Source organism: Pinus tabuliformis, chromosome 8 (genome assembly GCF_031772625.1).
Source record: "Pinus tabuliformis cultivar Carrire ecotype Pingquan chromosome 8, CPIR1, whole genome shotgun sequence".
Lineage (NCBI taxonomy): Eukaryota > Viridiplantae > Streptophyta > Pinopsida > Pinales > Pinaceae > Pinus > Pinus tabuliformis.
This window is the reverse complement of record NC_142294.1, coordinates 1834101859-1834246037: the sequence shown is the minus strand read 5'-3', so window position 1 is coordinate 1834246037 and position 144179 is coordinate 1834101859. Positions and strand designations below refer to the sequence as shown.

Genomic DNA, 144179 nt, shown 5'->3' with positions numbered 1-144179 from the left:
ATTGCATAGTCTCTAGCCTCAGTCTCGGGCCTTAGCCTCTAGAACTGCACAATCCCTAAGTCAATCACTCAATCAAACACCTGATCCTAGCCCTAACAAGTGATTTCATGAAGCATGTTAGATTAGAGGTTTTTGAACTGATGGCATCTCATCATGAATGGATTTTAGTTGCAGGTAATCTATCTTATCATGAAAGTATGATGATGGAGGAAAAGGAGAAGGATACCATGTTGGAAGACACCTATGGAGTTGAAGAGGTAAGATGACCATCAAGTAAGAAGATGAAGGAAAACCAAAATATAACAGAAGATCAAAGATCAGGACCACATGAAGACTCCATATTGATTTACAACCCTTTGTAGGGTGGATATAAAGAGAAAAGCATGTCTCTTATGAATATGAAGTTTTGGATACATCTTTTATCAAAGAAAGCAATAGCAAAGAGTGGCTTGACATTGCCATGTTAGGTGTGTCATGTCATGTCATGAGTCATCATGTGCCACATCATTTTTTGGATTATGTTAATTCAATATTGGAAAATGTATTGCAAAGTGGAATTCCAAGAGTCATGTCCAGAATATGAAGATTCATGTAAGAGTTTAAAATTCATAGAGAAGTCAAAGAGTTAGGATGGTGGTCCAAGAGTCACAAGGGAGGTGAATGATCACCCCATTTGTTATATATACACCCTCATTGTACAAGCAAAAGGAATTTTCACCTTGTCTCCTCCTACCATGCATTGGAGTGGAAGATAGTTGTTTTTTGAGTAGCGAGTGACTACTCTAATGCTCCACTATTGGGGCTAGTGTTATTCATTGTTTTGATGTATCTTGGAACTTTTACTTAATTCAAAATCTCATTGAGCTAGCACGCTTTCATGCATATGTCGTGAATATTGTAAGATTATTCTTTGAATTTTTACGATGTATGTTGTTTTCCTATGTACTAAGGAAATTGAATTATTTCGATGGCTTTGGTTCTTATCTTTTTGAAGGTGTGTTGTATTTTCTTTAACAATCGTTGCTTCCTTGTGAACTATTTCATTGGTTAATCAAAATTCATTTGTATGTATATACTCGTGTGCCTTTATAGTTAGTACTATTACTTGTCTTTAAAGGGCCCACTTTTCTCTTACCTTTCGGTATAAGGACCTTGATAATTTCCGTAGTTGAACATTTCACAAGGCATACTCACTTGCTGATCTGAAAATACATGTGTATTACTCTCTTGCGTTGAAATTTGTAGCCAAGGAAAATCCACAAGGATACATGTCAGTGAGGCCAATACTCCAGATGGGGATCTTACTCCAAATCGTGTGGGGTCCAATTGGGACTTCACATCGAGGAGACCCCCTTGGTTGATGGATTTATAGCACTGTCAACATTACCTTTAGGTGTAGCAAACTTAATCCATGATATCATGTAGTGACTCCTTCACCTGATTGGTCGTGCAAGGAGGATCAATATCATATATCATATGGAATATGACTGCGAACAAATCCTATACCATTATGTCATAAGCCCCTCTAAATCTTGATTCTAACAACACTAGGATGCAGTAGAAATAGAGAAACTTATTTTGTGGGGTCTAGTTTCAATACATTCTTGGGAAAGAATATTGTGCACGGATTCCATCGAACAGAAATGCAGACATATAGAATTTTGGTGCCTAGTTTGTCCTCAAAGAGGCTTTTTCCTACACCACATGACATTGTAACTCAAAAGAAAATATGTATACCCAATTGAAGATATTACCATGCGTAACACCCATGTTGAGCATATATATCCATTTTTCTTCAAACACTTTAGTGTTCTTTTGCCCATGCAGCTGACAACACATAGTAATGAGGTACTGATATACATCCCTGAGAATTTTGGTTGGGTAAACTGCAGATGGGTAGTGTCAGAACTTAGCGGGCTCTCAAAACCAATATTTAATGATGTCACTCGTGTTGAGATCAACCCATCTAGTGTAAAAGTTGTTATTGGCATATTTTATGACCTTAGTCATATTATAGTAAGTTTGCATGTCTTCTCCATAATAGGTGGCAAGCTTACCACCGCTTTCACTATGAAGCACTAGATCAAAGTCATCCATGTGTGTAAGAATCTACTCAATCACTTATGCACAAGGGATGACTGGGAACCTGCATGTGATCATGTGTATCTTAGACCACTTGATATTGATGTATGCTACAAATATTTTATGTTTTCAGCGAATTTTTTCTTCATGAATGTATCTTTGATGTCATTCCATGTGAACTTAATAGACTTTTCTATGAATCACTATGTATTTGCATACATGGGAATGGTAGGCTTTGTAAATTCTATTGCTTCCTTAGTGCTTTCCTCTGTAGCTTCTTTGGAGGCCACGTGATGTGTGGCGGAAGGCATGATTCCAACAGATGATGAAAGAGTAACAATACTTTCATCTCGAACACCTTTATGTAGAGTAACACTCATGGTGACAAGGATTAGCTTTATAAAATCTCCTATTTTGAGCAAGCAATAACTTAGAAAATCATATTCCAAGAGCCAACAAATGTAACTAGGAATTTTAGCGTATCAATGACGGCACATAGTTACTTATATGGGAAAGAAATTTGCATGCAAACAAGGAGGGTGCACTTTCAAAGCATGAAGGAACTTCAAGAGTCAATTGAGGCTTTGAGGTGTGCTCATGCGCTCAAGCAAGAGAGAGAAAACATCAAGTACATAGGGCACACTGAAGAAGCATGAAGGAAGTTCATTCATGCCTTCAAGGTGTGCTCATGTGCTCAAGGAGACTAAGAGGGCACAAGGGCCCACTCTGAAGGGATGAAGGGGTCAAGCTTCAGTTATTTAGGCCTTCAAGATGCACTCATCTACTCAAGAGGAAAATGAGGGTGTACTGGCACATGTTAAAGAGATGAAGGGAAAACATTCAAGCCTTCAGGGTGTGCTCTTGTGCTCAAGGAGGGTGTAGTTCTTCGTAACGAAGGAGTGCGTTCTTGAGGAAAACTTGTCATTTATGGGCATAGTTTTCTGAGCTAGTTGGGCTTCAGCTTACAGAAGTGCACTATGTCATAGAATGGCTCAAGGACAGGTCCATCAGCAATATTGAATAATATAAATGTGGAGAGGAAATATCTACACGTTTTTATGGGTGTTGTCGCAATCATGATTAGAATGTGAAAAGTTAAGGAATATGAAAAGTCACACGCTGCAACATCAAATTAAAACTTGTAGAGGTGAGAATGAACTAAAACTCTAGTAAATAAACTAAAAAGAAAAGAAAGATCATCAAGATCGACAGTAAAAACATGAAAGGAAACCAATAGAATTAACATGCAAAACTTACTCGGAATGAAGATCGACAAAGAGTTTCTTGATCCAAAGATTTGCACCGAACCCAGATGAGAATGATTATGATAAATAATGATTAACTAGGTTGATTTAAAAGAGATTACATGCAAATCTATCTCTTGCATGCTCACCACTTTCCGACAAGTGAATGAGATAGTTAAGAGAAGTGTAGTTGGTTCTTATTTTCTAGGAGTGTGCCCACATGCAAAAATATATCGCATGCATGAGTTCTAGAATGGTGCATGTCTTCGTGCTGAAGGAATGCGCTCAAGGAGGGTGCACTGGCTAAGCATGAAGGAGTGTGCTCCAAGGAGGGCACAATTGTTCAGCCCGAAGGAATGCGCCCAACACAAGAAAAAATCTTCGTCATATTGAAGTTTGTTTTTTCTTTGAAAGTGATTTTTCTTTCTTTTGTTTTCTTTTGTGTGCTTTTGTGTGTGTTGCATGGAGAAAAAGGTTAGTTTCTAAGTAAATAAAATCTATGACTTCACCTAACCTTGGAAAATATAACACAAGCGCTTCTAAAGGGTAGGTGATGACACTTAGAAAACATTGACTTAGGAGGATGGGACATTTAGAGAAAACATAAGAATAGCAAATCAAAGAACGTGACGACACTTAATAGCTTGGATCAATGGTTCAAGTAGGCTCCAAAATTGAGTTAGGAAAAAAATTTGGAGGGTCATTATCGTAGTGACAACACAAGCCTATATTATCTAAACACACATTATTTAAATAGTTCAACTTCCTAGATAATTGACACATCAAATATGTTATTAATGCTACCTAGGAATCCTTACTATTAAGGCCAAATCTAGATTTTCTTTCTTATTAAAAATTGACTTCTCCAATGCCTTCAACTATGGTAATTAGATCCAACTCAAACTCATCCCTACTTGGATGAATTTATTAGCTCCATTCATCAGCTAGGTTCGGGATTGTTATTGATTAGTCTCCTATGTTATCTTAGTCAATGGATTGGCATTTTCTTTATTCCACCCCACCCATGAGGTTTGATAAGAATGCCCCATTTCACCTTTACTTCTCCTTATCATTTTTGAAGACCTTAGTCATCATATCACCATGAATGCCTCGCTTAGAATCTAAAATGTGTTAAAATCACCACATATCTTCATATAACACACTCTTTGTGGATGATACAGTTATTTTTGGAAATGGTGTTGTTCATGAAGAAAAGTTTTTGAATAGAATTATAAAATTTTTCTCATCTCCACTAGTATAAACATCAATCTAAGGATATATTCCATCATTTTTTACCACGTTGTATCATCCACAAATTCCTTCTAGTGTGTGTGTGTGTGACAGCCCCTGATCTAATTTTCCCTCATTATAAATAATTGTAACATATTGGCTGAGAGAAATGGATGTGAGTTCCATTGCTTTGGGAGGGAGATTGTTTGAGGAGTTGGTGATTTTAAATATATCAGCCATGGTTGGTAAAGAGGCTTAAATGGTTTGACTGTGCAATAAATTAATAGAGGAAAATCCTACGTGTCTTTTGGGCATAACCATAAGAAACAAAGGAAAAAAAATTAAACTTGGATTGGGCTATGTTGTTCAAGGTAGGTTGACCTATGCAGAGCCTCAAAAAATACAAACAGTTGGTCTGTTGGGGGAGGCATGAAAACAAGTTGAGGGGAGGAGAAAACCCACTCGCACATGTGCAGTGTAAACACATAATGGTGAACATTGGAAGAAAATTTCTCCAAGGGGTGGAGGTGAAATAGCAAAACAGTAATCAAGATTACAGTGGTCAAGTTTTGGGAAAGGTGAACCAACTGAGGAAACCTGAAGAGGCTTGTTGGGTGAAAACATTATAGAGAGCAGTGGCTTGTCAGAGGGCTGAAGAAACCACTAGAATCTTGTGCATTGATGTAACCACTAGATAGGGAAGAGACAAGTATTTGTGAGGGAAGATGAACCACCAGGAGTTTCCTTAGGGTTGAAGCTTCAGTTCTTGACTCACTAATGAAGTACCTAGAGAGGTGATCATTTTACCCAACAATATCTTATCTAGCAGATGAAACTTCCCTTGAAGTGAAATCTCTTCTCTTGAAAGTGAGATAAGACTATATGTACTTTGATATCCTAGCATGGGTGTTAAACATGTATGTAAAGTATGAAAAGGCTGATTGGAAGCTTATGTAGCTAGTGGGTGAAGGCAATGTGGCCTTGTGGCATCCTATTTCAGCTATTAATATTGGTAAAATTTCCTCTTACAAACACTACACATCAAGCACTGGAATCTGGCTCGGGAGTGACAACTACAAGTAGATGTGGATGTAGCTTGTCTAAGGTTGGGTGGAGAGTTGAAGTCCCAATCTTAGTTACCAATCCCACTTCATTAGATAAGTGTTTATTTAAGCCTCCATATTTTGAATATCATGCATATGTTTAATGTGTTGGTTTATTTCTCATTTTAATGTTGAGAAGTGATAATTTTGGTGTGAACAATATTTCTAAATGTTGTGCAATCTACAAGGAATTGTAAGCTCCTGAGGGGTCATTATATTAATGCTTGTTTATTATTAATTGAATCAAATGTTTCATATTGGCCACTGTGCAGTTAAATTACTCATAACATCAAAAAGTTGCATGAATTCTTCTATAAATAGGTGTGGTTGGTCCCCTGAATCATTCCTAAATGAAATTGTTATGTATCCTTCCTCAGTTTGAATGATGGCTTAAAAGGTAAAAATATGGGAGATGGGCACATCTATATTAATTAAATTATGGCCTAATTGAAAGGATTTAGTTATTAAGCCTTAAATTCTAAGTTATAATCTCAGGAGAGATACCTCTATAAATATAAAGATATGTGTGTGTGTGGGTGCACACACACACACAGATATATATATATATATATATATATATATAGATATATATATATATATATATATATATATATATATATATATATATATATATATATATATATATATATATATATATATATATATATATATATATATATATATACAGTGGTTTAATGGCCATGGTCGAGTCTTGACAAGCTTAGGAGGGATAGCTCCAAAGAAGTTTCACAAATATATATATATATATATGTGTGTGTGGGGGGGCGGGGGGGGGGGGGGGGCGCAAGGGCAGAACCTTAGCACATGTTGATGCCTCGAAAATCATTGCAAAAACATGGGGGAAAACCATCAGGTCGGGGACTTGAATACCGTCCCTTTTCCATTTGGAATAGTGGCTCCTACTAGATATAATGGGACCATTTTCCCAAAAAAATGTGATAGAATGGATAGAGTGTTTATAACCAAAAACTAAGTGATATATGGGGGTGATATATAAACTGAAATAAATGTATGTTAATCTATCTATTACCCAAGGTTACTCATGTTTATGCGATCTAGAATAATTATCCTTGGTGCATGATAATAAATATTAATCAAACACTCACAGAAATGAAAAGCATTTAAGATAATTATTTTGATTAAATAGTTAATCAAAATAATTTATGAAACTCATATCGTAATCAAATAACATTCAAAAATCTCTTATATATGTATTAAGGATGACAATTCTATCATGTTTAGAAGTGAATTAATGCAGAACTACATTAGAAAAAGATACATATAATAAACAATATAAAGAGGAATGACCGTCAATTCATAAACAAAACAGAAATACAATGATAAAAGTACTCGATGTATATTACTCTGCTCATGAAAGAAATAGTTTTGGTCCAGTCTTTCTCATTAAGATGGTTTCAAAAGTAAAAAAGTGCAAGCTTCCAACGCCTTCTCTACAAAATTTCAGGACCCTGGTCCAGTCGTTCTACTAAGATAAACCTGAAAGCGCAAAAGTGTAAGCCTCCAAATTCTTTCCTTATAAAATTTGGGGACCCTTTCTTTGTATACATGAAAAGGTTTATGTAGAAAAAATAAAATAGAAAATAGAAAATACATGAAAAGTGTGGAGGAGATTGAAACAACTCTCCTTAAAATAAGAGACAATAATACAGAAATAGAAGTTGTTTGAAATGATAAGCTCATGAATGCAATTGTGTCTATTGTTTCATTCGTTGCTTGAGCTCGTAGATATCTAACATTGAATTAACTTTGGGGGTCTGACCTATCTTCATGCATAGTTGTCCAGTGTACACTACATCTGAAAGCGCGGGAAGCATATGAGTGGATGAGTCAGCAAGGCAATGGAGCATTAGCCATTGAGTGTGTGGCTTCACTAGATATTTCTAGTACATTTCCCAGTCAAGTTTTGTCAACTTTTTAATTGCTTATTTCTTTTCTTTTGAAGTTTCTTGCCATTTCCTTTCCAAGACTTTAATATCAAGAAGAATACCAGGTGGGAATTCTTGAATCAGGTTGGGGGGTGGGGGGGGGGGGGGGGGGGGTGCGCAAGGGCAGAACCTTAGCACATGTCGATGCCTCAAAAATCATTGCAAAAACATGGGGGAAAACCATCAGGTCAGGGACTTGAATACCGTCCCTTTTCCATTTGGAATAGTGACTCCTACTAGATATAATGGGACCATTTTCCCAATAAAAATGTGATAGAATGGATAGAGTGTTTATAACCAAAAACTAAGTGATATATGGGGGTGATATATAAACTGAAATACATGTATATTAATCTATCTATTACCTGAGGTTACTCATGTTTATGCGATCTAGAATAATTATCCTTGGTGCATGATAATAAATATTAATCAAACACTCACAGAAATGAAAAGCATTTAAGATAATTATTTTGATTAAATAGTTAATCAAAATAATTTATGAAACTCATATCATAATCAAATAACGTTCAAAAATTCTTATATATGTATTAAGGATGACAATTCTATCATGTTCAGAAGTGAATTAATGCAGAACTACATTAGAAAAAGATACATATAATAAACAATATAAAGAGGAATGATTGTCAATTCATAAACAAAACAGAAATACAATGATAAAAGTACTCGATGTATATTACTCTGCTCATGAAAGAAATAGTTTTGGTCCAGTCTTTCTCATTAAGATGGTTTCAAAAGTAAAAAAGTGCAAGCTTCCAATGCCTTCTCTACAAAATTTTAGGACCCTGGTCCGGTCGTTCTACTAAGATAAACTTGAAAGCACAAAAGTGTAAGCCTCCAAAGTCTTTCCTTATAAAATTTGGGGACCCTTTCTTTGTAGACATGAAAGGGTTTATATAGAAAATAGAAAATACATGAAAAGTGTTGATGAGATTGAAACAAATCTCCTTAAAATAAGATATAATAATACAGAAATAGAAGTTGTTTGAAATGATAAGCTCATGAATGCAATTGTGTCTATTGTTTCATTCGTTGCTTGAGCTTGTAGATATCTAACATTGAATTAACTTCGGGGGTCTAACCTATGGGGGGGGGGGGGGGGGGGGGGGGGGGGGGCAATGGCAGAACCTTAGCACATGTTGATGCCTCGAAAATCATTGCAAAAAAATGGGGGAAAACCATCAGGTCGGGGACTTGAATACCGTCCCTTTTCCATTTGGAATAGTGGCTCCTACTAGATATAATGGGACCATTTTCCCAAAAAAATGTGATAGAATGGATAGAGTGTTCATAACCAAAAACTAAGTGATATATGGGGGTGATATATAAACTGAAATACATGTATGTTAATCTATCTATTACCCAAGGTTACTCATGTTTATGCGATCTAGAATAATTATCCTTGGTGCATGATAATAAATACTAATCAAACACTCACAGAAATGAAAAGCATTTAAGATAATTATTTGATTAAATAGTTAATCAAAATAATTTATGAAACTCATATCGTAATCAAATAACGTTCAAAAATCTCTTATATATGTATTAAGGATGACAATTCTATCATGTTTAGAAGTGAATTAATGCAGAACTACATTACAAAAAGATACATATAATAAACAATATAAAGAGGAATGACCGTCAATTCATAAACAAAACAGAAATACAATGATAAAAGTACTCGATGTATATTACTCTGCTCATGAAAGAAATAGTTTTGGTCAAGTCTTTCTCATTAAGATGGTTTCAAAAGTAAAAAAGTGCAAGCTTCCAACGCCTTCTCTACAAAATTTTAGGACCCTGGTCCGGTCGTTCTACTAAGATAAACCTGAAAGCGCAAAAGTGTAAGCCTCCAAATTCTTTCCTTATAAAATTTGGGGACCCTTTCTTTGTAGACATGAAAGGGTTTATGTAGAAAAAATAAAATAGAAAATACATGAAAAGTGTGGAGGAGATTGAAACAACTCTCCTTAAAATAAGAGACAATAATACAGAAATAGAAGTTGTTTGAAATGATAAGCTCATGAATGCAATTGTGTCTATTGTTTCATTCGTTGCTTGAGCTCGTAGATATCTAACATTGAATTAACTTCGGGGGTCTGACCTATCTTCATGCATAGTTGTCCAGTGTACACTACATCTGAAAGCGCGGGAAGCATATGAGTGGATGAGTCAGCAAGGCAATGGAGCATTAGCCATTGAGTGTGTGGCTTCACTAGATATTTCTAGTACATTTCCCAGTCAAGTTTTGTCAACTTTTTAATTGCTTATTTCTTTTCTTTTGAAGTTTCTTGCCATTTCCTTTCCAAGACTTTAATATCAAGAAGAATACCAGGTGGGAATTCTTGAATCAGGTTGGGGGGGTGGGGGGTGGGGGGTTGGGGGGGGTGTGCGCAAGGGCAGAACCTTAGCACATGTTGATGCCTCAGAAATCATTGCAAAAACATGGGGGAAAACCATCAGGTCGGGGACTTGAATACCGTCCCTTTTCCATTTGGAATAGTGGCTCCTACTAGATATAATGAGAGCATTTTCCCAATAAAAATGTGATAGAATGGATAGAGTGTTTATAACCAAAAACTAAGTGATATATGGGGGTAATATATAAACTGAAATACATGTATATTAATCTATCTATTACCCGAGGTTACTCATGTTTATGCGATCTAGAATAATTATCCTTGGTGCATGATAATAAATATTAATCAAACACTCACAGAAATGAAAAGCATTTAAGATAATTATTTTGATTAAATAGTTAATCAAAATAATTTATGAAACTCATATCATAATCAAATAACGTTCAAAAATTCTTATATATGTATTAAGGATGACAATTCTATCATGTTCAGAAGTGAATTAATGCAGAACTACATTAGAAAAAGATACATATAATAAACAATATAAAGAGGAATGACTGTCAATTCATAAACAAAACAGAAATACAATGATAAAAGTACTCGATGTATATTACTCTGCTCATGAAAGAAATAGTTTTGGTCCAGTCTTTCTCATTAAGATGGTTTCAAAAGTAAAAAAGTGCAAGCTTCCAATGCCTTCTCTACAAAATTTCAGGACCCTGGTCCGGTCGTTCTACTAAGATAAACTTGAAAGCACAAAAGTGTAAGCCTCCAAAGTCTTTCCTTATAAAATTTGGGGACCCTTTCTTTGTAGACATGAAAGGGTTTATATAGAAAAAATAAAATAGAAAATAGAAAATACATGAAAAATGTTGATGAGATTGAAACAACTCTCCTTAAAATAAGAGACAATATTACAGAAATAGAAGTTGTTTGAAATGATAAGCTCATGAATGCAATTGTGTCTATTGTTTCATTCGTTGCTTGAGCTCGTAGATATCTAACATTGAATTAACTTCGTGGGTCTAACCTATCTTCATGCATAGTTGTCTAGTGTACACTACATCTGAAAGTGCGGGAAGCATATGAGTGGATGAGTCAACAAGGCAGTGGATCATTAGCCATTGACTGTGTGGCTTCACTAGATATTTCTAGTACATTTCCCAGTAAAGTTTTGTCAACTTTTTAATTGCTTCTTTCTTTTCTTTTGAAGTTTCTTGCCATTTCCTTTCCAAGACTTTAATATTAGGAAGAATACCAGGTGGGAATTCTTGAATCAGGTTGGCATTATGTAGGTTATCATTGATGGTTTCAATGATGTTTTTGGCAGCATCGTTTTCCCTGGAGACTGCTCTTTCTGCCTGTTTCAACTGAATGTCCCAATCAGTAAATAGGATTTCTTTTTGAGATTCCTCTATTCTGGGAAGGTATGATGCTATGCCTTCTGGTGTATCCTGCCATGTTATAAATCTTGAGATTTGATCATCAATGTCATTGAAAGTCACCCTCAGATTAGATGATTGATTCATTAGTGAATCACTTTTGACACATAGTAGATTGATGAAAGATAAATTTTGACAGAACATTGTGTGTTGCTTTGATAACAGAGTGTTTAGCTCCAATGCTTCCTTTATAAAGTCTTCCACTTTAGGATTGTCTTTCAACTGATCAAGTGAAAACCGAAGCTATCGAATTTGAGTATACTTAGTACTGGTCTCTGCCTAATGTTGAAGTTTTAATTTATCAAAGCTCTGCTAGAGTTGAGACAATTGTGTCTTAAATCGTTGATTAATACGTTTCTTTCCTCTTCCAACGACTACTTGAACTATTTAATTATCTCTTCCTTTCCCCTGACTAATTGTCGAACTTCTGCTTCTTTATCAATCGTAGCAGATGCATAGGCACCTACGAATTGTGACAACTTTGTCAAATTCTCTTAATGATCAGTTTGTGTTTCCTTCCATACTATGTCCATGGGTATATGACCATGAATAACTGTTGATGATGGCTCTATTCTTCTCCTTTTCCTCTCTCTTTCCACCACATCCTGATGTTTGAGACTATAAAAGACGTCAAGAGGAGGTATTTCTTCCACTTTAAGGACAGTTTTAGATGAAGGGAATGTCGAGATGATTTCAATTTCTTCTGTAGTGGAAAATTTATCATAAACCCTATCAATAAATGAGTTATGTCCACCGTTATGTGGTGTGTTGAATGTTTTTTCCATCTGAATATTCTCTGCCCCTTGTTGTCCTCTAAGTTGCTAATCAAATTGTTTCTAGGCTTCATCCAGTTCATTATTGAAGGGTGTTTTCTTAGTATGAGGTTCTGTGGATTTATCTTCCACTTCAATATCCTTAGAAACCTGCTCTGAGTCTTGTTTTGAATTTCTTTATGAACTCTTCTCTAAATTATTTTCTGAATTATGCTCTGAACCCTACTCTGAATCTTGCTCTTCTTGGGAAATTGATTGAGGAATCCTCAACAGATCCAAAGGGATGTTCTGCAGTCTTCTTTCCCTCTGTTATGTGAATTGAGTTGCCTTTTCTAGATTCAGTTTCAACGTAGCCAGGTGTTGTACTTGTGAAAATATCTCGGCAGATTCAAATGGATCATCATAATCATCATCTTCATGACTGAATTGCTTGATTTTTACTTGGTCAACAACATTTTGTGCAACTTTGTTAGGATCAAACTATCTACCAGGCATAATAGCAAGATTTAAACATGTAATATTAACAATTTCAAGCTAAGCATGCCTAAAATCATGTAGAGCATATACACCACATTGGATAGGGAAGGAAGGTCATAAAAATTTCTTGGCTTCCTTTAGGGTTTTTGTCAATCTATCCCCTACAGTTTGATAAGCAATCTCCCTAGCCAGTAGTTTATTAGGGACATATAATGGGAGCACATGAGGAGGTGCCAGACTTCCATAGACTCTAAAATAGGTGAATAGATCTTCACCAAACCACCTACCTATTGGTATGATGTCAATTTTGGCCTCTTCAGACGGCCTTGGGCCTCTTTTGTCAAAAATAGCTTGGTGTATTGGCAGCATGACTCCTTGATAAATTTTATAAAAATGGGCATGGAAATTATATCCCCATGAGATTTTATGATATATATATATATGGATAGGAGTGGGCTCTTGAATGGTCCATTTCCATCCCATGGTTGAGAAATCTGAAGTGAAATAGACGACATCCATGATATATGTGTTCATAAAGAATGGTGGAACTGCTCTGGTAGTAACATACTGAGTTTTCCTAAATTCTAGGATTTGGGAGGCAAAATTATTTGAAAGGATATTGCCCCAATCCATTATATAAGAATCAACTTCTGCCTCAATAAGAGGAACCCATTCGACTGAGAATTTAGTTGTACTAGGGTACCCGAATAGCCTACACATCATAGCTACGATATAAGAATAGTGAGCGGAAAGAGAAGATATAGAGTACATACCTGACTTGTCATGTTTGTGTTTGTTTGGGTAGGATCTCCATCATTTAATTGGATCTGATTCCACCTCATTCTCACTTACAAAATGTTTGAGGGAAGCTTTGTCATACACCTTCGATGGATCAGGTATATGGTACATTTTCTTCAAATCTTGAGCTGTAAAAGACCCGATGACTGTTTTTTCTTGAAGTCGAGAATGTCCTATCGGCGATGTTGATGTTCTCAATTATCCATTTTACCATATTGGTATAAGGAAGGATCTTGGGTCGAGTAGCGATTCTTTGAATAAAAGAGTTGGTGGCTTCATAGTTGGAGGCTTCAGAAGATGAAGTAGCATCCTTTGTTGCCACTCTTTGAATTACCTTAGGTCCTTCGTTTTCAAGCAATTGATACATGGATTCCCATGAGGATGTTCCATTGTCTATCATGCATGTAGTGTCTGAGAATAGCGAGGGAATTTATGTTACATCGGAAGCAGAAGGTGTGGATTACGAAGCTTCCATGGCTTTCTTTCCTTGCTTTGTTGTGGTCATTCTGTTACATTGTTGCTTCTCAGGTTTAACTTGCAATTGGAAACACAGAGGAATGGAGAAGAATAGTTTTGAAATGTGGGAGCGTTTGAGCATACAAGGTCTAAAATGATGGTGAATATAGTTTAAATGCAAACAAATCTGAAATATCTATATATACGCCATCAAATCACCTCAAGGATTTAAATCATAAATACCGTTAGAAGTCTTTAATAACTGAAATCATGGCTTCGTGTGATAGTTTGTTATTTAATTATTAAAATGTATAGCAAAAACCTTTCAAACAGTAATCTTAAACCTGTCTTGACGATTTTCCTGATATGTGATGGCAATACCATTATATCGGTGATTTGGGCATCGGAATTCCACAATGCGATGATCGCAATATCGCACTTGGGGGTTTGGAGCAGAGGAGAATAGAAATAACCAAAGGCTTTTTTGTGATTGTCAAAATCATGGGCAATGATGTGGCAATGGAGCGGGCCTAAGTGTTATAGACATATTTGGGCACATCAACCCCAAACTTATATGTCAATGTATTAGGGCTCATTAACCCCTAAAAGAGTTGTTTCATACCCTAAAGGAACATAGTCATCTAAGAAACCATCTAGAAATTGCCTAAATTGAACCATATTGACTGCTCCACTAGCAAGGTGTGATGCATACTGAGTGGTACACTACCAGGGTGTAATGCATACTGTTTAGGCCTTCTATGGGGTGCGATGGGCAAGGATGGACAAATGTCCGGGACAGTTTTCTAAGTGGATGCTCATGGAATCTTCTAGAAACTTCTCATGTGCCACTTGCCTCTCTGAATTCTCCCAAGGGTGAATAAGGGATCTAAAACCTTCAGTTATCCCTTCTCTTGTGGAACCAATTCTAACAAGTGGAATGACACTAATCAAACCCCATGGATGACTCACACCCTTGCACACATCTATAAATGGATCCCTCATCTAAGAAATCTAGAGGCTGAAATGTTGTGAATTGCAAGGAAGTGCTAATAGTTTGTAAGTGAGGAGAAAGCATTATATTCTTGTTGGAGTGATCTTGCTATTTCATGAGGTGAAGAAGGATTGAAGCTGGGAGGATGATGCTGGATCAGACAACTGGGTTGTAATTCTCCTTTCTATCAATAAAGCTCTTCAAGTTTTCTTCCATATGATTGTGCAATTGTGAATGTTATCATTTGTGAATGCCATCATTTGTTCATTATATATCTAATTCTGTAATGTTTATGTTGTAATAGATCACGATGCTTTGACGGTTCTTTGTTGCTATACTTGTGCAGGTACTCTCCAAGTGTGTTAAGTACGAGGAGGAGTTGCGGGTTTTGTCAAAGGGGAGAGAGATCAGGCAAGGGATCAAGCGAAAGTTCTAGGTTGGTTCTATTATCTTTCTCTTATCTGTTATACATAGAAGAAATCATTGAATTGCTTTAAACCGTTGTTTCTAGGGTAGTTGCCAAACCTAGAGGGCTATCATTCTTTAGGAATACTAGTTTTCCCATAAAAAAATTGGTGACTCCGCTGGGGAGTGAATAGATGTTTGTTTCTTGTTATTGTTTGTGTTATGTTCAATCTGATAAACTATGGACAGAGTTTGAAGTCAGCCAGGTAGCTTTCGAACTGCTCTTGCTTTGCAATTGCATAGTAGATGAATGTTGCTTCAGTCAACCTCTGGTTTAGTTTATGAATTAAACATTTGAGTTACAAGCACATCTAAATGCCCTTTTGGTAGCTCAGTAACCTCTCAAAACACGCCATCATACTTTTCTCTTCATTGTTCATCAAAACCCAACTTAACTCATTGAAAACAACCCCACATTTGAGCCACAACCCATTTCAGTTGCACTCCCTGGACCATCGCACTGTCTTCCACTGTGACTCAGTATGCATAGCACCTCCCGAGTGCAATAAGTGCGATGCATCTCATATTATGTGAAGCCTAGGTGCGATGATTGACTAAACTCTTTTTCCATCTAGAAATTGAGGGTTTTGACCTTGTTTTTAGTTTTGTTGAATTATTTTGTTGTATATGAACAGTGCCTCTTTACTAAAGCTTACTTGTATCACTTAGTTCAGCCTCAATTACATTAGGATTAGTGAATGTTTTTTTTGTATTTTTTCATCATTTATAATCCTTTGTCAAAAAGTTGTTTAAATCAATTTGTCGCTTTAGTACAAAAAGTGTCGTAATTGTCATTTTGTGTTGAAAAGAGAAGTGTCGTAAATTTTTCCTTCCCTTGATAATCGATTGAACTTTTCTTGAATGAATTTGGTTTGATTTGATTATATTTGAAGTGTCGAAAGCATTTTTATTCAAAATTGAAAGTGTCGTTTAGAGTCTTCCTTTCTCTTTTGAAGAAGAAATTGTCGAAAATGTCATTTTGAGTGAAATATTTCAGATCTTTGTTGCATTTAGTTTTCCTTTTGGCATTTTTCAATTAAGGAGAATGAAAACAAATACATGCATTTGAATTTAGCATTTTTTGATTTGTGTGTCGAAAAAGGATTTAGGGAACTACACTAGTGTGTGCTCTTTGCTCTTTGCTTAAAAGCACTGTTATCTTCTTTCCCTAGTAGCTAGGATTTTCATTGCTCAAATAAACAAAGATTGTTTATCATTGTAGATTGCATCTTAGGAATTTCATATCATTATCAAGCGGTGAACCATTGAAAGGCAAACTCTAAACAGGATCAACTTTAAAATTAATTTCAATGAACCTAACAACACTTTGGAACTTAACGCAACATATCTAGAGGTCTAGGCTAGTGACGTGTTCCGATGTCATTAAAACTAGTGGCTATCATTTTCATTGAAGGTTGGGTGATTCCTCCTCCTTGATACGACAAGTGCTAGCACGAACTTGTGCTTCCTGTACCGTCACGTATATATTGGGAGACCACAATAGGCTTAAATCCTTTATCCATTGGAAAATGAGTCTGCCGCCTTATTCATCGCAATGCACTGAACACAGCATTCGGGAAGATTGACTATCGTACATAAGTCCTTGGTAATTTCTCCTTAATTTATCACCAAGGTGTATATTGTAGTTTTTCGATTGGTTTGGTAATCCCTCTGTCTAGATATTCTAGGGTAGTCACTTTTGTTCCTTTTCGACTCTTTAAAAGAAAAGTTCCATCTGAGCACTTGTCCTTTCAGGCTCATTAAAAATCGAAGGAGACTAGAGTCATCTTTGGCTTTTTCTCAACTCTTAAAAACTAAAAAAGAAAATTTGTGTCCAAGCGTCATTAAAAATAATTAAATTTGGAATAACATCATTTTCCCCTTAATTTTGAGTTGATCAAATAATCCGCAATCATGGAAGAAATTCAATCAAAACCCCATCGTTCACGGAGACTGGCGAGTCAACCGTTTTTGCCTCCAGAAGTGAAGCCAACCCGGACAAAGCGGTCTCGTTTAAATGAGTCCAATTCATCTGGTTTATTTGAAACTTTTGTTTCAACATCATCAGAGACTCCAGTTACTCCGATTATTTCTGGTACCTATGCCTTCACAGAAGAAGTTCCACAGTTACAATAGGACATTAGAACTGATCCTAGTGTAATAGTAAACACTTCTGTACCTAAAATGACTCCATCTAGAGTTGATCCAGAACCCATCTCAGTTCAAACCGAGGCTACATTTGAACCAGTAGTTGTTCAAGAACCTCCCTTTGAGACTAAAGTTCATTTACCTGAACATCTGGACATTGAGTTTCAGTATTCAGAAGGTGTCACCCCTCCAGTACTTGTCACTGCAGAAGCTATACCTTCTTCGGCTCCAGAAATCTTTTACGGACCTGACAGTCTACCTCTTCCACCTATTTTGATTGCTATAGAGGAGATAGTAAAGGATTCCCCATCTAGTACTCCATTTCATTTTAGAACTAGGATTCATTTATATCCTTATACTCCTGAGTTTGATTCTTTTAATCCTCCTGCATCGCAAGTTCCTGTCAAATCACTTGGAGAGATTTTGGATAGACTAAACATGTCTGAGCAACCATCAACATCTAGGAATGTGTCATATGATGTATTTGTAGCGGAACCTCCTGCTGCTATTCCTACAATGTTTTCTAGTACACTATTTGTTCCGGCTGTTTATCAATCGCTAGCTGGAGTCCACTCAGGGGCTGCTTCGGCACCATGGTCTGCTCCTATTTGTTCATCTGGAGTCCCATCTGGTCTTTCTTATGTTGAAACTCAGCAATTTGATCCTACATACCAGTATCAATTTGGGCAAACCAGTTTTCAAAGACCGATATATCCTTTAAATACTGGACTGCCGCCATATGGAGAGCAGTATGCCTTTTCACTGTTTCCTCCTAGGGAACAACCATACGAGGGTTTCCAACAATATTTAGGTCAATCTATAATTACATCTAGTGGTTGGATACCAATACTTCCAGAACAACCAAGGGTTGTATATCCAATGCAACCAATCCGACCTATATCGAATATTCCCACTACACCTACTATTACGACTGTGTCGCAAACACAAGCACAGCCTGTTGTATCTCAACCTCAAGTCTCTCAAGTTGTGATACAACAGCCACTTGTCCCAATGGCTCAATCGCAACCTCAGGTTAGTGCTCCTTTATATGGAACAACTCAGGCACCAACAGGTATTGTCAATCCGCAACTTGGTCAATCTTGCAGTATTGGGCAACAGCAAATGGTCCAACAACCGTGGCGGCCACAATATCAACAACCGCAATTCTAGCAAACCCAACCTCAGTTTGGACTTGGTTTACAAGCTCAAACTGGATTTGGTCAATATCAAGCCTACCAAGGACCTGGGCAACAAGGCTTTGTAGGTTATGGACAGCCGCATTTTCAAACCGGTTATCGACAACCACACTATACTAGTTATGTCCAACCACCTTATCAAAGTTACCAGCAGTAGATGCATTATGTTGGTATTTAAAGACCTACTGCTCAGGCAATCCCATCTTATCCTGGGTATGCTCCATCCAACCTGAATCAGCAGTTTCCTTTTGTAGGAACTCTAGAATTACCAAATTTGAACCGGCTAACAAATGATCCAACTGCATACGCCCCTTTGTGGTGCTCATCTAACACTTTGAATGATGATTCGATTAGACTTCGCCTTTTTCAGAGAACGCTCTCTAGTCTAGCAGTGAAATGGTATATTGAATTGCCTAGAGCATCATTTGATAACTTCACCAACCTTGCCACTACTTTTCTAACACACTTTCAGTTACCCATTAGGTACAAAACTATAACAGAACTACTTACCACTTTTAAACAAACCACGTCCACTCACATATCTGATCATATTCATGAGTGGCGGCATCGTCGTCGAATGGTAAAGACGTATGTTCTTGATCAACTTTTAGCTGAGTGGTTTATTAAGTCCTTATTGCCATCTATCACTGAGGATGTGGTGAAAGGAGGAGTTGTCACTAAAGAGCAAGTCATTGCTCGTGCCCATTATTTGGATTTGATCTACACTCAATCTGGCATACTCTACGACAAAATTCCTGACGCTCCTAGACCAGCTTTTTCCGTTCTACCTCCTGCTAAATCAAATAGGGACTCTCATGCCAGTGACGATGTGATTAGTGCCTCAAGCACGCAAACCGCAAGAGGTCCATCTGGTCAAGCTCTTGCTATTTCTAGTCAAAATGAAAATGACAATTCTCTTGCCTCGGAGATTAATGCTGTGTCATTTTACAAGGGAAAAAATCCAAAGCAACCAGAGGGCAAGAAGAAAGGGAAAAATAATAAGAAGAAACAGGAGAATTCCACTCCTAAAAAATCATATGAAAACCCTACTGTGGCAAAGAAACCTCCTCGTTATCCATGTTTAATCTATAACGAGGAGCATTTTATGAGAAAGTGTCCACATTGATCTGAGGTTTCAAAACTTTTGAAGGCTTCGAAGACCTTAGCGGTGTTGACTCATCCATTTCCAAACCTAGAAACTAATATGGTTGCAATTGATAATGCTTCCACATCCCAGGTGCTTATGCTATCCATCGAAAAAAAGTAAAATGATGCTTTGGTATCGACAAGGAGTAAAGATTATGGGAATCCATCGTTGTCGAACAATCAAGCTACTGATCAACCTAATTCTTCGACAACGACTTCGCCAGAAGTTGTTCCACCCATTATTCCTAAATTAACCATTAAGCCACCAAAGGGAGTCGTACATAAATCAACATTTAATCCTCGTGCTTATAATATAGTGGAGGATCTGGCTCAATCGCCATCCGCTATGTTGACACTTGAGGTATTGCAAAATTGTCCCTCCCAAAAGCAAGCTTTGTTATCAGCAATAGGTGGGATCGATCCAACGGATTCCAATCTTGTGGCCTTTGATCATAAAGGATATACACCACAATTACCGGCCCAACTCGCTTTCCTTATACAGGTTAAAGCCCTCAATAAAAATGTTCATCGAACCATCATTAATTAGGGGGCATCTACCTGTATTATGTCAATGAGTTGCTGGAAAACTCTTGGTTCGCCACCCTTGTCACAATCACCAACAACATTAAAAGTGTTCGATGGAAGAACATACACCCCGTATGGGATTTTAAGTAGCTTGCAAGTTGAACTGGGGAGCAAGACAATAGAGATTGAAGTCGAGGTCATTGATGGACTCCTTGACTACAATATTTTACTAGGAAGGCCCTGGGTTTATGCTATGGCTACCGTTGTTTCTACATATTTCAGAAATATTGTATTTCCCTTCCAAGGTGGAATCACAATCGTTGACCAACTAGCCTTTTTTGCTAACATCTCACAAGCTACTAGAAGCATTCCATTAATCCATGGAAGTTCACAATCACTTCAAAATGTTGGAGTAGGTCTCCTAAAAGACCCTTCCTTAATGGGTACTTTTGCCCTCCCGTCTCCATCTAGTTTCGCGGAAGTGGCCACAGTGGAAACCTGTCATATGATCTCTTCTACATCATCTGGGTTTAAGAAGAGTTCCAACTATTTTGATAGTGAGGATCATCACGAGGAGTTGCCACCAAGCCCCATCGAATCTTTGTGGCAATCAATTTTTTGGGCTTGTGCGGCGAATCCGAGTCTGCACTCAACAAGTATTTGGGTAGATAGGTCTTTAGAATATGGTATACGAAGGAATCATCCAATCAATGATGATAGGAGAGAAGCTGTGGCAAAATTATCATCATCGTTCCCACCTTCGAGATGACAAAGAAGATTATTCAAATGACCTTAGTCACCCTTCAATTGTTGATTTTTTATTAAATTCTATAAATACAGTAGATTCCGAGAGAAATATGCCCAACATTGAGGAAACTATCGCCATTAATATTTCGACCAAACCTAATATTGTAGAGAATATTCACATCGGTAAATATTGTTCTCCATTAGAACTAGATAACTACTGTGCTCTTTTTCGCGAATTCAAAGATGTCTTTGCATGGTCATATGAAGAAATTCCAGGCATTGACTCGAGAATTGTTGAACATGAAATCAAGATGGATCCAGATGTCAAACCAGTACGAAAATGGCCTCGACCTGTTTATCTGAAGAAAGATGCTGCCATTAAAACAGAAGTTGAAAAACTTTTGCGTGTTGCCTTCATTTACCCTGTACCTCTCACTGATTGGGTATCGAATATTGTTCCTGTGATGAAAAAACAAGGAACGATAAGAGTGTGCGTCAATTATAGGGATGTAAATCAAGCATGGCTGAAGGAAAACTATCCTACACACTTCATCGACTAGATTATTAATGAATGTGCTGGATGCGAAATATTTTCATTCATGGATGAATTTTCAGGCTATAATCAAATCAACATCCGCCCACAAGACCAGTCAAAGACCACATTTATATGTCCGTGGGGCACATTCACATATCGTAAATTACCTTTCGGTTTGAAGAACGTAGGGGAAACATTTCATAGGATGATGAATTACACCTTCCATGACATCAAACACATCGTTCAACCATATCTCGACGATCTGCCTGCTCATTCACGAAAACGGACTGATCATCTGCAACATTTGAGAGCCATATTTTTACATTGCCGACACTACAAGATATGACTCAATCTGTACAAATGTGTGTTTTATGTTGGTTCTGGTCAACTACTTGGTTTTGTAGTTAAAAAGGACGGAGTTCGACTCGACCCATTTAAGGTTCAGGCAATTCTTAACATGCCTCCACCTTCAAATTTGCTTCAGATTCAGAGACTCCAAGGGAAATCTAACTTTCTGAGGAGGTTCATTCCACATTATGCTGAGCTCGCGAAAGGTTATACACGTATTTTGAAAAAATGGGTACCCTTCCACTGGGATCAGGTTGCGCAATCTTCCTTTGATGCTCTAAAAAATTCCCTGATAAAAGCATCATTAATGTATGCTCTTGACTATCAAAAAGACTTCAACCTATATCTCGTTGTTGCAGATACAACCATCGCTATGGTTTTAGTGCAAGAAGATGATGGAATTGAACGTCCTATATATTATTTAAGTCATAATCTTAATGATACAGAAAGCAAGTACTCTTATGTTGAAAAGTTGGCTTTAGCAGCCGTTCAAGCAGTACAAATATTTCGACACTATGTACTCCTTCGCAAAACTACCATTATGTCAGATTGCAACCCTATGACATACATTTTGTCACGTCAATTGCTGGGGGGGAATATTCCAAATGGATAGTCATTTTACAGGAGTTTGATCTGGAATTCATTAAATCCAAATCAAATAAGTCTCTCGTCTTTGTAGAGTTACTTTGCGACCTTCCCTCGTCCTCCAATGATTTAACATCAAAGCATCAATCGTGGATGAGACTCTGTTTCTGATATCGTCAAGCGATCCGTGGTACGGAGATATACTAGTCTATCTCCAAACCCAAACTTTTAGGCCTAACACCTCTTGCTCTGAACAACGACGTACTCGATACCAAGCCAAAGACTATCTGATCCTTGGTGATACATGTTACCGTTGTGGTGTCGATACAGTTCTACGAAGGTGCCTCACACATGAGGAGGTCGAAAAAGTTTTGAATGATTGTCATTCAAGTGCTTATGGGGGGCATCTATCTGGTTACGCTACCACACAAAATATCTTATGAGTTGGTTACTTCTGGCCCACCATATTCAAAGATTGCATAATTTCAGTCAGAAGTTGCCATCCTTGTCAAATTTTTTATCGCAAAACCAAATTACCACCTGCACCACTACATCCAGTCGTTGTTGTTGGCCCATTCGCTAAATGGGGCATTGATTTCATGACATGTAACCCCACCTCGACCGGAAGGCATGGGTATTTTTACCAAATGGGCCAAGGTGATGCCTACATTGAACAACAGCAGCGAAACGGCTACACTCTTTTTTTTCAATCATGTAGTTTCTAGATTCGGTGTTCCACAGGCTATAGTTATAGATCATGGGTCGCATTTTCGCAATCACATGATGATCGAATTAACTACCAAAATACGATTGTCCCATGATAGTTCTACTCCATATTATCCGCAGGCTAACGAACAAGTTGAGGCAATCAACAAAGTCCTTAAGCGCATGCTGCAGAGAATGATTGGAGTCCATAAATGGAATTGGCGTTTAATCTTGTACTCATCTCTGTGGGCATATAGGACTTCATTGAGAAATGTGACCGGATTTATGCCTTTTCAGTTGGTGTATGGTCTGGAAGCAGTCTTACCAATTCAGTGCGAAATCTCATCCCTCAAGTTTGCAATCGATCTGCTTCCCGAAACTTTTGAAGAAGAGGCTTGTTCCTTGGAATTAATCCATCTAGATAAAACCCGTTGTGATGTCGCATTGGCTAACAAAGCACATAAGAAACGCATCAAGGCACAATATGCTCAAAATGTTAAGCCTCGTGTCTTCTTAGAAGGTGACCTGGTCTTGCTTTACGATCACAATTCTGACAAATTAGGAGCAGGTAAATTTGAACCATTATGGATGAACCCTTACATTGTTAAACTTGTATTGACAAAAGGAGCCTACAAGCTAGTCGATTATGATGGGATTCCACTGTCGCAGCCCCAAAACGGGTTGTATCTTAATCGTTACTATGCTTGATTAAGTGTAGTAAACTCATTGTACATATGATTTTGTTGCATTTTTTAGTGTTTTCTTTTAGAGTTGTCATTTTGGTTAGGTAATCCACTTCGAATTTGTTGCAGATGTCAGACCTTTTGGAACCATTTGTTGGGTATGATGATGGAGCTAGTCATAGTACATCGAACTTATCTTCTGCGGCCTGGCCATCTTCGCTCCAAGCAGCGAGTTAGTGAGTTTCAGAGGGATATGTATTGGTCGATCGATGAAAAAAATTGTTGAGTATAGCACGTTTATTGAACTTCTCTCTGATGCCATTTTACATGGCATACGCTGACTCATTGTCAGGCTAGATTCACAACTCGTCATTCTATAGCTTACTGGTGTTTATTCCGTTTGGAACCCAGCTATTTATCGCATTTTCCTAAGAGTTAGAATTTTGGAAAGACATTTTTATTCCATTCAATATCAACACATTTCCATAAACTTAAACACATTGACTGATTCATTAGCAAACTATGTGTTAAATAGACATTTGCGGCATTTGTAAAGAAAGCATTTCACATCAACATTTGCATTAGGATTTCATCACTTAGCCAAAATAGAACTCCAGAAATCAAAAATAGATATCTATTTATAATTTTCACACAATGTTTTGTGTCCAAGACAAAAACGGTCATCTGACCAAGAAACTTAAAGTAAATGCAGAAAAACATCCTAGACTAGGGAATCTGGTGATAACATGTCACCGCCTGTGCTATCATGCGCAGGAGCCTAGTCCAACGACTCGGTACACCAATAGTATGGCATTGTAACCTCAAAGGTAACTCAATGGTCCTGACATCCTGAACGCTGAGAGTGAGGCCCTCAATCTGATCCTGCAACACTACCAGGGTCTCTGATATGTCCATATCCCGAAGGACGGCCCTCCTTATAGCCTCTCCTGCTAGAGCGCCGTCTGCCTCCCATGGGAATGCCACCAATCACACTGGTCCAATATCTGCACACACATATGAGTTTTTTTAATCTTGGTAACATCGAATACACAAAAACATTATAAAACTGAAAAAACAAAGATGTGGTCGAATCATTTTACCTATAGCACTCCACTGCTCACCAACTGGTAAAGCCAAATCCAGATCGCCTCAGAAATCCATCCTGGTATATGGATACTTTGCAAATACCATCTCCTACCGGTGGTACCACTCGAAAAATTCATTTGCGAAGGAGATCTGTGACTGGCAGGCATATCTAGCCATAAGGTCCACCCATGTCTGCATCTGTGGTTCCCTCAGTGCTGGCAATCCCAATGAAATGTTTTGAGGCTGCACCAGTGGAATTCTTTCCAAATCAAAAGTAGTCAATATGGATCCATAACCAAAGTTCTTGGTTCTTCCATTCTTTACTTTGGATAGCTGTTCTTTTATGACAGGAAGTATCGCCTCACACCAATTGAACACCTTCTATTCCAGACATTCCAGGGCATACTGCATGTAAGATATATTTGCTAAATGTAAGGTCACGCTGCCAGCCAATCTAGCAAAGATAAATAGAATGGTCCTCAAAGGTCGATCTGTAACATCTCGGATATTTATCTTACCATATCTACTTGGTTGAGATCCGTCCCTACAGAACTGACGAATGTAATATTTCACAGATTTTCCCCCACGAGCAAATCCCGATAGTGAAAGAAGGTCACCAAGCCTCGACAAACCCATTAGAAAAGAAATATCCTCAACTGTGAAAGGAATAGATTTACCTCTAATCTGGAATACTTGGCCCATAGGATCCCAAGCATCGAGAAGATACTGCAACAAACTGATTTGTTGCCTCATGCTGGATATGCGGAAAAACTTCAGTAAACCACTGTTTCTTAATGCATCCACTGTGCCCTGGTCATGTAAAGAAATCATATCCTCCTCTTCATGTTCTCATTCATGCCATGTGACAACCATCTTGATCCAACAAATATCTGAAATGCAAGCAATAGATGAGTTAGGATCCAATTTTGAGCAAAAACAGGTAAAATTTTGATGAAAAAACACTGTATAAAGTTGCCTTTCTGCGCCCATTGTACCCTGCCATTGAGCAAGGTGAGATGCATACTGACTGGCCTATTGGTAGCTCAATATGCATCACACCTTTCAATATAAGCTAGGTGCGATGATTGGGGAACGAAATATTTAAACCCCAGGGCCCAGAAAAGTGAAAAAACTTGCTCATAAACAAGAAAAGCTAGAATGAAAATGAAGAGCTTAAGGATAGCTCTTACCTGGTCCTGGAAGCACGGAGAATGGTCCACAGAATCTCCCGAAATCAGCTGGTGAATTTGAGGGGGAAAGCCGCTTCAGAGCTCCAAAATCCCAAATTTGAAATGAAATGGTGAAAGTGAAAGGTAAAACTACTTTTTATGTTTACTATTCATGTACTTCAAAGTGAAATGTTAGTTTTAGTTCATTTCTATCCATATATATGTATTTCTAATCAATTTGATGGATTTTTGACAAGGTTGAATGACTGATGAAAGAATCTGATGTGCTAAACAGTGAAGTGAACATCTTCGACCAACAAGCATAGTTTTGTCGTTTCGAGCTTGTGTTAAAATGAAACTGAAATCAAGCATAGTTTTGTTATTTCGAGCTTGTGTAAAAATGAAATTGAATTCAAGCATAGTTTTGTCATTTCGAGCTTGTGTAAAAACGAAACTGAATTCAAGCATAGTTTTGTCGTTTTGAGCTTATGTAAAAATGAAACTGAATTAAAGCATAGTTTTGTCGTTTCAAACTTGTGTAAAAATGAAACTGAATTCAAGCAAAGTTTTTCGTTTCAAGCTTGTGTAAAAATGAAACAAAATCCAAGCATAGTTTGTTCGTTTCGAGCTTGTATAAACACGAAACCAAATCCAAGAATAGTTCCCCATGGTTTAAGCTTGTCTAAAAATGAACCCATTTTTCAATTTTTAACCTTTGTGATTGCCATTCTATCAGCCTTTCGAACCTTGGTTGTGTATATCCCGTTTCCACCATCGCTTTGGCCGATCATATGCTCTCACTTGGTTGTTTTCCCCCTTTTTGAGGAATAGTTGCAATGAGTGGTCTTATTAGCCAGCCTCTTCACAAAAATTAACATGTTTTGAGAAGTTCCAACATCACTGGAACCAGTTGCTACCCTAGACACCACTCGTTCCTCAAAATAGAGTCCTCTTTAAACCCTTTTTAGACTCGTTAAATATGAAAAGATCGTCGAGTGCTTGTCATTTTCAGCTCGTTAAAGTGATTGGAAATGTCATCCCTCCTGTATTATTTTATCCTTTTTCGGACCTGAGGGATTACTTTACGAAAAAGAACTTATGGAGTTTTCTTTTCATCCCTTTTCGAACTCTCTAAACATGAAAAGGACCAAGTTGTCCTTGTCGTTAAACTCGTTAAAACAATAGCGACAAACTTGTCCATTATAGATGAGATAGAGTTTCACTGTCGCTAGACTCGTTAAAACATCAAATAGTGATAGGTTTGCCCGAAGGGCGAATTATAGAACAAGCATATGTTATCCTCCTCAAGCTTAACAAAAATAAAGAGGTACTGGTCAGCAATGACTGGGAAAAAAGGGAAAAAACTTGAAGAATTTATGGTAGCAGGTCGCTCTTGAACATGACACTTTCACTTCATCTCCATTTTTGAGTTGGGTTAGGTTATTCCGTTCACCGGTCATCTCACCATTGGTCTTTCATACCATCCATCTTTTGGGGTTAACGCTACCAATTCATCTCAATGTCACCGACATATTCAACAGAAGTCATTTAGTTGAGAAATCACCATCCAGTTAATGTCTCATCCACTGCAATACCTCCAACCTTCATTTTTTCATGACCACCATTCCTGAACCTTGTGTCATCAATTCATTTTTCACCTCCAGAAATCATTTGCTTTGTTTCGTGTCGTAGATGTGGGATACGTCAAGGCCCTCCTACGATGAGTTACTTCTTGTTGACCTCAGCTCATTATCCAAGAAGTTGACTTAGAAACAACCCTTTCAGTGCTTTGAAGCTTGCATACTTCAATGGCAAGTTTCTCACTTCCGGTGACAAGTTGGCAACAATGGCCTTCGACCGAAATATTTTGCACGTTGTTCGACATCGGATCATATATTCACACCACGTGAATTGTACTATAGTACCTTGAGGGTCATTATCATTATCAGTGATTCCTCTCACGTCTATTAATAGCTCACATCATTGGCTAGTAATCAGGCGATGTCTTTCCATGTTCGACTTCAGAACATCTCTTCACATGGATCAACTTGTACATTGAGCGAAGATTGAACGAGTTTGAAGACCCCGGATCTAGTTTCATCCATCTGGACTGCAATATATTCAGGGATATAAAAACATCAAATGTACAAGGGCTCTGCACAGATGGTCATCCTAACCATGGATGATGACTCTATATCTAAAGAATCACCAGTCTGTATCTGCAGATGACTATCTGATCTATGTACATGAAATGAAATTTATAAAGCTGAGCATGGGAATGCCTCCCTCAGCTAGATCATGAAAATTATATTATGATGATGTATTGTATTGTAACTTATGCAGGTCACCTTCCAGTTCGAAACTTCGGATCCTCATGATAAAGCATTTCACCCGACATGAATATTTATGACCTCATGCTTTAGGGGGCAACTATTATAGACATATTTGGGCACATCAACCCCAAACTTATATGTCGGTGTATTAGGGATCATCAACCCCTAAAATAGTTGTTTCATACCCTAAAGGAACATAGTCAATTGAATACATCATTCCCCAAAAGTTCCATGTGAGAAACCATCTAGATATTGCCTAAATTGAACCATACTGACTGCTCCACTGGAAAGGTGTGATGCATACTGAGTGGTACACTGCCAGGGTGCGATGCATACTATTTAGGCCTTCTATAGGGTGTGATAGGCGAGGATGGACAAATGTTTGGGACAGTTTGCTAAGTGGATGCTCATGGAATCTTCTAGAAACTTCTCCTATGCCACTTTCCTCTCTGAATTCACCCAAGGATGAATAAGGGATCTAAAACCTTCAATTATCCCTTCTCTTATGTAACCAATTGTAACAAGTGGAATGACACTAATCAAACCCCATGGATGACTCACACCCTTGCACACATCTATAAATGGATCCCTCATCCAAGAGAGCTAGAGGCTGAAATGTTGTGAATTGCAAGGAAGTGCTGATAGTTTGTAAGTGAGGAGAGAGCATTATATTCTTGTTGGAGTGATCTTGCTATTTCATGAGGTGAAGAAGGATTGAAGCTAGGAGGATGATGCTGGATCAGATAACTGGGTTGTAATTCTCCCTTCTATCAATAAAGCTCTTCAAGTTTTCTTCCATATGATTTTTCAATTGTGAATGTTATCATTTGTGAATGCCATCATTTATTCATTATATATCTAATTTTGTAATGTTTATGTTGTAATAGGTCATGATGCTTTGACGATTCTTTGTTGTTGTACTTGTGTAGGTACTCTTCAAGCGTGTTAAGTACAGGAGGAGTTGCAGGTTCTGTCAAAGGGGAGAGAGATCAAGCAAGGGATCAAGCGGAAGTTCCAGGTTGGTTCCATTATCTTTCTCTTATCTGTTATACATAGAAGAAATCATTGAATTTCTTTAAACTGTTGTTTCTAGGGTAGCTGCCAAACGTAGAGGGCTAGCAATCTTTAGGAATACTAGTTTTCCCAGAAACACTAAGTGATGACTTACTAAACATGCTTTTTCTTTATTTTATTCATTCACATGATTTTATTAAAGTCGTGCATTTATCAAAGAGCTTTATAATAATTGGAAGATTGGAAGTGAATGGAGTTGTCTGCCTTTAGCGATTTGTGATTCATCCGGATGTGACATATTTATAGAGTTGTGTTCATTGTTATATCGGGTCTGGAAGAATTATCGCATATTGCAATTGAAGTGGTCCTTAGGGTTTTTTAAATCACTCCCGTTATAAATTTTGCGATGCATGTTAGCTCCGATATAAAGCATCTTTGTTAACAATACTTAAGGTGTTTAAAGCTTAAGTATGTTTTTGTTCTCGGGGGCTATACGCACTAGGATATGTGATTTGCAATATATTTTATCGCATCGCATCATTTCAAAAGGATATCACAGGGAGTTACTCATTAGGATTTGTGAAATGCAAAAACATCGAGATTTGTTTAAGGTAGGCTCATTCTAGCTTTTCGAGCCAATGAAATTTGGATTTTTTATTCAAATAAGCTCAAATTTGTCCTTTTAAAACACCAAGATTTGTATTTTTTCTATGTTTTAATATTTAAAGGGTCCCCATTATTTATATAATTATTTCTTAAGAGATTTATATATAAATTAGTGGGGAGTTGTTGAATATCACAACAATACCCTAGAGGAAATGGCTCAAACCCTTTTCAACCTTGTGATTAGACACAGTGACCAAGTGCTTAAGTAGGAGGAATCCAAGTCGTGGATGGTTGAGTGTTGTATAATTATCCATGACCTAAGATATTTTTCCCTAGGTATTTCAAATGGAGTGCAAGGTGGAAAGCCCCGAGATTCAATCCCCAACACGATGTGGCATTGTGGGGTCGGGTGCCCTCTTAAGTCGATCTGGCTCGTTGTTGTCGTAAATATTTTCTCACTATCGGATGGACCCTAGAGATTTCAAAGGGAGGCTAAGGTAGAAATCTTAGGATTTATAATCCTTGGGATGATGTGGAAATGGAGTTGTTGTCAATGCTTGGTGAAAGACTACGGAAAATGCCACATTTCCCTTATGACAAGAATTATGTGATTCGCAAGAGTCCTAGAGCCTTCAATGGAACCCATAATTACATGGAACTTGATGTGGGGAGAGTGTGACAAAGGATGATGTCACCCTAGCATTTTGGGACTAGCGATGTCACCCCATATGCCATACCCTAGAGATTTTGGAAGGAGAGAATAGTAGAAAGCCTTAGGATTTTATTCCTGGAGTGACATGGCATGTGTGGGACCTGTTCGGTGGGGTCAAGAGTTGTGTGATGTGAATAAGCATATGCATAAGCCAAGGGGAAGGCATAGCCTTCACATTAAGTATATGATTGAATGTCAAAGACCAACACATAACCCAACAGGTTCATCATGAGGCACCCCAGACGTTTTTGAAGGGGCACTGAAGGAAAAACCCCAACATTTTATTTCTTTGTTGAGGTGGCCTTACAGGCCCAGCTATTATGTAATGGATGTCGTGTTATTATAATGCAACAATATATTCATTGACTCCCATAAGTAATGGGAATTCATGAATGAGTTAGCATCAAGGGGCAGAACTAACATGTGGTGATGACATGGTTATGACTTTGGTAGCCACGCGAGAAACATATGGAAGGTCAGGATGATGTGGCCAGAACTAATAGGCCAGTCTTTAATCGACCGTAATTTTTGGTTCAAGAACTCAAATGAGGCAAAAATATATGTCACCGAAAAGGTCTTGATGAGACAAACATAATGATGTCATTCATTTTGAATTTTAGAAGAATGAAAGAAAGTGAAAATTTTGATCCCATTTCCATAATTGTACCTTGGAAGGTGGGTTAGTGTAGTAACCATCTCCTTGGATCCTTAGTGGTATCTGTTAGTGCTTGCCAGTCATGTCAGTCACCAGGGATCAAATATGCTCTTACAAGGTTTGTTAGGGACTCGAGGTCAAACTTTATCATTTCATTAGGTCTCAAAATAAAATTTGGTCATTGGTTGTTGCGTGTAGGAAACTGTTGCTCCCTTCACTTACTCATGGTCTTCATCACTCATCATGGTAATTGTCTTCTTCAAGGTATCATATCTTCATTTAAGTGTCTTGGTTCATGAAATGGTTAAATTCCTCATTTTAGGTCATGGTCTAGGGTTTCACTCCATGTGTCATCATGATACGATATGTCAAAACAAAAACATGTCCATCATGTGAGTTAGTCGGTAAAGGGAGTTATTAGATTAGGGAAAGAAAAATAAAGGTAAAGAAAATGTTTTATTTCAAATAAGATAATGTTGCAATACACTACCTTGTCTCATCATTTCTCAAAGCGACATACGATGTCATGTCACTACCAAAGAAAAAATAAATGTTCAAGCTACAAAGGACCATCCAAAGCATCAAAATGGTTTCATTTTAGCATTCACAAGTTTAAGCATCTCCTTGGAAAGTAAGTAAACGTCTAGCACCTCTTATGTATCCTTCATTTTGAAGAACTCAATGAAAATCCCTCTCCTAGGGTTTCACTGTGCTTTTGGTCTCCAAATGATTTTTCTTCATTGTAGTGATAAAATCCTATTTTTTATGTTCCATAACCCCCACACATACCTTATATACCCTTACCAACCATTTCCCATACCCATTCCCTTCATTTTCCCTAAACCCTAGCTCAATGTTTCACTTTTGTCAGAAGCACGTTTTCTTTTTGGAGCGACCTTAGGAAAATCAACTTTTCTCTCTGCTGGAGTGTCCAAATTACATTCTTGAGGCATCCTTCTTGTACCATACTTGAAGATATTTCCAACAAGCTATCAAGTTCACAATTTGGAGCAGTTGAAGACCTCCAAAATTGGGTTGGAAGACAGCGCACTAGACACAGGAGGCCTTCGCTACGCACGGAGCATAGTTGTCCAAAATTGGTCTTTGACCACCAAAATCCGATTTTTAAGCTGTTGTTCAGTCATTTCATGCTCTAGGCTCTATAACAAGTAATTTTAATCATTTTCATGCCCTCCTTTGCCTCATATGTCAAGAAATTGGTCAAATACTTCTTCTCCTAGGGTTTACATGATTTTCATGGTTTTGATCTTCAATTGATGAATTGTTGTCCTAAACCATAGATTCCCTGTCCCTACACCTCTATTTTCAGCTAATACACCATCTCTATTTGTCACAATGCCTTATCCCCTCATTTTCTATCATTTTCCTCTAAACCCTAGTCTACCCTATCTCTTTCTAGGGTAGGCCTGTTTTTTGGCCTTTTCCACCTTCTCCCCTCACTCATTTCCCAAAATTACTTCTTCCCCTACTCACTGATATCATCCCCTACCCTCCTAACTTTCCTTAAAATTTTATGCAACTCCTAAGTCCACCATACCAACTCATTCCCTCACAGCAGCAAATTTCATTATTTTTGCTTTCCTTTCACCTAGGGTTTGAGTTATGGAGCCTGACTCATCACCATCAAAGAAGAGGAAGTACAACAAGGGGGGAAATATATTGAGGTTTGAGACTTTTAATTGCAATTAAATCACCTCCTCCCCATTTGTCTGAAATGCTTATGTCAATTGTTTAGGGTTTTGACAAAGAGTGCAAGAAGTAGATCACCATGAGCATCTCACAAGTATATTTTCCTTCACCTTGAAGGAACACAAGATCACCATTGTAGGGATTGATTTCATGTTTTCATTGGATGCCATATCTCAAGCTACAGGCATACCAAACCATGGTGGAAATTGGTTCAAAGGCATGAAACTAGACCTAGAAGAGTACAAACCCTACTTGAAATCACAATACAAAGGAGCTCACTCACATGTTTTCCCATTCAGATACTTGTTGGAGAGATATGAACCACTAATGAAGTTTTTCATGAAGTTATTCAAATGTGAGGGCAGATTTTCCAAGCTATTTCAATACCAGATAAGGCTGCTCGTGCACTTTATAGCTGCCAAGTCTCTCAATTTGTGCAACTACTTGTATAGGAGCCTAACCAAAATTTCTGAAAGGGTGAAATTGAAAGGAAAGGTAGTGGTGGACCATGAGGACACTGAGAAGCATGAAGGACATTGGTAAGGAAGAGACCAAGTACAATGGGTCTTAGGAAGGCACTTCAGAGGGAAAGATAACAAAAACCACCAATTGAAGAATTGACCTTTGAAGAGAGGATTGCCATGGAAATAAATGAGGACAGGGAGTTTTGGATTGAAAAATTCAATTTACACCTTGAGAAGCTCCTTGACAAGCCCAACAGAGATAACATGTTGCAAAGTAAAATGGCTATTCACTACCACAAGGAAAATCAACTTTATAAGGGAAAAATCAAGGAGTTGAAGGCCAAACTAGATGAAACCCTAATCATCCAAGAGGAGAAGGGTAAGTTATATTTTCTTTTTGATGCATCCATGGTTGGATAACATACCTCATCAGGCATCTCTAGATAAATTTTGGGAGGATTTGGAGAAAATTTTGTGTTTTGGTGTAGACTGGTGCAGACTTGCAATTTTTGGCAATTTATGTCTAGGAGTGCAGTGAGCTCACGTTGCGCTTCTTCCTCAGGGATCCAAATAATGGAAACTCACCATTTTTGGAAATATTATGACCCCCTCTCAAAACCCATTTTCCCACATTCCTGGTCCAAGGCTCATTGTTTGAGAAATTTTCAAAAAAGAGGCCAAAAAACACCTTTCTACCCCTCTTTTTCCATTTCACTATGCACCTAGAGACACCTTGGGAAAAATTCCATATATCAGCCAAACATGGGTCATTTTGAGTGAAAAATACTCTAAATACATCTACACTCTCCAATATTTCCATAGCATGCTTCATATCTGGATTTGGACTTCAGAAAGGCACTCAAAAACAGCCTCCAATAGCTCGTTGTGCACCTAGAAATTTTTGAGATTATTGTAAAATTTTCACTGTGTAATTTTTTGTAGTTCCTAATTCAACTTTGGTAAAAGTCAAAAGGGTGATGTAAATGATGTCTTGATGATGTAATTATGGATAAATTTGTCTAATAAGTTGTTTTTATGTTAACTTAGACCTCATTAATGAGGAAAACCTCAAATGAAAGTCTAAATGAAGAGTTTGTATTCAACCTTCTCGGTCTCACTTGTTGGTTGAGATATTCTTGGGAATTGTTCCACCACTCATGGATTCGACCCTTGAGGGTGGGGAAATTGTTTATTTTGGTATATATGTATCATTTTCTCAGTCAGAGAGAAGGGTTGGACATTTGAGGAGAGAACTCTTGTAGCTTGTGCTTGAGCATTTTCAGGAAATCAAAGGAACAGTTGCAGCTATTATCTAGGAATTCATGTGCAGTGAGTTTGTGATCTTGTATTTTCTTTGTTATAGTTTCATATGAAATATATTCATCTTCTCTTTCCATTCATTAGTTCTTCAGTGGTTTTTCCTTAAGTTTATAAGCATAATTCTTTTCATAAAGCTTTGTTTTGATGGGAATATCATTATGTGTTATTTTCTTTCTTACTTAATGAATTCATGATATATATGCTCATTAAGACCTCTTATTTATTCTGAAAACTACACTACACTGAAAAACCCTAAACCATCACAAAACTATTGCTACCTTGCTCCTTTATATCTTTGATGTTGTTACCCTTTTGATCCTTTGACCTAGTTACCTGGTTTTCATCCCATATCCAACATCAAAACCCTACATTTTCAAAACCTATCTAAGCCTAGCATATCTCACCTAAAATCCTTTTATATCCTAGTCAATTCTTTGACTGTGATCTCAGAGAGAGCCCTCTCTGGTTTGGTAGGGCTAGCTACCAAACCAAAAGCTTGGTTTGTGGTTACCTTCGTCGATTTCTCTCAACCTAGGACATTATGGGGGATAACATTTTGGCACCGTTGTTGGGGAACAAAAGACCATATCTTCCCTGGGAAAGAACTACAAGGATTAGATCTAATTGATGATGGTGAATAGTAATCAGACACAAGAAAGGTTGTGCATATTTCACCTTGTGACTCTAGTGTCGAAGAATCCAACAACTTAGAATTTTCATGGCGAATCCATTGTTCAAAAACCGGTAGTTTGAAGAACTTCTTGGTGACTTAACTATTTTCAAGATGGATTCAACTGCTCGAAGGTACGCTCCTATGAATCAATCTCATATTCATGGTTTTCCTAATCGAATTCCTTGCATAGATTAGCAAACTAATTTGCCCAAATTCATATATGGAAACAAGGATGAGGCTATTCTGCATCTAATCAAATTTCATTGGAATATACATAAGCTCGGGATTAGGTTTCATGAGGATTGTTTGATGAAAATGTCTATGGCTACCATAGAGGGAAAAGCAAGATCATAGTATGAAGGATTGAAGCCAGGTAGCTTATTCTCTCTTAAAGAATTCCACACAAAATTCTTTGATTTTTATGGAAAATCTCATCATTCATTCTTGTTGTTTGAAGATTGTTGTGAATCCTGTGAAAATTTCATTCAATACCTTGAAAAGACTTTTGGTGATGAAGAATGTCTAGATTATGAGATCATAGAGGCCCTTTATGAATATTCTTCCCAACATAAAATAACAGAGATTAGTTGCTTTGATACAAAGGATCATTCACAGCACACATCAACTTCTTCTTTGCTTGAAGATGAAATAGATCTGCATCCTAACAGTCAGGAAGAAATTGGTCCAAGTCAGAATTCTGAAATTGCATGTACATAAAACTTAAGCAGTGAACCATCTTATGACAATGATCATCTACTTTTGCAAGGAAATAGTGAACAAGAAGTTGTTTTCCTTGATTCTTGTGACAGTCAAATTGATATTCTTCTTGTTGAATCACATGAGGAATCAAATATACTTGAAGTGGTTGTTGCATTTAAAGTTTTCCATGAGCATACAAAACCCCGTCTTTTGGATGAGAGGTATGAAGATAGTCATTCACTTGTTTTTCAGATTATTCTTTCTCTAAGTTTTTATTTCAAGATCAAGTTTGTGAAAACCAAGATGAGGTTTCTGATGAAATGTATGAACAAGGATCTCTAGACATTCACCACTCATATGTCTCTCCATCTCATCCATTTTTTGAAGCACTATTTCAAGGGCAGATTCGTGCAAATCATAATTTTGAATTGGCATGTGTGAAGGTTTTAGAAAATGTAATTATGGCAAAGAATAATCATCAAACATTGCAAGCAGATTATGAAGAGGAGAGCAGTGATAAAGAAGAGGTTGTTTTAGAGCCTCTTGCACATGATGATCTTCCTCCAGATTCAGAAAATGAAGAGTGTGCTTGTATTTCTTCTGACTTTCAAGATATGGTAATGTTCTAGATTATTATAGACCCTATTGCCAATTTGTTGCAGCCATCTGGGAAGATGAATTTTCTTATATTTATGGATCATGAGCACATGTTCAGTGGACACTTGGAGTGGCCAATGTTTTGTCTTTTCTGTCTACTCAAGAAAAGTACAAGCAGAATTCAAGTAAGTATCCATTTGATGGATTGGTTACATGGGAGAGATCATTTAACATGATTGTATATATATCTTCAGCAGGTGGGCGGTTATCATCAGGATCTGAATCCCGAGGTGAAGGCCCTAAGATCTTGATGGTCTGTTTCCATAAGTAAGTTCAGTCAATGTGTTCTTTATAGTCAAGTCAGTTCAGTTTGTCAAAGTTAGTTAGTCAGGCAATTTTCAGTTTGAGTTTGGTCTTTGGGTTTTGAATTCATGACCAATGAACAAGGCTACCTGGTCTACGGTGTTCTTGACACCTCCAAGGAGTTCCCATCCCCAGCTAAAGCCAATGTTAGCACTTGCCAGTCATGTTAGTCACCAGTGGTCAAATATGCCCTTACAAGGTTTGTTAGGGTCTCGAGGTCAAATTTTATCATTTCATTAGGTTTTAAAATAAAAATTGGTCACTAGATGTTGTGTCTAGGTCAATGTTTCTCCCTTCACTTACTCATGGTCTTCATCACTCGTCATGGTCATTGTCTTCTTTGAGGTATCATGTCTTCATTTAAGTGTCTTAGATCATGAAATGGTTAAATTCCTCATTTTAGGTCATGGTCTAGGGTTTCACTCCATGTGTCATCATGATACCATATGTTAAAACAAAAACATGTCCATCATGTAAGTCAGTGGGTAAAGGGAGTTAGCAGATTAGTGAAAGAAAAATAAAGTTAAAGGTAATGTTTTATTTCAAATAAGACAATGTTGCATTACACTACCTCGTCTCATCCTTTCTCAAAGGGACATATGATGTCATGTCACTACCAAAGCAAAAATCAACTTTCAAGCTACAAAGGACCATCCAAAGCATCAAAAGGGTTTCATTTCAGCATTAACTGGTTTAAGCATCTCCTTTGAAAGTAAGTAAACATCTATCACCTCTTATGCATCCTTCATTTCGAAGAATTCGGTGAAAATCCCTCTCCTAGGGTTTCACTGTGCTTTTGGTCTCCATATGTTTTTTCTTCATCGTAGTGAGAAAAAACCTAGTTTTTATGTTCCATAACCCCCACACATACCTTATATACCCCTCCCAACCATTTCCCATACCCATTCCCTTCATTTCCCCTCATTTTCCCTAAACCCTAGCTCAATGTTGCGCTTTTGTTAAAAGCACGCTATGTTTTTGGAGTGACATTGGGAAAATCAACTTTTCTCCCTGCTTAAGTGTCCATCTTGTAGCAGACTTCAAGATCTTGCCAACGAGATATCAGTTTCGCAATTTGGAGTAGTTTAATACCTGCAAAAGTGGGTTGGAAGATAGTATGTTGTGCACAGAAGGCCTTCGCTTCACATGGGACATAGTTGTCCAAAATTGGTGCTTGACCACCAAAATACGTTTTTCAAAGCTCCTCTTCAGTTATTTCATCCTCCAAGCTCTATAACAAGTAATTTTAATCATTTTCATGCCCTCCTTTGCCTCATATGTCAATAAATTGATCAAATACTTCTTCTCCTAGGGTTTACATGATTTTCATGGTTTTGATCTTCAAATGATGAATTTTTTTCCTAAACCCTAGATTCCTTGTTCGTACACCTATATTTGCAGCTAATACACTATCTCCATATGTCACAAATCCTTATCCCCTCATTTTCAATCATTTTCCTCTAAACCCTAGTCTACCCTATCTCTTTCTAGGGTAGGCCTGTGTTTTGGCCTTTTCCACCCTCTCCCTCACTCATTTCCCAAAATTCCTTCTTCCCATACTCATTGACATCATCCCCTACCCTCCTAAATTTCCTTAAAAAATTAGGCAACTCCTAAGTCCATCATACCACCTCATTCCCTCACAGCAGCAAATTTCATTGTTTTTGCTTGCCTTTCACCTAGGGTTTGAAGTATGGATCCTAACTCATCACCATCAGAGAAGAGGAAGTACAACAAGGGGGGAAGATAATGAGGTTTGAGCCCTCTAATTGCAATGAAATCACATCCTCCCCATTTGTCATGAAATTCTTTGAAGATATCAATTGTTTAGGGTTTTGTCAAAGAGTGTAGGAAGTAGGTCACCATGACCATCTCACAAGCATATTTTACCTCACCTTGAAGGAAGACAAGATCACCATTGCAGGGACTGATTTCATGTTTTCAGTGGATTCCATCTCTCAAGCTACAGGCATACCAAACCATGGTGAAAACTGGTTCAAAGGCATGAAACTAGACCTAGAAGAGGACAAACCCTACTTTAAATCACAATACAAAGGAGCTCAGTCACATGTTTTCCCATTCAGATACTTGTTTGAGAGATATGCGCCATTGATGAATGTTGCCATGAAGTTCTTCACATGTGAGGGAAGATTTTCCAGGCTATATCAATACTACATAAGGTTTCTCATGCACTTTATAGCTACCAAGTCTCTCAATTTGTGCAACTAATTGTATAGGATCCTACCAAAATGTCTGAAAGGGTGAAATTGAAAGGCAAGGTAGTGGTGGACCATGAGGATGCTACTCGTGAAATGGAAAGGCAAGGTAGTGGTGGACCATGAGGATGCTGAGTAGCATGAGGGAAAGAGGGAAAGAGAACAAAAGCCACCAATTGAAGAATTGGCCTTTGAAGAGAGGATTGCATGGAAATAAATGAGGACAGGGAGTTTTGGCTTGAAAATGTCAATTGAAACCTTGAGAAGCTCCTAGAAAAACCCAACAGAGATAACAAGTTGCAAAGGAAAATGGCCATCCACTACCACAAGGAAAATCAACTTTACAAGGGCAAAATCAAGGAGTCGAAGGCCAAATTAGATGAAACCCTAATTAGCAAAGAGGAGAAGGGTAAGTTAGATTTGCTTGTTGAAGCATCCATGGTTGCATAACATACCTCATCAGGCATCTCTAGACAATTTTTGGGAGGATTTGGAGAAAATTTTGTGTTTTGGTGTAGACTGGTGTAGACTTGCAATTTTTTGCAATTTCTGTCTAGGAGCGCAGTGAGCTCATGCTGCGCTTCTTCCTCGGGGCTCCAAATGATGGAAACTCAGAATTTTTGGAAATATTATGACCCCCTCTCAAAATCCATTTTCCCACTTTCCTCTTCTAGGGCTCATTTTTTGAGAAATTTTCAAAAAAGAGGCCAAAAATCACCTTTCTGCCCCTCTTTTTCCATTTCTTTGCACACCTGGAGACACATTGGGAAATTTTCATATCTCAGCCAAAAATGGGTCATTTTGAGTGGAAAAATACTCTAAAGACATATACACTCTCCCATATTTCCAAAATAGGCTTCAGATCAGGATTTGGACTTCAACAAGGCACACAAAAATTGTCTCCAATAGCTCGCTGCGCACTTGGAAATTTCTGAGATTTTTGTAAAATTTTCACTGTGTAATATTTTGTAATTCCTAGTTCGACTTTGCTAAAAGTCAAAAGGGTGATGTAAATTATGTCTTGATGATGTAATTATGGATAAATTAGTTTAATAATTTTTTTTTAATGTTAACTTAGGCCTCCTTAATGAGGAAAAACTCAAATCAAAGTCTAAATGAAGAGTTTGTATTCAACCTTCTCAGTCTCACTTATTGGTTGAGATATTCTTGGGAACTCTTCCACCACTCATGGATTCAACCCCTGAGGGTGGGAAAATTGTTTATTTTTGTCTATATGTATCAGTTTCTCAATCAGAGAGAAGGGTTGGACATTTGAGGAGAGAACTCTTGTAGCTTGTGCTTGAGCATTTTCAGGAAATCAAAGGAACAATTGCAGCTATTATCTAGGAATTCATGCGCAGTAAGTTTGTGATCTTGTATTTTCTTTGTTATAGTTTCATAGGAAAGATATTCATCTTATCTTTCCATTCATCTGTTCTTTAGTGGTTTTTCCTTAAGTTTATAAGCATAATTCTTTTCATAAAGCTCTGTTTTGATGGGAATATCATTATGTGTTATTTTCTTTCTTACTTAATGAATTCATGATATATATGCTCATTAAGACCTCTTATTTATTTTGAACACTACAATACACTAACAAACTCTAAACCATCACAAAACTATTTCTACCTTGCTCCTTTATATCTTTGTTGTTGTTACCCTTTTGATCCTTTGACCTAGTTACCTAGTTTTCATCCCTTATCCAACATAAAAACCCTAAATTTTCAAAACCTATATGAGCCTAGCATATCTAGACTAAAATAATTTTGTATTCCAATCAATTCTTTGGTTGGGATCTCACAAAGAGAGCCCTCTCTGGTTTGGCATGGCTAGCTACCAAACTGAAATCTTGGTCTATGGTTACCTTCGTCAATTCCTCTCAGCCTGGGACATTGTGGGGGATAATAGGATCCATGGGAGGTAAGTAGGTGTGTCATAGAGTGGTATTAGAGCTTCCAAGTTCAATACTTGGACTAGATGGTCTCTATCACAGAATTAATAGAGTGAATATTAAAATTGGACCTTTGGAGATCAAGTGAGGCCTTAAAGCCTTGCGATAAGTGTTAGAAACCTTATTGTTGTATGAATTGATCATATGTACTATTGGTGTTTTCCTTTTGATATCTACATGTAGAATAGTACTGATGACTTAGTTGAGATTAATCTGCTAACTTGAAATTACTTGTTTCAGCTAGCGTCATACCACCAGCCTCCAAGAAAATTCAAGGTGCTAATCTACATGATGCACTTATGTATGTCTAAAACTAATAGTTATGTGTGTGATCCGTACTTATGCAAGAATGCAAAAAAATACAGATATAAACATGAACACAGAGATGTAGCATAAATAAAACTTCATTTCATTAATATCAAAGAACTCAAATATGCTTACATTTAGAATGGAAATAAACTAGCTTGGGCAATGATAGCTTATCTCTTAGAAGAGATGTGGTGGCTACATGCCTCTGAACTATGTTACAATGAAGCTTGAAGTCCTAGTTATTATTGAGAAACAATGGAAAACCATAAACATCAAAAAACCTAACCCTAGGAGATGAAGTGCCAAAACTATGGGCCTCATTGGGGTAAATTGGTACATCAACTTCTCGGGGTCATAACTTTGGCATACGATCTTCATTTGACATGCATGATACCTCCTTAGAAATATCTATCCGAGGACTATAGATTTCAACTACAAACATGATTCAAATACTCATGTTTTTTGTTTTCCAAAAAAATGTCATTTAGGGCCTAGAAACGGCTCCAAAAATTCAGGACCCAAAAAACTACCAAAAATAGTAAATTGTGCTACAATTATGGAAACTGGAGAAATAAAGATACAATAGTGGGGTTCCAAGTGGAATAGGTAGGTGGCCACCAATATACACTTGGATCATTCCTCCCCCCTTAGGAAGCAATGGACCCCATTGCTTTGAGTGCCTCCATGAGATGGGGAAACTTCTGTTGAACTTGGTCCTTGGTGAGCCACTTACCTTAGTGCAGGAGTTGGCCAGCTTTGACAACCTGATACAATTGGATCTTCTGCTGGTGAGTGTTCTTGATCTACCTATCCATGATCTGATCAGTTCTTGATGGATTATTTGAAGAATGCGATCGAAGCTAAGATAAATTATTTTATCTATGGCATGGAAGCTAATATCAATTGTATAGAAGTAAAATTGAAAGAAAACATGGAAGATTTGAAGAAAGACATGGAAGGTTTGAAGGAAGGTGGGACAAAACTATTATAAGAAAGGCTTCCTAATGGTGAAAAGGTAGTAGAGGAAACTCATGATGAGAACAAAAGAAATGTTAATCATGATTTCATAGAATCTAACGTTGGATTGAAGACCCCTTAGACTCCTATATACTGAAAGGAGGTCTTGTCATTTGTATCATCGAAGAATTGTTCATTTTTGTAATGTAAAGGAGGTTTCCCCCTCAAATAAGCTAATTTTGAATTCGTTGATCTATTTATTCTTCTATTTTGTGAATTGGTTGCATAACATGTTCCATGCAGTCGGGGTTTAGCTCTGTTGGTGTGAGTTGTTCTGCAATGTCTGTTGTGTCCAATAATGGTGGAAAGTATGGATGAAGGCGGTCCACATTGAACACTGGGTGCAGCCCAAGGAATGGGGGAATGCTTAGCTAAAAATAAGTGTCTCCCACAACCTTGGTAATGGTGTAAGGCCCATATCAGAGTGGTTTTAGCTTCTGATGGGCTCTGATAAGGCATTCTTTCTGCAAATGTAGCGAAAATTGGTCGCCCACCTAAAACTTGTGTGGCACCCGATGTTGATCATGTCGATGCTTGTACTTGGCATTGGACTTCTCCAATATGACGTGAACCTGTTGGCGGATGTGTTGGATGTGTTCAATAAATTTAGCTTCTTTATCATCCTTAAACAGTACATGGGTGGATTTTGTATAGGCACGGCAACATCAATTGGACACAATGGTTGAAATCCTAGACCCACTTGAAAGGGACTGCGACTAGTCAAGCTATAGAGAGCTTCGTTATAAATGTGTTTCACATAGAGAAGGCTCTCATCCTAGGTTAGTGGATTCTTGGAGTTGCACATGCGAAGTATGTGCACTATCATCATGTTAATGACCTTTGTTTAGCCATCAGTCTAGGGATGGAATGTAGTTGACTTGATGAGCTTGGTGTCCAATAGTGTCTGAGTCTTGACCAGAATGTGCTCAAGAACCTGTTATCCCAATATGATATAATGGTCTGTGGGATCCCAAAATGTACCCACACTCATTCAAAGAAGAGTTTGGCAGTGTCCTTTGTTGTGATACTCTTCTTGTAGGCCACCAATATAGCCATCTTAAAAAATCTATCCACGACCACAAATACACAATCATTACCATGCTTGGTAGAAGGGAGGCTAGATAGATAGTCCATGGAGATGGATTCCTAAGGTTGGCTAGGAGTAGGAAGAGGAGTGTACATGCTTGTCTTCTTGATGGTTGGCTTGGCAATGGCGTAGGCAGTGCAGGATCTGATATATTTCCCAACATCCTGTTAGATTTTTGGCCAATAAAAGTACTTTTGTAGTACAGCCACAGTTTTCTCCACACCAAAGTGTCCTATGACCTGACTATAGTGCGCCTCCCAAATAATCTTGGCACACTCGCTTGAAGGAACAAAAAGGTGGCCCAGGTAGCATAATAATGCATCCTAGAGGTGGAAATCAAGAACTTTCTTGCCATCTACTAGCATCTAGTATGTGGAGGCGAACTTTGGATCATTTTTGTATACTTGCAGCCATATAGAGGTCTCGTGGCCACAATAGTTGAGAACAGTAATCACTGTTGCAACTGGGGGCCGGCTAAGGCAATCTACAACATGATTGGTGCTACCATTTTTATATTTAATGTTCAAGTGGAATTGTTGCATATATGTCAACCACTTTTGATGGTGATTGTTCTCCAACTTCCCTTGTGTCTATATAAACTAGAGAGGTTGGTGATCGGTGTGGATGATCATCTCCTTCTCCAGAATGTAATGCTTCCATTGTCGGCAAGCCTTCACAATGGAATACATCTCTCTATCATAGGTGGGGTACTTCTGAATTGTAAAGGAAAGCTTCTCACTATGATAGGCCACTAGATGTCTTTGCTAGATGAGGACTGCACCAATAGCATAGTCGAAGGCATATGTCTCAATTTCAAATGGATACTATAGGTCTAGAAATGTGAGTATCGGTGCAGAGCAGAGGTAACACTTCAACTCAAAGAATGCCTTATGTTGGGACTAGGACCAGGAAAAAATTTCTTTCACTCTGCCCTTGGTAATTTGATTCAAAGGCCAAATGATATGGGAGAAACCCAACACGAACCTTCGATAAAAATTTGCAAGGCCAAAAAAGTTGCTAAGCTTTGTTAGAGTGGTCGGGGCTGGCCAATCTTGAATGACTTGGATATTGGTCGAATCCATATGCACGCTTCGCTCATCTATGATGTAACCCATATATTGGACTTGGCTCATGCCAAAGGTACATTTCTCCAAGTTGGCACATAGTGTGTCTTGCCACGGGGTTTGAAGGACCTGTTGAATGTGTTGTAAGTGTTCTTAAAACCCTTGTTGAAGATGAGGATGTCATCCAGATAAACAACCATGAATGAGTTGGTGAAGGACTACAAGATGTCATCCATTAGCCTCATAAAAGTAGCAGGGTAATTTTTCAACTCGGAGGGCATAACCAACCATTCAAAAAGGCCTTCATTGGATTTGAAGGTGGTCTTCCATACATCGGTGGGCTTTATTGGAACTTGGTGATAGCCAGAATTCAGATCGATCTTGCTGAAATACTTTCCCCCCTTGAGTTGGTCTAGAAGGTCATCAATCCGTGGGATTAGATAGTTGTTCCTAACAGTGATTTTTTTTAGTGTGTGGTAATGAATGCAAAGCCTCTAGGTCCCATCCTTATTTTGTAGAAGTACAATAGGGCTCCCACAAGGCAATGAACTTGGTCGGATGTGCCCTTTTTGTAGAAAATTCTAAATTTTCCACTTGATATCTTCATTTTCCAAAATGTATTGATGATATATCGGCCCATTGGGTAGAGGTGCTCTAGGAGTCAGAACAATTGAATGCTTGACCTGACAGTGCAAGGATACCCCTATAAGTGAGGAGAAGATGTACATGTATTCTTCCACAACCTTATCCACTTGCTTCTGCTGCGTGGATGAACCCATCCTGGTGGCCATGGATGTGGCCATGATCTTCCCCTTACTTTGAGAGTGAATCAAAAAGAAAACAAATTTTCTGGTCTCATAGATGATCTTACTGCATTGCTTAGCATATATCAAAGAGATGGCAGTAGGCGGGGCTATATCCAGTATCCTGTATAACTTATTAGCGAAATAAATAATAACATTGTAAGGCCTCGACTCATACATAGCATGAAAATTCCACAAGTATGTTTGGCCTAATAATACATCACAAACTTCATTAGGAGAAACATCATACAATACCTCATCCGTGAAGGGCTTGATGTTATAGGGAAGGTGGCACTCCTAGCTGACGCGGAGATCTCTTCCTTGGTGAAGCCACCTGATGGTGTATGATTATAGGTGTGGTGTGGTCAGTAGGCCCAACTACTTCATTACCTCTTCTGAAATGAGGTTATTTGGCTCCTGATGTCGACAATGAATTGCAGCATCAAATCCTTCACCCACATTTGTGAGTGGAAGAGATGCTCCCCCTCCTCTAGATATTCGGGCTCAATCTTCTGGATCTTAGTGGTGGCAATAGTGGCACTAGGCTCTACATCAATAATTATCTTCCCTTTTTCATTCCCCTTATCGGGTTCTGACTTAGAGTCAGAACATGCATCTGATTTTGAAGCCTTCAACTCGACCACCAATGACTGCTTGGATCAACACTCACTTGTGTTCTGAGTGGGGCACGTATGGAACTCACACCACTTTCTTGTGTCCTTCTTTGTCTTCGTGGTGTTTATATTTTCTTGCCACTTCAACGAGTTGTCTTATGTCACCCCGCCTTGGCTTTGTCCTTTTTTCTGTAGTTTTGGGGTGCCTTTCCCTTGCTTCAAATTTACAAATATAAAGTCTCGCTCCTTTTGTTTAAACTTTTTCTTGATCTTGATAGTGTATCAGTAGGCGGTGGCAAGCGAGGAAATGTCTAATAACTCCATCTCATCCTAGATGTATTTGTGCAGAAAACCACGGTACTTGAGTACCAGATGCCACTCAAAATCCTTGACACCCAACTTCGTTTGAAGGGTATGAAAAATATTTGTGAACTCTAGCACGTCTTGTTCCCTTACCTATTGTTGTGTGTTCCACTTTATGTACTTATATTCATAGCTCCTGATAGGGTAACACTGCTCCTTGATGGAATCTCGGAAAGGGTTCCAAGTGGGTGTGGTTGAAAACAGTAAGGGTTCCCTCTCGTTATTCTTCTCACAGTAGGTTTCCCACCAGTCTTTGACATGGGGGGAGGATTTGAGGAGTGCAAAAGTAATTTTTTCCCTATTGGAAAATTCATGAACTAAAAAATACCCTTCCAATAGATTTAACCATCTATCTATGGTGTCTGCATCTATCTATCCTTCAAATATGGGAATGTCAAAGCTGACTTGTACCTTGAAGGGATTGGTGCTTCCAAAGTGGCTGTCGGATGAAGATGCATCAACTGTGGGCATCCACTGAAGGATCTGGGCAAACATGTCCATCATCGCGTTCCTTTGTTGCTTGAGGGCTTCTTCGAGCAATATTTTGAAGGGATCTCTTGCTCCCTCGTCTTTCTTTTCTTCTACCATGGGAGGCCATCAAGGTTTGCAAGGCTGGTCTTGCAAAGGTTCAACTAGTTCAAGCCCTAATTCCTTATACATTAACCTCGTTGGGGACATGCAAAGAAAAATAGAGAAAGAGCAGATCTCTCTGATACCACTGATCCGGACTTATGCAAGAATGCAATAGAATACATATTAAACACAAACACAGAGATGCAACATAAATAAAACTTCATTTCATTAATATCAAATAACTGAAATATGCTTACATACATAATGGAAATAAACTAGCTCGGGCGATGATAGCTTATCTCTGAGAAGAGATGTGGCGGCTACATGCCTTTGATTTATGTTACAATGAGACTTGGAGGCCTATTTATTATTGAGAAGCAATGGAAAACCATAAACATCCATAAACCTAACTCTAGGAGATGAAGCGCCAAAACTATGGGCACCATTCAGGCAAATCGGTACATCAATTTCCCAGGGTTGTAACTTTGGCATACAATCTCCATTTGTTGTGCACAATACCTCATTAGAAAGATCTATCTGAGGACTATAACTTTTGACTGCAAATGTTAATTGATGAATGATGTTTACCCATTATCCAAAAAAATGTTGTTTAGGGCCTCAAAATGGCTCTAGAAGTTCAGGATCCAAAAAACTACCAAATATAGTAAACTGCACTACAATTACAGAAACTAAAAGAAACAATGGTACAATAGTGGGGTTCCAAGTGGAATAGGAAGGTGGCCACCAATATCCACCCAAATCAATGTGTGTATGACAGCACATGAAGGTTAAAGACCACATAAACAGCAAATGATGGTATAATATAGAATTGAAGGACCAAGTAATGAATAGTAGGATGGTACAATATAGTTGTGACTAGTCATAGCATAGACAAGAAGAAAGATCATTTGAATAAGGAGGAGGGGCAGGTTCTCCCTACTTAATGGATACCCTGACGAACTTAAGGGTAGAAATAAGGAAATGTAAGGCTGATAATGAAAGGCTTGTTAGAGCATAGGAGAGACAAGTAGGATTCAATGCATTTATATTGCAAATCTTATCATACTTGTAAAGGCAGAGGTAACATGAGTTGGGTGCTATTCATAGGGACAAGCAGGGTCCCTTAGAACAACAAGAAAGAACGAATCGAGTAGATGAGAGCAGATCTAAAAAGAGGCATATATACTTAAGTGAAGACATAGTAAAGGGAAATACCCCATTAAGTACCCAAGAGAGAGAGACCAACACTCATGGGAAGCACTCTGGTGTTTCTTACATAAGAAATCAATGCTATCATCGTTATCATGGGAAAACAAGGGAAAGAGAATATGTACCAAAGGATTTTAAGTAGGCCAAGCCTCCCACATTTGATGGTAATATGGAGAAATCAGAGGATCTAGAAGCCTAGACACTCGGAATGAGAAAGTTCTTCAAAATCCATGACTACTTAGAAAACATGAAAGCTAAGGTAGCTACTTTCCGAGTAAAGGGAAAGGTTGATATTTGGTGGGAAGATATGAAAAAACGTAAATGGAATTAGAGAAGCGCAGTTTTCTTGGAATTGTTAAGGATACTTCAAGGATAAACACATATCAAAGAGGTATTTTGATAGAAATGCTAAGGAATTTTATGAGCTCAGCATGGTAGAAATTTCAGATGAGGAATACACCACCAAGTTTTTGGATTTGTTGAGATATGTGCGCTACCTCAAAGATGAGAAAGAAAAGACTTAGAGATACATCAATTGGATGCCACCCAAATTTAAAGACCGAATTGAATTCGATGAGCCACAGACCCTCAAAGATGTGATCAGGAAACGGAAACATTGTTATGGGTAGTCTAGGCACAGGCTAGAGCTCAAGGTCGATTTGAAGGCAAGGGGTAGCTTTGAACTTAAAGGAAGAAAGCAAGAAAAATCGGGGTAGAAGTCGAGGGAGAAGGGAATAATTTTCACCACCAATAGAGGTGAAACTTAGCCGAGGTTCAATGATGCTAATAAATATCAACATGCTCAGACTATAGGAGAAGAGGAAAAAAGTTATAGAAGAGGGCCCTTTAAGTGTTGGACTTGCAGGGAGAATCACCTAAGAAAGGACTTTCCACAATGCAAGAATTATGGCTCAAGGTTGTACCGTGTTTAGGAAGTTTAGATAGTTCAGGATGTGGCTCTAAATGTGCCTAGAACCTACACAGTTTTAGAAGATAGGAAAGATGGTTACCCGGCCTCAACTAACGAGAGGGTTGGTTAGATGTGGCAGCATAATCATCTTGTTGCAATTTTAAGTAGTGTGATTAAATTGTAAATAATTTGTGTATAAGTTGAACTAAATTTTTGTCATTGCTTGTAGAAAAGAGACTGAATGAAATCATGGAGAGAGCTCACGTTGATCCTTACTCATGAAATGTGGAGAAATTCCAAAACTCATGGGAATTGGGTTGCCGTAATTGTTGAATGTTTTTATGCATTTTGTGTTTCCGAATTGATTTTAATACTTGATTTATTATTTTTTCATGTTGACTTGCACTCATATTGGGTCTACTATTTTTTATTGTTAACTTGCGCATGTCCATGCTACATTGTTTATGTTTTGTATCATTGTTATGAATTGTTATGAACGCTTCAAATTCCTTTCATTTTTCCTTCTATTTCTTGGGTCATGGATGTAATATAATGGATCTTTGTAGAAGGGATGAGTCAAATCCAACGAGGAAAGAAGATCTAAATGAAGCCTAATGTATGAATAAAGGGGCAGTTGAAGACACGAAGGAAGAAAATGATAAACAGACAGTGACAGAGAAGCCATGAGAATGGTGCAAGGGAGGCCCTCTCAACATTGACCTTATTGACATGTGTAGATATGTGTTCAGCCCATGAAAATGCTAACGAATAAATAATTGTATTAAATATCGTTGTGATTAATAACTCATTACTAGGGATCATTCTTGTGAAAGAATGATTGACCATGTTTCTAAGTCATATTGCAATGTATTGGCTTGCAATCATGAGGGTACATTTTGATTTCATAGTAGTACCATCTATAAGGAATCTCATGAGAAATTGTATGTTGTGATGCAACATATTAGACTGCCCAGTTGGGGTGAAAGAAACTGACTAAAAAGGGGAACATAAATAGCTTGAAGATATCAGAGTACACAGTAAAAAGAAATAAGAAGACTACAAAAGAGCCACCAAAAAATGGTTGACTTAATGGATTTTATATCCATTGAGTTGTTGGGTAAGCAAATGAGTATGGGAAAATACATTGTAAATGTTGTACAGAGTTGTGTGTATAATGCTCCATATCAGTTGTGCTTGGTTTTAAAGCATGTGTTATTTATATATGGATATTGAACACTGAGGACGGTGTTCCCCAAAGGGGTAGGGTTCTGTGACAGCCTCTGGTTAAATTTTCCCTCATTATAAATAATTGTAGCATATTGGCTGAGAGAAAGGGACATGGATTCCATTGCTTGGGGAGGGATAATGCTTAAGGAGTTGGTGATTTTAAATATATCAGCCATGGGTTGGTGGAGAGGCTTAAATGTGGTGATTGTGTAGTAAATTAATAGAGGACAATTCCATTTACCTTTTGGGCATAACCATAAGAAACAAAGGAAAAAAAAATTAAAGGAAAACTAAGTTGCATTGTCCAAGGTAGGTTGACATGTGTGTAGCCTCAAAAAATATAGATGATTAGTCTGTTGGAGGAGGCACAAAAACAAGTCGAGGGGAGGAGGAAACTCACTCATGCATGCACAATGGAAAAACACAGTGATGATCACTGAAGAAAAATCCTCCATGGAGCGGAGGTGAAAAAATATAGCAACGATCAATATTATAGTGATCGAGTTATAGGAAAGGTGAACCAGCTAAGGAAACATGAAGAGGCTTGCTGGGTGAAAACATTATAGAGAGAAGTGGATTTCTTGAGGGCTGAAGAACCCATTGGAATCTTGTGGATTGATGAAACTACTAGATAGGGAAAATACACTCAAGTATTTGTGAGGGTTGATGAGCCACCAGGAGCTTCCTTGTGTTTGAACCTCTGGTGCTTGACTCATTGACAAAGTACCTGGAGATGTGATCTCTTTATCCAGTAGTGCTTATCTAGCTAATGAAACTTCCCTGGAAGTGGAATCTCTTTTCTTGAAAGTGAGCTAAGACTCTTTGTATTGTGATATCCTAGAATGGGTGTTTATCATGTATGTAAAGTCTGGAAAGGCTTAGTGGAAGCTTGTGTAGATGGTGGATGAAGGCAATGTGGGCTTGTGACATCATATTTCAACTATTAATATTGGTTAAATTTCCTCTTACAAACACTCCACCTCAAGCACTAGAATCTAGCGGGGGGTGATAACTACAAATAATTATGGATGTAGCTTGTCTAAGGTTGGGTGGAGAGTTGAAGTCCCAATTTCAGTTTCCAATCCCACTTCATTAGATAAGTGTCTATTTAAGCATCCATATTTTGAATAATATGCATCTGTTTAATTTGATAGTTTATTACTCATATTAATGTTGAGTGTTAATTCCAGTGTGAATGAATATTACTAATTTTGTGCAATGTATAAGTAATTGAAGTTCCTGAGTGGTCAATATCTTAATTCTTGTATATGATTAATTGAATTGAATGTTTCATACTAGCCACTATGCGTTTAAATTGTTCATAACATCAATAAGGAGCATTATTTCTTGTATAAATAGGTGTGGTCAGTCCCCTAAATCCTTCCTAAAGGAATGGACTGTTATGTAGCTATATTGAGTATGAAGATATAGCATAGTGTTTATATATATATATAATCATATGAATACATTGGTTTAATGGCCATGGCTGAGTCTTGGTAAGCTCAGGAGGGATAGCCTTAAAGGAGATGCACAACTATATATATATATATATATATATATATATATATATATATATATATATATATATATATATATACACGAGGGTAGAAACCTTAGTACCTTATAGGAAATGGTTTAAGCCCTTTTCAACCGTTTGATCAAGCGCAGTGACCAAGTTCTTAAGCAGGAGGAATCTGGGCCATTGAGGGTTAAACATTGTATAATTGTTTATGACCATGGAGGTTTTTCCCAGGGGGTTTCAAATGGAGCTCAAGGGGGAAAGTCCTGGGATTTAATACCTGGGACAATATGGTATTGTGGGGCTAGGAAACATCTCAACTTGATTTGGGTCATTGGTGATGTAAATAGATTCTCCCCATTAGATAGACCCTAGGGGTTTCAAAGGAGGCCAAGGCAGAACTTCCTAGATTTAAAATCCTCGAGATGATGTGGCAATGGTGTTGTTTTCAATGCTTGGTGAATGACTGTAGAAAATGCTACATTTCCCATATGATGAGAATTATGTGATTTTCAAGGGGCCTAAATCATTTAATGGAACCCACAACTACGTGGAAATTAATGTTGGGAGGGCATGCAAAGGATGACATTATTTTTCCATTTTGGGACCAGTGATGTCACCTCAGACCTCAGAGATTTTGGGAGGGCATGGTAGAAAGTCCCAAGATTTTAGTCTCGAGGTGACATGGTGCTCATGGGGCTTGTTCAGTGGGGTGAGGAGTTGTGTGATGTGAACAAGAATACACATAAGGCAAGGGGAATGCCTAACCTTCACACTGAGTATATGATTGAATTTCAAGGACCAGCACATAACCCTGATAAGTTTAGCGTGATGCACCCTATACTTTTTGAAGGGCACTCAAGGAAAAACCCTTGAGATTTTATTTCTAGGGTGAGGTGGCATTACAGGCCTAGTACCTATGTAATAGACATCGTGGCATTGTAATGCAACAATATATGCATTGGGTCATGTAAGTAATGGGAAGTCATGAATGAGTCGGCAACAAGGGGAATAGGTGTCATGTGGTGATGACACGGCTATGACTTTGGTAGCCACATGAGAACCACGTGGGTTCCACATGGCAAGTTAGGATGATGTGGCCAGACCTAATAGTCTAGCATTTAATTGGCCATAATTTTTTGTTTTGGAACCTGAATGAGGCAAAACTATATGTCACCAGAAAGGTCTTAATGGGGTGGATACAATGGTGTCATTCATTTTGAATTTCGTAAGAGTGAATGAAAGTGAAAATTTGATCCCTTTTCCATAATGGTGCCTTGAAAGTTGGGTTAGCATAGTAACCAATTCCTTTCATCCTTAGTGGGATCTATGGGAGGTAAGGGTGTGTGTTTGTGTCTGTGTCCTATAGAGGAATGCGTAAAATATTTTTGATTCTAACTATAGCCCAATGACTATAAATTCATAGACTAGTTATAGTTATATGAAAATATAAAAGAATGAATATCCCTCTAGCGCAATAGTTGGATCTTTATGACATGTAAGTTGACTCTCACTAAGAGTGCATTGGAAGTAATCCTTTTGTTTTGGTCAATTCCCTTAATGGGATGGTGACACACTCCAAGATGCATGGAATGATTGGTTTATTATGACGAGTACATCAAAGGCATTGATTCCTCTCTTAAAACTGTAGCAAGAAAATGCTTCATTTGACTTTTTCCTTAGTCAAATGGAGAAATTCAAATTTCCACATCAACAGGATGACTTGAGTTGTAGTTAGTGGGAGTGACATGGCAAAGTCACATAGTTAAGTCAATCAATTCGATTTTGTGGGAAAGAATAGAGTTGTGCATGAGTTGATTACTAATATCGAGCAATCTAGTGGAGTTGTAGTTACTCAGGTCTATGAGATCTAGTCATGAATAGAGTCAGTAGGAGTTCAATTGAGTAATTGTAATTGTTGTTAACTCATTGATCTCTTAGTTAACTAGTCAATTTACTAAAAGCAGCCCTATTCATGCATGCAATTTGAATTTCCTAGTTGATTGGAGGGAAAAGGCATAATTGTATTTATTATTGTATACTAGTGAGTGTACACAGTTTGTGCGAGCGGGTGAGTCAGGAGGAGATCAGTATTGCAGTGCAGGTTGAGCTTCAAGCATTGAAGTTGTCATTGTAATAGATCATTGTTCTCATCTTATATAATACAAACTAAGGAAGGGCTTTTCCCAGTTGGGTTCCCTAGTAAAAAAAAATCACCGTGATTGAATGATTTCATGTGTTTTTATTGTATGTTTTCCCTTACGTGGATTGAGCAGAAGAAATTTGTGTCTATTGATTTTAGTCTAAATTCATTAGCAGTTGCGAATTTCAAGCTACTTATATATGGTATCAGAGCCATTGAAAACTACATAGAATCTTGGTTACATGTATTCAAGGGAGAGTGGATTAGTAGCAAGTTTGTGAGAGAGAAATAATTTTTTTCTCTTGATTAAAGTTATAACGCACTCTGCTAGTGAAATATAGAGCATTATTATGTAGGATTGCTCAGTAGAGAGCCACATTACAACCCTCTCACTTCTAATCTCCTTCAAGCATGCAACCTGTCAATTTCTTCGGAGCGTTACAACACTAATGCGGACCATCCTGTTGGGAGAATCATTAGCGCAAAACAATTACCTTGCAGACCGCGTTAGCTTGTCCAGAGAGCACATTAAAAGGTATTTCTTCAATGCGGGAACAAATTCTTTCAATGCATTGAGGCTTGAGTATGCATTGGAGGGAAACTCAATTTTTTGTGCTTGGAAAGGCAGAATGGAAGTTTTGATGGATGACAATGGAGTATTGGAGTATTGTTAGGTCCCTATAATACTAGTGATTACCCCATTACTATTGTAGTTGTATCCCTTATTAATATTGTTGTTCCCCTATTGTCCCCATATTGTTATTGTTGTGCCCCTATTGTCCCCATATTATTATTACTGTGCCCCATAGAATCCCTCTATTGTTATTTTTGTGCCTTTATATTATTATTGTTAGGTCGGCTCGGTTATATTGTGACTCCTTAGACTCCTATATATAGAAAGGAGGTTTTGTCATTTGAATCATCAAAGAATAATTCATTTGTGTAATGTAAAGGAGGTTTCCCCCTCGAAGAGGCTGAATTCTAAGGCATTGATCTATCTTTTCTATCTTTTTGTGAGCTGGTTTCATAACATTTGGTATCAGAGGTTTTGAATTCTAGGGTTTCGCTACTCCAAATAGGTCATCGTGGTATTTTCGCTATAACTTTTTTCTGCGATGTTTCAGAAGTGAAACAAAAAAAACCCATTTTAGAGGAAATCGCACTGAACCTTGGGTCCGAATTTCAAAGCTTTTCACGCTATATTTGCGGAGATATGATCTGAGGAAGTTGGTCTTTTTGCAGACTCCTAAATTACATTCCAAACAGGTGACCTGGGGAAAATCGTCATAACTTTCTCTCTGAGCATTAGATTGAAATTTCGTAAGAAGGTAGAGGAAGGGGATGGACTGTAGTTTCTTGTATATATTTTTCAGAGCCAAAAGTTGAAACAGGGACACGTAGTACGTCATACAAGTTCACTCTATTGAACTAGTCTATAATCAGGTCACTATGGGAGATTTGGCATAACTCTTCCTTGGAGAATCCATTTTGGATCAGACTAGTGGCATTAGAAAGAGGACACAGAGGGCTACTGCAGATCGCAATTTCAAAACTGGATGATCTGAAATTACAAAGATACATCAGAGGCAATATCAAGCTCCTACAAAGTGAAAAAAGGTGTATAGATTTTTTTAAATTCTTTCTTAAGCTTGGTTTGAAAAATTTTTTTGAAGGAATTCAAAGGGCATAGTAGAGCATTATTATCGGTAACTGATGCCCCGAGGAAAGAAAATGTAAACACCTAGTAAGCAACCTGAAAGCTCTACCATGACTCATGAAGAAGAGGAAGAAATGCTACATGATATATCAAAATTACAAGACCAAGTGCAACAAATGTCACTCTCACAAAAGCTAACAGAAGCTAAGATAAATGGCGTGGAAGCTAAGATGAATGGCATGGAAGCTAAGATGGACAATTTGAAGATAGATTTGAACACAAATTTGAAGACAGGCATGGCAGATTTGAAGACAGATTTGACAAATTTTCTACAAGAAATACTTACTAATGGGGTAATCACTAGTATTATAGGGACCTAACAGAAAAAGGTAAAAACAGATCATGATAGCCTTAAATACTTTTTAGAACAAATATTATCCTCTGAAGAGCAACAAAAGTGGGTCACAAAGATGTTGGGTTATGACTTTGAAATAATCTATAAAAAAGGGAAGCAAAATGTGGTGGCAGATGCACTCTCAAGAAAGGATGAGGATGTGGAAGCATTGTTGTGCGCCATTTCTATTATCCAACTAGATTGGATAAACGAAGCAAGGGAGGAATGGAAGAATGATGAAGAGGTGTGGGAACTTATTCAAAAGTTACAACAAGATTCCAGTGCATCTGATACATTTAGCTGGCAAAATGATTCATTATGGTACAGAGATCGCTTATACCTCTGTAAGAATTCCCAACTCAAGCAAAAGATTCTTATGGAATTGCACACTTCTCCCTTAGGAGGGCACTCAGGATTTTTAAAAACTTACCACAGGGTTAAGAAGGAATTTTTTTGGGATGGCCTTAAATCGGATATTCAAAAGTTTGTGGTGAAATGTTTAGTTTTCCAACAAAATAAAGTTGAAACAATTAAGGCCTTGGGTCTATTACAACCTTTATCCATTCCAAGCCAATGTTGGGAGGAGGTTTCAATGCATTTTATCACAGGTTTACCCAAGTCTGAGGGAAATATTGTCATCATGTGGTAGTTGATAGACTTACCAAGTATGCACACTTTTGTGCATTATCACATCCATTTAAAGCCAGTACAGTTTCTACTGCGTTTATGGAAACAATTCAAAAGCTACATGGGAACCCAAAGATTATTGTAAGTGACATATATCCCATTTTCACTGGAAATTTTTGGACAGAATTATTTTCTTGTCTCGATACTTAGTTAGCTCATAGCTCATCTTATCATCCTCAATCTGATGGGAAAACTGAGATAGTAAACAAATGTTTGGAAGGATATCTTCGTTGCTTTGTATCTGATAAATAGACACAATGGGTCAAATGGTTGCCTCTGGCTAAATGGTGGTATAACACGTCATTCCATACAGCAACAAAAATGACCCCATTTATGGCACTTTATCAATATCAGCCACCACCCATCACATCATATTTAAAAGAAAATTATAAGGTTCAAGCAATGGAACATCACATCGAGCATCAACATCAAGTCCTCCAACTCTTAAAGGATAAACTCGTGTTGGCATAGAATAGAATGAAACAACAGGCAGATGAACATCGCAACAAAAGAAGTTTTGATGTAGGTGATTGGGTATTCCTACAGCTACAACCATATAAACAAATGTCCCTCAAGCAAGCTAAGAAGGATAATAAATTATCACCAAAGTATTATGGTCTGTACAAGGTGTTGCAAAAGATTGGTACTATGGCATACAAATTGGAGCTTCCTACAGCTTCTCAAGTGCACCCAGTTTTCCATGTTTCATGTTTAAAGAAGGTTATAGGAGACAAGCTCCCAGTTCAAACAATATTGCCAGAACTTGACGAGGAAGGAAAAAATATATTGGAACCAGAAGCAGTCACAGAAACAAGAACTCGACAGCTACGAAATCAATCAATTTCGGAGTATCTCATCAAGTGGAAGAACTTATTCGCTGAAGATTCCACATGGGTGTTATCAGGAAATCTAGTGTGCACTCAGAGCTGCTAGTCCCACTAAGACTGGTAGCTATCTTAGAAACAAACAAACTAAAACTAATTTCGCTTTCCTTTATGAGAAGTAGATAAGAGGGGAATAAAGGACACCAACCTCAGTCTTGCGCTTAGTTCCTTGCTTGGTTCCTCTCCCTTCTGACAGATCCTTGCTGCTTTGCCTTCGTCTACCCAGCTTCAAAGAGCACCTGTGGAATCAAAGTAGCATAATACTATCGAAGAACTGAGATCTACAATCATAAACAATATAGGACCAAATATATATTGACCACACAAATGCATATATCATTAAACATACAAGAATGTGGAGGAAAACTTGAATAGCTTTATTAATATCAAGAATAGCAAAGAGGATTACAACTAATTGTTCTAACCCAACATCATCCTCCCAGCATGAAAGCCCTTCTTCACCTGATGAAAAGCTTAGATCACCCAACACTATGATATTCCACCAAGAAACCAACAGCACTTCCTTACAAGATACAAAATTTCAGCCTCTGGATCTCTGGGATGAGGGATCCATATATAGATGATTGCAAGGGGGTGAGTCAGCTTCTAGGATTTTGATTAGTGTCCTCTCTATGATAGTTCTTGATTCCACTTGGAGATTGATGATCTCTTACTCATCCCTGGGTGAATTCAGAGAGGCAAGTGTCACAGGAGAAGTTTCTGGAAGATTCCATGACGATCCACCTTGCAAACTGTCTCTTCCAATTGTCTACCCTCACCCATCGCACCCTACAGAAGGGCTTTCTAGTATGCATCGCACCCTCTGCACTGGGCAATCTGTATGGTCCAGCTTTGACCAGTTCTGAACAGTTTTCTGTGGAGAACTTCTGGGAGATGATATAATCAGCTGACCTTGTTCTTTTAGGGTGTGAAGCAACACTTTTAGGGACTTAGGATCCCTTGGTTTATGGACATGTATGATTGGGGTTGCAGTGCCCAAAAATGTCTATAACAGTTGCCCCCTAAAGCATGAGGTCGTTAATCTTTTGATGTCGGGTGAAATGCTTTATCATGAGGATCCAAAGTTTTTTCAAGCTGGAAGGCAACCTGTAATAAGATACAATACAATACATTATCTTCATAATATTTTTCATGATCTAGCTAAGGCAGGAAATTCCATGCTCAGCTTTATAAATTCATTTTCATGTACATAAGACAGACAACCGTCTGTGTGGAAGACTGATGATTCTGATAGAGTCATCATCCTTTGATTCAAATGATCATCTGTGCAGCAATGATGTACATTTGATGTCTTTATTTTCCTGAATTTATCGCAGCCCGGATGGATGAAACTAGATCCGGGGTCTTCAAACTCATCTAATCTTCACTCAGAATCACCGATAATGATGATGACCCTCAAGGTACTACAGTACAATTCGCATGGTGTGAAAAGGGACTTGGTGTCGAACACCACGCAAAATCTTTCGGTCGAAGGCCATTGATGTAAATCTGTCGTCGGATGAGAAACTTGCCATTGAGGCATGCAAGCTTCAAAGTACTGAAAGGGTTGTTCCTAAGTCGACTTCTTGGATAATGAGCTGATGTCGACAAGAAGTGACCCATCGTAGGAGGGCCTTAATGAATCCCACATCTATGACACGAAACGGAGTAAATGATTTTGGAGGTGAAAACAATCTGATGATACAGGGTTCAGGGTGGCGGTCATGAAAGAATGGAGTGTGAATGTATTGCAGTGGATGAGACACAAGTGAATTCTCTAAGCGACTTCTCTTGAACATACCGGCGACACCGACATGGATTGGTAGCATTAACCCCAAATATGGATGGTGCGATGGACCAATGGTGATATGATCGGTGAATGGAATAACCCAACCCGACTCGGATGTGGAGTGAAAGTGTCATGTTCAAGAGCGACTTGCTACCAATAAAGTTTCTTCAAGTTTTCTTCCCAATTTTCCCCAGTCATTGCTAACCGGTACCTCTTTATTTTTATCAAGCTTGAGGAGGATAACATATGCTTGTTCTATAATTTTCCCTCTGGGCAAACCCGTCGCTATGTTTTAATGAGCCTAGCGATAGTGAAACTCGTTCTTGTCTATATGGACAATTTTGTCGCTATTGGTTTTAACGATTTTAACGACAAAGATAACTCGGTCCTTTTCAATTTTAGAGAGTCTGAAAGGGACATAAAGGAAATTCCAATAATCCTTTTTCGTCATATAATCCCTTAAGTCCGAAAAGGTATAAAATAATACGAAAGGGATGAATTTTCGATAATTTTAACGAGCCGAACAAAACAAGCACTCAATCTTTTTGTGTAATAATCCCTCAAGTCCAAAAAGATTAAAATCTAGAGGAGGGATAGCACTCCCGGTAGCTTTAACGAGCTGGAGAGGCCAACTGCTCGGCAATCTTTTCATATTTTACGAGTCAGATGAAAAGAGCTTAAAGGAGACTCATTTTTTGAGGAACGAGTGATAATTTCAGGTAGCAGTTGATTCCAGGTAAGGTTTGGAATTTTCCAATCACAGCAGTGTCACAAGGATGGCTAACAGGATCACTCTTCGCAGCTATTCCTCAAAAAGGGGTAAACAATCAAATGGAGGTGAATGATCAGCTAAAACAAAGTGGAGGTGATGATGAGAACACGACCAAGGCTCAAAAGCTGATGATAATGCATTCACAATGGTTATTTACCAGAAATTGGTTCATTTTTTAATGAGCTTAAACTCTGGGGGAAACATTTTCTCATTGCTTAGGTTTAATTTTTAACGAGCTTGAACTTCACATAAAAACTGCTCGTGGTGGGTTTATTTTTTAACGAGCTTGAACCCTGCGGTAACACTGCTCGTGGCGGGTTTATTTTTTAACGAGCTTGAACCCTGCTATAACACTGCTCGTGATAAGTTTGCATGCCCCCCGCATAATAACGCAAATAGAGGTGCATGCCCCCCAAGCTTCATTGCATTCAACACGATGGTTGGAATGAAGGTTTACCTTCGAGATCTTTGAAAGACTCGACTTGGAAAGGGAGTTGTTTCATTTTTTAATGAGGTTGACACAAGATAGGAACCGTCCTCGGAATCCACCATATTTACGGTATTTGATAGAAAATCAAAAACTGAAGGATGATTAAGGTTTCCGGAATAATCTTCGTGGTAATTAAGAAGATGGGAACAATGGTGGTAATCTTCCCATGGTGCCTCTCCTATCATCTTTGACTGAATGATTCCTTCGTCTATAGAATGTACATGCGACCAAGGATCTGAAGAGGTGCCATATTCCTTAGACCTATCTATCCAAACACTCGATGAGCATTGATTTGGGTTTGCACCCCAGGCCAAGAAAATTGATTGCTACAGTATTTCTAAAATGGCGATGATCCATGCTATCAAAATGTTCAGGAATCCTCTGAATCTAGAAGATATCATGTTGCAGGTTCCCACCATGGCCACTTCCGCCAGATTGTTTGGAGGCGGTAGGGAAAAAGTCCCCATTAATGTAGGGTCTTTTAGTAGGCCTACTCTGATATTTTGAAGCGAATGAGGGCTTCCGTGGATCATCAGAATGCTTCCCGTAACTTGTGAACTGTTGGGGAGATATGTTTGTTGGTCGACGATTGTAATTCCTCTTTGGAAAGGAAATGCAATCTTTCTGAAGTATGTCGACACAACAGCGGCCATAGCGTATATCCAAGGCCTTCCCAGTAGGATGTTGGAATCGAGGTTTCTCTCGATTACTTCAACGTCAATTTCTACCGTTTTCCCCCCCAGTTCGACTTGCAAGTTACTTAAAATCCCATATGGGGTGTATGTTCGTTCATCAAATGCTTTTAATGTCGTCGAAGATCGCGACAAGGGTGGAGATCCTAAAGTTTTCCAGCAACTCATCGACATAATACATGTAGATGCCCCCTCATCGATAATTGTTCGATGAACAGTTTTGTTGAGGGCTTTCACTTGAATCAGGAAAGCTAGTTGAGCTGGTAACTGAGGGTCATATCCTTTGTGATTAAAGGACACAAGATTGGAATCCGTTGGGTCAATCCCACCTATCGCCAATAATAAAGCCTGCTTTTGGGAGGGGAAATTTCGCAGTACCTCAAGTGTCGACATAGCGGATGGCGATTGGGTCAGGTCCTGTACTATATTATAATTCTGTGCTGCTTTGGCACAAGGATTAAATGTCAATTTGTGTACTACTCCCTTTGGAGGCTTTATCATTAGCTCAGGAATGATGGGTGGCACAACTTTGATTGAATTTGTTGTCAAACTACTTGGTTGATCAGTAACCTTGTTGTTCGATAGCTGTGGATTCCGTAATCATTATTCCTTGTCGATATCAAAGCATCATTTTGCTGTTTTGAAATGGACAACATAAGCACTTGGGATCGGGAAGCATTTTGATTAGCAACCAGTTTGGTTCCCGAGTTTGGAAACGGATCAGTCAATACCACTGAGGTTTTTGAACTCTTAAAGAGTTTCTTAACTTCAGCTTTATGTGGAAAATCTCTCGTCTGATGATCCTCATCGCATATTTGACACCCTAGAGGGGATTTCCTTTGCCCAGAAGGGTTTGCAGAAGGTTTTTCAGGAGATGACTCATCCTGATTCTTTTTTCTCCATTTCTTTTTCTTCTTGGCCCCTAGTTGCTTCAGTTGTTTACCCTTGTCATTCAACACGGCATTTACCTCCGAGGCGAGAAGTTCTTCATTTGCATTTTGATCAGAAATCTTACGGGCTTTCTTAGATGTAACCTTTGTCGATTTCGTTCTTGTCGTACCTAACACGCCATCGCCGACATGAGAGTCTTTGTTTGATTTAGGAGGGGGAGGAACGGAAAATTATGGTCTAGGAGCATCAGGGAGTTTATCGTAGAGCGTGCCAAACTAAGTATACATCAAGTCTAGATATTGGGCACGGGAAATTACTTTCTCTTCAGTGACGACTCCTCCCTTTTCCACATCTTCTGTAATATAAGGTAATAATGACTTAATAAACCATTCAGCTAGCAGCTGATCAGGAACATATGTTTTAACCATTCTACGACAACGTCGCCACTCATGAATATGATCAGATATGTGAGTGGTTGTCGTTTGTTTGAAATTGGTAAGAAGCTTTGTTCTCGTTTCGTACCTTATGGGTAATTGAAAATGGGTTAAAAAGGTTGTGGCTAGGGCGCTGAAGTTATCGAATGAAGCTCTAGGCAATTCGATATACAATTTTTCTGCCAGACCAGTTAATGTTCGCTGAAAAAGGCGAAGCCTGATCGAATCATCGTTGAGAGTGTTGGATGAACACCACAAATGAAAGGTCATCACATGATTCGATGGGTCTTCACCTGGATTTCCATTAAATTTAGGAATATTTGAAGGAAGTTTATGTGGAATCGCCATCCACCAAGGGGCGTAAGCAATTGGATCATTTGTCAGTTGGTTCAGATCTGGCAATTCTAGAGTTGCTACAAAGGGCAACTGTTGCTTCAGGTTAGGCGAAGCATACCCAGGATAAGATGGAATCGCCTGAGCAGTGGATCTTTGCATACCAGCATAATGTATTTGATGCTGGTAACTTTGATAAGGTTGATGGGCATAACCATTATAGTATGGTTGTTGATAACCGCTTTGGAAATGCGGTTGCCCATTACTTACAAAGACTTGTTGCTCAGGTCCTTGATATGATTGTTGGAATTGCGGTTGTTGAGATTGAACCTGCCATGGTTGTTGGACCATTTTTTTTTGTCCAATACTGGATGATTGACCAAGATGAGGATTCATAGTACTTGTTTGAGCCTGAGTCGCTCCAGATAAGGAGGCACTAACCTGAGGTTGTGATTGAATCGCTGAGACGAGAGGTTGTTGTATTGCAACCTGAGAAACTTGGGGTTGACATACAACAGGTAGCGCTTGTACTTGCGATGCAGTCACGGTAGCAGGTATAGTGGGAATATTCGACACAGGATGGACTGGTTGCATTGAATATACAACCCTTGGTTGCTGAGGCAGTATTGGTACCCAACCGCTGGATGTCATTCCAGTTTGACCTGAACTTTGTTGTAAACTCCCATATGGTTGTTCTCCAGGAGGGAACAATTGAAAGGCATACTCTCCTCCATATGGTGGCAATCCAGTACTTAAAGGGTAGATTGACCTTTGAAGACACATTGGATCAATTTGTTGAGTTTCAACATAAGAAATACTAGATGAGAATCCGGATGAATAAATAGGAACTAACCATGTCGTCGAAACAGTCCCTCATTGGACTCCAGCTTGTTGTTGATAACTTGCCGGGACAGATGGTATACTGGCGAACATCGTTGGAGTAGCAGCAGGAGGCTCTGTCGCTGCTGTCGGATGACATAGTCCTGGATGTCGACGGTTGTTCAGATATATCTAGTCTATCCAAAATATTTTCTAGCGATTTCGATTGACTTTCTTCCACGATTGCGGATTACTCGATCAACTCAAAATAAAGGGGAAAATGATTCCGAATAAATGAATTTTAGACGCTTTAACACAACTTGCTTTTTCAATTTTTAAGAGTCGAGAAAAAACAAAAGAGGACTCTAGTCGCCTTCAATTTTTAATGAGCCTGAAGTGACAAGTGCTCAGATGGACCTTTTCCTTTAAGGAGTCTGAAAAGGAATGAAAGAGACTACTCTGGAAATCTAGACAGAGGGATTACCAAACCAATCAGAAAACTACAAAATACTTTTTACGGTACGGCAGTCAATCTTCCTAAATGTTGTGTTCAGTGCATTGCGATCGATAGGGCGGTAGACATGGCTTCCTATGGATAAAGGATATGGCCTATTGTGGTCTCCCAATATATACTCGACGGTACATGGGAGCACAAGTCCATAATGGCACTTGTCGTCTCAAAGAGGAGGAATCACCCAACCAACAGTGAAAGCAACAATTACCAGGCTTTACGATGTTGGAATACGTCTCTAGCCTAGACTTCTAGATGTTGTGCGTTAGGTTCCAAAGCGTTTTTATGTTCATTGAATTTATTTTACAGTTGATATTTCTTAAGAAATTTTCCTTTCAGGTTCACGGCATGATGTAGATATACAATACCTAAAATGCAATCTAAGATGATAAACAATCGTTTAATCTTCTTTTTGCAATGAAAATCATAGCTACTAAAGAAAGAGAGATGATATTCTTTCAACATAGAGCAAAGAGCACACACTAGATGCACTGTCCTAAATCAAAACAACAAGAAGTCTAAATACAAATTCACATGCATGTATTTGTTTTTAGCTTTCTTAATGTGTGAATGACAAGAAGAATGCTAAGTACAAATATGAATTATCTTTTCAAAGCGACAGTACTAACAAATTTCTCTTCAAAAACGAAAGGAAGATAATGACGACATTTTGCGATTTTGAATTGAAAATTGATTTAGACAGTTGAAAAACTACTAATTCAAATCAAATACAAGAGTAACTGTATATCAACCATCAAGAACAATAGAATTCTTTTCTTTGACTGAAAACGACACTTGCGACACTTTCAAATCAAAAGACGACAGCTTGATTATGCTACTTTTTTGTAAAAGAGAACTGTAAATGGCGCACAATACATAAAAAAATTCACAATTCTTTGTACTATGGAGGCGGAATCATGCAAAGGAAGGGAGTTTCCACAATGGTATACTGATCACAGACAACAAAACTCCTTAATAAAGCTGAAGAGAGTGAACACAAAAACAAAAATCTGAGAGCAGAAGAGGTCTTGTCTGATCAGCGCACCTGCAACACAGGGAAAGTGTGATGCAGTGCACCTACTACACACAGGAGGTGCAATGCATCCAGATTCCCAAGAGGAGAAAGTGCGATGGTCCAGGGACGAGACTTCAACTTGGTTTCAGGTCACAGTTTGCAGCTTAGTTCAGGGATTTAGGCCGAGCTAATGATAGTCAGTAAATATAAATCACATGGGTTGATCTAATGAGGTTACTAGAGCCACCACTAGGGCAATTAGAATTTTTGCAAATCGATTGTTCAGTTTATAAACAAAACCCGAAGATAGACTTAAGCAGCATTGATCTACTTTGCATTTGCATAGAAAATGCAGTTCGAAGGCTAGCTGGCTTGACTTTAGGCTCCGTCTATAAGTTTATAAAACAAACAAATATAGACAAGCAAACAATCTATTCGCTCCCCAGTATGGTCGCCATTTTGTTATCGGGAAATCTAGTGTCCACTCAGAGCTGCTAGTCCCACTAAGACTGGTAGCTATCTTAGAAACGAACAAACTAAAACTACTTTCGCTTTCCTTTATGAAAAGTAGATAAGAGGGGAACAAAGGACACCAACCTCAGTCTTGCGCTTAGTTCCTTGCTTGGTTCCTCTCCCTTCTGACAGATCCTTGCCGCTTTGCCTTCGTCTACGCAGCTTCAAAGAGCACCTATGGAATCAAAGTAGCATAATACTATCGGAGAACAGAGATCTACAATCATAAACAATATAGGACCAGATATATATTGACCACACAAATGCATGTATCATCAAACATACAAGAATGTGGAGGAAAACTTGAATAGCTTTATTAATATCAAGAATAGCAAAGATGATTACAACCAATTGTTCTGACCCAGCATCATCCTCCCAGCATGAAAGCCCTTATTCACTTGATGAAAAGCTTAGATCACCCAACACTATGATATTCCACCAAGAAACCAACAGCACTTCCTTACAAGATACAAAATTTCAGCCTCCGGATCTCTGGGATGAGGGATCCATATATAGATGATTGCAGGGGGGTGAGTCAGCTTCTGGGATTTTGATTAGTGTCCTCTCTCTGATATTTCTTGATTCCACTTGGATATTGATGATCTCTTACTCATCCCTGGGTGAATTCAGAGAGGCAAGTGTCACAGGAGAAGTTTATGGAAGATTCCATGATTATCCACCTTGCAAACTGTCTCTGCCATTTCTCTACTCTCTCGCATCGCACCCTACAGAAGGGCTTTCTAGTATGCATCGCACCCTCTGCACTGGGCAGTCTGTATGGTCCAGCTTTGACCAGTTCTGAGCAGTTTTCTGTGGAGAACTTCTGGGAGATGATATAATCAGCTGACCTTGTTCTTTTAGGGTGTGAAGCAACACTTTTAGGGAATTAGGAGCCCTTGGTTTATGGACATGTATGATTGGGGTTGCAGTGCCCAAAAATGTGTATAACAATGGGAGGATGAGAATTTTATACAGAAGCATCCAGAGCTACTCAAGCATTGAGGACAACACTTTTTTGAAGGAGAGGGGCATGTTAGGTCCCTATAATACTAGTGATTACCCTATTACTATTGTATTTGTATCCCTTATTAATATTGTTGTGCCCCTATTGTCCCCATATTGTTATTACTATGCCCCATAGAATCCCTCTATTGTTATTTTTGTGCCTTTATATTATTATTGTTAGGTCGGCTGGGTTATATTGTGACTCCTTAGACTCCTATATATGAAAAGGAGGTTTTTTCATTTGAATCATCAAGGAATAATTCATTTATGTAATGTAAAGGAGGTTGCCCCCTTGAAGAGGCTGAATTCTAAGGCGTTGATATATCTTTTCTATCTTTTTGTGAGCTGGTTTCATAACAAGTACACTCAAAATGATATCCCAAAACCAGCAGCATCAGATGCACAACAGATGGCCCAGTGTAACAAAGACACAGAAAAATCTAGGAGGATTATCCTAGAGCTAGGAGCGAGCCAAAGATCATGTGATTTCAAATTTTCATGGAAAGTAGACTCCATTTACAATGCAAAAAACTCTCATAGATATATTCCAAAGAAGTAGTGATGTCAGGAAATTGGCATTGAAAGATAAGCTCGGGAACATTAGAATGTAGAAACATGAAACCATTGTTCAGTACCTATCCAGATTCACTCAGGTTAGAGATGAACTTGGAGGAGTAGGATATAATGCGCCATCATCTGAACTTGTGAGCTTAGCACTCCTTGGTCTTATGAAGTCCTGGCATAGTTATCAGGATTTAGTTAATAGAAGAGAAAAGCTCCCAAATTGGGAGAGGCTTTCGTCTGATTTGGTGCAGAAGGAGATTAGAAGAAACACTAGAGATGGAGTCTCATCTAGTGCTGATGAGGAAGAATATTGTGCTCTAGTTGGTAAAAGAAAGATAGACAAAGGCAAGAAGGCCCAAGGTAGGGAAAAATCCATCCATAACCATGGAAAGAAGAAAGACCTTAGTAGAATTAAATGCTTTCACTACCATGAGTATGGACACTATGCAACCAAGTGTCCACACAAGAAATACAGTAAGTAGCCTGCAGTGGGAGCATGATGAGATGCTCTCACATCACAATTCGAGTGGGATTTCACCCTCATTTCTTGCATGGAAGGCACAGTAAGAGGGAGTGAGTGGTACCTAAACTCTGTTGCTTCATATCATATGACAGGAAATAAGGAGTTCTTCAACATCTTAGAGGAGAAGGGCCTCTAATTACACATAGAGCTTGGAGATGATGGAAGGTATAGTACCAAAGGGATTGGCACTATCACCTTTAAGAGGAAGTCAGGATCTCATCTTCACCTAAAGAATGTAATGTATGTGTCTAACCTGAAGAAAAATCTAGTTTATGTAGTTGTACTTGAGGATAGAGGATATGATGTGGTGTTCAGTAAGGGGAAAGATTATCTTAAGCATGTTGCTACTGGACAAGTAAAACAAATTTGTGTTTGAGTTAAAAATCTCTACAAGATATAGGTAGATTTCCCCATGCATGTAGTTATGCCTCTAGGAGTGAGGTGGGGTGATGTAGAGCCTTAGTCCCAGAGTTGCAAATATTTCCGCAAGGTCCATAGGAGAGCAGTAGCAGTTGCAATATACTCTTCGCATGGATCATTACCCTTGCTACAGGGACCCTCAGTATTCAATAGAAGAAAAATCAATGTAATTTGATGCATTCGGATCTTGAGCAACAGTGCATAGGCTAGTAGCAATTAGAGACTCGGGAGACAGTTGCATCTCAGAGACACACTTGATTCAGTATTTTGGATGCTTCTCAGTTGCAGTTGTTGCAGTAGCAACAAGAACAGTGAGAGGGAGTGTTAGTTGTGTTATAGTACATTCCACTGGAGCAGGATTGTGGATGTGTTGAACCCTTTTCTTTCTAAGAGGGAGTGTTAAATTGTAGCAAGAAAAGTATTTGTTTGACTTGTGCCTTTGTCAAATGGAGAAATTCAAATTTCCACATTAGCAAGATAACTTGAGTTGCAATTAATAGGAGTGATGTGGCCAAGTCACTTAGTTAAGTTAGTGAATTCGATTTTGTGGGCAAGAAGTAGATTTGTGCATAATTTGATTTCTAAGATCTAGAAATCTAGTGGAGTTATAGTTAATGAAACTTTTTTATCCGAGCTCTAGTCATGAATAGAGTCTTTAGCATTTCAGTTGAGTAGTTGTAAACGTTGTTAACTCATTGATCTATCAGTTAACTAGTTAGTTTATTAAAAATATCACTAGTCATGCATGCAATTCGAATTGCCTAGTTGAGTGGAGGGAAGAGGTATAATTGTATTTATTATTATATACTAGTGATTGTACAAAATTTGTGCAAGTAGGTGAGTCAGGAGGAGATCAATATTACAATGCAGGTTGAGCTTCAAGCATTGAAGTTGTCATTGTAATATATCATTGTTCTCATCTAATATAATACAAATAGTGGATGGGTTTTTCCTATTTGGGTTCCCCAGTAAAAACAGTGTTAATTGTGATTGAATGACTGCATGTGTTTTTATTGTATATTTTCCCTTCCATAGATTGAGTAGAAGAAATTTGTGTCTATTGATTTCAGATTGAATTCATTAGAAGCTGCAAATTTCCAGTTATTTGTACACTCTCCCACTTCACATAATGTGGGTAATTTGGACTATTAGGAACAATGTTAATTTTATGGGTAAATAACCATATTCGATATTTATTATGTACAAGTTCAAGTACTCAATAGTTATGGATTCAAAAGGAATACCTCAAACACCACCATTGGTTCCCATACTAGTGGTAAATCATGACCCTCCTTATTTCTTATGTGATGGTATACCAAGAGGGAATCCCTGGATTAGTAGGGTTGGAGGCATTATTCACTATAGGAACATATCAATCTCATTCAAACATGGGACAAGTACAAAATCAAGCAACTATGCAAAAATGCATTGGATCAACACAACTATGTCCATTAATGTTGATAGTAAGGTTTACTCTTTAATGTTGTACTTGGATTCACAATTGTCCTATTATTGGATGATCATTTGATCCCATTCTACACACCTCACTTTTTACTACATTGTAACTAAAGCAAAGACATTGATGCTTAAGTTCCACATATTGTCCTTCATTCACATGTAATATAGGGAATATAATTATATGATAAATAGTCTTAATAAGGAAGATTTTAATTTGGTAGAGAATAAGGTTGAATTACATTTTATAGATGAACAATGGAATGGCTCAAGGAGGGAGATTTTCATCACACAATTTTGTTGGATCGCTATGCACGTGACATGTATCTATTCCTATCCAAAAGCAAGATTATTTTCTTTATTTTCAAATGCAATCAATAAGTGAATGGACTATAATAAGAGGCCTCCTTTGATTTAAGCATATATAGATGTATAGCATGTATGTCTTTTTTGAACCTAAACGAGAGGCTTGGTGATGATTACCCCTATTTGCCTCTCATTTTGGCTATAACTTTTAAACAATATTGAAATAAAGCTATTATTGTTTTTCTATGAAAGAAGAAGTAAAAAGAATAAGAAGAAAAGAAAGTGAATATGTGTGTATAATCTTGTTCTGTGACTATAAATGTTTGGTTTAAGCCATTCAACTATGTTTTAGTATCAAAATTCAATACTGGCATATATATAATGTATATACATCAAATAGGTGAGTTGAACTTCCATATATATGAGTTTTGTAGTTCATAGTTATAATTTCCACTACCAACACATATATTTTCATTAGATATATATATACACAATGCATTCATATATTAAGAATTTGTGCATTCTTTCAGGAGTAATGACTAAAGTAATAAATATTTGATATATGTATGTGTTTGTGCATAAGTTGATAAGTGGACAAATTTAATTCCTTTTCAACGAAAATTGTTCACAAATGTAGTTCATGCATGGTGAGTCATGTTTATATCTATATGTTAAGAAGTGGATAAACTAAACCTTTCTATCGAATCCTTTCTCTTATAGAGCAAGGTTCCACCCTCATCTAAATTCTTTGTTTTTTAATTATGATGATTTGGGTCATATTAAAATGGGGCAATGCCACTAAGGACAAACTTCCCATCAATTAGGTAGAATTATAACCTATATCATTATTTCTACTCAATCTATAGAAAATATTTTGTTGAAAAGAGGATAAATTTGTCTGCTTATCAACTTACACACAAACAGACATACATATTTCAAAGATTTATTATTTTAGTTATTAGTCCTAAAATGGTATAAATATTTAATATATAAAATCATTGTGTATATACATATCTACTTTTAAAATATAATTGTTAATAGTGGGAACTATAACTATGCATTTAAAAATCATATATATGAAAGTTTAGCCTACTTATTGACATATATACATTGTGTATATACATTATAATGATCTTGTTGCATATCCAACCAACCAAATTAGTTTAAATGGACCTTAATATGATCATTTATTTTTGATTTAGTCATCGGAGATTCCACAGTAAGAAAATTTTTCTGCCAACGTTTCAAATCCCAACCGGGATCCATCATCAGGGCAACTTGAAGCTTGATAGAAGAAGAGCAGATTACTAAGGTATAAATAGAGATGAGGAAAGAAGAGGGGAAAGTTGGCTCTTAATTTTTGAAAAGTCGGTTGCCTCTTGATTTAATGGAATTTTTTTTTTAATTAATTTTTATTTTAATAATAATAATTTATTATTATTATTATAATTATTATTAATTAGATATTAATTATTATTATTAATACGAATTAATTATTAATAATTATTATTTATTAGTTAATTGGATATTAATCAATTACTTATTAACTTTAATTATTTTTAATTAAAATCAATTATTATTAATTATTATTAATGAAAATGTTATTATTAAAAATTGATAGAAATGAAATATAATTCTATTAATTATTATTATTAATTTAATAATTAGTAATATTTATAATATCAACTCAATAATATATAATTTTAAAATAAAGGAGAAGACTAAAATTATTATAATAACTATTATTAATCTAATAATAATAATAAATAATTATATTAATTAAATTAATTATTATTAATATGCTAATTAATATAATAATTAATATTTAATAAAATAATTAATATAATCTTTAATTAATCATATTAATATAAAAACATAATTAATAATTTTAATTAATACTAGTTATTATTTATTATAAAATCCTTATAAATATTTGAAAGAATAAATTTTAATGATTATTATTATTATTGTATTTACTATATTAAAAATATATTTTTTATTATAATAGGAAATTAATAAGGGAGATACAATTAAATACCTAATTAACTAATATTATAAACTTTTAATGGAGAATTATTATTATTATTATTATTATATATATTATATATTATTATTATTATTATTATTATACTTAATTTTTCTGATTAGGGGAAACCAGCTTCCACTAATCTCCATACCGTTGTCTCTGTTGAGATTGTGCGGGTGCTTAATAATCTCCAGGGCTTCTCTGATCTTTCGCTTATGGTGTTGCTCTTCCTTGGCGATAATGGAGGCGTTTTCCAAGAAGACATGGTGCTTAGTTTTTGACGAGTGTTCTGCAAGGGCGGAGGAACGAGACCTTTCATTTTTAATATCAGCCCCATGTTCTTTGAGTCTTGTCTGCAGAGAGCGACCAGTTTCACCAATGTAGCTTTTCCCACACGAGCAATCGATTTTATAGACCCCTTTAAGTTGATGTTTATCAATATTATCCTTAACGTTCCTCCGCCCTTGCATAACACTCGTCAAAAACTAAGCACCATGTCTTCTTGGAAAACGCCTCCATTATCGCCAAGGAAGAGCAGTACCATAAGCGAAAGATCAGAGAAGCCCTGGAGATTATTAAGCACCCGCACAATCTCAACAAAGACAACGGTATGGAGATTAGTGGACGCTGGTTTCCCCTAATCAGAAAAATTAAGTATAATAATAATAATAATAATAATAATATAATATAATAATAATAATAATAATCTCCATTAAAAGTTTATAATATTAGTTAATTAGGTATTTAATTGTATCTCCCTTATTAATTTCCTATTATAATAAAAAATATATTTTTAATATAGTAAATACAATAATAATAATAATCATTAAAATTTATTCTTTCAAATACTTATAAGGATTTTATAATAAATAATAACTAGTATTAATTAAAATTATTAATTATGTTTTTATATTAATATGATTAATTAAAGATTATATTAATTTATATATATTAATTAGCATATTAATAATAATTAATATAATTATTTATTATTATTATTAGATTAATAATAGTTATTATAATAATTTTAGTCTTCTCCTTTATTTTAAAATTATATATTATTGAGTTGATATTATAAATATTACTAATTATTAAATTAATAATAATAATTAATAGAATTATATTTCATTTCTATCAATTTTTAATAATAACATTTTCATTAATAATAATTAATAATAATTGATTTTAATTAAAAATAATTAAAGTTAATAAGTAATTGATTAATATCCAATTAACTAATAAATAATAATTATTAATAATTAATTCGTATTAATAATAATAATTAATTTCTAATTAATAATAATTATAATAATAATAATTATTATTATTATTATTAAAATAAAAATTAATTAAAAAAATTCCATTAAATCAAGAGGCAGCCGACTTCTCAAAAATTAAGAGCCGACCTTCCCCTCTTCTTTCCTCATCTCTATTTATACCCTAGTAATCTGCTCTTCTTCTATCAAGCTTCAAGTTGCCCTGATGATGGATCCCGGTTGGGATTTGAAACGTTGGCAGAAAAATTTTCTTACTGTGGAATCTCCGATGACTAAATCAAAAATATTGTACCACAGAGGTCTCAAATCCATGATCATTTATCTTTTCATATCTTTGTGACTACAATAAAATGTGTAAATATGATGAGAATATTCTCCTACACTTATAATATGTATATGTGTTTGATATGATAATACATGAAGATTAAGTACGATGCCTGCATTTTTGTAATTAATTGGATAAAAAATAGATATCCCAACATTATAAACAAGGGATACATAGTAGCTAGTTCTTGCCGCTTAGTTTAAAAATATAGCTAAATTAAAGTAGAAAATAATAAAAATACAAAGATTTAAAATTTTAAAATGTTATAATTAAATTAATTTTAAATTGTAATTAAATGCATTATTAAATTTTGTAAATTAACATTATTTGTATTGCAACATAGAAATAATTATTAATAGTTTACATTTGGCTTTTTATAGTTTGTGGATATGGTCTTATGAAAATCTTATTATTAGACTTGGGTATAGAGGTCCTATCATAAATTTCTATTATACCTTGGTTTGTGAATATGGGAAATTTTATATTTATTTGTATTACAAATATCTTATTATTTTGAATATCATTCATTCATTAATAGTGTAAAATCTATCATATGTGGTTAAGTTCGCACAAAAACCTAAGTGACCTCTACCCCTTAAAAATATAATGTAAAAATAAAAATATATCTCTCACATACCATTAATAAATCTTTTTAAATTACATATGTGATTTTAAATAATCATTTTAAATTATATATGTAATTTTAAATAATATATTTTTTATTAGATTATATTAATCATTAGCCATTTCTATAAATAGGAATATAAAATGATTATACTTATTAGCAATAATTTAATCACCTTCCCAAAACAAATTGTATCATAAATGTCCATCTTACACCTTGCTATGATCTATGTACTTCTAGTTAATTAATAGAAGTAATGGGCACATTAATATAGGGAAAGGGAAATAACTGTTCAATTTGATAGCCAATCAAATTGAACATAAATAAATTAAATTATTTTTAAAAAATTATATATTTCAATATGTAATATTATATAATAACACGATATAATATTTACTTTTTATTTTAATATAATATAAATCGACCAAAACTTATTACAATATCTATTATCTTGCAACAGGGATAATAACACGATATGATATTTACTATTTATTTTAATATAATATAAATCCATATAATTTTATTTTACGGGATAATAACACGATATAATATTTACTATTTATTTTAATATAATATAAATCCATATAATTTTATTTTATTTTCGATGGATACACCATGATGACTTAATGTCTACCTCTCAACTTTACAAAGTGTTAATGTTCATATGTGATTAGTGATATGTACGTTGTAATAATTTGAAAAAAAAAATAAAAACGCTCTTTTTTTCCTAGTTAAGTATATCTAAATGTGATCAATGGGTCTCACTAAACCCTATCATTAAAGAATAAGTTATTAATATATTTGTAATGGATAAACTATTAATAAATGGAAAGGCCCACCAAATTGAAACTACGTACCATACATAAAAACATATTTAATAGGAAGTATGGCTTGCACCCTGTTATAAGATTAGCATTCATAATGATGTTTGCAAAATTAACTCCAAACTCTAAAGTTTATGGTACCATATGGTTTATATTTCAGACATGGGACCTTGTCATTGACTCCATAGCAACCATCATTGTGAACTTGAACTTTGAGGTCCACAAATAGTTGGAAAGCCAAAGGCACTAGCTCCAAATGGCTACAAGTTCAACGTAGGACAAACAAACATCACTACCCACCACATCATCAAATTCATGTAGCTCTAACCATGTGCTTATGTACTTCATCATTGTTTGTAGTCAATAAAGCATAAATTATCATTGTAAACATGGCCTTGTTTCACTGTTGAACACCTTTATAAGAGTTGGAGAAGTTTGGTGGGGAAAAAAGTATGGCAATCAATTTGTGACATTCTCTAAGATTTTAAAGTGTACTTATATCAATATCCACCCACCATGAAAATTTTGAAAATCTATTTTGAAATATTTCAAAATAAGTATTTAATTTATAATAATGACAAATAGAATTTTCCGAGGCCTAAAAAAAGGTCAAAGAGAATCACAAGTTCACTAGAGCATAGAAATCTAATTATAATTTGGATACATCTTTCGAGTCATCAATGTCCTCCAAGTGAAACCGTGTTTCTATGTATATCACCATTATTTATTGACCAAATTGGAAACGAGGATCGTTTAGACTAATTATTAGTGTAAACATTTGACAAAGTAAAGGCAAGTTCAAAGTTTTGTTAAATTTAATATTTTTCAATTAATTGCATAATGTTATTAGGAAGAGCAAAGAAGAGAGGAAAAAAAATTGTAAAATTGCTTTTTATGGTTTCAATAAGATATATTTATTTTAAAGGATGGTAGGACAAGTAGGTATGGAGTTAGTTATGCATTTGAAGTACTAAATAAAATTTTAAATGGAGTATATTTTAAATTTTGGTATTGTTTTATATAATGAAAACAATATATAATGTTAAAAATATATTGTGTAGACTAATTATTAGTGTAAACATTTAACAAAGTAAAGGCAAGTTTAAAGTTTTGTTAAATTTAATATTTTTCGATTAATTGCATAATGTTATTAGGAAGAGGAAAGAAGAGAGGAAAAAAAAATTGTAAAATTGCTTTTTTAGGGTTTCAATAAGATATATTTATTTTAAGGGATGGTAGGACCGGGGAGAGTAGGTATGGAGTTACTTATGAATTTGAAGTACTAAATAAAATTTTAAATGGTGTATATTTTGAATTTTGGTATTGTTTTATATGGTGAAAAAAATATATAATGTTAAAAATATATTGCGTTTATTTAAAATAATGGAGTTAGCAAAAAAAATTATATAACATCTTATTTTTTAGAATTTATTAATTAATTATGAATAGATTTTACTATAATTATTAGTAATTTATTAATTAATTATGAATAGATTTTACTATATTCTTTACTTACTAAATTAGGAAGCAGATGGAAAAGAAAATAATGGGGCTCATTTAATGTAGGTATTATTAGTATAAAAGCAAGGATGGGTCTCATTTAATTAAGGTACTATTAGTATGAAAGTAAGGGGGATAGGTAATTTTTGTCCATGTATCTTTTTCCACGATGACCATTAAGAAGATATCACTCCACCCCTTCATGCATCTAATTGTTGGGTGCTAAAAGGTGTTTTTTAAAACTCTTAATTGCCTCACATTAATTATCAACCTAGATAAGTCTTTTTATTTCAAGAGTGTACACATTATGTGGAAGTTATAAATCCAAAGAGTAATGCTTTAAAATAAGTTATTAAATTCAATACAAGAGTAAACGGATGCAATCATAAATCTCAAGCTTGTAACTTTAAGGGAAGTAATTCATCTAAGCATCATGACTCAATCTCAAACAAAACCATAATTCAATCTTAATCAACCAATTCGAATGATAATCAACCGAGAGCACCGTAGCATTAACTAAGCTCTTTCAGCTGGACTTAAACTACTGGATAGAAGGAAAGCATTTAATCTAATTAATAACACTCTATCCTTTAATTAACCAGAAATGATTCTTTAACTGATGACTAATTCAATCCGCAACATGAATAAATAAAACCAATTAGAATTGTGCATTAATGAAATGAATACCAGAAATCCGACTTAACGAAAGTAAATCAACTGCAAAGTTGTAAAGCAGAATAAACTTGCAGGAAATGGAAATGTATAAAACAAGGAACAGCAGTAAGATCCACCAGAGGTCAATCCCAAGCCGCCAGCGAATACTGCTTAACTACTTTAGAATATCGCGAGTGAATAGCAACTCAAATTATATATTATTCATCAAATCCAAATGTCATTACAGCACAATGTCTTTCATAATAACACTCTGTATGTTAAAATTACAATTGAAGTAAACGGTGAAAAAGTTCTCTCCATATTCTCCTCCATCTTTGATCTTTGTTTTCATTTAAATACATAGAGAGCAAAGGGAAGTTACAACAAAGCTGATTACAAAATGATTTCCATTACAAATTTGGATTATACCAAACAAATTGATCAGCGAGATCATATCTAAAAGATCTTTCCATCAACATTCAACAGGAACAAGTCGAATTTGGTATTGCAACTGGAAGAATTTGGAAAACGGCTGCAACAGTAAATCTAAGAAAATAATCTTCGAAGAACCTTCCATTTCTCTTAATACAGACTAAATTTTGGAAAATTGCTACATGCAAAACTAATTCGGTCCGTTCTGGACAAAACCCATGTTTATGATTTTCCAGATTCTCCTTCATTTGTCCAAAACATCCAATTAAAAAGCGTCACTTCTTATTCCAGCGAATTTCTGAGTTGGAATATTTAATTGTGAGTTGGATATCAAATTTGCAATCTGGAAAAGATATTGGAGGCTAAAATGGTGAGTGATGTTTCAACAAATTAATTAAACCATCATTGGTAAAATCATGCATAGTAATCATTAATTTATTAAAAATAAAGGAGAAGAAATAATATTTATCCATAAGAGCATAAATAATTATAAAATGGAATTATATGATAAAGTATGATAAATGATGTGATGAAGAATGATAGAAATGGGTGAAATAGGTGTCAAAAAGTGATAATAATAATGGAAAATTAGCGGCCCAACACTAATCATGCAATTGGAAGAGTATTACTTGAACCCTCTTACCTAACTTGCAAGGATGTTGATTCATCCCACAATGATGTTAATATGGGTATGATGGGTGATTATTCTCACATTTTAGATGTTTGGGAAAAATATGTTAGGATAAATATGGCTAGAGGGGAAGTTGAGCATGGATTTGATAAGCTTGGAGTGGATTTCAACTTTCATCTAGGCTTGAATATTATTGATTAGTGTCTTTCCCCTTCATGAGTGGACCCATTCATGGCATATTGTCACTATCGCAAGGATCCCATCCTCGTCGAAGAAATTGATTCATTTCAATAGTTTGCATGATGAGAAAGGTCCATGTGGCCAAACAATTAGAATATATGTTTTGTCTCTTATAAATTTAAGCATTCTCTTATATTTTGACATTTTGAATCAATTAAAGTTTTATGTATGCCATTTATGCCACATTCATGATGATCAGATGATGGAAGTGATGTGGTTGATGGTTTTTCATGTACTAGTGGTGTTCATGACCTAGTGCAGGAACTGGAGGTTGACCTATTGTAGTAGTGTATTTCCTTACGATGATGATGAAGAGGTGTTATAGAGTGTTGCATCTTGTGTAGGTGGTTGAGGAGAGTAGAGGACTTGTTGGTATTTAGGCCAACCCTTGTTTGTTAGCCTTTATGTCAACTTGGTAGTGACACTTGGGAGACATGTTTTTCCTATTTGCAGTGGTGTCACAAGTCTTAGCATAGGTTTGGAGGAATGTACATATGCTAGAGAAGGTAATCCAACAGGTAACAGAGGTTCTGAGTAGAGGTTTTTATTTTTTTCCTTATGCTTTACCCCAACTGCATGTTCTTCCTATTTGCAGTTGTGTCACAAGGCTTGGCATAGGTTTGGAGGAATGTACAGATTCTAGAGAAGGTGTTCCAATAGGTAGCAGAGGTTATAAGCATAGGTTTTTATGTTTTTCCTTTTGCTTTACCCCAACCACATGGATATAAGCTTATGCATGTGGTTGAAAGGCTCCAATCACTGGGAGACAATTGTGTGTGCGCAATTATAACCGAGAATTGTTAGTTTTCTAGGTGTGCTTATGGATTAACACGAAAATTCCTTCGCATTACTCGCGCACATCCGGAGAAATTTGACTTGGAAATATTGTGAGGCTTCTAGATTAATTTAATAAGGTCTAAATTGGCTGAATATTTCCTCCAATGATGTGAACACCTTAAGTGCACAAGTAGTTGTGATAATGACTTGATTTTGTCAACTCTGTGCACTCTTGATCCCATCCCAAAGGTGAATTTCACCATCATGTTTTATATAGTTCATTTTGGAATTAGGTAAGGTTGATGAAGTTAGTATGTGAGTGATGAGGTTGCAGAGAAGTAGAGGAATGCTTCAGACAATAATGATAGCTTGTGCATGAGTAATAATAGTAGCAGAATGAGCAGATCTACTTTCTGAAGCATAGTGTCGATGCAGAGTTTCATATTGCAGATTAGAGATGCAGAGAGTTGTAGAAAAGTGCATTGGTAGAGATGGATAGCTTGGTATAGCTCCATGTTTGTGACTCTCACTTTTGGTTTGCAGGTGTTACTAGTGCATTTGTCACATAACCATTTTGTTTTATGTTGTTAATTGTATTATGCAGAAATCATATTTTGGAGTGAGGGTTTGATGTTATAACTGATGTGACATATGTTTATGTTGTTGGATGACTTTATTATTCATATTTTATGTGTGTATTGTGGCCACTATTTTGCTTGAGTGGAGAGAATATGATTTTGGTTATTTTATTTGTTTTGTTGATGGTGTATTGTTGTTGAGAGTATGATTGCAGAGTTGAATTGGAGTTGAGCAGAGTGTCTTGGATCTAGTTTGAAAATGAATGAAATTGAGGTCCACATAGTGTAAAGGAGAAGTGACTTCATGAGAGTGGAGTAGTGACTTTGAAGCTTCAGTGAAAGGAACAGTTTCTCCATCCAATCAAGGTTGGATAGTCCAATCAGAGTTGGGCGAGGATCATTGATGATGGTGCCTTTCAGTGGTTGGTAGTCTATAGATTTGTGTGAGAACATAGTCTTTTGGGCTGATCAATAGAATCGAGTCTCCTGGATGATGGGAGTCAGCTGATTGTATATGAGGTTAAGTCTCCTAGCTAATGGGAGTTAGGAAATCTATGTAGAATACCATTGCTTGACATAATAGAGATTCAGATAAGCGTAGCAATAGCAAGGGTGGTTTTTTCCCGGAGAAAGGTTTTCCACCAGATATCTCATTTCTCTTGTGTGGATGTGTTTTGATGTGTTGTTTATTGTTTCTCTCACAATTATCTTATTTTAGCCCCTTATATGGTTTATGTGTATGAGATAATATAATGTGTTTTTGGTTAATGTATGCATGATTCGGTAGAGAAATTTTAATTGGTAAAAATTGTTAAGAAGTAACACTAATGATTCACCCCCGACCCTCTTAGTAGTGCTTAAAGGTTTCCAATAATTGGTATCACGGTGGGGCTCTCGATTGTAACTTGATCGTTGGATATTAGATCTGGGGTTTGTTAGCAGAAAATTATAATTTCTTTTTAGAATGACTTCTCAAGGAGTGGTTGTCCTCACAACTGCAAATTTGAAGGTATGGAGAAAAAATGTTAAATCTTAGTTTTTGTCTTGTGGATTTGACATTTGGAGATTGGTATGTGAATGATGTGGCAAGGGTCCAATTGCACATGAAGTTTTGCAGCAGGATGTGCAAGCTATATGCATAATCTACAAGAATATTGATGATGATGATTTGAATAATCTGGTAGGTTTGAAATATGCCAAAGAAATGTGGGACAAGCTAGAATCCATATTTGGAGATGGTACCGGCAGAAACATGGAGAATGAGAAAAAGAGCAACAAAAAGAAGAACAAGAAGAAGAATAAGAAGAAGGGCTTTCAAAATCAAGAAGATCGGCCACAAGAGTCTCATCTTCCTAATGTAAGTGGTTCATCCAATAATGTGTAGAAATCAGATGATCAAGAACCAAGGTATTGTAGAAAAATGAATCCAAAGGTATAGATTCTAATGATTTTCTTTTGAGATACCATTTTGAGGATTCATTTTTTTTATTATGCTGAAGTTCCTAGTGAAGATGAGAATGATATTAAGGTTCTTAGTGTTGAGATTTATAGATTAATAGCTACATGAAAGGATGAATAAAAACTATTACATATTTATGATGATAAGGAGGCCAAGCTCAAGGAGGAGAATGCCAGCTTAAAGGTTAAATTGGAAGAATTAGAAAGAGTGAAGAAAGCATGAAAAAGAGGTAACAAGAAAAGGAATATCAATGTGAGAGATTAGAAGTTGAAGTGATGTCCTTGAGAAAGTAGTGGAAGATGGAGAAGAGCATTGTGGCCTTGGATAATTTGCTTGAGATTCAGAGATCACCATTGGATAAATCTGGCCTTGTATTTTAAGAGGGTGAGTCTAGTTTGCATGCAGGTAAAAAAAACAAAGAAGAACCCAAGAAGCTTGTAGCAAACAATACCAGCAGCAAGAGTACCAACCAAGGAAATAAGAAGTAGAACCAGCAGCAGCCGAGAACAAAACCTCAAGGAGCACCTACATTTAGACAATCATTTTTCCATGAGAGGAACGTGGCGGATCTGTGAAATTTCAAAGAAACCAAAGTCCCTTTATTCCTTTCTTGCATAAGGTCGAGTGTTACAATCACCACAAGCTTGGACATGTTGCAGCTAACTACAGGAGTAAAATGTATATATCTAATCAGAAATTCTTGTAGCAGTATCAACAACCAAGGATATTATCCAATAGGTATAATCCTACTTTTTATGGATATTTCTATTCATGTAACATGTTTGGTTGTTATGAAACCAGATCACAAAATAGAAGAAAATATAGATCAACGATTTGAAAATTAACCTCTTCAAGGGGGAAACTCCTTTACATTGCATAAATAAACAATTCTTGGATGATACAAATGGAAAGACCTCCTCGGTATATATAGGATTCTAAGGGGTCACAATATAATCAGAGCCTACACAAAAATAATAATGTAAGGGAACAACAATAACAATAGGGGGATACACTAGTATTATAGGGACCTAACATGTCCCTCTCCTTCAAAAGAGTGTTTTCCTCAATGCTTGAGTAGTTTTGTATGCTTTTATATAAAATTATCATCCTCCTATGTGGAATATTCAACGGGTAAGTTCTTCCACTTAATGAGATACTCTGAAATTGACAAAGAAGTAAAAATCATATTGAAGCAAGGGTTGAATGGAAGAATGATGAAGAGGTGTGGGCACTCATTCAAAAGTTGCAGCAAGATCCCAGTACATATGATACATTTATCTAGAAAAATGATTCATTATGGTACAAATATCGCTTATATCTCTGTAAAAATTCCCATCTCAAACAGAATAATTCTATGCCCATTAAGCCTTCAGAAAGCATTGATACCAAATTTTATGCAACCAGATCACAAAACAGAAGAAAATATAGATCAACGACTTGAAAATTAGCCTCTTCGAAGGGGAAACCTACTTTACATCACATAAATAAGTAATTATTGGATGATACAAATGACAAGACCTCCTTGGTATATATCAGACTCTAAGGGGTCACAATATAATCAAAGCCTATGTAACAATTTTAATGTAAGGGAACAACAATAACAATAGTGGGGTTCTATGGGACACAACAATAACAATATGGGGGCTACATGGGGCACAAAAATAACAATAAGGGGGATACACTAGTATTATAGGTACCTAACATTGGACATAAGGCAATTTATTGCATATCTAACCAACAGAGGAGAAGCACATTGCAAGCAAGGTATAGATCTAGCATGAGCAACAGGAGATTTTATTCTCTTGCTTCATATCTTGACTATGTGGAGTGTTACACGTGTCATAATTTTGGCCATATGGCAAGAGACTGCATGTTGTCTCGTTACTCAAGGAAAAACTAGCAAGAGCACTAAAAACATAGTGGAGATAGCATATAACTAGTGAAGGGAGAAAAGAAGTATCCAAAGGCCGTGAGGAGAAAGAAGGAGTAACAACTCTTCAAGTAGTGAAGAGAATTCCCTCCTGTAGTCCATAATTATTTCTTGCATATTTATATAGTACTTCAGATTTCATGAGAGGTGCATAACCTCAAGGGGAGTGCATGGTAGCAGTGTGATTGTTTGTTGAGTACAAGTTATTGCAACAACATATGATGAGTTCATTTGAGCCTGATGCACATTTAGGTCTACAGGATATGTTTGTCTATTGGAGGTATATTGAGCTTAGGGGGAGTTATGCATGATGGTACATCCATGCATAAAAGGATTTCATTGGAACAGGATGTATGAAGATGACGTGATACATGGAACAACCATGTATGGGTTGTTATATGCATCTTATTACAGTCATATGCTTATCATTGATTCATTACTGTATGTTGATAAAGGGTCCATTTGTTAGTAGGTTGAGTCATTATGGTGATAGGCATGTTATGGAGGAGTATCATGAGTTCATTTTGTAGCCATATATATGGGCTAATGGTGTTATAATATCCATGTTATGTCATGTTTTGAGTCATTGACCCATAGGAGATGATGATAGCAGTAATGTAATTCATTGAAAATTCATGCAATATGCTCATGAAGCCACGTACTTGTATTGTATGCATCATTAGGTATCTAATATTTGATAGATACTACATTCTTTGCTTACTAAATGGAAAAACAAATGATGGGGTCTCATTCAATGAAGGCATTATTAGTATGAAAGTGGGTACAGGAAATTTCTCTCCATGTATCCCTTTCCATGATGGCCATTAAGATGGTATCACTCCGCACCTCCATTCATGTATTCATGCAATTGGAAGAGTATTACTTGAACCCTCTCCCCTAACATGCTAGGATGTTGATTCATCCCCCAGTGATGTTAATATGGGTATGTGATGGGTAATTATTCTCACATTTTAGATGTTTTGGAAAAACATGTTAGGATAAATATGGCTAGAGGGGAAGTTGAGCATGGATTTGGAAAGCTTGGAGTGGATTTCAACTTTCATCTCGGCTTCTATATTATTGATTAGGGCCTCTCCCTTTTGGTGAGCAGATCCATCCATGGCACATTGTCACTATCACAAGAATATCATCCTTGTCAAAGAAACGGATTCATTTCAATTGTTTTCAAGATGAGAAAGGTCCATGTGGCCAAACAATTAGAATATATGTTTTGTCTCTTAGAACTCTAATCATTCACTTATCTTTTGACATTTTGAATCAATTGAAGTTTTGTGTCTGGTATGGTTTCCCTAGTGACATGCCATCACCAACTTCAACAGATATGAATGTATATCTAAGCACACAACAAAAATTTTACTTTACAAAAATAAATATCTTTAAAATAAAATAATAAATGGTTGTCTTTTAATCTATGGAATGTACATACTCTTATTTTAGATTGATAAAATATGGTTTATCACTTTTTATTTTTTTATTTATTTTTTAACTTATTTTTTAATTTAAATTTTAAATATTTATTATCTTATAGATTTAGTTTATAAAATAATAATTTTTGAAAAATAACTTGGAGTGGCAAGTGTGGGTGGGGATAGATTTTTCCCTAAAGGAATTATTGTATATTCTTCTACTTGGGGCTTGGGACATGCTTCCAATAATCAAGCTGGATTTTATGCTCTCGTACAAGGAGTTCAGTTGATCTCAAAATTAAATCCCCCCTCTAATATCTTGGATGTCTCTTAATTAGCAACTAGTCACATCTAGAAACAAAATATGCCTTCAAAACACAAATTGGTAGCAATCATGGAGTTGACAATGCTCTCCACAGTCCAATCCTACCATGTATCCAAAACTCTCAATTCAAAGGTGGATGAATTGGAAATACATGTGATGGCTTACAAAGGATCCCTACTTGTAAATTAATATATCCTATTCCGTGACTTCAACACGTGACAAGAGTCCCTCATAGCCAGTTGAATTGGGTCGCAACCTTAGGGCCATTATATACACACACGTAGATGAAATGACTCATTATGGTGCACTACACTCTTACACATATCTTTGGTTCTGCAATAGGATTCCTTTGAATTTGGTGGTGTTAGTTCTCAATATCAAGGCCATTAGATACACATGCACATGGGATCATTCATCGACCCTTTGCTTCATCATAAGCTCTAGTGGGAATATCTCCATAGTAGGGGAGACAAGTACAAATTTTAGGCACATTTACTTTGAGTTCATTAGGAAGGTATCAACCATAGTTTAAGGGGAGGGTGGTCTATCCAAGGCTTGATGGAATGATTCATTGTGGGGAATTACACTCTATCTTATTTCTTTAGCTCTATTGGCCTATGCAACACCCTTGTGAAAGTATGGCTCAAATGCTCTCATTATCAAGGTGGAACCCCTTTGATCTCAACTTGAGTTGGACCATATTCAAGAAACATTGTGACATTTGCATTCAAATGTACCAACTAACTACATAGGTGGCCTCTTCCCTAGATATATTAATTCATCATCAACCATATTTTCAATAGTTGGAAGATGAAATCAATTGGGTTTGAAGTAAGATAGATGATCTCACTTCTCCTGAACATCAGAATTCTCTTCCCAACAATCATCTTCCTCCTAGTATGCTACATGCAATCCCTATCTCCCAGAATTAAATGTAGAGGCTCAAGTTGATGCACATGTCGATCAATTCACCGTCTACACAGTCAACTCCTATGGTTAACAATTATGTATTATGAAGTGTGGAAAATTTTAGGGGTTTTTTTTGTGAATTTTATAATTATCTCTGCACATTGTTATGACGGACCTAGTTTATTTTTGTCCTTAAAGGCTTTGTACTAGACTTTAAGTGTCAAAAAACACTTTTTGGAACCATATATGTCCTATATGTACTCATATTGCAATCCTTGGCTGCATATTTTCATAAATAAAAATTTCAGCAGTTATGGTTATTAAAGAAAAAACATTTGAATAATCTTTTCCATTATTATGAAACCAAATCCTTATTAAGATGTTGGTTTCCATAACACTTGCATCTTCACCCTTCTTTCCATTAATCATAAACTTGTCATGTTCCTATTTAAGATGAGGAACAAGATTTTTTTTGAACTACCATAATGCTTTTCTCTTCAATGAAGTCTCCATGTCTTATTCCCACGTAGCATCATTGTTTCCATTGAACACAATAGGATTCTTCTTAAAACCCATATCATTTCACAAAAACCTTGATCCAAAAACCTGCAAGTGCAAATTGTTGAGCACATTGGAAGTTGTTGTCATTGATGTCAAGTCTAAGCCATTGATTTCAAAACATTGTTTTTGTCAATTTCAGGGGGGACTTGGTAAGTGTGTTATCATTGATGAAATAATATGTTGGAAATCATGTGCTAATATGTGTTAATGCCTAGCTTGAGGTCATGAATGAAGGTAATATATTTGAAGGCATTTCTTCTTCAACTCCTTGGCTCAAATGAGGAAACTAAGTGTTTGGCTAGCTAGTTTTCTTAGAAATATTTCCAGTTATCTATGGCACTTTTCCTAACTCCCAAGGGATGAGAAGAAAAATTCAGTTGAAGGTCAGTCATGGTTCCCAAAGGCTCTTAGTTCCAAAAGGACCATTGCAGTACCAAAATGTAATTACCAACTCAAGAGGAATCCAATGACAGGCAGCAAGGGATGGAGTGGTTAGCCGTTGGCCGTAGCCCATAATCATAGGGAGTTGGGCTAAAGAGCTCAAGCACTTATCAGACCATCTAGCCTTTTCAATGCATAAACGTAAGCAACAAGCGGCAAGTGACATGTGGTGGAGCGAAAATTCCCCTGGTCATAGGGTGCTTGGCCTAGGCACCAAGGTGTTTATCAAACCACTAGTACCTAATGAATTGCACACAAAAAACGCATTGGTGAGGTTACGGGCGGCAAACCTTGGCACATTTTTCAAGGTGCCATGCGGTAGTGAAAGGTGACAGTCTAATGATGTGATCCAATGAGGTGATGACATGTGGAAGTGATGTGTACAATGATGACATGGCATCCTGAAGTGAGGACACATGGTAAGTGATATTGGTTTTTCTGGGTGGCCAAGTGGCCCTTTTTTTAATGACACATGTCAGTGATGTGGTAGTGATATAGCACAACATGTGGCAGTGATGATGATGTGGAAGCATGTGAGAGTGACACATGGCTGGTGGATTTGGAATTTATATAGTCTAAGTGGATATTTTTTGAGTGACACATGGCAGCACATATTGAAGGTACATGTCAGCATAGGACACAAAGCAGGCTTTAAGTGGGTGTACAAGATGACGTGGGGGATATGTGGCATATGATGTGGCAAGTTTTGGGATTTGCACTAGGAGGTTGTTTTGTAAGGGGCCTCATAGTGTTAATTAATTTTGGAGAAACAATGGGTCTGGAATCCATTGGTCATCTCCCATCACTTGGATAGGGAAAGAGTGCACTGGATGTGAATGCCATTCAATGGAAATAGATGAGTGGTAATCAACAAGGCAATGGTTTCAGCCCCCAATCATAGGAGTTGGCATATGAGCACCCGCAGGCTTATCAGCATATTGGCCATTGGTAATTGAAGCAAAAAAATTGTAATCAGAGGTTGATAAGAAATGAGTGGTGGGGTCAACAGAGGACCATACCTTGGTTACATCCCTCATTCACATCAAGCTAAAAGTAAGTACCTAGGGGGCCTATCAGCCATTGACAATCGGGCTATAAAAGTGCATGGAGAAGCACTTATGGTGTTTAGGTATGGTTTATGGCTTGTGGAAATATGAAGACGGATATCAAATAAAAGAAGATATAGAACCCCTACGCATTAATGCATTCAGAAGTGACAGAGTGCAATCTGTTGATACAATCAAAGGAGGATTTCCATGGGTAAATACCATGGATTTATACCCATGATAATAGAAGGACCAAATCTATAAAATAACAAGATAATGATAAAAAAAATAGTTAGTTGTTTTGATGAGGAATTAATATATGAGGAACTAAGAGTACTCGGAATGTAGGAGTTGGGATGTGAGACATGAATAAAAAAATTGAAACCAATGTGTTATGTGTGAACTGCTTGAGTGTATTAATGTGGGTCTATGCATGTGAAAAAATAATTATGTGATTAATAGTGAGAGGTTGAGTAGAAGAATTGCATAGAAAAGAGAAAATATGAGTTGTCGGTTTGAGCATGTTTGTATTATAGTTGAACATCTAGCTGAGTGAGAGCTAAAGAAATGAGAGTAGTGGATGTATGAAATTTAAAGTGAAAATAATGTGCATGTGGGTCTGAGTTTGAAAATGAATGAAAGAGGGATATGTTATGCAAAATAGGTTGGTTCCTACATATCATAGAGTGGGTGCTTCCTTCAGGTTGGTTCCTATAAAGATCAGGGGTTGGTGCCTGCAAATTATGGTAATTTGTGCTTCCAGTAAGTGGGTTCTAGTGAGTCAGGGAATAGGTGTTTCCTTTTGCTTGGTGCTAGCCAATTTGATGTAACAATAGGTTGGAGCTTGCATCTACATTAAGAACAAAAATAAGATTTGTATTTTTCTCCCTTTATGGGTTTCCACGTAAATATTTGTGTCTCATATGTGTATGTTGTTTGATTTATGGTGTTGTGTTGTGATTGATTAGTAATAATGTAAATAATCTTAAAGATTGTTAAAATTTACATAATATTGATTCAACTCCCCTCTCAGTAATATCCTAGTTTCTAACACAAATAAGTTTTTATTCTTAAAAACATAAATGCATTCATAGTGTTCATGTGATGCAACTACCTCCAAAAATCTTGTATCAATAGAACTAAGCTTAGGATCTTCAAAACCTAGGATTTGATACCATGTTAAAAATCCTAGGTGCATTGCATAAGTAGAAATCACATAACAAAAAAGAGTTGGTGATGTTTAGAAATACCATTAAGACATTCTTATCACAATAACATAATTCTTGTGATTTCACTATGTTATAGATCAATACATAGACCATTTATTTATGCAATTGAGTGCATAACTAATCCCCTTAAAACAAAGTTTGTTTGGTCAAATTAGATCCCAAGGATGCCCCAAAGTGGTTAGAGAAATTGCATTTTCCTATCCTTTTGTGCCTATTCAACTACATTTAACTTGGTCATAACCACTTGATCAACACAAATTGACTAGTTGGTTAGTCCCTGATGAATTTAGAATTTTGGTAAAATCTCTCACTAAACTTAATCAATCCTCATTTTCAACTTCCTCTAGTCAGATTTACACATATTCCAATAATGAAAAATGTTTGACACATGGCCTCTTAGCCTTGATAGTAATTAAAGTATTAATTTGAATAAAAATGTAATTGTTGGATATACCCCTATAATAATAAGATTTTTAAATAATAAAAATTTTAACTATTAAAAAACACCATATATATACTTATTATAATAAATCACCAAAGTTATCTTAATTGATTAAACTATTCATCAAAGGTATGTTATCAATGGGACAACTATAGATTATACATTCAAATGTAACAAAATTCCTCAAACCATTCAAATATATTTTAATGAAAAAATTTAAATTAAACTATTCATCAAAGGTATGCTATCAATGGGACAACTGTAGATTATAGATTCAAATGTAACCAAATTCCTCAAACCATTCAAGTATATTTTAATGAAAAAATAAAATCACATTAACTTTTCTTGAAGAGAAAATGAAAAATAATCATTACACACCAAAGAGAAAAAGAAATTATAACAATTAAAAATAATAATAATAATAATAAATTACTACATCAAGTCATGAATTCAACTTATCAATAATAAAATTGAAAATAAAATAAAATAAATTTTAAAATAAGAATGTTTTATGAATTATTTTATATTACATTTTAAATATATTTAGTATATATATAATGATGTAAGCTTTGAGGGTTAGCTTAATTAGTCAAGTTCTCGTTGCTAAAGCATCTTGTTAATGGGAAGTCATGGGTCAATTCTTCTTAACGCTCTTAGAGTTAAGCTTTACTAATAAGATAACAAGATGTGATTACATAAATTAATATAAATATGAAATAAACACTTTTATGATCTATGCAGATAAACCGAAAATAAACATTTTTTGTAATGAAAATGCAATACCCTAGTTTATTTCGGTTGTTTTCTAAATAGAATTGTGTAAAGAAAAGACGTTGGAGCTGAGGAGGAGCACGATGGCACTGCGGAGGCTGCCTAAAAATGGTTAGGGATTTTCCATCTGATGGCCGACACGACTGCACCCTACTCACCCCACCTACCTGCTAGTTGTCGACGTCTGTTCTTCCTCTGGCTGCATCTCCCATGGTGGTTCCTGTCACCCATTATGCGCTGAGCACTCCATAACTGCGTTGTTTACCGTCTCCTCCCCGTTTCACTGCATTCCCACTGAATTCTGATACCCTCCCCGCGGCGACGGTTACGATGGTCCTGGAGGTAGCTGGCAGAGAGCACCTTGGAACAGGTATGGAGCTTGACCTAGTAGACTATTCGGAAGACCCGTTGGAGAATGTCAATATCTGGCAAACCCCTCGCTCCGTCGCGAATGAACTCCTTCCTTTCTACTGCAACCTATCGGCTACCATTGCAGGTCTTCCTTCCATCTCAGGACCTTCCTGCTCCACAATAACTTTCTCGGAGCCTCCTCCGATCTGGCCATTTCCTCCCTTGTAATCGTAGTCACCCTCGACTACCACTTTTGTTTCCACCTACCTCCACCCTAATCCTGAGGTGGCTAGCTCTCAAACCCCCCTCTCATCCCACCCTGGTGAATCTTCAACCAACCCTCTAAGAACCCACACCCCGACCCAGGGAATCCCACAAGTTTCGATACCTGAGGCGCCACCATCGGGCAGCTACGCAGCGGTACCCCCTCTCGGAATCGATTCCAACGGCCGAACATTCCCGCCCTGAAATCCCTAACCCAAACCCTAACTAGCTAGTGGATAATTCAGAGGACCTTGAAGATCCGGTGCGGAGGGGAAAAAAGGAAGTGCTTCAAGGTCAGAAGCGAGGATGTCATTCTCAGAATCAGGGAGGACATTCAGTGGGGTGACACCATGGACACAGCGAACCAGGTTCTGGTAGGAAGAATTCGCAGCCATAGCTACACAGCGGCTAGGCTTAAGATGTGGATCTTGGAGGTATGGGGGCAGCACCTGGCGGACCTCCCAATTGTTCAAACCTTTGTTAGAGGATGGTTTGCTCTGCGATTTGCCAAATCCGAAAACACAAACTAGGTCTTGTCGTCCTTCTGGAATTTTGAGCATGATCCAGTTATTCTCTAGCAATGGAACCCTCTTTTTGACCCCGAAAAAGAACAGATAGGAGTCGGCCCTATATGGGTTCGGTTACCAAGACTACCCCTACAATTCTGGTCAGAGGATATATTTTGCCGCATTGTAAACACTCTGGGAACCTATCTCAATCACGATAGATCATATATGGCCTCAGGCATGATGGCATATGCCAGGATACTCTCGGGGCGGTCTTCAAAAGCACATCACCTTACAGTGGAAAACCTTCTCCCAAAATAAAACCCTAGACTACAAAGGTGTCCCTTGCCGATGCAGACGTTGTCACAAGGTGGGACACCTGTACAAATATTGTTCGTTGAACAAGAAGGAAAGGGTCAGAGATAGGGGGAAGGATACAATGTAGAACAAAGCACAATCTCAAGGTAGCCCTTCAAGGGGGAAGAGGTAGCAAATTTGGCACACGCTGATGCATTACCTATGCCCACAAAGGTGACCAGAAAGAATCGGGGAAAGGCACCCATCGAAGCACCCTCTCCACCTCTAACCAGAGCAAGGGCGACTGCTAAGGTTGCGTTCCCTACGGGTATGTCAACTGTAAACTCCTCCTCTGTTTACTCTAATGTATCTTTGCACTGCATTGAAACTAGTTATGAACAGTTCAATTCAGTTCAGTCTTTTTCTCCCACCTTCAACCCTCCCAAGGCTATGGATTTCCCTATCAAACCCCCCTCCCCCGCCATATCCTGTACTCAACCATCTTTCCCTGATAATACTCCCCCAAATTCTCAATTACTTGATCCTCCCACTCATTCCAGCCCTCCACGTTTCAGATACCCCACTAGAGCCAGGTTTTGCTCTCAGGCCCCTGACTCTCTGGGTATCGGCCTCATCACCTCTCCCCCTCCTCTAAAGACGACTAGAGGTAGACCCTCCTCCCTATCCAAAGCTAAGATACAAGTTGGGGAAGAGATTGTTTCGAGAAAACAACATGCCATCGATTGGGTACTTAAAGCAGTGAATACCCAAGAGCCCCTCCTCCATGAAATTTCTCGCTTTCAATTGTAGAGGGTTGGCTAGCCCTACAAAAAAATTAGCCATGAGGAGACTGCTCTCAGTAGAACCCATTGATATTCTTTTTCTACAAGAAACCCTAGGCCAGGGTTGTGTCATTACCCACCTCCTGGAATCTTGGCTACCTGGATGGACTTTCCATACCCTAGATGCATCAGGGAGGTTAGGGGGTCTTGCACTAGGGGTAAAAAATCGATCTATCAGAATCTGTAATGTGTGGGGGAGTTTGGGCCACCTAGGAGCTGATATATATTCTTCAGAGCTTGATATTGAGCTCGGGATCATAAACATTTATGGACCCTGTCACAACAGGGAGGAATTTTGGAGCAGACTCCTAGACTCTCACATTCTTCAAAAGGACAATCTCGTTCTGGGGGGGATCTAAACTTCCCCATCGGCTTTGCAGAATCATGGGGACACAATGCCCAAAGGGATATCCTCTTAGATTTTTTCGAGGCCAATCTAGAGGATCATAATCTCATAGATATCCGTCCCCAAAAATATTGCCCACTTGGAGGAACAAAAAATCAGGAGCGAACAGTCTCTCTAGAAGACTAGATAGATATCTCATTAAGGAGCATATGCTAACCTTGGGGCAGGGATATAACAGTGGGTGGGCTCTGGTGGAATGTCAGACCATAGGTTGCTCTATTTGGAAATCAAAGGAGGTATGAACAAACCAAAAGGTCCTTTCAAATTTAATGCAGCATGGTTGAGGCATGCTGAATATATCCAACTAGTAACAAATTACAAGAGGACTCATCCCCCAGTGGCAGAAAGGACTATATTGGAAGGATTTGCAAAAAACCTAAAAAAACTCAAGAGCCTCTCAAAGAAATGGGCTCATAAGAAGAGAACATAGGAAGACCATACTCTCAAAAAAACTGAAGAAGCCATTAAGAAGTATGAAAATGACCATGAGGGGATCTTCTCCTCCCCTGAGCACAAAGAGTAGATAACCTCTCTGCTGGATAAGAGAAACTAGATTTTGAAGGACAGAGAAGAGAGCTGGAGATTGAGATGCAGAGCCATCTGGATTAAGGAAGGGGATGACAATACCAAGTTCTACCATAAATTTGCAAATGGGAAGAAAGCTATCAATACTATTTGGCAGCTATCAGATGAACATGGAGAACCAGTGAACACCTTTCCCCAGCTGGCAGCTGTGACCTCTGCCCACTTCAGAAACATCTATAAGTCACCACCAAATGCCACCCTGGGAGACATAATGAGGACATCCCAACTATTCCTAAGGTTTGTAGAACAAGAAGAAAGTGGGGAATTGACAAAGGAGGTCTCCCTGAGAGAACTGGAGGACACTCTCAAATGGTTTAAGCAAAATAAAAGCCCTGGTCTAGATGGTTGGAATGTGGAATTCTACCTGGCATTTTTTGATACTCTAGGGGGGACCTATTACAAGTTATAGAGGAATGCAGAGCCTCTGGAAGAATGTATGAGGCCTATAACTCAACCTTTATCGCCCTTATTCCCAAATCAGACAATCCCACATCCTTCAATGATTTCCGGCCCATCTCCTTATGTAACTGTATCTACAAGATCATCTCCAAGATTATAGCAAATAGATTCCACCCAATCTTATCCAACCATATCTCAGCTGAACAATTTGCATTTTTACAGAATAGACAAATACATGAAGCGGTCGGAATAGCACAAGAGATTCTACATTCTATCCAGACCCACAAGCTAAAGGGTATGGTCCTAAAAGTTGACCTCTCGAAAGCCTTTGATAGAGTCAACTGGATATACATCAGAATGCTCTTAACGCACTTGGGTTTCCCATATGAATTCATAAGATGGATTATGTGCTGTATCACTAATGTAACATTCAGTGTTCTCATAAATGGTGCGGCCTCTCCTTTCTTCCACTCCAAAAGAGGCCTCAGGCAAGGATGCCCATTGTCCCCACTCCTCTTCTTACTCATTATGGAAGGTCTCAGTCGTTTGATAAAGGAGGAACATCGAAGAGGTAGACTAAGGGGGATCCGCATCACTGAAGGATGCACATTAACACACTTTCTCTTTGTGGACGATGTGCTACTTTTCCTAAATGGGAGTATAGGAGATGTGACTGCACTTCTCAATTCCTTCACTATATTCCTAGCAGCCACTGGCATGTTGGTTAACAATGAAAAATCCTCTATAACAGCTATAGGATGCACACCATACGAGATTCAGTATGCCCTGAGAAGATTCCCCTATAACCTACTACAGCTGGACGAGGGATTAAAATATTTGGGTTATAGATTAAAACCACATGGTTATAAGAATGCTGATTGGATCTGGCTCATAACCAAATTGGAGAAAAGGCTAAACATTTGGTATCTAAAATATTTATCAAGAGAAAGAAGACTGATACTCATAAAAGTAGTGTTGGAAGCAACTCCAGTATATTGGATGTCTTTAGCATGGATTCCTAAAGGAATATTAGCCAAAATTAAAAACCTATGTTGTAGATTCTTGTGGAGAGGGAATCAGCCCACAAGGATTTTTGCCTGGTCAAATTGGGGTTCTTTGGCACTCCCAAAGAAGTGGGGAGGATGGGGTATCAAAAGACTAAACTCTTTCTCCACAGCCATGGCAGCCAAACTAGGGTGGAAGCTAGTCACATCGCATAGCCTGTGGACTAAGGTGGCCACATCTAAATACATAGCTCCTTTAAATCTTATGGATTGGATTCGACAACCTCAGTGAACACAAGCTGGAAAATCGAACATATGTAAAGCAGTCCTACAAGCTATGCCCCTTATCAGGGATGGACTCACATGGAGAATGAAGTCAGGAGAAGTTGTTAAAATAGGGATGGACCCATGGATTGGATGTGGGAACGCTCACAGACTCCCACAAGATCTCAGAACAGAGGGATCTCACACCTTAACCAAATAGCAGACAATGACCGCTCTACATTTTTCCAACAAGCATGGAAATCTGGGAGGACATTACAAATCCCTCAACAATGGCAGCAGCATTGGAAAGAATACATGGAGGCACTCACGGAATACCATATCAGGATACAAGAAGGGGAGGATGAGCTAATCTAGGCACATGCGAAGCATGGAAGATACTCACCTAAGGAGGGATACATAACTCTTATGAAATCATTGAAGCCACCTCAGCGTGAACCGTGGTGGAGAAGTATATGGAAACTAAAAGCACCCCCCATATCCAGGCTCCTCATGTGGACCATTCTGCATCACAAAATCCCAACAGGAGAAAATTTGATCAAGAGATCTTTTCATGGACCCTTTTGGTGCGGCCTTTGCAAAGTTGACAATGAATCTAGGAATCATCTCTTTCTTACTTTCCCATGCACAAAGGAGCTATGGAATACTATTCATTCTCATATACCTTCGCTCCTTAGGTAGCAGGGAACAGCTGTTCAGGAAGCCTGGAAGGATTGGTGGTCCATTGTATCCTCGAAAAGAACAAAAAACATCCAGTTACTTACTTGCTGGGCCATTTGGATTGTCCGAAACAAAATTATCTTTCTAAATTCCCCCCACCCCCCCCCCCACCCCCACTGGTCGGCCATCACTGCACAAATCCTAGCAAACTACCAGCATATTCTAGAGGAGGAAAAAAATCCCAATCCTAGGCATATCATACCCAAGAGCATAAACCAATCTCACCCCTGGGCATACTTTGATGGCTCAGCTTAAGACATTGGATGTGGGGGAGGAGCTATCCTCCATATTACAACAAATCATATTTATAAAATCCAAATGGATTTGGGCAAAGGGACGAACAACTTTGCTAAGCTCTCAGCAGCAAAATACACCATTCATTTTGCTTTGGAAAAACAGTGCAGAAACTTACAGCTATTTGGAGATTTAAAAACTATATGCAATTGGATAAACAAAGTTACAAATTGTCATGCTTTTTCTCTGAGACACATCATGGAAGAAATTTTCAGACTCATAAATTTATTTGACACATTTACTTGTCAACATATATACAGGGAGCAGAACACAGCTATCGATCTACTATCCAAGGAAGCAGCGCACAGGCCTATAGGAACTTGGAGCATACTAGAGAAAACTGATGGAACCCTCCATCAGTGTTATCATAGATCTTTTATAGAAATATCAAATTAGTAAAGCTCAATGGGAGCTGGACATAAAGTTTTGTTATATATTTTTTGTAGTCTTTATATAAAATTATATGAAATTTTTTATCAAGCAGTTCTACACATGACAGTTATTTTTTTGATACTCTCTGCATAGAGTAAGTACATAAATCATATTGAAAATCATAGCTCAGAGCAGTGTCTCCCTACGTGGAGTACACCTCTCTCTATTTTGAATACTCAACAAGATAGGCTTCTAGCCCATAGTATAATATATGCCACTAGCATCTGCAAAATGTAATTTTCCTCATTAATAAAAATTACGACATTTTCCAAGGAAAAAAAAAATTGTGTAAATTTAATTAATTTATTTAATAAATAAGTGAAAAATGTATACTCAATGATTATTTTCTAAATAAAATTGTGTAAATTTAATTAATTTATTTAACAAATAAGTAAAAAATGTATAATCAATTTTATTTTGGTGATTTTCCAAATATAATATTGTAAATGTACTAAGTTTATATGGCAAATGGGCCAATTGAAGTTGATTTGCTATAAAAACCCCAACCCACTATTAAAGAACACTATCCACGAATAGTGAGTAATGACTCCGAACATTGGAGCTCTCAATTTAAACTGATTACTGTGGTGCGATGTTTGGAATAAGTTTATCCAAAGCCGAATAGTGAGTAATGACTCGAACACTATAGCTCTCAGTGTTGCTCTCAATTTACAGTGATTATGAGACCCTGGTGCAATGTTTGGAATAAGTTTATTCAAAGCTGAGTGGAGGAACTACGAGACATAATTTTTTTATATATTAATCATGTCAATGTCCTCCACATAAAATTAAATTATATTACTCAATCTTGAATCGAAATTCATTAATGTGATGAGATTATACTAGTTGACAATTGGGAAAATGGAGGGAAAGAAATTTAAATATTATTCATTATTTAAAAGAAAGAAAAAAAATGTTAATTTAATATAATTTTTTTGTTAAAATGTCAATTTAATATACATTTTTGTTTAGAAAGTGTTGAAGTTTTAATAGTTATTTTTATTTTTTCTGGAAAATAAAGAGGTTTCATATAAAATTTTGGAAATATTATTTTAGATTATTTTTGTTTTTTTTATTTTTAGTGACTTTTGGGTTTTGTAATTTGTCTTTTTTTATAATACCATCATCTTTGTCTCGTCAAGGCCTTTTTAGTGATATAAAATTTTTCTCATTTCAACTCCCAAATCAAAATTTATGATCATTTGAAGTTTTATGTTGACATTGGTTTTATGATGTGGCATGACACATGACAATCGTCGCGTATATTGTACATTGATGTGGCGGTGTTGACTTGGCATAGCCCACATGGCAAAAAAATTACACAGTGCTTCCACACATGTCACTACATCCTAGCCACATTAGCATCCAAACACACTTTCATGTTCCGCATGGCACCTCCACATAGGTGACACATCAACATTAACTTTCATATCATTGCCACGTGGAACCTCTTCGAGGACACCATGTCAGCATTGATGCCATGATGACAACTGGGCTACGTCATTTCGAATTCATACCATCACTAGAGTTCGTCAGCGTTGAGTTCAATTTAACTCGGTTTTATCGGATAGAGTTTAGAGAAAATGCAATTTTTCATTTTAGTTTTGGTTTGGCGCGAATTAAAGAAAGTGCGGGAGTGCTGACGGAAATTTTCTTCGTCTGGTGACAAGCATTATTTTTTTCTCGTCTTCTATTTACCAGCCAAAGTACCGCGCCAAAGATCGGAAAGGGAGTTTGATTGAATTTTGTGTGATGGATCTATGGCGGGGGGACTTACCTCACATAAACCTTGGCATGAAATTATGGTAAGGAAGGGCATGAGGTTTATTTTATTAATTTTTAATGTCACCTCACATTCCACGTGGTCTCCACCATACACCTCACTTTAATTGTAGTTTATCGGACTTGAGTTCACTAGGGTTTAGCACCATGAGTTACTCAGTGCAATCAAAATGAAGTTTTAAGTTTCATGATAGAGTGTAGGCTGGCACAATCTCAGTGGGCAGATGAAGGGTCTCCAAGCTTAATTTATATGTCATTCATTCCACATACTTTATTATTATATGCTCCACCTTATTTTTCACTTGTCGCTCCACATGAAACTCCATCTAAGCTCACACTTAAGACCTAAGCTTATTAGGTGTTAATCTTATGGAGGCTGGAAACTTGGGTGCAAACTCGCACATAAGACCTAAGCTTATTAGGTGTTAATCTTATGGAGGGTGGAAACTTGGGTTTGGAATTGAACGCCTTTAATATATTTCATTTACCTAGAGATCACACTTAAAACCTAAGCTTATTACATGTTAATCTTACGAAGGTTGGAATACCTAAGCTTATTGCACGTTAATCTTACGAAGGTTGGAATACCTAAGCTTATTACATGTTAATCTTACGAAGGCTAAGCTTATTAATGTTAAACACATGACACTCCATCTAAGCTCACATGTATTACATGTTAATCTTACAGAGGCTAAGATTATTAATTTTAAACACATGACATTCCATCTAAGCTCACACTTAAGACCTAAGCTTATTACATGTTAATCTTATGGAGGCTGGAAATTTATTGCTCCACATGACACTCCATCTAAGCTCACACTTAAGACCTAAGCTTATTAGGTGTTAATCTTATGGAGGGTGGAAACTTGGGTTTGGAATTGAACGCCTTTAATACATTTCATTTACCTAGAGCTCACACTTAAGACCTAAGCTTATTACATGTTAAGCTTATGAAGGTTGTAATACCTAATCTTATTGCATGTTAATATTATGGAGGCTAAGCTTATTAATGTTAAACACATGACACTCCATCTAAGCTAGCCTGGATATTTATTGCTCCACATGACACTCCATCTAAGCTCACACTTAAGACCTAAGCTTATTAGGTGTTAGTCTTATGGAGGCTGGAAACTTGGGTGAAAACTCACACTTAAGATCTAAGCTTATTAGGTGTTAATCTTATGGAGGGTGGAAACTTGGGTTTGGAATTGAACGCCTTTAATATATTTCTTTTACCTAGAGCTCACACTTAAGACCGAAGCTTATTACATGTTAATCTTACAAAGGCTAGAATACCTAAGCTTATTACATGTTAATCTTACGGAGGCTAAGCTTATTAATGTTGAACACATGACACTCCATCTAAGCTCAAACTTAAGACCTAATCTTATTACATGTTAATATTATGGAGGGTGGAAATTTAGGTTTGGAATTGCACACCTTTAATATATTTTTTTAACCTAGAGCTCACACTTAAGACCTAAGCTTATTACATGTTAATCTTACGGAGGCACACTTAATACCTAAGCTTATCACATGTTAATCTTACGAACGTTGGAATACCTAAGCTTATTTTAATCTTACGAACGTTGGAAAGACCTAAGCTTATTACATGTTAATCTTACGGAGGCACACTTAATACCTAAGCTTATCACATGTTAATCTTACGAACGTTGGAATACCTAAGCTTATTTTAATCTTACGAACGTTGGAATACCTAAGCTTATTACATGTTAATCTTACAGAGGCTAAGCTAAGCTTATTAATGGTAAACTTAAGTTTAGCTAAGCTTATTAATGGTAAACTTAAGTTTTAATGGTAAACTTAAGTTTAGCTAAGCTTATTAATGGTAAACTTAAGTTTAGAACTACACGCCTTTAATATATTGTATTTACCATTTTGCACATGTATTATCCACCATGGTTCCCACTACAAGTTTACACAACTCATATAAGCAATATAAAAACTGCAATTAAACAATATAAATACTTCCCATTAAAAAATATAAAGACTTCCCATTTCATTTTTCCCATACATGTGGGATAAAAAGATTTTTTGAAATTCAATTGTTTGCCATAATGCACATGTGCATTATGTCAATTAATGAACTACTGGTAAAACCCTGAATTTTAGATTCCATATCGCAAGCAACGGGGCACGAAATCAAGCTCATAATAATTCATTGGAAAGTTGAGATCGAGGAGAACAGTCAAGGCTAGTTCATTTTAGAAAATATGCAAGTTAAACGCCCCAAAAATTCAACAAAAAAGGGACTGCAAAATCTGGTCAAGCCATGATTATTTTATTATTTTGGAAATAACATGAGCTTCCAAAACATTTTATTGTTGGGATCTCATCACAAGATTGTCAATTTGTCAGGAATGTAACAGCATAAATGATGTGGGCTCAAATTTAGGAAATTATTTCAATTGAATTGGGTTTTTCTAAGAATGATTAGTTTCAAATGTTTTTAGATCTAAGTTCTGCTTGGAGTGTCAATATGTTTTTAATGATAATTTTGTAAATATTTTGCAGAAATTTCAGAGGGAAGTTACCAGTTGGAGTCTCAAGATTTGTGGATTGGAGTTTTAGAAGAAAAATGGGATTCTTCAGCTTCAAAAAAAAAAGAGAATACAAATCTTCATGAATTTGTCATGAAATAAAATATTATTTTTCAATTACACTATAAGATTATGTAATAGAGGTTTGTAGAAGAGAGGAGGATTTCAATTTATGGATAGAATGAGAGCTTTTACACTGTTGTAAAGAAGTTTTCTTGAGGGAAATTAGAAGCTTGCTAGACCATATAATAAGAGAGATGTTGAAGATTAGAGAGGCTCATGTTGTCATGATTTCTTTTCAATATTTTGTAATCTAAGAGCTCATGACCAGACCTTCAATCTGGTGCACTATTGTTCAAGTTTAATGACTAGTTGATAGTTTAATAAAAAAATTGTCCAGTTTTGATTCAATCTTTGTTCCAAATAAGTGTATGATACATGGTTTTTCACTGTTGTTAATTCCATCTATTTGTATACGTGTTTAAACAAATGGAAATCTACCATTTCATGGTGGATTTAATTGAAATCATAATTTAATCATGAATTCAAGTAGATTTGTATGTTATCACTAATAATTGTTTAGTAGCTTGATTACATGCATGTCTTTGCTCTAATTTCTATTGCATCATGAGAACTATTTCTTTGATACAATAGTATATCTGATCTTGAATTTGATTGATGCTAATTGAATCTAAGTATGTGTATGTGAGGCTCTAGTAATTGCTCATTAGCTAAGCGCATATGCACATGTGTTTCAATTGTTGTAAATCTTATGAACTATTTCTATTATTTGTTGGCTCATCTTTATCTTAGGTTCAATTTGTTCCTTCCATCTTTCTATTGGTTGAGAGTAGGAATGTTCCCTCTCTTGATTGAGATAGATTATATTTCTTTATGTTCGTTGCACATTAGCTTAGATTGCATTTGCATTTAGGTATTCATATTGGAAAGTCCCCAAGTTTTGGAGCAAAATTGTCAGGTGGAAAACAGGCCCACATACCAATTGAAATCACTATCCCAAATGGAAAAGGGATTGATTCGGGCCTCGACTAGGTGATTTCTCAAATGTTGACATGGTCATTTTTTCTCATCAACGGAAATTTAAAAAAATCAAGATCATCAAAGATACATATTAACAAACTTATATTATATTGAAATGTCAAAAATAATTCAATTTGAAATTTGTTAAGGACAATATCATAATATCATGATGTTTTATACATGGTTACTGAATTCGAATTTGATTTGCTATAGAAAAAATTCAATTGTCTAAATTTAATATGGAAAAAAAATGAGTGTATGCATCTTACAGATATTTATTCAAAATTTTAAAATTTTGAAAGGAACAATCATTATATTCAAATCCTCAAAGAAAAATCATTAATTTTTTTCTCACAAGAATACTCAAGTTCAATTATCTCTAGCATTGACCTCTCCTATATAAGATGCTACAAACCCCTCCTATTTAGGATGGTCCAAAAATAATGAGGGACAAACTACATTAAATTTATTAATATTGCAAACTAGGAAGACATGTAAAGTAAAATATAATAATATGAATAATAAAAACTCAAAGTTAAAATCCAATATAAGGAATGAAATATTAGATATTAAAAATTAGTTTCAAGTGATCCCCACATACTAAGAAACGTATGTCTCAATCATTAAATAGATCTATGTAAACTTTGAAAATATAAAGGCATCCTCATTTCAAAAATCGAAAGGCATGCATTAGCTCAATATTTCAAGTGGCCTTGGATTTAATAGGTGAAGGCTAAATTATCTCCTAATAAATCAAGAGTGGAATATAATGAAACATCAAATTATTAAATTATAAGTTTAGTAATTGTAAAAAAGTTTGATACTAGAGTTATCATATTTTAGACAGCTTTAAAATTTCACTGGACCCATTCCTATTGAAGCCAAATTTATTCAGCAATAACGAATACTAATGTTAATAAACAAATTTTTTTAGGGTGGGCTGTAAGAAAGGGACCCTCTAACTTAATTCCATACTAGTACTCATTTTTCACTGCACCACAACCAGGTCATTTCTATCATCCAACCTAATATCATTCATGGTCATTGCTACCATTCAAAAGAATTTTCAAGATGTGAGAAATGTGTTTTAGATTCTTTTGCATGTTTTTAAATATATAATTTACCTTTTTTTCAAAATTTATAATATATTCCCCGATTGGGGAGATGAACATGGAAAACGTTGAGTATCGAAGTTCATTCAATAATCCCACGCGTAGATGGGATGAAGTGTGATAAAGAAGTCAGTGTGCGTACCTTGGAGGAGAAGGCTCTAAAAGATACTTCGTTAATTAAGTATGAGAGGATACCAGAAGTCATTGTTGTAAGCATGTGTTGTATGGGAGGAGTGTTGCGATCGAAATTTGGTGTTCTTGCTGAGCAGGGTGAATGTTGGTGCAAGTTTCGCCCTGGCATCCCTACCGCAAAGATACTACATAGTAGTTTTTATTTTGGTTGCAAGAACAGTCAGATGAGAGAAGTGAGGGGAGAATTCAATGTTTGGGACCCGGGACCGGCATTAGTGTTGTGGCTCAAGAAAATCCCACAAAGCTGGTGGAGACTATGGCGCCTGCGTCAAAGCAGATAGACCATGCCAGTAGCTGAGAGGTCACCTATGTCTTCGTATGATTTTAGTTTTTTTATACATCAGTTCCATATCTATGGTTTAAGTGTGTCTAACAGAAGTTGGTTGGGGTTGGATAGAGATTCCTCAGTCATACTCATTTTGTACTGGAAGCCTTAGTACGTAGCTCCTCTGGACCCCCTATATTGTGAATGTGGGCACGCAAAGGCATGGGCGCTTTCTAATTTCAATTTGGGGATGCTTTATGGAAATGGGTCAGAGTCCACAGCGGCAATTATTGTTTCATTCAGTTGTTTTTTAGCTCTCTATAATATTATTAGTTGAGTTATTAGACGTTGGCCACGCAAAGCTTGGTCATTGGGTGGAGTATAGGGCATGTGTCTGGCTATATGTCAGAGCCATTCATGGCTTCTAGTCCCACATTATTGTAGTGTTCTTGGTGTTGGTCGAAACGCATTGGGACTGGGGTAGTCTATTATGTGAGCCACGAGATAGCTTGTGGAGGTTTCTGAGTGGTGTGTTAGGGCCTGGGAGCATGCAGCGCCATCGGGGGCATGTAAGACCCTGAAGCCAAGGCGTGGGGCATCAAAAAGAGCCAAATGATTTAGGAGAGACGGTCGAGCAACCTCGTGGGATTTCACCTAGGCTTGTGGATTTGTCGTCGTTTTTCAAACCCTTGGAGGCACAACTTAACTAGGTCATAGATTTAACCGAGCAGAAATGAGATAATTTCCTTTGTTAAACATAATTATGGAAAATACAAGAGTGTGAAGGATAAGCCTTGAATGCATTATTATTCACAATGATACATATTTATAATACATTGGAGTGACTTTTGGATTCCATATTCCAAAGTAGCTTGGACTCCCTTTGACTACTCACATTCCACACCAACCCTTAGAGGATTAGGTGTCCAACATTCCCCCACCTTAATTTGAAGGGTATGTATGATTCCAAGAAGAGATATGTAATACAAAATGTGCAAAAATGTATATGGAAACACTAGGATGAATGTGCTCTTTGAAATGTCTATATGAGGGGGTGGTTTAAGGATTACCACCAACACTGGAACACTTAGTGCAGTTCCCAGAACTCTTCCAAATCTGGAAAGAAGCTTAAATCTTGTACTGGAGGAAGCATCCCTAATGCATTGGAGAGGGAGATATTCAACCTGGAAAAGTGAGGTCTACAACCTGTGGTTGTTTAAGGATGTCTACCAACTTTGGAATACTTAATGCAATTCCTGGAACTCTTCTAGAATTGGAAAGAAGTTGAAGTATTCTGCTAGAGGAAGTGTCCCCAATTCTTTGAAGAGGGAGAATCTCAACTTGAAAAGGGAGGTCTCAACCCCGCATAGGTGGTTTAAGGCTAACCACCAACCAAAGGCATGCTCAGATGCATCTTTTTCTCTAGCTACAACTCTAAATCTAGTATGGCAGGTTGTGGCTCGGGCTCGCTTGATGTGGCTTTGAAGCTTGTAAATGACCATCACTTCCCCCTTGTCAGATACAAGGTGAGAATATAGAGAAAACTCAACTACAAGACCTTCTAATATTCTAGAAGAGATTCTGACATATGACTGAAATATCTTATTGGTTGTTGAATCCCATTACTAAGAAGCAATCAATCGAAGATGAATCTTTGTTCTTGCAGTTGGTTTGTTTTTGAAGCATTTGTGTGAAAAATGAGTGGTTTTATGACAGTGCTCAAATGGATGAAGATCAAAACAGTGACCTTTCATATGGCCAACTCTATCACGAGGTTTCCATTTAACATTTTGTTGTTGCTATTGTAAAAGAGGAGCATAATCTGAAACATCTGAAAGTGAATTGTCATGAAGGAATCTAGCACTCTAAAACTAAATAGGCTTTGAGTAATCTGGAATATGAAAGGACACATCTTTGTCATATCCAAGACCAGTTATGTGCTTATTATGGACAAGCTCTTCCAAAGGTCTAATGATGGTCTTGGGAAGTGTATGCAACTTGATTCCTTCATTGGGCACTGAATCTGAATGAACTTCAACATTATTCATTGGCTACTGATGGGAGTCTGTCTCAATGTTCTAAACAAAAATAGGTTCAAAATGACAACTCTTATGTTTTAATTCTTCTCGCTGAAACTGAGTTTCAAGATAAAAAAACTATTTTTTTCATGTGCATCTTGCAGACATATTTGAATGTCTGTGAGAGAAACTTTGTTGACTTTTAATGTATCATGAGTAGTAAACAATATCATAGTTTTGACAAACTCTAATACTTCATTGATTCTAGCCATTTTCATTGAACAAATAATATTATGCCATTTTCATTGAACAAATAAGATGAATCTCACAAAAATTTCTTCCAAGAATGAAAAAATTACAGTAATGAATGCATTCATGGTACATTATTCATTGTTCAAAGCACGTAGTTCACCTTTCAATGCACAAAGCAGAAGGATATACCAGATTTCAACACAGCATACATGCAATACATTTCATGCTTTCAACACACCATTCCCACGTTGCACTCCCACTATTCAACGTTGCATTCAATGTTGTGTTCAACGCTCCATTCCGTGTTGTATATGAACCAATTCACATAGAATAATATACCCACAGAGACTGAACTACACATGGAGCTCCACATAACTCATAGAATTCAACGGTGACTGTTCAATGTGTATACCAGATTGTTCGAATTTTTGTTCTTCATACGCTAAAATACCAAAAAAAAATTACACCTTCTGAAATAAAACTGAGGCGCTTCAACTACTTCCAAACCCTGTTGTCGAGTTGGGTTACGTGTTGGCCTGCTGGAATATTTGGAGGGCTCACATTAGGCTCGATTTGAGTGTGTCTTTGCAGTTATGCAAACCATATGAAATAAATACAAAAACAAACATTCTAGTCGTCTTGCTCAGCGTATTCATCACATATTTCTCTTATTTATTCTTTTGTGTTGATTCTTCTTTCAACAAAAATCAATGTTTGTCTCAATCCGGGATTGAAAACTTCTGAGAGAAAATTGTTGCAATTATGCCCAAACATGTTGTTGCTCAACCTATAGGATGGGTTCAAATGGTGGAGCGAGCAGAGTTCATCTTGGCGAACCTTGTTTGTCCTTGTCTGCTGGTTCTTATGGAAATGGAGGAATGCTCATATTTTTCAAGATTCAAGGGTGCCTCTGGACTCTACTCTATTGTTTCACATATCAGCAAATCTCGACCTTATTGGCTGATTTCGGTCCTTGGTCGCTCAATATGAGTCTCTTAGTCTGCTTTGTTTTTGTTTTTTGTGGGAGTCAAAATCTTTGAAATCATCTCAGTGTATCAAGGAATATGTGTTTGATTTGAAAATGAAAAATCTGTAAGTAATTGGACTGACAGGAAAATACTTTCTTTGTTATCTGGGAATCATTTGCTTGGACACACTTGAAACTTAACAGTATCAGAAAGCTGCTGGCTTCTTTCTATGCATTCAGATTATTATATTTTCTTAATATAATCTATGATGGTTTTTCTATGTGAAAAAAAAATAATAAAAAATAATAAAAAAAATAAAAAATAAAAAATAAAAATAAAAATTGTTGTTACTCAAACTTGGCAGCGAAGATGAAGAAATGGCAGTGAAGAAATCATGCAGTCATTGCAGGAGTCGAGCTATGGTGGCACAAAACAATGTCGTGAATTAGATTGTAATATGGTTTGACCAACTACCACAGTGTGGATGAGCTGCTTGAATGGGATTCTGAAATGAGAAATGCCAGTGATGGTTTTGATGTCGTCTCTTGATTGGATGAGGCCTCACGGAGAATGCCATTAGGACACAAATGTGTGGGCGTGAAGATCTTAACCCCGTATCTCTTATTACAAATCTCAATGCACTATGGGACCTGATGAAACCCTAACCGAGCTGCCCAAAACCGTGCAATTCTATGCTCAGTCCACAAAATGCAAGGCCATAGAATAATGTAGTGAATGTAAAAAATGCATAGAGCATCAAGTAACGGACTAGCATGGTAGGTCTGACTAGCTTGGAAATTATGTGACGGGAAACACTGACGTGGAGGAAGAGTAATAGACACGTAGTGTTGTGAGATGTTGTGAGAGCAAACAAGGAGGAACGATTCTACAGGGGTTGGTAGAGTTGCAACAATAGCATAACAGAAGCAAAGGAGTTACGACTGAACAAAAGAATACCTTTGGCAGATATGCAGGTTTAATTTAGCTTCAAAGAAATTCAGTGGTGCAGCTCAGTGGAATAGTGCGCAGTAACAAGCACACAACAATGGCAGTTTTAACAGGCTGGAAGGCAAAATTGACATTTAGAGAGTTCACAAAATTAGTGGGCTCAAATTAAAGCAAGGTCAGAATTCTCATGCAACTCTGATACCATGTTAAACATAACCATGGTGAAGACAAGAGTGTGAAGGATAAGTCTTGAATACATTATTATTCATAATGATACATATTTATAATAGGTTGGACTGACCCTTGGATTCCATGTTCGAAGGTCTTTTGGACTCCCTTTGACTACTCACATTCCACACCAACCCTTAAAGGATTAAGTGTCCAACATCTTTTGGACTCCCTTTGACTACTCACATTCCACACCAACCCTTAGAGGATTAAGTGTCCAACATCTTTCATGAACAATCGCCAACGCAACCAATGGCATAGGTTGGATCAAATGCCTTCCCTTCGTCGTGCGCAGAAACCCCTGCAAGAGCATTTGAATTATCTAGAGGGGAGAGTGGAACACATGGAGGCTCATGTGCACAAAGCTTTCCATCAACAACATGATAACGGTCTTGCAGACCAAGCTTTAGGCAACAATGTGGATTGAGTATAGTCATGGGTTGTATTTGGGTTCTTGGTCTTTTTTGAGCAATCTATTTGAGAAATCGTAACTTTTTGTTATTTTGGTCAATTGTTTTTTGTTTGTATCACCTAGCCAACAAATTTAGTAAAACTAAGGCCAATAACATGATTTTGAAAATCTCTCACAAATATATCATTTTCATAATTAATAAAAACTCTCAATTTACGTTATATATATATATAACATAAAAATTTAAAAATCCATCCATAATTGAACTTTACGAATTAACACATGAATCGAACTGAATCAACAAATATTCAAATTCCTTAGGCCAATTCACCCCAATTTGGTAACTATGAATTTATAAAGATAATGTTAGATTGTGTAAATTAAATAATATTAACAACTTCATATTAAAATAGGCTCCCCATAAAACATTTATACAATGTTTAATTCATATTATATTGAAAAGGTTTAAAATAACTCAATTTGAAATTTTCCACGGATAATACCATGATATCATATATTTGTTTTATAGCTACAATTAAACATTTTGTCTCAAAAATATATCACAAGCAATGCAATATTGGAAGGGTTATTCGTGGTTCAAAGTGCTAAATTCGAAAGCCAAAAATTAAACGACCCAATCACTTCACGTGGGTATGTCCTAATGGATATATGCATAGCATGACGAGAATGTTTCAATTTAGGGCTTCTGAATTGTTATGCAGAGATTGGAATAGGTAACCGAGTTGTTTTTAGTGTGAGTTTTTAGAAGTTTTACTCGTGGGTTTTTCTAATTAAATTTTTTGAAAATCTGGTGGCATTTTATTGAAATCACAAGATTGATGGTAATCCCTGCACAATCAAAGTGACCTAGGGGTGTTTCAGGGTGTTGAATCCATACATATAGTCAAAAAACCAATTTAAATAACACAAATCAAGATTTCACCTCAAATTTTTCCACTAATTTAGCACCGGAAAGTCCAAAAAGTCACATTAAAGACAACTCCATAACCTCGTTGTGCACACATACTCCAAGGCTCATTACTCCTTTCATGGAGTTTGGAATAGATAGGATTGTCTAAATTTTTCCTTCCTCTTCGCACATGTATTTTGACCACCGCTGGAGTCCTTGGTACAAGAAGGTGTTAAAATAATTTTTTTTTCTTTACCTTTTTGGATTCCAAGCCAGAGCCAAAGGAAAAAACTATTTATTTTGCAAAGATCAAAGTAATAATGTCGTGTTTTGGTTTACTTTATTATTATTTATTTATAATATGTTTAAAATATTTTGTTGATTGTTCACGAGGCTTTGGATAGACAGTGATTGGGTGTGTTGTTAAGGCACTCCTAAATGTTAAGTCATCGGTTTAGTTCTCTACCTTATTCAAGCATTATTCTTGGACATGGCCATGAAGTAGCCTCAACAATGTCGAACTTACAACAAAAAAAATCATTTTGTTGATTTAGTATTGTTTTCTTAGATGAATATACCTTTTTGTGATTTATTCTTTAAATTTTTGTAATAATATGAAATTATTCTTTATAATCATATGATGTGTTTATTATATATGATTTACAAATATGTTGACTTTCATTTACATATTGTTGAACATGTTATTCATTCATATGCATGGGTGTTCTTAGAAAAAGGAATTTCCTCCTATAACGTAACTTTCTAACTACCATTCCCTACAATGATCCATAAATAACCAGCATGGTGAGCCTAAGATGTATCTCACCCATTTTTCATATAGTGTATTTATTTGTCTAGCTTATTCATTTGATGGAGGTAGGGCCATCTATTGTGAAGTAAGTTAATCATTTTTGCATGCAAGTGCTTCCATTTAATGTTTTTGGCATTCTAATATGGATCATGGGTTGAAAATGGATTATATACCATGATGTTTGGGTTATATACTTGTTTCCTTATTTCACCTTTACGGTTGTCCTTTACTCTGAGTCCAGTGTGACCTTCCTTAGGATGTTTCGTCCACTGTCTATGAGGACACAAATAGGAGTCTTTGATTATGGTAGTATTCCATGTTACTCATACTTAGCACTTTGTCATCATTACCCTTGTTCATTCTCACATGTTTTGATCAATTGTTGACAGTCACTTGTACTAGTTCCCTAAATACCTTGTCCTATGAGAAGAAGGGATTAGAAATACCCAAGGTTGATGTAGTTGTTTGAAAAGAAAACATATGCCAAACGTTAAAATGCAAAAGAATGGCAAGGAAATTGAAGAAATCAAAAGCCAATTATAGTATCAAATTTACCCCCTCTTATATAGCCACTCATCCCCAAGAGTATCCATGTGTGTCACACCTATCAAAGTAGAAGGAACTCTCAAAGAACATCTCAATTCCAATGAAGCGATAAATTGTCCATCATTAAAGGGGGATTATATTATATGATAATTAATGAAGCTTGTTAAACAAACCAAACCAAATAAAGAAAAAGGAAAATAAGAGGGCTTGGAAAAACAAAGAAGAGGGAAGGTAATTCAAGTAGCTAAGCACTCTCTCTACAAAGGCGCTCATGGATGAGGGTTTTATATAACCTAGTATAAGACTATGACTCCTTTCATGAAGTAAACCTTGAACTATAACACCTATCACTTGCACCTATCATCTAAAAGAGTTGGCAAAGGAATTGTTCCTCCCCTTAGTATTGGAAGAACCTAATAGGATCATGTGATAACCCTTCTACACGTAAGTTTGGGAACTTGTATGTGATCATAATGTAGTGAAACATTTGAATATGATACTTGTATGAGGTACTTTGATCGCCATGACATTAATTATGGTCCACCTCAATGCTCTTATGGTTCTTGTACTCGTGATGTTGATTTCACTTGATTCCTTGAGTACGTGTTAAATTATATTCCAAGTATAGATAGGATCCCTTGAAAAATGATGTGAGACTACTCTAACAATTCGCATATAATTCTTTGTAATATTATTAAAAAATAATAATGATAATAATAATAAATAAATAACATGTTTGCCAATAAAATATTTTATTTATTTATTTATTATAATGTTTTATATCCCTGATCAGGGTGACACATTGACAAAGCGTGTGAGAGGGGGGGGGGGGGGGGGGGGGGGGGGGGTTTGGGGGGTTTGGGGTTTGTTCCTTTTCCATCACCTTGTTCCATGGGGGGAAGGCAAGGCCATCCCACCCTCCACCTAGCCATCACATTTAAGATCCATGCATCATGAGGTATGAAATCCACCCAACTCATTACTCGCCCTAGGCACAAAGAGGATGGGTATTATGTATGTTGAGATAGTATTGTTAACTATGCTCCATCTGGTTATCCCTATGTTGGAACAAGGAAGGGGGAAACTTTCCACCCTGAGTTTCCTTCCCAACTTTGTTGTTTCCATTTCTTTGGAGGGGGGAGGTACAGGTCCTCTTGACTTGGCCTTCCCTAAGTTTGAACTATATCCAAAGAATACCATTGATTCTCAACTGAAGGAGGCCACTAAAATTTGTTGGCCTGGGCGTCTATCTACTTATGATGGTCGATGGTTTGTTGCTTGATTCAAATGATTTGTGGCTTAGGCTTCACAATTCTCAGCTCCAACACACCTTCGTCTTCAGCGACACTAGGAAACAAGTGCCTTTATCTGTATTTCGTGTTTGGTCTCAATCCATTTTTCTTTACAGGTCTATTGGAAACAAGTTGAAATTATTTGTGTTGCCCAATCATATAATTCACATGATATAATCCACTGCACTTCATTCGTTCTCTCAATACACAGTGATCCCCTTTGTCCCAGCTCATATTTGTTCCATTATACCAACACACAAACTTTGACCTTGAAACTTGGGCCTAGGATGCATTTTGACACCACTATGATTGATTTACTTGATATCCTTATAACACTTCTTTTCTTGTCACCAGTTACTCTGCCTTAGCTTAACTTCATTTGTCAATTGCAACTCACCATTATTTCTCACAACTCCATTGTGATTTATTTCTATCCTTTGCTTTCTCTCATTTCTCTCGTGGTTATTTTCTATTAGCCTATCTCCTACAACATACCTCACCAATGCATCAGAAGAAGGGGTGGCTCCTCTAGCAGAGGCGAGGGGAGTTTGTGAGATTTCTTCCAAGCCCAACCTGTGGTGCAGAGGTACCATGACCACATCCCTCAACACATCCAAACAACTGAGAATCACACAGCTATTGAAGCAATGACTAAAAGGAATGAGCACATTGATGAGGAAATCCTCTCCTCGGAAGCTAAGTGGCTTCTGGATTTAGGCGACACTCGAGGAAGACAAAATTAGAAATTATGTACTGTAGAATTATATTGGCACATCAAAACACTCATTGGTAAATCCCTTGAGGATAAAGAAGACACTAAAAGGAAGCTCTCTCTTCAACATGGCGCCATCCAAGCAGACAACTAGGAGATGTCTCTCAAACTTATGGACATGGCTCTTTGGTAAGTATGAATTGCGGCCATCCTCCCCAAATGAAAAGGCCCATCTTCACCTAGCACACTGGCAGCATCGACTGATGTTTCAACAACCAACTAATCTATTTCATGGAAACTCTTTGTGTTTATCATAGCATCTTCTCTTGGATGTGGAGATTCATAGTTATCATGGATTTTTAGCAACATAGCTTCCATTTTGATGCACTTAGGATTATTCATTTTCATGATAGTATTGGTAAACATGCTAAGACATGGTATGGATACAATGTTTTTGAGGTACATGTGAAATTTTGGACAAAAGAACTATATTTCCACCACTAGTCTAGTTTTTCAAAAGGAAGATCATGGTTGAAACACATATTATCTCCTAGTTAATTAATGGAATACTACGCTTACAACAAAAATATATATAATGTTTTATAATATTTATTATTTCTATTTATTTATTTCTATTTTCATCATTATTATTTAATAATAATATAAAACATCACATTTTTACCATTATTAACTATGATGGGTTTAGTTGTGTGGATTCAGCCAATCAATAAGGTTTGTTTTCGTCTTCCTTCATCCAAGGATTTTTTACCATGACAACGATTAGATTTTTATTTTTGACATGAAGAGCGCTCCTCCATGTGAGTCTTTCCATGACGACGTTGTCTTGTTTTTTCGGCTCTTTTTCCAAGGAACACGGTTTTCATTTTCATGCTCATTCCAGAATGAGCATTGCTTAACATGTCCTCTCATGATCCTCCTCTTGAAACTTGTGCCTTCGCAGGTGCCCTAAGAATGGAAATGGAACCCTTGACCTTTTCGCAGCAAGAATTTGTCGATCTAGGATAATTTTTTGGATGATACTGTGTTCAGTTTCCCTTTTGAAGAAGAACAATGGGTCGGTAATGGAAGAGTTGTTCATATGTTGATCTGGATCTCTTCAGCTACCAGAATCAACCAGGATATTTTACTTCTCTGATGTTAGTATAATTTCATATGAAAGAGCATGATATACCACATGTGCGTACTATAAAGAATATGAAACATAATCACGACCATCAAATTAAAGAACACAAACACATTGATAACAGAGTTCACCTAATGTGGGTTACATCTCCGATCCCTGGTGTCAAGAGTGGGGAGGCCACTTCATTAATGTTGTAAGATGATGATGTACATGGTATATTCTTTGTCATTACAAGGATGATTTTCTCAACCAGAGTGGCATGTCTCTCTACGAGACGTTCTCAGGAACTCTCACTCATATGGGAAAATTCCCTCAACAAGAGTGACATGTCTCTCCATGAGATGTCCTATAGGAACTCTCACTCAAAGGGGTATTTCTTCAACATGACAAGCTAATAAAATATCACATGATGTGGCGTACAAGTATCCCTCAACACAATGGTAATCAGGGATCTCAACAATAAAAGCATCATCTTAGCAAATCAGAAGAAAAGCATGACATAATTGCATCATATACCTCAACTTTTGGGGATGGATGAAAATGCAAAGCTCAACTATTGAAATAGACACCACTTTTGGTTTGTGGAGAGAAATCGTGCCAAATGACTATAAATGTTTCCCCTTTCTACCACCATCAAATTTTGGACCCTTGGGAATCTTGAAGATTCCCCCAAATATTATTTCCTGAAGATAGATGAAAATTTCGTTGCTCGGATGAAGATTCTGAGCACACCACTGCACTCCTCATGAAATTCTGTGAAAAATGACTATAAAGTTGGCATCATTATGCCTCGGTCAAAAATCAGCGTCCAAGGGAATCTTTTGGATTCCACAAGATTCTCCAAAGATTCATTGTTGTTGAACACCTAAATTTTTGCTACTCATATGGGGATTTTGACTACACAGTTAGACTCCTAGTGAGAAAACGTGCAAAAATGATTATCCACTTGTCAAATTTTGTCACTGGCACATATGTGCATCTAAGGGAATCTTTTCAGCATCTCGGCATTTTCCCTACTCATGGTTCCACATCTCTCCCCATTCATAGTTCCGTTCTGGTCTGGCTCAGTGCTCCTTCGTCTAGTTCACTGATTTGAGTGGCTTATATGTAGTTTTTGCGAGTGGAATAGACGACATAGGGTCATTGGCCCAATGGTTAAATCTAGTGAGTTGCTTTAGGGCAGGAAGGGTTCAAAACCCTACCACCCAAACTTGGCGTATTTGTTTTACAAAATTTGCTTTGAGAATTAACGTTGGCATGCGGTTACAACTTACCCCCAATGACTGCATGTAATGTTGGAGGCATTTAATATATTTTGTGGGACCGCCCGTTGGGGGTCAACCCACGTGGGTCGGGCGAGTTCAATCCCCGTCGGCCCCATCATATGTCAACACATGCCATGTGGGGAGCGGTTCTCCGGCCACCGTAATATAATATATATGTTATTGTGGTTGTGGAGTGTGGCATGGTGGCAGACAGCCACCCCAATTTGACATTTCTTTTGTTGTGTTATATAACTTGAACTATGACCGATGGAGTGGGCAGGTCCGACGGACCTGACCTGCCCCCCTATTTTTTTTATTATTTTTTAGTTTTTAGAACAACAATGGTCATTTTTCATTTTGCTGAAAATAAGGATCACTGCACAAATTAACGATTCGACAATTGCACCCTTTCTAGTGGCTAGATTCTGTGCACTGGGATTCAGCCAATTTGTTGTCTCCTTAAACCTGCCACTTTGCTAAGTTTGACTAAAACTTTGACCAGTCATAACTTAACCATACGAACTCGGATTTGAGTTTCATTCACACCATTGGAATCAGGACGACGAGCACTATGGTATGTTCCTTGTTTCACTTCAAACTGATAAATTTGATTTTTGAGCTTTTCCATAGCCACTGATGAATCTGAGAGTGCCTAGAGCCACCTAGATCATATGTGTATGCTTCTTTTTGTATGAGAAACATACTGGCATTTTTGTTTTTCTTTCTCCATGCTGGTGAAAATGGGTGCCTTTTCTCTTCTATCAAGCTGGATTAATGTCGCCATTACTCCCAGGCCCAAGAACAAGTTCAAACAATTTCAAGCGCTTCATGTTCTGAATCTCAGGTAGATTTATTTTTTTTATTCAACTTTGCACATAAAGGGTTGTGATTGTTAGTGTCACTCATAAGCACTGATTCTTGTAATTGCTCATGTACAGACCATGGAGTTGAGAGTTTGAATGGACAATGAATGTTGTGAGAAAAAAGTGAAGAATGCTCTAACTTCCATGAAAAGTTAGAGCCATTCTTCCCACTGTAACTAGAGTTCATTCTCCATGGAGCGTGGATCCCATTTTATCCATTTACCTTGATGGTAATAACAACTCCCATGCACAAGCATACACTTCACTCTTCAACAACGACAATCCAAATGCTTGCACTATTATGTAGTTTTCAACTCTTTGTACCCTATATAAACTGCTCCGTATATTTGTATTTTATATGTGAGAAAATCAAATTGATTTTCACAATTACAAACATTAAATTTTAGTATGCAACAGTGTTAGTTGTGTGATGTATAGCAGAAGAGCATTGCTTCAAACATTATTTGATTGTTGTGAGACAATGTTGTCTATGAAGAGGATCATATGAGTAGTTCACGTAAATATGAAAATTATTATGATGTGAGACTGGAAGGATGTGTGTTGGATTGTTTTAATTTCATAAATGAATCCTTACTCCTTAACCCATCTTAAATTACAACGAAATAAAAATTGAAATAGAGATTACGTTAACGTGGCACAAGACCCTATCATAAGATGTTTCAAGATTAAATTCATGAAGGATATGTAAGTTACAGTGTTATTTAACATTTCTTTTATTCTTAGATTGTTAAGAATTAGTGTCATTTTAAAAATAAGTTATGTAAAAAACTACATAGGAAATTGTATGTTAACTATACTTCTCATGGAGTCTAAGAAGAGGTGTTTAATTTTTGAAAGATTGTTTTCTTATTCATGTACTAAATTAATTTTTATATAAACTTTAATCAAATATTTATATATTTTTTATATTCTTATTCATGTACTAAATTAATTTTTATATAAACTTTAATCAAATATTTATATATTTTTTATATTTAATATTTTTATTTAAAAAAAAAAAAAAACAAACAGACAAACAAACAAAAAACACTTTCTTACATCTCCTTTATAATGCAAAATTGTGTCTCACTTTTCAGTTTGCAAAATGTAAAAGTTTATCTCACTTTTCAGTTTTCAAAAATTTTAATGATACATTTGATCCTGTAAAAAAAGGAAAAGAAAAATAATAATACGAGCTTGGTATCAATTTTATAAGGTTTACTAAAAGCCTTATCCCCACCCATAAATAAATAGACGCAACTATTGAATTTGTGGGGAGAAATTGTGTCAAACGATTATAAACTTTCTCCCTTTCTAACACCATCAAATTTTGGACCCTTGGGAATCTTGAAGATTCCCCCAAAGATTATTTCTTGAAGATGGATGAAAAATCCATTACTTGGATGAAGATTCTTAGCACACCACTGCACTCCCCGTGAAATTCTGTTAAAAAATGACTATAAAGTTGGCATCATTATGCCTCAGTGAAAAATCAGCCTCCAAGGGAATCTTTTAGATTCCACAAGATTATCCAAAGATTCAATGTTGTTGAACACCTGAATTTTTGCTACTCATATGGAGATTTTGACTGCACAGTTAGACTCTTGATAAGAAAACGTGCAAAAATTATTGTCCACTTGTCAAATTCTATCACTGGCACCTATGTTCGTCTAAGGGAATCTTTTCAACGTCTCGGCATATTCCCTGCTCATGGTTCGACATCTCTACCCGTTAATGGTTATGCTCTGGCCTAGCTCAGCGCTCCTCCGTCTAGTCCACTAATTTGAGTGGCTTATATGTAGTTTCTATGAGCGGAATAAACGACATAGGGTCATTGTCCCAATGGTTAAATCCTATGAGTTGGTTTAGGGCAGGCAGGGTTCAAAACCCAACCACCCAAACTTGGCGTATTTGTTTTGCAAAATTCGCTTTGAGAATTAATGTTGGTGAGTGGTTACAACTTACCCCCAATGGATACATGAAATGTTGGAGGTGTTTAATATAGTTTGCGGGACCGCCCGTTGGGGGTCAGCCCACGTAGGTCGGGAGGGTTCAAACCCCATCGGCCCCATCATATGTTGACACATGCCATGTGGGGAGTGTGTCTCCGTCCACCATAATATATTATATATGTTATTGCGGTTGTGGGATGTGGCATGGTGGCAAAACGCCATCCCGATTTGACATTTCTTTTGTTGTGTTATATAACTTGAACCATGACCAGTGGAGTGGGTGGGTCCAGTGGGCCTGACCTGCCCCCTATTTTTTTATTATATTTTATTTTTTAGAACAACAATGGTCATTTTTCATTTTTCCGAAAATAAGGGTCACTACACAAATTAATGATTCGACAATTGCACCCTTTATGGTGGCTAGATTTTGTGCATTGGGATTCCGCCAATTTGTTGTCTCCTTAAGCCTGCCACTTGGCCAAGTTTGACCAAAACTTTGACCAGTCCTAACTTAACCATATGAACTCGGATTTGAGTTTCATTCACACTGTTGGAATTAGAAGGACGAGCACTACGGTATATTCCTTATTTCACTTCAATCTGAGGAATTTGATTTTTGAGCTTTTCCATAGCCACTGATGAATCTGAGCATGCCTGGAGCCACCTACATCATATGTGTATGCTTCTTTTTGTATGAGATACATATTGGCATTTTTGTTTTTCTTTGTCCAGGCTGGTGAAAATGGGTGTCTTTTCTCTTTTATCAAGCTAGATTGATGTCGTCACTACTCTCGGGCCCAAGAACAAGTTCAAACAATTTCAAGCGCTGAATCTCAGGTAGATTTATTTTTTTTATTCAACTTTGCACACAAAAGGTTGTGATTGTTAGTGTCACTAATAAGCACTAATTCTTGTAACTGCTCATTTACAGACCATGGAGTTGAGAGTTTGAATGGACTGTGAAGGCTATGAGAGAAAAGTGAAGAACGCTCTAACTTCCATGAAGTGAGAGCCATTCTTCCCACTGTAACTAGAGTTCATTCTCCATGGAGCGTGGATCCCATTTTATCCATTTACCTTGATGGTAATAAAAACCCCATGCACAAGCATACACTTACTCTTGAGCGACGACAATCCAAATGCTTGCACTATTATGTAGTTTTCAACTCTTTGTACCCTCTATAAACTGCTTTATATATTTGTATTTTGTATGTGAGAAAATCAAATTGATTTTCACAATTACAAACATTAAATTTCAGTACGCAGCGGTGTTAGTTGTGTGATGTATAGCAGAAGAGCATTGCTTCAAACATTATTTGACTATTGTGAGACGATGTTGTCTATGAAGAGGATCATATAAGTAGTTCAAGTAAATATGAAAATTATTATGATGTGTTAGGCTAGAGGGATGTGTGTTGGATTGTTTTAGTTTCATAAATGAATCCTTACTCCTTAACCCATCTTAAATTACAACCAAATAAAAATTGAAATAGAGATTACATTAACGTGGCACAAGACTCTATCATAAGATGTTTCAAGATTAAATTCATGAAGGATATGTAAGTTATAGTGTTATTTGACATTTCTTTTATTCTTAGCTTTTTAAGAATTAGTGTCATTTTAGAAATAAGTTAGGTAAAAAACTACATAGGAAATTTTATTTTAACTATACTTCTCAATGGAGCCTAAGAAGAGGTGTTTAATTTTTCAAAGATTTTTTTCTTATTCATCTACTAAATTATTTTTTTTATAAATTTTAATTAAATATTTATATATTTTTTATATTTAATATTTTTATTAAAAAAAAAAAAAAACTTTCCTACATCTCCTTTATAATGCAAAATTGTGTCTCACTTTTCAGCTTGCAAAATGTAAAAGTTTATCTCGCTTTTTAGTTTTCAAAAATTTTAATGACACATTTGATCCTATAAAAAAATGGAAAAGAAAAATAATAATATGAGCTTGGTATCAATTTTATAAGGTTTACTAAAAGCCTTATCCCCACCCATAAGGAAATTTGGTGTAGGGGAGAACGTAGATTGAATGACTTAACCAATCCCTATAGGTAGGGTCAGCTCTCTCATTTCAGTTGTCTTATTCTTAAAAATAGTGTATATGATGGCTTGATTTTCGTGAAATTATTCTCTTTTTGGAAGAACGACTTCGATGTTGGAGATTTTAACCTCCAAAAATTCTATCAAAATGGATATGTTTACACCAAAGGTGTTCCTCTATGAGCTTGGGTTGGGCTAATTTAGCCGATCAGGTCCTTAAATTTTCGTCGTTCTCCATTCAATTATTTTTTACCACGTTTCACTTTGGAATCGCACAGCTCGAACCCACTAATACTCCCCAATCGCCTTACACTTGACGCCAACATATTTCTCCTAGCCTACTCTTCCTCGTCTGCTTCCATGACTGACAAACCTATGCTCTTATCTAGGACATGCATGTAGAGTTCATCGACTCTCTTGACGGAAAGGCCTTGCTTTTGGATGCCAAATTATTGGATCATGGAAAGTAGATCTATGCATCTGTGGATCTGTGGCTCTAGTCATCGGCTTGTTCCTGCTCTCGCATGGATGGGAGAGGGTCGATTGTTTTCTGGTGGTGGGGAGCTACAGTTATTCATGTTTGAAGTTATTTCTGATGTTGGCACCCTTAGCGATAGGTTTCATGACTTCCCTAGAGAGATCATGGACCAATTGGAGCTTTCTCAGGCACTTTCGTAAGCGATGAGCATATCTGCTCTCTCTATCAATTTTTGTTGCAATTCTTTTTCCCGTTTACCAATTTTAGTTATTTTATCTTGTTGGAACTGGAACCCAGTCTCTGTATTTTAGCATCCTTTGGCCCTTGTTTAGTACTATTGGTTTCAACATTGTGTCCTTGTTTTATAGTGAAACGTATTGTGAAGAGAAGCTCTTTATGCTCACATTATCCCCTTAGATGTTCTTTGTCTCCATTTGTTGTACGTGCCTGCTAGAGTTTGTCTTTGGCCTTGAGCTTTCACTATTAGGGATTATGTTCTACTCGCTTATTCTCTAGATCGTCATGAGATATTTGAGGACCCCATTTTGATGGAACGCATATTCAATTCTTGAATCTAACCCCTCTTATTAACTTTATTCTCTATTTGAGAACCCCTCGAAACATATTTTGGGCGAAAGGGTGAAAGGAAGTCATAGAAGATCGCACTTTTCCTTTTGATCAATACTTGTCTTTATGGTGGTCGAGATCATCTATGGATTCATGGAAAACATCCTTTGGCTTATTTCAGATGCTTACCACATGTTGTTCGATTATGCAACCCTTGCAATCGGGCTCTACTCTTCTTATATTTCTCATATGCCTGTAAACAACAAGTTCAATTATGGTTATGGGAGGTTTGAGGTGCTTTCTAGGTATGTGAATGTTGTTTTCTTGGTATTTATTGGGTCTCTCATAGTTTTGGAGTCCATTGAGAGAATTCTAGAACCCCAAGAGATTTCTACAGATTGTTTACTGTTTGTTTCAGTCGGAGGACTTGTGGTCAATCTTGTGGGGTTGGCATTTTTCCATGAAGTGCATCATCATGCCCATGGTGGGGGTTGTTCCCATTCTCATTCTCATGAAAGTCATGGACACAGCCATTCCCATTCTCATTCTCATGAAAGTCATGAACATAGCCATTTCCATTCTCATTCTCATGAAAGTCATGGACACAGCCACACCTGCACAATTAATGTTGCTCCTTGCAGTGGCAGGGAGCACAATAACTTGAAAGGTGGTGACAGTTTGGATGAGGTAAATAATTTCCATGAAAATCATGACCATAGCGGTGGTGTTCATAGTTATGCTCATATTAGATGCAATGATCATATGCCATATTCATAGTGCCAAATGTGGGAAATTAAACCATGAGTAGCATCAACTGATTTTGTCATCACATGAACATGGTAAGCATAACCACTCGTGTTCACATGATCAGTTGATGTGGGGTGAATATGGGCACAAACATTGTCTAGATAATTCAGATAAAAAATATGGTGCTCTATAGAGTGAAGAAACAAAATCTACTTGTACATCTCACCATGTTGAAAACACCAATGAAATATCCTTTCATGATTGTGTTCGATCCAACCTTCAACATTTCAACATTAATGATTGTGGAAAACCAATGGAGGTTGAAGCAATGTCAACAACATTAATGTCACCAAAATTTTAATAGTTTTCAAGATAACAACATATCTTTGTGGTCTCACAAAACTGATTCATTTTGTATTCACAATTTTTCCTGCTCTGCATGGTAACATAAAAACCAGCAATTTCATAACACTCAAAGAATTAAATAAAAAAATGTTTAAATTTTGTGGTCATTTAGCTATTTACATGTGTACTTTTCCATCAATCATCTTACTCCAGGGATAACCAAATGTCGCAATAGCAAATTCCCATCAGAAAGTAAGCAACCATTGAAGTAGAAGGATGCTCTTCACAATACAACAGATTCCATGTTTGTCTTGTAACAAGAACATTAGCCTCATTCATGAAGTAGTGTCGACTAGACTAATGGAATCTAGCAAGAGGACCCATTGTGCGGTCCGGCAAATGAGTCGCTAGGCTCTAGGACCTTGATGGAGATTGATCTTTATATAATATTTACTCTATCAGAAATAAGAGTTGTTATATTTAGTGATTTATTTTTTCTAGATGATCTTCCCAAATATTCATTTCCTTTGGTGTACCTTTGCACCTTTAGGGGCAATTGCTAGATTTTACAATTTAAACAACTTTCCTAATGTTAAAAATAATAATCCCCAATTTATTAATGGAAAAAATGATTGATATAATGAACTCCAAAAGCAAAAGTGTTGATTTAATTTTGTGTTACAAGATAAGTTGGAATTACAATTAGATTCATTTAACCATAACCTATGGCTATTTTATATTCATTTATAAATTGAGTGATATCATTCACTCCAAAATTGAAAGTAGTAATTTATTGTGCTACAAGATAAGTCAGGCTTATAGTGTAAATACATTTAGCATATTACTTGTCACTCGTTGTAGTGGTCCACACAATGTGTTGTAATGAAGAGGCCACATCAAGGGGAGTGGGATGGGGGAATGGTGATGTGGTGATGGGAGGAAATCATGAGGGATGTGTGGTGGTGATGGAGTAAAGAATGTGCAATTTTTAGAATCACACTCTTTCCAAAAAAATATCAAAACTTGTATTAAACATTTATTTTATTTTATTTTAGTTACTTGTTTATTGTTTTTATATTTTTTATATTTTAAATTTAGCCTCCAATTGAGGTGTACATGAGCGAGGAGGGTGGTGATGGAACAGAACCATCACCATCCCATCCCTCCTTCAATTCTACAGTCTAGATGTTACTCTATCCAACTTCCCCACATGAATTTTCATGATACCTCCCATGGTTAATCAGCCTCCCGACATTGCTCCAGTTTTCATGCTTTGGTTCTTGGAAGCCCCTACCACTATGAATTTGCTTCGCGTCCCTTGCCCTCATAGATGTCTTGTTATTTCCCTTGTGGTCATAAGGCTTGGCCCTGGACCTCTCGATTGGGCTACCCTTATCCCTCCCCTCAATACAAGCTCCTCTAGAGCCCCCACTACCTCTACTACTAGAATGAAGGTTGAGCTCACCATCTTCCACTGGAATCCAACATTTCTCAACACCAGCGGAGTATCATTGGATTTTGAATAGCATTCGACCACTTAAATTTTATGAGGATATTTATGGCTTAGTTGCAATGGATATGTTGAAATTTTTTGGATATTTTACGCCCAGCATTAGGTATTCTTCCATTGTATTTTTAATTGCATAAGGTCCTTCATTTTCGTAGCTTGGGATAAGTCTTCCATTCTTCTTGAGAACCTTCTTGCTCTCTTGTTTTCTCTGCTCAAATTCTTGAATAGGTGTTGGTCCCCTACTCATTTAATCCTTGGCATTGCCTATAAGCGCCCCACCTAGCCATGCATTTATCCCTGGGTTCACTCCCACCTACTTCCTGTTGGATCCATACAATCTTGGCTTTATGACTTTAGTATCATCCCCCAATGCAGCTTTCTTATTTTCTAAGGGTATTTGTCTCAGCATTGAACCTGTATTACTCACCCTGCTCAGCCAATGCACTTCAACATGCCCCACAAGAGCATGTAGAGCCACAGGGGCTCCATGAATTGAGGAGATAGCAACGTATGTCTTCGACGCAAAGCCTTCTCAACTACCAAACACTTCCATAACCTCACTTTGGATACTACTCATATAAATTTAAGAAAATCCTCTACAACATCCATGGAGAAAAATGATTTCAACGATGCAAAGTTTCAAACATTAACCGTTGAGTGGATCTCAAACCTGGTTCATACTTGCAGTCAAAAAATCAGTGTTTTTGCATGGTCAAGCTCTACTAGCACTTAAAATCTTTACTGACTCAAGTCTTGGAAGAAACACATGAGGTTTTCTAAGGGATTTTACCACGATTCAATGACATTATCACTAATCATAGGGATCAATCCATGGAGCACAGTGACTTAGCTTTGCATCTCAGATGCATTGAAATTATTCTTCTCAAGGGTAAGGGCCTGCTTCCCCAAGCACTCTGGCAACCCTAATAGGTGTCTCCACATTTACTTGATATTCATGCAACTACATGGCCATCTTGAGCCCTTTCTGACTATATTTTTAGTGCTTTTAATTTTTTATTTCCATACATAGCCGCCTTGACTCTGTTATGAACAATTATATTTTTTGTTGTAGAAACCATGTTAGTCATAATACAACCACAATAAAACATTCGTATTTTTTGCTTATCGTATGGATAGAACAATACAAAGCTATTGTTTTTTTGGAATAAGATCCTTCTCTTTCATCATTGGTCTGGTTTCCCGAGTGGCAAACCACGACTAAAAGAAAGGTTTTTATGGTTGTAATTGGAGGCTCTTTATGACTAATCAATATAACTAGTAACTTACAAAAAAAAGTATGACTTTAGATTTTTTTTTGTAACTTAACATATATGTGTGTGTGTGTGTGTGTGTGTGTCGGGGGTAGGGTTTTTTTTTATTTTCTAATTTTTATTATTATTTTTTTGGAATTTTGTATTCTTATTGTTCTTCAAATAAAATTGTCTTGTGTGAGCTCCTAAGGAGTAGCTCAATCGGTAAGTGTCATGAAAAGGAAGCTTTATGTACCAAGAGATTCAAGGTTCAAATCCCCCCAACTTACATGTGTCTACGGAAGGGGCATACGTAGGCACCTAGAGGTTATAGTGAAAATAGTTGGAATTTACCCCATACCACGTAAGTATGAAACCATCCCAATTATCAGTTCCTCTAGTCACAAAAAAATAATAAATAAATAAAATTGTCTAGTGTGTTTAAAAAAAATTTGCTAAGTATAGTGCAGCGTCAGCTTTGTTGGTGACTCAAAGCACCATCAGGGACCTCGAGACGCGTTGTGTTGTTGTGGAAGGGGATAATTTAGTGTAATATGGGTGTGAAGTGGATTTTGTTGTAGGGAATGTCCTCAGCCTGGCTCTCGGGCCAATCCACCTCACTTTCGTGTAGATAATTTTTTATGGTCAATCTTTGAATCGTTTTAGTGGTTGGTGTGCATTGTTTGATTTTTTCCCCTTAATAGGCTATGTTATGGGCTTGGTGATTGTTGTAGCTATGGAAAGTATCATGTAGATTTGGGTTGGTAGTTTGATGGGAGTTTGTCCCTGGGACCTCTATGCAGTGGTCAAGCAAACAGCCCAAGGTGGCAGCTACGGGTTGTTGGGTCTCGACAATTCTCAATGTGTAAGGCGGGTGCACTAGGGTGGTGCTTGGGGCTGGAGTGGCTTTGTTGCTACCTGGAATTTCTCTCTATTATGGGTTGGGTGTGCATAGCATCCTGTGGCAAGCGTTCTGTAGAGTTGGGTTGGTAGTCGAAGGGGAGTTTTTCCTTGGGGCCTATGTGCAGTGGTCGAGCAAGTGGCCCAGGGTGGGGCCTACAGGTTGTGTTGAAATGTGCAGCAAGAAATTCTCATTTTGATTTTGCACTAATTATAATGAGAAAATTTGAATTTCCACATCAGCATACAGCTTGGATGCAATATATATATATATAAATACAGATATATATGAACTTGTGTGAAATGGCTTGTGTCACCCAGTTTACTTAGTAAATTCGAATTAGAGGTCAGTTAAGCATGTGTGATTGCTAATTGTAGCAATCAAGGTCAGTCATTTCAAGTTGTTTTCAATTAATTTAGTTCCAATTGTTGGAGGAACTAGCGGAAGTTCAGTTGTGTTGTAACATCCCTAGTGAAAATTCCATGTAATAAAAGTTAAAAACAATAGCCACAGTTGATGAGACACTTATTCCAAGCTGAATGCTGGGCAAGACATCCTAGGGGGTGTTCATTTGGTTGTTTATGGCAAAGGAAATGGCTAAAGCTTTGGAAAGGCAAAATGGCATTTTGGGCACATTTATTTATGAAAATAATGGAAATTAGGACAAAAAGGAGGTGAAAGGTCATAGGTTGCATGTGAGGACGAAAATGAAGGAAAATAATGGAAAATGAAGAAAATATAGGCCTCATCCATAAAAAGGCTTTTGACGATTAGTTGGTAACCTTTTGTCATTTTAGCTTTGGAGCTCTTTCGTTATTCTCTCTCGCTCTCTCTTACTCTTGGACACTTAGAGTTTCTTGGAGCACTTTGGAATTGGAGCAAGAAAAGTAAAAAAGGCAAGAGGAAGAAAAGATGAAGCAGGGAAAGGCAGGATCAAGCAGCTACAGAAGGCTGCATTGCAGGTATAGACTTTGCATGTGTATTTTCCTTGCTAGATTTGGCATGCATGGTATTGCATGTGGTTATTTTCTATCATGGCATGGGTTTTTCTAGGTGTGATAGTGTTCTTCTACCTATCCTTTTCATTTCTTGATAGCTTTGATGAGATGGGTTTCTCATATTCCGTTAATGTGGGATGGTTGGATGGATTTGAAGCTGAGTGGGGTGGATCTCTAAACTGAAAAACACATGGCCTGTGGTCCCTGAACCGGGCTATGGATCACGGTAAGCCACTAGCTTAGTAACCCCTGAACCAGAATATGGGTTGCGGTAAAGCCATATTGTGTGCCTCAGTGAGCCTAGGAATCCTTCCCGATGAATGGTGGGATATATGGTAAAGCCAAGGGGTGGATTTCTCTCCATTGGGCCTAGTATTCCCAGGATGGGATGTACAGTAAATCCTAGAGAGTGTGTCTCGGTGTAGGGCCTACTAATCCCTAGAACGGACTATGGATTACGGTAAAGCCTGAGAGACTAGGAGGCACTCAAATTCCTCACAGTGTATGAGAAGAACTCCAGTGGAATCCATGCTTGTTGGTGTTTTTTGGTGTTTTCTATGAGTCCCACATTCATGCTCGGAAGATGGCACTAAGGTGATTGGCTGAAGAGAGACTTGGCTCAGCCAATCTACAGTCGGGTAGAAAGTGGTAGTCCCATATCCGATTGGTTTATTGCATTAGTTAACGAGAAATTCATTCCCTTAATTTTCATGTGTAAATGTATTGATGTATATGTGGATTTTATGGCTGATATGTTTATGATATTTTTGTCCCTATTATGTTCGTTACATGTATGTTTTATGATAGTAGCTATGTATGTATCTCAACATGTTTTTACTTGTAAATGAATGGATAATGTATCTATGGCCTAATAGATGATAATGCAGCAAATGACATGAGGGAACAATGGTTCATAGTGATTCTCAGATAAGTATGAGATCCCTACACTTAATTTTGTTGTTTACACTTGTAGGTTACATGTTGATGATATGTTTGACAAATTGTATGTCATGGCTAGTAGGGGTCTGGTTAAGGTCTTGTCCAACTTATTGCTTTGGAATCATTGTTTTCTTGTTCTTTTACCGATCTTAATCTATCACTCCATTATGGGCAGTGACCTAGGCTCTAGAATTGAAAAAGTGGCTTAAATCTTGGGGTCACTGGCACAGAATTGGAAAATTGGGTCCCTGGACATTGGCACATAAGCCTATGAGAGTGACTTTGGGTTTCTGGATGTTTTCATGCCGATAGCATGGGAGTGATTAAGGCTTAAGATGGTCAAAACTTCAGTAGGACCCAAGGAAAAGTTGTCTGAAGTGTTGGATTCCTTTTTGTGGGTCCTGAAGTTAATGTTGGATGACTGTGTGTGATGTTTATGTCAATTCTACTTCCTTAAGGTCACATAAGAGGTCCAATCCAATCATAGTAGCCTCTTGTCACATGTTTACCCTGGTTGGCTAGTTACTTGGGTAGATGTGAGAGGAGGGTGTTACAGAGTGGTATCAAAGCATGGGTCACCCCTCGGGCCGGATGGGCATTGTGTGTTGATCATGCATGCATGTCAGTTGCATGTGTGTCTTTTACACTTGCATTCCATGTGTTTGTTGCATTTTTTGGATAATTGATTATGGTTGTAGTAAGGTTGCCATGTTGAATTTGATGTTGATTTTGTGGAATGCATTTGTCATGAGTATATGATTGGTTACATATTTTTATATGTCGCTTACATGTTGATTTTGTGTCACTTACTTACATCCATGTATGTTAGGCTACATTCTTGTAGATTTGATTACATGTATCAGTCTTGTAGGTTGATTACAATAATTAATTGCTTATGTTCGACTACAAGCGTTTATGTGTAGGTGTAGTTGATTAGGAATTTCTTATGCATGTTGTTGGTTTCATGTGGAAATGTGTATAATGGAGTAGTGGTTGTTGTCATGCATGAGGTCATAGCATACATTGTTGATATGGCCTTACATTGATGATTAGACCCTAACTAGAACGATGTTTATGTGTTGATACATTTATTTGCGTACATCTATGTTCCATTATGTTTATGTTATACATGTATCACACTGATTTTTTGATCTAGCAGATGAGGTATCCTCCCCAAATTATGCTAAGGTACGTTCATTTATTGTGATTTGGTTTATCTGACATATTATGCATTGTAGGAAAAATATCAAATGGCTAGCAAGGTGGTAGACTACATAGAATATCCCTATGCATCAAATGAGCAGCATGGTGCAAGGCACACTTCTGATTTGGAAGATAGATTGAGGAGCTTGAAGGAAGAGACAAGGAGTTGTAAGGCAAATAATGATCGGATCATACAGGCACAAGAGAAGCAAGCAAAGGTTAATGCAATACTTCTTCAAAGTTTTTCAAAATTGCATTGACAAGGGCCACTTCAGATCATCCATGGACATGAGGATAGAACTAATGGGGCATATGGAAGTAGGTCTCCTGGTAGACACAGGTTGGATAGATCTGATACAGTGAGAGATGGCAGGTTGTTGGACACTCCATATAGGAGGGGCGATGAGTACAAGTATTATTCTAGTTCTAGTTCTGATAGACATCATGATTGTCATCGTTATCATCCTTACAGGAGGAGTGATAGGGGATACTTTCCAGATCAATTCAAGAAATCAAAACTACCTAATTTTGATGGAGATGTGAAGAATCTAGAAGATGCAGAGGCTTGGATACTTGGGATGAGCAAATTATTTGAGTTGCATGAGTACACAGATGACATGAAGGCCGAAATAGCTATCTTTAGCTTGAAAGGTAAAGAAGACATCTGGTGGGAAGATGTTAAGTAGGTCAGATACATCAAGACATATGACTTGAGTTGGCGGGAGTTCAAGAGGTTTTTTAGGAAGAAGTACTTGTCAGAGAGGTACTACAACACTAAGGCAAAAGAACTCTATGATCTAAATATGGGATCAATGATAGAAGAAGAGTACACGACCAAGTTTTTGGAGCTATTGAGGTATGTAGCATATCTTACTGATGAGAAGGCTAAAGTTCAAAGATTTGTCAGTTATTTTCCATTAGAATTTAGAGATCGGATTTAGTATGATGAGCCTCAGTCACTTGAGGAAGTCATTGGGAAATTGAAGCATTGTTATGAACAGTCAAAGCGTAAGAATGAATCTCAGCAAGGATGGAAGGCAAAATACAAAGGTAGAGGTAAATGGAAACCTAAGAGAACAAGGCCTCAGAATGCAGATGGGAAAGAAAATATGGCACCGCAAAAGAAGTTTAATGTAGCTAGACAGGGACACGGGTTACAATAGCAACAGCATAGAGGTGAGAGCACTCGTCGATTGGAGTGTTGGACATGTGGAAAGGAACACCTTAGGAGAGATTGTCCGCAACATTAGGGTGGTAGGCCTAAGATATACAGTGCATAGGAGGCGCAAACTGTTGGGGATATTGGCTAGAGTATTCCTCATATTCATGCAGAAGTGGAAAACAGACAGGAAAAACACCAGGCATCTATAATTGAGATGGAAGATAATATTTGTGATCAAGTTATTTCTATTTTGATTTACCCTGGATCTAATTATAGCTATGGTAGTCCTGACTTGGTGGATAACTGTGGCTTGAGTAAAGAGTTGCTTGCGGAGTCTTGGTTAGTGCAGTTGGCTATAGGTATAAAGAAGTGAGTTCATCATTGGGTAAGAGCTTGTGCATTTGATTTAAATGGTATTCTTACTGCAACACATTTGAATGTATTACAATTGGGATCATATAGTATGTTATTGTCCATGGATTGGTTGTATCTTCATAGAACCAAGGTAGACTACTATGATAAATCTATTGAGTGTGTTGATGACAATGGGGAACCAAGAGTCTTACAGGGTAATAAGAAATCCACATCAGTTAGGATGGTGACAGTTTTGCAAGCAAATCGTAGCCATAGGAGAGGGTGTATGTTATTTGCAGTACACATTTCTAGTGATAAGGGTAAGGAGGTTGAGGATGTAGATGTGTTGAGAAGGTACCGAGATTTGCAGTAGTTTCAGGGTGTATTTCCTGAGGACATTACAAAGTTTCCACCTCACAAGAAAGTATACTTTTCTATTAAGTTAGTGTCAGGGGCAGCTCTAACATCAAAAGCACCTTACAGGATGAGCACACCTAAGTTTGTTGAGTTAAAGTTGTAGTTCAAGGAAATGTTGGACAAGGGATACATTAGGCCAAGTGTATCACCTTGGGTGCACCGGTATTGTTCGTGAATAAGAAAGATGGTACTCTCAGACTATGAATCGATTATAGGCAGTTGAACAAAGTGACCATCAAAAATAGGTAACCTTTGTTGAGGATTGATGACTTGTTCGATCAGCTGAAGGGAGCAGCAGTGTTCTCAAAGATTGATTTGAGATCTAGATACCATGAGGTACACATCAAAGAGGAGGACATTTACAAGACTGCTTTTCGGACCATGTATGGGCTGTTGAGATTTGAAATTACACCTCTCCTACACATTTTCCCGGACCTTTTCCCCTCGCCAGTACTCCATAAGCTATCAAAAATCATTGCATATTGATTCTAAGAGAGAATTTAAGTGGTTTTCTAACTATGTTTTTGTGTTTGTTGTTTGACTTAGATTTTTCTCATTAGCTGCGGAATGCAGCCACTTTCCGCAGCTGATTCAACTTTCCGCAGTTGTTTTTGTTAAACTCTAGATTGCAGGTGTCATCAGGCAAAACGGGACACGTGGGAAGATCATGAATGACCTGGACATGGATCAAGTCCTATTGGTTCAGTCGGATTCATCAAGGAAAGCCATGGTCAACAGTGGTCAAGCGGTGGTCAAACAGAGGAATCCTACAGCAACAGGACTCCGTCTTCAAGCACATGAAGGATTTGTGGCCTTTCCTAGATCCTTGGGGTCATATTGAGAGCTGTAGACTGCCCCACGATGCGAATCCAACAGCCACTTTTGATAGATTGAATAATCTCGGCAACCATTATGCTAAATCCATGGACGTTGTCTTTTACGTGTCCTCTGTTGACGTAGTTTCACAGGAAAACAGTTATGAAGCTTTTGTTATAAATAACGTGTTTTCAAATGCATAGAGTTAGTCTTTTATTAATGTAATTTTGTTGTTAAAGTTTACTGTGCCGTGACACTAGTTCCACTGTGGTAACGAGAGGATTCTTCCTCTATTTTGAATTATAAAAGAAGACTCTGTTTTTATATGACTGTGTGAGCATAATTTTGGATTGATAGCCTATTGACCAAGGTCGTGCAGAGATCCCCTGCACGCTGAGGTTTTGTTTCCTTATTGATGTACAGTTTTTATTTATCGTTTCCTTATTTTCACTGCACATGTTTCATAGTTATCCCCCTATGTATATATTTCATTGTTGGGTCCCTATAATACTAGTGATTACCCCATTACTATTGTAGTTATACCCTTTATTTATATTTTTGTGCCCCCATTGCCCCCATATTGTTATTAATGTGCCCATAGAATTCCTCTATTGTTATTTTTGTGGCTTTATATTATTATTGTTAGGTCGGTTGGATTATATTGTGACTCCTTAGACTCCTATATATAGAAAGGAGGTTTTGTCATTTGAATCATCCAAGAATTGTTCATTTACGTAATGTAAAGGAGGTTGGCCCCTCGAAGAGGTTGAATTCTAAGGCGTTGATCTATCTTTTCTATCTTTTCTTGAGCTGGTTTCATAACATTTGGTATCAGAGCTTTGGATTCTAGGGTTTCGCTGCTCCAAACAGGTCATCGCGGCATTTTCACTATAACTTTTTTTATGTGACGTTTCAGAAGTCGCAAAAAAAACCCATTTGAGAAGAAATCGCGCTGAACTTTGGGTCTAAATTTCAGAGCTTTTTGCACTATATTTTCGGAGATATAATCTGAGGAAGTTGATCTTTTTGCAGACTCCTGAATTACACTCAAAACAGGTGACCTGGGGAAAATCGTCATAACTTTCTTTCTGAGCATTGGATTGAAATTTTGTAAGAAGGTACATAAAGAGGACGGACTTTAGTTTTCTTTTATATATTTTTCAAAGTCAAAGGTTGAAACAGTGACACGTGGAACTTCATACAAGTTCGCTCTACTGAACTAGTCTATAATCAGGTCACTGCGGGAAATTGTGCATAACTCTTTCTTGGAGAATCCAATTTGGATCAGACTAGTGGAATTGAAAAGAGGACATATAAGGCTACTATAGGTCACAACATCAAAACTGGATGATTCGAAATTACAGAGATACATCAGATTCAATATCAGGCTTCTACAAAGTAAAAAAAAGTGTGTAGTTTTTTTTTTTTAATTTTTGCATAAGCTTGGTTTGAAGGAATTCAAAGGGCATAGTAAAGCATTATTATCGGTAACTGATGCCCCGAGGAAAGAAAATGCAAACACCTAGTAAGGAACCTGAAAGCTCTAGCATGACTCATGAAGAAGAGGAAGAAATGCTACATGATATATCAAAATTACAAGAACAAGTGCAACAAATGTCAAGCTCACAAAAGCTAACATATGCTAAGATAAATGGCGTGGAATCTAAGATAAATGGTGTGGAATCTAAGATAAAGGGCATGGAAGCTAATATGGATGATCTGAAGACGGATTTGAGGACAGATTTGAAGACAGACATGGCAGATTTGAAGACAGATTTGACAAATTTTCTACAAGAAATACTTACTAATGGTGAAAAGGTTGTAAAGGAAACTCATGATGTGAACAAAAGAAATGTTAATCATGATTCCATAGACTCTAATGTTGGATCGAAGACCCACCATATTCCAAAAATCGATATGAGGAAGTTTGATGGCAAGGATCCCGCCACATGGATATTACAGATGGAGCAGTTCTTCGATCTCAATAATGTGCAAAACACACAAAAGGTACGTATGGCAACTTTATATTTGGAACCAAATCAGTTTGTATGGTATCAATGGCTTTGCTCTCGTAAACAATTTATCACTTGGGCAATTTTTACGGAAGAATTGATAGCACATTATGAGGATACAAAAAGCAACACTTTTTTTAGCCAATTGATAAGTCTCAAACAAAAGGGTTCAATAATGGAGCACATTGAGGAGTTCCAAAAATTGAACATAAGGGTAAAAGATATTCCAGAGGAGCATAGGATTGATGTGTTCATAGGGTCTTTAAAGGATAATATCCAACATGATGTTCGCCTTTGGGAACCTGATTCATTAGAGAAGGCATTCAGGTTAGCAAGAAAAATGGAAAGCAAAATTATGGCAACCAGGAAGCATACCACTCACAACTATAAAGACGGAAGTGTTGTTGCCCCTAGTCTTCCACAACCTATAAGGTTGACACCACAACAATTGGAAGAAAAAAGAGCAAAAGGGCTTTGTTACAGTTGTGATAGCAAATACACTAAAGGTCATAAGTGTGCTGAGAAGAAATTATTCTACATAGATTGTGAAGAGGAAGAAGAAAAGGAGCAAGAAAGGTCAAAAGAAGAGGATATACTCCAGGAACAAAGCCTAGATGAAGAACAAATAAATCCGACCATATCTTGTAATGCATTGGCGGGAATTACCACTCCTCAAACCATCAAGATAGAAGGACAAATCAAGAAGAAAAAGGTAATAGTGTTGATTGATTCAGGAAGCACCCACAATTTTATTCATTGTAGGGTAGCAAAAGAATTGAATTGCTTCCTATATCCAGCACCAGAGTGTCAAGTGATGATTGCAAATGGAGGAACAATAAATTTCTCTGGAAAGTGCCATAATATCAAGCTATCCATGGGAGAATATGTATTGACTAGCCCAATGCTTTCCATTCCAATGGGAGGTGCTGATGTTGTACTAGGAGTCCAATGGCTACAATCCTTGGGTACAATAGCTTTTAATTTTCAAGAACTTTTCATCAAATTTTCTACGGAAGGAAAGGAAGTTGAATTAAGGGGTATTGCAGGGAAACCAGGAAAGATAATCAGCTCTAATGGTATGACAAAGCTTCTAAAAAAGGAGCAAAGAGGTGTAATTGCACAATTATGTTCGCTAGATGTTTCCACATTAGAATCATCTATTTCTCCAGATCTCCAAAAAGTCCTGGACAATCATTCCAAGGTATTTGAGACTCCCAAAGGTCTCCCACCTATGCGTGATCATGATCATGCTATTCATCTGATTCCAGGAAGTGTTCCTCCAAACATCAGGCCGTACAGATATCCCTATGTCCAAAAAAGTGAAATTGAACGTATGGTTGCAGAAATGCTAGAGGCTGGTATAATTCAACCGAGTCAAAGTTCTTTCTCTGCTCCAGTAGTATTGGTGCACAAGAAGGATGGATCATGGCGCATGTGTCCAGATTATAGGGAGCTCAACAAGCTCACTATTAAAGATAAGTTCCCCATTCCTGTCATTGATGAATTACTGGATGAATTGCATGGATCAATTTACTTCACCAAGTTGGATCTTCGTTCAGGATATCATCAAATCAGAATGAAGATTGAAGACATTCCGAAAATGGAATTTAGAACTCATGAGGGTCATTATGAATTTTTGGTCATGCCTTTTGGCCTTACCAATGCACCTTCAACATTTCAAGGTTTGATGAATTCAATTTTCAAACCATTCCTTAGAAAATTTGTGTTAGTATTTTTTGATGATATACTAATCTACAGCAAGTCTTGGAAGGATCATGTTGAACATGTTGACAGGGTGCTACAACTATTGGAGGAGAAACAATTATATGCAAAAAGATCCAAATGTTTCTTTGGAGTCCAGGAGGTGGAATATTTGGGTCATATTGTATCTCATGAAGGAGTTAAGGTAGACCCTAGCAAAATTAAAGCCATTAAGGAATGGAAAATCCCCACATCCATAAAGCATCTGCGAGGATTTCTTGGGTTGACAGGGTATTATCGCAAGTTTGTTAAGAATTATGGGAGAATAGCAGCACCTCTAACAACATTATTGAAGAAAGATGCATTTTCATGGACTCCGGAAGCAACAAAGGCCTTTGAACATCTTAAAGAGGCAATGTGCCAAGCACCGGTCTTAGCTACACCGGACTTCACAAAAACCTTTATTGTGGAATGTGATGCTTCAGGAAATGGAATTGGTGTTGTTCTAATGCAAGATGAAAGACCCATTGCTTTTGAAAGTCGTCCAATCAAGGGAAAGTTTTTAAGCAAAGCTATTTATGAGAAGGAAATGTTGGCAATACTCCATGCACTTAAGAAATGGCGACCCTACCTAATGGGAAGACACTTCAAGGTAAAAACGGATCATGATAGCCTTAAATACTTTTTAGAACAAAGATTATCCTCTGAAGAGCAACAAAAGTGGGTCACAAAGATGTTGGGTTATGACTTTGAAATCATCTACAAAAAAGGGAAGCAAAATGTGGTGGCAGATGCACTCTCAAGAAAGGATGAGGATGTGGAAGCATTGTTGTGTGCCATTTCTATTATCCAACCAGATTGGATAAATGAAGCAAGGGAGGAATGGAAGAATGACGAAGAAGTGTGGGCACTTATTCAAAAGCTACAACAAGATTCCAGTATGTCTGATACATTTAGCTGGAAAAATGATTCGTTATGGTACAAAGATCGCTTATACCTCTGTAAGAATTCCCAGCTAAAACAAAAGATTCTTATGGAATTGCACACTTCTCCCTTAGGAGGGCACTCAGGATTTTTAAAAACTTACCACAGGGTTAAGAAGGAATTTTTTTGGGATGGCCTTAAATCAGATATTCAAAAGTTTGTGGCAGAATGTTTGGTTTGCCAACAAAATAAAGTTGAAACAATTAAGACACCAGGTCTATTACAACCTTTATCCATTCCAAGCCAACGTTGGGAGGAGGTATCAATGGATTTTATCACAGGTTTACCCAAGTCTGAGGGAAAGAGTGTCATCATGGTGGTAGTTGACAGACTTACCAAGTATGCACACTTTTGTGCATTATCACATCCATTTAAAGCCAGTACAGTTTCTACTGCATTTATGGAAACAATTCAAAAGCTACATGGAAACCCAAAGATTATTGTAAGTGACAGAGATCCCATTTTCACTGGAAATTTTTGGACAGAATTATTTTCTTGTCTTGGTACTCAGTTAGCTCATAGCTCATCTTATCATCCTCAATCTGATGGGAAAACTGAGATAGTAAACAAATGTTTGGAAGGATATCTTCGTTGCTTTGTATCTGATAAACAGACACAATGGGTCAAATGGTTGCCTCTGGCTGAATGGTGGTATAACACTTCCTTTCATACAGCAACAAAAATGACCCCATTTATGGCACTTTATGGGTATCAACCACCATCCATCACATCATATTTAAGAGAAAATTCTAAGGTTCAGGCAGTGGAACATCACATCGAACATCAACAACAAGTCCTCCAACTCTTAAAGGATAACCTCGTGTTGGCACAGAATAGAATGAAACAACAGGCAGATCAACATCGCAGTGAAAGAAGTTTTGATGTAGGTGATTGGGTATTCCTACGGCTACAACCATATAAGCAAATGTCCCTCAAGCAAGCTAAGAAGGATAATAAATTATCACCAAAGTATTATGGTCCGTACAAGGTGTTGCAAAAGATTGGTACTATGGCATACAAATTGGAGCTTCCTGCAGCTTCTCGATTGCACCCAGTTTTCCATGTTTCATGCTTAAAGAAGGTTATAGGCGACAAGCTCCCAGTTCAAACAATATTGCCAGAACTTGACGAGGAAGGAAAAATTATATTGGAACCGGAAGCAGTTATAGAAACAAGAACTCGACAGCTACGAAATCGATCAATTTCAGAGTACCTTATCAAGTGGAAGAACTTATCCACTGAAGATTCCACATGGGAGGATGAGAATTTTATGCAGAAGTATCCAGAACTACTCAAGCGTTGAGGACAACACTTTTTGAAAGAGAGGGGCATGTTGGGTCCCTATAATACTAGTGATTACCCCATTACTATTGTAGTTATACCCCTTATTTATATTGTTGTGCCCCCATTGCCCCCATATTGTTGTTAATGTGCCCATAGAATTCCTCTATTGTTATTTTTGTGGCTTTATATTATTATTGTTAGGTCGGCTGGATTATATTGTGACTCCTTAGACTCCTATATATAGAAAGGAGGTTTTGTCATTTGAATCATCCAAGAATTGTTCATTTACATAATGTAAAGGAGGTTGGCCCCTCGAAGAGGCTGAATTCTAAGGCGTTGATCTATCTTTTCTATCTTTTCTTGAGCTGGTTTCATAACATTCATATGTTATGCTATTAACATTTCATTCATGTTTATGATTTTACAAGCTTTTTATATTGTTGTTAACGCTGATCAGTGTGTGTATGTTTCAAGATAGAGTAGGCCCGGGCATTTTCATATAATTTTCGCAATAACTAGTGACATGGGATTAGCCTCTCTGTTGACTTTGCTTTTCTTAGTTTTTTTAATTCCAGTTCTGTTTTGTTGATTTCAGTGTTATTCACTTGCTTTGTTAGTTAGTTTAGATATCAACTTGCTCATATCATTGACGATTATCTCCGAAAGCCATAGCTTAGACTACCTGGCGAGGTATCGGATTATGAATGATGTGATTTGATTTTAGTTTTAATTTTCTGCAATTAGACATCAACTTGCTCATATCATTGACGTTATCTCCGAAATCCATAGCTTAGACTACCTGGCGAGGTATTGGACTATGAATGATGTGATTTGATTTTAGTTTTACTTTTCTGCAATTAGACATCAACTTGCTCATATCATTGACGTTATCTCCGAAAGCCATAGCTTAGACTATATGGCGAGGTATCGGACTATGAATGATGTGATTTGATTTTAGTTTTCCTTTTCTACAATTAGACATCAACTTGCTCATATCATTGACATTATCTCCGAAATCCATAGCTTAGACTACCTGGCAAGGTATTGGACTATGAATGATGTGAATTGATTTTACTTTTACTAGATTGCAATTTATTTGAGTGCAGTAGCTTAATTCATTTATTTCTGTATTTAGAAGGCAACAAAGATAATGGTTTCATGATCAGTAGTTCATTATTTGCTTGATTTAAATAGCAGCACATTTTTATTCTTGTTCAAGTATTAATTTCATCACTAGTATGTTCTAAGACCCTCTGAAGTGTTGAGTTCTGGAAATCATTATAGAGGACATAATTGCCTTAAAATCTATAGCCATACTTGCCTTCTAGAGTATTCTTAAAACTCACGAATAGGATTTCCATTCATATTAGGAAATAAACGAAGATAAAAACCCCCAAAACAAAATAAAAATTGGAAACGACAAAAAGGTAAGAAAGAGGTTGTCTTGCACATATAGTGTGCCACACTTCATCAGTCTACGACTCCCGGATTGATAATTAATATAGCAATTTAGGACACACTAAATTGACTAAACATTTTGGCACCGTTGCCGGGGAAGTGTAACTAGGTAGCCAATCTCTTAAAAAAAAAAAAAGGGAAAAAATTGATAACTTCTTGAAGTATGCTCTCCTCTTGCACCTAGTGTGATCTGGAGGATCAGAAAAGAGAGATGTTAGTTTAATAATTTATTGATTATGATCTCTTCTTGCACCTAGAGTGACCTGGAAGATCAGAAAGAGAATTATTAGCCCGACTTGAAAAATAAAAAATGACATGCATAGAGCAAGAGATTCTAGGGGAAGGTTTATAGCCAGGGCCAAAAGTTTGATTTTCACAACTCCAGCTACTTCAAGGCATAGACAAGATACACCTCCATCATCTCCGACTCACACTCCCATCCTTAGGATTCCTGGAATTCAAGGGGCAACAGCTGAATTAGGAGACTCTCCCACACTATCCATTAAATCTGACCTAGGAGAAGAACCTTTCTTCACTTCTACAGGGGAACATATTGTAATCAAAGAAGTAGAATCACCTAAAGAAGAGGAGGGAGAAATTCTTCCTCGTTCACCATTAATAGAAGAACCAGAGGACTCTGAGAACTCTAAGGAAACTATCATGACAGAGGAAGTAGTAAATGGATTTGGAGGAGGGGGTCGAGGTAGAGGAAGAGGAAACAATGGAGGAGGTAGATGTAACAATGGGGGAAATAGGGATGGAGATAACTCATTTGGATTCCCTATAGCTGATGAGGAAACCCATACAACAATGAAAAAAAATTCACCATCTATCCTCCCAATCTTTTATGGGTTGCGAATTGAGGATCCTAAAACATTTCTATTTGAGTTTGAAGTCTTGTGCCAAACCTATGATTATATGGAAGACTTTCAAAAACTCAAACTGTTTCCTTCAACATTGAAAGGAGCAGCTTTGAAATGGTTCATAGGATTAGTCACTCAATCTATTAGGACTTGGAATGATATGAAACAAACATTTTTGGATAGATACCTGGATTATTGCATGCCCACCAATCATAAGGATTAGGTATTCAAGATGATGCAAAAAGAAGATGAAAACTTGGAGGATTTACTTGAAAGATTTCAATACAACTTAAAAAGAGCAAAAATGAGTAATTTAGATGAGGAAACCTTGAAAGCCCTTCTATTGAAAGCCATTAGAGATGAATGGATAGATATTTTAAACATGATGGGGAAGGGAGATATTCTCAACTTCCACTCCAGGACATAGCAGAACTATGTGTCCATCTCTCAAGGGGAAAATCTAAAACTGGAAAAGGGCCTAAAGATCCTTCTCTTATTAGAGAAAACAAATCTGCAACTGGATCAGTAAGTAGGGCAGAGATTGACAATATGCTTGATGAGTTCAAAACTAATATTCTAGGGAGCCTTAGTGAACAACTAGACACCCTTAAAATACAAAACAAACAGAAAGCAGAAGCCGAAGCCTTAGCCATCTTTTGTCCAAAATGTAGAAAGAAACATGCTTTAATGGAATGTCCCTTGGATGCAAAAGTTGTAGAAACATGTGTGATTTGCTCAGAAATTCATGAGACCAAGGATTGTCCTTCAATTCCTGGGCTCAAAGTTGTCTTTCAGGAAGATCCAAATTCAGTAGAGTCCCTTTGTTTTGTTTCAAGAAGACCATGGCAGGGGCCAAAAAATCAAGGATTTAACAATCCTATGAACTTTTAGCTCCCACCAAATTGGAATTCTTGGCAACAACCTTGGCCCCAATCTCAAAATTCATACCAATCATGGGCACAAGGGATGCAAAATCCTTATGGGAGATTTGCTCAATTTTATCATTATCCTCCATCTTTTCAAAATCAAAAAAATCCACAAATTCCAAATCAAAACCCACAACTTTCATTACCATTTCCGCAACAACAACCTTCTCAACAAAATCCAAATTCTCAACTCTTGCTTCCATTTCAACAAAAGACAAATCAACTACCAGCTCAGCCATTGCCAAATCCCAATAAAAAAAATCCTCAAAATGCTTACATGGTAGAAGGACAAAAATTTCCTACCTATATGATTGTTCCTCTCAATGATGTGCAACTCAGGTCTGGTAGAGTTTTAGAAAAACCTTCTATAGATGTTCAAGAGCAAGATAACTCTGAGGAGGATTCTCTTAAAGCCAATAAAGGTTCTGAGGAAGCATCTCTTTAAAACCCAAACATTCAAAAAGAAAAATAAAAAGATTCAACCCCCACAACTCCTATAGTTGAGCAACCTACATCTTCATCCACACCTCCTTTCCCTGAAAGATTACAAATTGACAAAGGGGTGGAAAAACAAATCTTGTTGCCTGACTATGATTTTCTAGATGAATTAAAGAATGTTTGTATCAAGATTCCCTTGCTACAAGCCATTAGAGAGATTCCTATTCTACAAAAAACAATAAAGGAGTTGAGTCTCAAAAGACCAGGAAGGAAGCCAAGAGATACAAGAAGAATCCACCTGGTAGGAAAAATTGCAGATATCATGATGGGAAAAATTACCATGCAGAAATATGTAGATCCAGGTAGTCCAATTGTCAAGACACATATAAATGGGATAGAAATTCCAAATACTTTGATTGACTTAGGGGTTGTTGTCAACATTATGAGTAGACAAACTATGGAACAGTTTAAACTTCCTAATCTTCTTTTTACACCCACCTTACTGCAACTTGCAGATAGATCAATAATCAAACCAGATGGTGTATTAGAAGATATTTTAGTCTCCTTAGATTCTTGGGAATATCCAGTAGATTTCATGATTTTGACTCCCAAGAGTAATTTAGGAGGGCACCCACTCATCTTAGGAAGACCTTGGCTAGCCACGGCTGATGCTTTCATTAGTTGTAGATCTGGAGATATGTACATTTATGATGGTAGTTCGACAAAGAAATTCAATTTGTATCCTCCAGCAAAAGCAGTTACAAAAGTAGGAGACAATGAATGGGTCGATGATGAGGACAGTATACAACCTGTCTTTACCATTTCTGAAATTAGTGAAGCTAGTCAAATTCTGAACACATTAAAAAATTTGAAACATCTTCAGAATATGACCACACACAATTTCAGTTAGTTTCTGATATTGAGTACCTATCATCAAGACAAATGTCTCTTTATTCTATGGAAGAGTTTGGTAGTTCTACCATTGAGATTTTTCCAGGTAAGACATTGAATATCAACAAAAATTTGGAAAAGTCACAACAGGAAGAGCTAACCAAAATCTTGCAAAAACATTCTACTACATTTGCATGGGAGTATACTGATATGAAAGGTATTGACCCTAAGACTTGCATCCATCATATCTATATCGAGAAAAACAGTAGACCAATCAGATAACCTCAGAGAAGGATGAATCCAAATCTTAGGGAGATAGTGAAAGAAGAGCTCCAAAAACTACTCAATGTAAACTTCATTTATCCAATTTCAGATAGCCGATGGGTTTCTCCTTTAGTTATAGTACCCAAAAAGAATGGTAAATGGAGGGTATGCGTTGATTACAGGGAATTGAACAAAGCAACTTTGAAGGATCACTTTCCCTTGCCCTTTATCGATCAAGTATTAGATACATTAGCAGGCAAAAAGTACTTTTCATTTCTGGATGGTTTTAGTGGTTATAATCAAATTCAGGTAGCACCTGAGGATCAGGATAAGACCACATTTACCTGTCCATGGGGAACATTTTCTTATCAAGTGCTTCCTTTTGGATTATGTAATGCACCCGCAACATTCCAAAGAGCAGTACTAGGAATTTTTTCTGATCTAATCCATGATTGTGTGGAGGTTTATATGGATGATTTTACAGTTTATGGTAATTCATTTGAAGAGGCATTAGAAAATTTAGAAAAAGTCCTTATAAGATGTAAAGAAACAAACCTCTCACTAAGCCATGAAAAATGCTTTATAATTTTTACTGAAGGTATGGTTTTAGGACATCATATTTCAAGGGATGGGATTAAAGTTGATAGATCAAAGGTTGAAGTTATCTCCAAGTTTTTTATTCCAAATTATCAAAAATATGTTAGAAGTCTTTTGGGATTCACTGGATACTATAGAAGATTTGTAGAAAACGTCACTAAAATAGCATCACCACTCTTCAAACTGCTTACAAAAGATTGTGAATTCAAATGGGATCCTGATTGTCAATCAGCATTGGAAACTTTGAAAACAAGAATATTTGAAGCGCCTAGCTTGAGAGGAAAAAATTGGAAACTTCCTTTCCATATTTCTACAATTGCTTCAGATACGGCTTTAGGAGTTGTGTTGGGT

The 144179-nt window shown here is 37.0% G+C and overlaps 1 pseudogene; it reads left to right on the top strand.

Annotated features, from left to right (window-relative positions):
- Positions 1-36926: 36926 nt before the first annotated feature.
- On the top strand, positions 36927-122545 carry LOC149243604 (uncharacterized; annotated as a pseudogene).
- The last annotated feature ends 21634 nt before the right edge of the window (positions 122546-144179 follow it).